The following is a 144179-nucleotide window of genomic DNA, read 5'->3' on the forward strand; positions in this document are numbered from 1 at the left end:
CTTGTATAATTTAATAGAACCATGCATCTCATGAGAGTATAATTTAGCCAATTATTGATGTAACTGTATAATATTCACTCCATCATCAGAAAGTTTATTGCTTGTTTCTTGCTGAATGTCCAGCACACAGTAGGTAGTCAATTTAATACATTCATTCATTGAACAAACATTTTAAGAGTTCCACTAAATTTTATAAGGTATAGGTTCCCCAGATACTGATGCATCTCTGATATCCTAACAATTAATCAGACATTAAATCCATTTTTATTTCTTTTTAGGGTCATACCTGTGGCATATGGAAGTTCCCAGGCTAGGGGTTGAATCAGAGATGCAGCTGCTGGCCTATACTACGGCACAGTAACACTGGATCAGAGGTGCATCTGCGACCTATGCCGCAGCTTGTGGCAACACCAGATACTTAACCTACTGAGTGAAGCCAGGGATCGAACCCACATCCTCTCAGAGACAACGTTGGGTCCTTAACCCACTGAGACACACAGGAGTTCCTAAATCCCTTTTTTAAAACAGAACTCCAGAATACCTCTTTGGAGTTTTCTGGAAAGAGGAATCCACATGACATTTCTGACCATCTACTGACAAGTGAGGCAAAGAACTAGGTCATCGCCCTTTATGGTAATTAGAAGGGACTCCTTGCCAAAAGTCACCAGATGTATGAGGGCAGGGTGCAGACCAGGAGCCCTAGCTGATGATGTGCTGACCCCAGTGGAAATGGGGCTGGTCTCATCAGCTGCTGTATGCTGACTTCCAGGGTCTCTTTCGAGATGTGGCTCAGAGTTGTGCTACCTGTCTCTTGGGCAGCTCTTGAGATGAAGAAGCAGAGACACCAGCGGTCAGAGGACAGGTTTACTTGGTGACTGAGCGCCTTTTACTAAAGTAAAGACTGGCCATCACACCCATATTCTCTCCACATGTCCAGAAAGAAGCCAAATACATGGCTAGAAGCCGGTCTCTACTACTGGCTGAATGAGCCTGCTTTGTAAGGAAGAGATTTGCTTGTGTTGTGGGATGGAAGACCACTGTGTATCTGGGTTCCAAAAAACTGCTACAGTGAGCATAACTGGCTGACATCCTCCAGCTGCTGCACTTGGGATCTGCTGAAGTGTTCATGCGTATGCCACACTCTCCACAGGCTTCCCTTAACTCATGCTTGATTCATTTTTAACCAGCACCCTCCACACAACCAGGCTTGATTTTTCCCTCAACAGTTTTTTCTCCCCTTAGCTTTGCACAGTATCATATCATCACCTTCAGGCTCAGGACGTGGTGGAATGTGAAGTCGGGGATAATATTTTGGGGTCACTAGTCTAGAAGGTGCGATTCTATTGGGCTCAAAGGGAGCACCGTCATGCTTGTTCCATATTTTAGGGGAAAGGGAAAGAGAGTAGAGGGTGCGTATTTGAATAAAGAGGCCCCTTAAGGGCTCCCCTTGGACTTTATTAATGGCTTGTACTAGTCCTGAGCTGAACTTTAGCTCACAAATCTACAGTCATGAAAATTTCCAAACCTTGTGCTTTCCCTAGTGCTTATGGGAATAGCACTCATTCTGTTCATCCTGCTGATTTCTAAATTTCACATTTAAAAAATGAGCTAATGTCAAAGTTTCCCATGAAATATCTGGCATTCCAAGTCGAAACTACTATGAGGTGCCACCTCACAAGGGTCAGAATGGTCATTGTCAATAAGCCTACAAACAACAAATGCTGGAGAGGGTGTGGAGAAAAGGAAACCCTCCTACACTGTTGGTGGGAATGTAAACTGGTACAGCCACTATGGAAAAACAGTATGGAGGTTCCTCAGAAAACTAAATATACAACTACTGTAGGATTCAGCAATCCCACTCTTGGGCATATATCTGGGAAAAAAAACTTTATTTCAAAAAGATACATGCACCCTTATGTTCATTGTAGCACTATTCACAATAGTCAAGATGTGGAAATAACCTAAATGCCCCAATGGACATTGAATGGGCAGGTGAATGGATTCAGAATATGTGGTACATATATACAGTGGAATAATAGCCATAAAAAGAACAAAATAATGCCACTTACAGCAACATGGATACAACTTAGTACTTCACTTCATACTAAATGAAGTAAGTCAGAAATAGAAAGACAAATGCCATATGATATCACATATATGTGGAATCTTAAATGTGGCACAAATGAATCTATCCACAAAACATAAACGGATTCCTAGATATGGAGAGAAGACCTGTGGTTGCCAAGGGGGGTGGAGGAGGGAGTGGGAAGGACTGAGAGTTTGGGGTTAATAGATGCAAACTATTACATTTAGAATGGATAGACAATAATGTCCTACTGTGTAGCACAGGGAACTATATCCAATCTCCTGGGATAGATCATTTTGGAAAATAATATTTTTAAAAAGAATATATATATATATGACTGAGTCACTTTACTGTACAGAGAAATTGGCACAACATTGTAAATCAACAATACTGTAATTAAAGAAAAAAATAGGTGGCATTCACAGGATTTGCTCAAAGCAGAAACCTCATCAAAATTATATCTCATCTGTTAAAATTACATCAGAATTATTCTGATTGCAATTTAAGGAATGAAACTCAAGCCAAGCCATAAAAGAGGGAGAATTTATTAATTTCAAAAATAAGGAAATCCAATGGATAGATCTGGCTTTGCACACTACTTCTTATTAATGAAGCATGAAGCCGCCAACAGCTTTGGTTTACTTGGTCCCCATAGGTAATGATCTAAGAAGGAGGAGCTTATTTTGAACTAGGTCCAGTAAAATATCAGGGAGACCTTGAACCCTAAGCCAGCTTGAGCCCTAAGCCCATTTCTGAAGTAGTCACTATGACTAGGAGTAGAGCTATTCTACATAGAAAAATGTTTACAAAATATATAATAGACAAGTGATATAAATTACTTCCACCCAGAGGATTTTTTTATACTCTTATGAATTAGTAAGAAAAATGACCTAAGAGGAAAATAGACAAAAGCCATAGAAAAGGAAAATGATGAACAAATATATGAAAAATTCTCATTACTAGTAGTACTCAGTGGAATCAATGTAAGCGAAACAATGAAATTCTCTTTTGACTCTATTTAAATGTAAAAATTCAAAGGTAAGTGTCTGTGAGGGTATGGGGAAATGGATTCTCTCATACATTGCTGGGGCATGTTTAAATATTTCATCATACTTCCACAATTTAGAAATCTATGTAGCCAATAGAAATAATGAGGTAGGACTGTATATATTAACATGGAAAAGTCTCCAAGACATATTGATCAGTGGGAAAAGGCAATTTGCACAGAATGTTTTAGAAGCTATAAAGGTGCACCTTCAGGAGAATCTTCTGCAATCAACAGCCAATGGCAGCTGATTCAGTGAACTTGTGAGGCCAGAAAATGAGGGAGACACCAGTACAAGGGGAAAAAAACTTAAAACCATGTGGTAAATGCAATGATAGAGGTGTGTACAATAAATCAGAGAAGCTCAGAGGAGGCAGACCTAAGGCAACTTTGGGACAATATGGGATTTTTGGTCTGGGATGGCTCCCAGGAGGAGATGATGATCAAGCTGAGAGAAGCACTACCTGGGTGGAGAGGAACAACAACAAAAAAAACATTCCAAGAGGGGGAACAATAGGACCAATTCATGGAGTCAGGAAAGCTGTACACAGTGAACCATCAGCAGATTGCTAAATATTAAAATAAAGGCATGTATACTACTGGTGGGAATGTAAATTGATTCAGCCCAATGGAGAATAGTATGGAGGTTCCTCAAAAAAACTAAAAATAGAGTTACCGTATAATCTAGCAATCCTGCTCCTAAGCATGTATCCAGAGAAAGCTATAACTTAAAAAAAAAATGCACCCCTATGTTCACTGTAGCACTATTTACAATAGCCAAGACATGGAAGCAACCTAAATATCCATCTACGGAGAACTGGATAAAGAAGATGTGGTACATATTTGCTATGGAATATTACTCAGCCATAAAGAACAATGAAATAATGCCATTTGCAGCAACATGGATGGACCTAGAGATTATCATGCTCAGTGAAGTAAGTCAGACAGGTAAATATGAACATCATATGATATCACATATGTGGAATCTAAAAAAATGATACAAATGAACTTATCTACAAATGGAAATAGAGAGATAGAAAAAAATTTGTGGTTACAAAAGTGGACAGATAGGGGGAGGAATGGATCGGCAGTTTGGGATTAGTAGATGCAAACTATAATATACAGAATGGATAAACAATAAGGTCCTGCTGAATAGTATAGGAAACTATATTCAATATTATCCTGTAATAAACCATATGGAAAAGAACATGAAAAAGAATGTACATATGTGTATAACTGAATCACTTTTCTCTAGAGCAGAAATCAACAGAACATTGTAAATCAACACTACTTCAATAAAATAAATTTTTAAGGAGTTCCTGTCATGGCTCAGTGGTTAATGAACCCAACTAGTATCCATGAGGTTGCAGGTTCAAACCCTGGCCTCCCTCAGCGGGTTAGCGATCCTGCATTGCCACGAGCTGTGGTGTAGGTTGCAGATGAGGCTCAGATCCAGCATTGCTGTGGCTGTGGTGTAGTTGCAGCTGCAGCTCTGATTTGACCCTTAGCCTGGGAACTTCCACATGCGGCAGGTGCAGGCCTAAAAAGCAAATAAATAAATAAATAAATATTTTTAAAAATAGAAGCATAGATTGTAACAGGTGGAGCTAAACAGGTATGCAGAGTCCAGCAGGGCTTCCTACATCATATTAGAGAGGTATGGACATTTTTCTTTGTGATGAAGAGCCCCAGATGACTTTTGAGCAGACAGATTCTCTGAAAAGAGATTAGAAAACAGTAAGACACAAGCAAAGAGAACAGACAGGAGGTGACCACTGCCATTCCAAGAAGATGAATGTCTCAAAGGAAGGCTGGGATAGGGTGACACTGGTTGAAATCAAAGGAGGGGGAGAAATCCAGGAACACAGGAGTTGGTACAATCTGTAGGGACTGGTAATAATTGGATGCAGGAAGGGGAGTAAAAGGTGGGGAGACGTCATGATTAGATACACCCAGCGTTCTGGGGTGAGTGGGGTAAAGGGAGTGAGCTGAATCAGAAGATCAGGAAGATTGCACCTCAGAGAATACAATGATGGTTGCAAAAGGCATCTGGTATTGTCTTCTATCACTGTCTTAAAAGGGATTCTAAAGGGATTTTCTTTCCCTTGTTCCTCCAGCCCTTCACTTGCATTACTGGCCTAAGTGGATACTCACCAGCTGGCCGTGTCCATCATTACAGCCAAGTCTGAGAATTCCTGATTATACTTAGAGCCTGTGGAGCTGCTGACACAAACAGTCATTAGCAGACGACCCTTTTGGAACAAACCATGCTTTAAAATGTAAACTGTGGGGGCATTTTCCTTGCATTGTCCAGAAAAGAACTTTCTGCTGCCTGAGCCTGGATTAATCATGAGAGAGCTCGTCAACATTCCACTGGTACATATTCTTACTTTGGTTGCCTTCAGCGGGACTGAGAAACTTCCAAAAGGTTGGTTGTGAGCGATCTTATCTTCTGTTGCCTTGTCACTGTTCTAAAGTTGCATGTATGTGCTGCGATCATGACTGATTCATATTATGGTGGACTTGGGTTTTACTCGGTGAAGTAGGTGTGCAGTGTTTGGAGAGGGTGAAAACTATATAAATAAGCAACTGATTGATGGTCTCCATTCTACCACCTCTCCCTCCCCTGCTTAAGCTCTGCAATAAAAAGTTTAGCCCTACAATGCACGCAGAGCCCTCACTTGCAGGGAACACATTAGCAGGTAGGCTGCAAGTTATCGAGGTCAGTCTGTTTACGTGTATGTCAAACTTCAGGGTGGTCTAAATGGAGGAGGAAAACCTTTTCACATCAGGTTTGCCAGGAATAGAATCAACCCCATTCCCAGAGAACTCGAGTGTTTGCTTCCGAGCAAAAATCATTTCCATCTTCAGTTTCAGCTTTGCAAAATTCTTAATCAAGGTTTTGGTTATCCCCCAGATCGGAATTAGAGAAAGTCGCACACACAAGTTGTCTATAAAATGAAAGCCAGAAGAACAATGGGTTCTCAATAACTGTGAGACTGGAGTCATGATTTGGCTTGGCAAGAGTCTGTGAAAGTTTTTTTTTTTCAGAGCCTTTGGAATGTACCGGAAATAACACCACCTCAGGGGAAAGGAAAGCAACTTAAGAAACTGACAAACACCTGTTGCAGTAGCAAGAATGTGCACAGTTTCTGGCCAGTGTATTATGAAGCTGAGATTAGCGTATTTCAAACTGGGAAGAAAGGAAAAAGGGTGAATTGCAAAGGGACTGAGGGCTTCACTGAAAGCTTTTTTTTTTTTTTACAAAGACATGAGAAAGCACATTGAATGATATCAATGACAGTGTTTTCAAATTAAAGGTGTTACAGTAGAGTAAAAAGAGTGCTGTGTTTTATGATACACTCATTTTCCCTCCACATTACTTTATGAAAGAACTGAAGAAGCTCGTATTGTATAGATAAGAGAAGGTAGTATATTGATGTAGGTGGGAAGCATAGCTCAGATTTTGTGGTTCACTAGAATTTCTGGACCTACAAGGTCAAAATTCACATGCTAACATGATACAGCTTTCACCAACAGTCTGATTTCATAGACTTGAGAGGGTTGTGTTGCTTTCTTTTTCCATTTGACATGAGCGGAACGGTATGTTCAAATGTATTTCAGTGTTTAAATACCAACTAACATTTTAAGGCATCTCCAGATAAAAGAGAATCTAGATCTTATCAATTGCTAATAATAGCTAGAAAGACTTAACATTGGCTTCAGATTATTTTAATACTTCCTGATCATACAACGGATGTCCGGTAAGACAGCACCTGGGTGTTTGGACTTAAGGATTGTTATAAATCTATTTGTGCTATTCTAAACCATGAAGTTACAAAAAAAATAACAAGGTTAAATGCTAAAATTTATAGAAATCCAGCCTTAGAAGGAGCAGAACAATTGATTTCTGGTTCAGATTAGAATCTCACATGCACGTGCGCGCACACACATACACATACACACACAAACACGTCCATATGAAAAAAATCCTAATTTATCTTCTAGGAAGAGATGACTTGAGTTTCCAAACTTTACAGGTAAAGAGAAACTATACTGAAAATTTCAAAATATGGTGGCATAAATGTACAAAGCCAAAAAATCCTGGCTTCTAAATAAAATACCCAGATTGTTGTTTTTTTGTTTATAATTTATTTACCATATAATTATATTGTAAAATTAAAAAAATAAAAAATATATTTTTGCCTACCCTATTCTATATATTGTCAGATCTAAATTAACATGGGTTTTACTGTAAAGCACAGGGAACTATATCCAATCAGTTGTAATAGAACAAGATGGAAGATAATATGATAAAAAGAGTGTGTATATATATGTATATATATATATATATATATATATATATATATGTAGACTGTGTCATTTTGCTGTACAACAGAAATTGGCACAACATTATAAATCAGCTATACTTTAATTTTTAAAATTAAAATAAAAAAATTAATATGGGTTTAACATCAACCTTAGCCAAAACACCAGGCCTGGAAGAGCAAACATCTATGAACAGTTCTGAGAATAAACATTATCATGAAAAAGCAATCCTTAAAATTTTAAATGTTGAAGTGTGTGGAATATATTGGTACAAAAAAATAAGATGCAATTATTTTAATACTACTGAAAGTAACGTAATTTTTCTATACCAAATATCTCCTACTACTTATTTTCTCTATTTTTGGCAGAAGATAACAAAAAAGAGATTTTTAGATGGTATACCTTTTTCTTAAGTCTTTTAAAATAAATGAATGAAGAGGTCTGCACAATAGTATATCAAAAAATAAACGGACACATTTAAAATAGTGCAAGAGGAGTTCCCATAGTGGCGCAGCAGAAATGAATCCGACTAGGAACCAGGAGGTTGTGGGTTTGATCCCTGGCCTCACTCAGCGGGTCCAGGATCCAGCACTGCCGTGAGCTGTGGTGTAGGTCACAGACGCAGCTTGGATCTGGTGTTGCGGTAGCTGTGGTGTGGACTGGTGGCTATAGCTCTGATTAGACCCCTAGCCTGGGAACCTCCATATGCTGCGGGTATGGCCCTAAAAAAGACAAAAAAAGACAAAAATAAAATGAAATAGTGTAAGGGTATTCCATGCATTCTTTTCTAACCATCAGCATAGCATTTCCTCAATTAAATTAATACCAACTTTGTAGAATTAATAGTTTATTGTTATAGTTTTAGTTTAATTTAGATTCCTACTGTTGAAAGATAAAGGGAAAAGTCACTACCTTCTGAATCACTTCAACGAGTGATACTTTCAAACATGAGCTCAGTATTAAACCACAGCATGGAGAAATTTATAAACCATCAAGTATGAAAATAGCCAATGTTTCATTGAACATTCACCTTCATTGCATACTTCAAAGATATTTAATGCTTTATCAGGGAGTATTAAGTGTGTATGGTGGGATTTTTCTGTACAAGTACAGGAGTTCATGTAAGCAGCACTAAATTTGTTTAATATGCACAAAGACCTCCTATCCAAACTCCACTTTTAAAACCATCTCATTACAACCATACCTCGAAGTTCTTGATTTTTAAGTGATTTAGCTTTAGATATATTTTAGTAACTTCTACTAAATCATCTATGCAGGGATAGGAGTCGCAGAGTCAACATATGACTAAGTCAGAACAGGCACAGCTGTCATTGAAATCCGGGACATCAAGTTCTCGATGGATGTTTTATACTGACGTACATTGAAAGAGCAACTCATTCCATATTTGGAGAAACAATCGCTTTTAAATATCACTGACCTTAAAGAACAGAAAGAAAGAGAGCAGAAATGGCAAGATTTCCACCATATTTCCAAAGGTGAAGTAAGCAGCTTCTCAGTGAAATCAGACATGAGGTCCTTAGGGGAAAGTGACAAGTGAGGGATGAGTAGAGGGCCCGAAGGAGGTGGACTCATTCAGGAAGATAAGAGAAGTGGACCAGGGAATGTAGAAGGACCATATGTCCCCACCGAGGCCCTTCTGGGGCTGGGGGCTACGCCCTCCATTTGTGGTCCTGATTTGCACTTTTGTTTCACTTTATCCAACAATACTTTATAACCATAGGAGCAGCAAGGACAGCTGGTTGGATTAGTTCAAGATTGGTACTTTCCAGGGTCAGTGCCACTAAAGCTAGAGAGTAAGGGAACTGAGATTATATGGCAAAATACCATGCAGTATAAGTCAAATAATGAAGAAAGCGAAACGAGAATATTTAAGGCCTGAAAGAGAAGGTTAAGATCAAGTTCCTTTTCCTGGACTCGTATCTTTCTATGTGTCGGTGGGAAAGCACGTAGTCTCTGTAAGCCTGTTTCTTCAAAAAAAGAAGGACCTATCAGTGTTCAACATATAATGCTATGTACCGGAGTTCCTATTGTGGAGCAGCAGAAATGAATTTGACTAGTATCTGTGAAGATGCAGGTTTAATCCCTGGCCCTGCTCAGTGGGTTAAGGATCCAGCATTGCCATGAGCTGTGGTGTAGACTGCAGATACAGCTTGGATCCCACGTTGCTGTGGCTGTAGCTTAGGCTGCTACAGCTCTGATTCAACCCCTAGCCCGGGAACTTCCATATGCCATGGGTAAAAAGCAAAAAACAAAGAAAAATGCTATGGACTATGCTAAGAATTACCAATGACTGTGAAATGATCACTCCTGGGGAACATGCACATTTTTAGATGAGTCCCCCAGATATCATGTCTTAATCCCAAAGGAAAGCTCAATTTCAGAAATTCTAAAACTGACCCAGAATTCCTCCCTGCCTGTGCCCATTTCATTTGTGAAAGCAAGGACCAAGAGTGGGCTCTGTGACAGAGAATTCATGATATAACATTACTAAGTGAGAGAATTATAATTATTGAGATTATCAATGAACCTTACAGGTTCTAAAGCCATCATAATAAAGAATAGCTTATATTTGATTACCTCACCAATAGAATAAATGCATCAGTTTCTAAGATATGCCAGGTGATAAGCAATATTGAATATCCTCTTTTCTTAGGGGATTTGAAAAATATCCAACATCAAACTGTTTCCTCATACTGAAAAAACAATCCTGGATACATGATGTTGGAAAGACATGAATATGTTCCAAGTCTCAGCCCTAGTTTTACTAGAACAGAAAGGAGCAAATACACCTGACTTCTTTGTGTATTCAATCATTTGGTCATGTCAATCAGCAACGGGTCGATCAGAAGTTGGTAGGTCAATGGCCACATGCTAGAGCCCATAAAAGGGTAATATCACATCCTTTCATCCAGAAGCTAGCATTCAAGTTAAGTTACTCTTTGGGTACAGAAAAGCATTGTGTTTCATGTATTTCTTGGTCATGCGGTCCTTGGATTGAGGGAAGAAATAGTGTCCTAGTTTAAATAGGCCCTGGCTGAGATGAAAGCTGGATAGCAGAACAAAAGCAAACAGGACACAGTCTGCTGAGTCAACAAACATCATTAAAAACAGCTATGTTACTGTGCCAGCAAAAATGTGAAGGCAGATTCATTTGGATAATTTTTGGAATATGGGCAAAGTGAAGTTAACCAAATTGATACTGATGTAAATCTTTTTTTTTTTTTTTTTTTGCTTTTTAGGGCTGCACTTGCAGCATATGGAGGTTCCCAGGCTAGGGGTTGAATCAGAGCTGTAGCCACTGGTCTACACTACAGCCACAGCAATGTGGGATCAGAGCTGTGTCTGTGACATATACCACAGCTCACGGCGACACTGGATCCTTAACCCACTGAGCAAGGCCAGGGATCAAACCTGCGTCTTCATGATTGCTAGTCAGATTCATTAACCACTGAGCCACGACGGGAACTCCCGATACTGATATAAATCTTATTTTATCACTGGTGTGTAATTAGCACTACACTGAAGACATGGTATAGCTTAGAGTTTAAAATAAAAAAAAAATAGGAGCTTTAAATCAAACTTACCCTTGAACTTAGAGAACAGACTTGCGGTTGCCAAGGGGAAGGGGGGAGGGAGTAGGATGGATTGGGAGTTTGGGGGTTAGCAGATACAAATTATTACATTTAGAATAGATAAGCAATGGGGTCTTACTGTACAGCCCAGGGAACTATATCCAATCTCTTGAGATAGATCATGATGGAAGAGTATTTAAAAAGGAGTGTGTGTGTTTGTGTGTGTGTGTGTGTGTGTGTGTGTGAATGACTGGGTCACTTTGCTGTATAGCAGAAATTGGCACAACATTTTAAATCAACTATAATTTAATTTAAAAAGACAAAAAAGGAAAAAAGGAAACTTACCCTTAAAGTTCAGTTGCATCACTTCCTGCTTTTGTTTTATTTGGGCAAGTTATTTGACCACCTGTAGCCTTCATTCCTCATCCGAAAATGGGAATAATAATAATAGCATCATCTGCCTTCATGTTTGCTGTGATAAATAAATGAGATCATGAATGGAAAATATAATGCATCGCTGACAGCAGACTCTTAATCAATGTTAGATGCTAAAATTATCAAAAACAGAATCATACCTCACATAAAATTGTCATGCCATGGAACATTAAGGGTAAGCTGTTAATAAAGTTCTTAGTAACAACTAATATATTTTTCCAAGTCTAAATTTATCAGGGCATTCTAAGATTTACTTCTTTGATCTTAACTGTTCTCAAGAGTTTGAATCACCCTATTGGAAAGATAATATTAATAGTAAGTCTGTTACCTCTGTCACTTCTGCATTTGCATATTGAAGAAGAAGAAACTAATGAATGAAGTTTGGGTTTTTGGTGAAAATAATATATGACTATTAAGAGTAATTTAAAAACTACAACATATACAAAAGTTGAAAGGAGAAAGTCCCTGTACTTCCAGCACTTGTTAACATGTTGGTACATTTTCTTCCATTCTCCTGCATATCCTAAAAAAAGTATCATAATAAAATTGTTTATATAATTCTGCCGCCTGCCATTTTTACTTAACACTAACACATGAGCATATTCTATATTATCAATATCTTCAAAATACCATTTGCAGGGACTGTGTAAAGAGTATCCTGTTTAGGTAACAGTTGCTACTATGTTTAACATTCGCCTCTCTGAGAAAAAAAAAAGCCCCTGATATGTTGCATTTGTTGACTTCTATAGTGTTGAATGCTCCAATTGTAGCCAAATTCAAAGTATCAAACAAACACTGAGTTGGGAAGAGATGTCCAATAGCATGCCTGTATATACAATTTCTACAGACATTAATATAAATAACCCCAAGAATACGGAGAGTAGTAGAATGTAGTAAGACAACCAGGAAGTGATAAATGTTGAACATTCTTTTTAACATTATTTAATTATAAAATTATACAACTTAGCTTTTAATAACAGCTTTATTCAATTGTCTCATAAAAGTTCTGAAAAATTAACACCTGATTCTTGCAACCCAATACAAGCCAGCAGCTCCTGCAGACCACAGTTAACCAACAAAGCTATATGCCTAACTCTTCTTCTGCTTTCATAAAATTAGCACATTTAGTATAATCAATCTGTTTTGTGCCATGAAATTCAACTGTATTCCTTTCCATTTTGAGAATATTTCCTTGGGATAGACCCCTAGAAGTAACTGTTGCTGGAGAAAAGCTGAACAATCCAGGTTTCTATCTCTCAATCATAGAATCAAATAACACAGAGTATTCCACGTGAGCCAAGGACAATGATAAATGCATTATGTATATTCATTTACTTAATCCTCATGACAAGTTTATGTGGCAGTTTTATTGTTAATTTCCATGTACAGCTGAAGATGCTAAGGCACTAGTTAAGTGACTCGGTGAAACTGGGAAGTAATGGAGTAGGGATTTGAATTCAAGCCTGTGCTAAGGCCTCTCACTGCTTAGTTGTTCAATGGTTTTTCTTTTTAAGCAATGAAAGCATTCAATGTTACCCACTAAGCTTTGAGCCCATCACTACCTGCATCCCATGACCCAATTATAATTTTTTTGTTTTTAATCTTTTAATATCTATGTGATTATGCAACTGGTTATTTCATTCATTAGTTATTTTGAAAAATATACTTGTTTCCTAAGAGATTGACTTTCTCAAAGTTTGTTTTCAATTACAGATTTGCTTCCATTGCATTGGAAAATTAGCATTTCTGTGGCTTTTTATTATGTGCTCTAATTTTTATTATGAAGATAATATATATTAATTTCATATATTTTTAATATTATATTTTTCTGTAATACTTTTCTAGAAGATACAGAAAAGCTGAAATACAGAATTACACATAATGCTCACAGTTAGGAGCAAATGATTATAATATTTTGGGACTCATCCATTTTTTCCCACTTTCTTGTGCATGTGTGTGTATATGTGTGTAATTTTCTTTAAAAATTTAAGAGCCTATTACTTCACTGTGATGCCTTTTGGTAATTTTAATTTTACTTTGGCTTTGTTTCTTTTGAGTCTATGTATATATATGTGTGTGTGTGTATGTACGTATATATATATATATTTGTCTTTTGAGGGCCACACCCATGGCGTAGGGCGGTTCCCAGGCTAGGGGTCTACGCCAGAGCCACAGCAACGCCAGATCTGAGCCGTATCTGTGACCTACACCACAGTTCACAGCAATGCCAGATCCTTAACCCACTGAGTGGGGCCAGGGATCAAACCCACAACCTCATGGTTCCTAGTCGGATTCGTTTTCCACTGTGCCACGATGGGAACTCCATGAGACTATATTTTTAAATAATTAAGCTTGATGATTGTTGTAGTTTCCAGATGGATTGTTCCCTTTATTAAGTGCTGTTTCTCTTTTCACTCTGTAAATGCTTATCAACTTATGCTTCATTTTTTCTTATATTGGTACACTTTACTGGTTTACCACTTTGATTGATGTGTACACACATTCCCTTCTCTTTATCTCCAAATTTCTGTTTTAATTTATTTAGGCATGCCTCTTGTGTTTTTTATCTTATATTATAGTGTCTTTCCATAGATAGTTTATACCTTTGAATTTACTGTGATTTCTGATATATTGGAGCATATGTCTTCAATATTAATTTATATCTTCTGCTAACCATACTTCTTGATTTATTTATCCTCATTTTCTGATTCTTTATCATTTTTTAAATTGATACAATTCAAGTCCTTTTTTTTTCTCCTACTGTTTTGGAAGCTTTGGTTTTTAACCCATTAGCTTAATGGTAACCATTAAATGAAATTTTAACATATGCCTCTAACCATATATTTTTCTCCTCATGTTTGTAGTTATTTAGTATGTCATCTTTCTGTTTAAAGAGCTTAGAATGTTTTAATAATCCACTGAACTTCTTCCCTAAACTTTCATCTTGTAATTTGTCTAGAATTTTAGTTCCACTCTTTTAAATACAAAATTAGGTGACTTTAAAAAATGTATATTTTACAGGTCTAAAATTGCAATTATATTTTAACACCATCTACACTTACCATAGATTCTCATCCCTGGCCCCTTTCTTTGGGGTACAAATTATTTCTTACTGAGTTTATATGCTTTTGGTAACTGTTTCAGAGAAGGTCTGAGCAGTAAACACTCTCAATATTTGTCTGTTTCTTTATTTTATCTTCATTTAACATTGATTATCTAAGCTGGCTATAGGATTCCAGGTTGGAGTTCCCATTAGAGCTCAGCAGAAATAAATCTGACTAGTATATATGAGGACACAGGTTTGATCCCTGGCCTTGCTCAGTGGGTCAGGGATCTGGTGTTGCTGTGAGCTGTGGTGTAGGTTGAAGACATGGCTCAGATCCCACATTGCTGTAGCTGTGGCATAGGCCAGCCAGCAGCTATAGCTCTGATTCGACCCCTAGCCTGAAAACCTCCATATGCCATGGATGTGGATTTAAAAAGACAAAAACAAAACAAAACAGAAAGAATTCCAGGCTAACAGTTACTTTTTTTCCACCTTATTAATACTGATCCATTGTCTTTTGGTATCAATTATTGGTGAATAACTTCAGGTGAGTTTATTTTTGTGTGTGGTGTTAGAGAATGATCTAATTTCATTCTTTCACATATAGCTGTCCAGTTTTCTCAGCACCACTTATTGAAGAGACTATCTTTCCTCAACTGTATGTTCTTGCCTACTTTGTCATAGATTAGATGACCAGATTAGTTTCTGGGCTTTCTATCCTGCTCCATTGATTTATATTTGTTTTTGCACCAGTACCACACTTTTTTGATGACTGTAGCTTTGTAGCATAGCCTGAAGTCAGGGAGCCTGATTCTTCCAGTTCCATTTTTCTTTTTCAATATTGCTTTGGCTATTCAGGGTCTTTAAAATTTCCATACAAATTTTAAAATATTTTGTTCTAGTTCTATGAAGAATGTCATTGGTAATTTGACAGGGATTGCATTGAATCTCTAAGTTGCTTTGGGTGGTACAGTCATTTTGATGATATTGACTCTTGCAATCCAAGAGCATGGTATACCTTTTCATTTGTTTGTATCATCTTTGATTTCTTTCATTGGCATCTTATAGTTTTCAGAGTACAGGTCTTTGGTCTCTTTAAGTAGGTTTATTCCTAGGAATTTTATTCTTTTTGATGCAATAGTAAATGGGATGATTTCCTAATTTCTCTTTCTGATCTTTCATTGTTAGTATATAGAAATGCAATACATTTCTCTTTATTAATTTTGTACCCTATAGCTCTAGCGAATTCATTGATGAGCCATAAGAGTTTTTTGGTAGTATCTTTAGGATTTTCTAGTTATATTATCATGTCATCATCAAACAGTAATAGTTTTACTTCTCCCTTTCCAATTCAGATTCCTTTTATTTCTTTTTCTTCTCTGATTGTTGTGCCTAGGACTTCCAAAACTAGGTTGAGTAACAGTGGTGAAAGTGCTACATCTTATCTTATTCCTGATCTTAGCATATATGCTTTCAGTTTTTCACCATTGAGAATGAATTAAAGACCTAAATGTAAGGTTGCATACTATAAAACTCCTAGAGGAAAACATAGGAAAAATGCTCTCTAACATAAATCGCAGCAATATCTTGTTTTATAGAATAATGACACCTCCTAGAATACTTATAATAAAAATAAAAATAAACCACTAGGACCTAATTAAACTCAGAAGTGTTTGTGCAGCAAAGGAAAGCATAAAAAAAAAGAAAAGACAACTCATGAAATGGAAGAAAACTTCTGCAAATGATGCAATAGGTAAATGCTTAATCTCCAAAATATACAAACTCATGAAACTCAACAACAAAAAAGCCATACAACTAAGCTAAAAAATGGGCAGAAGACCTAAATGGACATTTCTCTAAAGAAGACATATGGATGGCCAATAGGCACATGAAAAGATGCTAACATCACCATTTATTAGAGAAATGCAAATCAAAACTACAATGAGGTACCACTACACACCAGTCAGAATGCCCATCATTAACAAGTCTACGAATAACAAATGCTGGGGAAGGGAACCCTCCTAAACTTTTTGTGGGAATGTAAATTGGTACAACCACTATTCAAAAATAGCATGAAGGCTCCTCAGAAAACTAAATCTAGAACTACCATATGCTCCATCAAACCTACTCCTGAGCATATATCTGGACAAAACTGTAATTCAAAAAGCTACATTCACCCCTATGTTCATTGCAACACTATTTACAATAGCCAAGACATGGAAGCAACTTAAATATCCATTTACAGATGAGTGGTTTAGGCAGATGTGGTTATATATGCAATGAAATAGTACTCAACCATAAAAAAGAAGGAAATAACAGCATCCACAGGAACATAAATGCAACTAGAAATTATCATATTAAGTCAAGTAAGTCAGAAAGAGAGTGACAAATACCATATGATGTCACTTATATATGAAATCCAAAATATGGATTTTGGATGAACCAATCTCCAAAACAGAAATGGATTCATAGACATAGAGAATGGACCTGTGGTTGACAAAGGAGAGGGCAGTGGGAGTGAGATCGATATGGATTTGGGGTTGGTAGATGTAAACTATTACACTTAGAATGGATAAGCAATGAGGTGCTACTGTGTAGCACAAGGAACTATAGCCAATCTCTTGGGATAGAACATGGTAGAAGATAGTATGAGAAAAGGAATTATGTATATGATTGGGTCACTATGTTGCACAGCAGAAACTGGCACAACATTGTAACTCAACTATACTTTAATAAAAATTTTTTAAAAATAAATATGAAAAAATAATTTTTACAGGTGACCCTAATTGGAATTCTTAAGGTAATTGATCTTAATAGTAAGATGTAAGCTTGGCTTTTATCTTTAATTTTCTACAGTTTTAATCCACTATATCTAGGATGAATTTATTTTTTCTTTATTTGGTTTGATTCTTATGGAAACTTTCAACCTGATTATTCTTTTTTTCTCAATTTTGAAAAATGACCAGTGATTTATTCTTTTACATGTTATTCTTATGCTATTCCTTCTATTTTATTTTTCTGGAACTTCTATTAGAAGTATATTGGTGCCTATACAACTTTATGTCTCTTAACTATTCTTTAATGCTTTTCATTTCTCTTTTTCTTTGTATTGCATTCTGCATATTTTATATTTAGCGGTTATTTTAGCACAAAGCTTGGTAAAGGGGGCCCTTTATGCCTAGACATAAAATGTAAAAGATGTCGTTTTATCTAAAAATCCCCTCTTACTTCAGCTACTCTCTCTCAACCTTTTAAAAAAGTTATGTCCTTAATAGAGGCTTCATTTAAACAATGCATTAGTCAATGTGTTAGCCCTCTGGATAGAAAGAGGTCTAAGATGTGGTCCCTGACCCAAAGCTTAAGGTTTTTATAACAGAGTGTGGGACAAAGACATAAACATATCATTCTAATAGCATCTGTGTGGCATGTGCTTTAAGAGTGACATACTTAGGATGACCCAAGGTTAAAGAAAAGAGCATTTGGCTCTATCTAGCAAGTCAGGGAAATTGGGAGAAGATGATGCTTAAATTGGATCTTAAGAAAAGAATAACACTAACAAAAGAGATGTGGGCTAAGGGGAGCATTCCCAACCGCCATTTCCCTTACTCTCAGTTGATGAGTTTGTCTCTGAGTTTACTGAAAAAACTAAGCTCCATTTAGATAGTGGATGCATCTTTATGGCCAATGTGCCAGTTTGTTCTACTTGTTTCATGAGGCTGTCACTCCCTACCCTGCATCTAAAATTTTGCTCACTACTTACTTGGCTTTCATATGTACTTTGCATCCTAACCAAAATGATCATAAAATTTATTGTCCAAACTCAGGTATTTGGGGAATATTGTACCTTTTTTCTTCTTATTGTCAAATAATAGTCTATTGGATGGATATTCCACATTTTGTTTACCCATTACTCTGTTGGCAGATACCTGAGTTACTCCACATTTAGGCTACTGTAATGGTGCTATGAACATGTACCTGAATCTCTGCTTCCAATTCTTTTAGGTATGTACCCAGAAGTAGAAATGCTGGATCATGAGAACTCTACGGTCAATTGTTTGAGGAAGCACTAAATTTCGATTAGAAATTGAATTCTAATTGAAATTTTTTTCTGTTTTTTCATAGTGGCTACACGATTTTACATTCCCACCAAAGATGCACAAAGGTTCTAGTTTTTCCACATCCTTGCTAGTATTCATTGTTATATTTCTTTTTTGATTATAACCATTCAACTGTGTGTAGAGTAGTATCTTACTATGCTTTTGATTTGCATTTCATTAATGGATGATGATTTGAGCATCTTTTATATGCTTGTTATATAGTGTCCATCTGTATACATTCTTTGGAGACAGGTCAATTCAGATCCTGTGCTCATTTTTTTTGCTTGGGCTGTCTTTTGATTATTGAATCTTTTTCTAATATACTCATATGTTGATGTGAATTCTCTTTAAATGTGATGAAGCTTCAGCTTCAAAACCTCTCATTCATAGGAGCCCCCTTCTAAGACCTCCAGTGGTCTCTAGCAATGTGTTCATATATATTTTAGTGAAATCTGAGGGAAATTGTTTTTAAACAACAATTGTTAAGATTGCCTTCTATTTCCACTTCTATTTTCCTTCAGTGACATTTTCCTTCAAGTTTATTGGTGTTAGGGAGGCAAGAGAAATTTTCTAATTTATAATTTTATATTTTTCTCTTAAAATGGGCACTTAAGTTATACAATTTTGGGCTTCACAAAACCTGGATCTGCCCCTATTCACATATAATAAATTCTAAGTTAGACTTTCCCGAAAGCCTCTTTTGATTCTCAAATGCCTCATTTGGAAGTAGAAACAAAATACTTTGCATAAAATGTTTCTCTCATTTTGGCAAATGTCTGCTATGGGGAAATGTAATTCTCATTCAAATACGCTTACAGAAGGATTGGTAAGCAGTATTGTAGAATACGCTCATCTGATTTCTCCTCTCCCCTCAGCTCCTGTCATCACCACTCCTCTTGAAACAGTGGATGCCTTAGTTGAAGAAGTGGCTACTTTCATGTGTGCAGTGGAATCCTATCCCCAGCCGGAAATTTCCTGGACCAGAAATAAAATTCTCATTAAGTAAGTATTCTGCCTTTTTCCAGCAAGAAGGCCCAAGGCCGCCCTGTGATTTATTTTTGTCATAAAAGTATCACAGCTCTTGGCAGCACTAAATTTCGCCTTCTAGAATATGGAAAATGCAAATTGCCTCATTTTATAAATGTAAGATTTGAACTTCAGTGAAGTTAAGGGAATTGCCCAACACAAAGCAGTGACTGAATTGACATGGAGAAGTCATGGCTATTTCATGGGCCCCAAGTGAGGACCTCAAGGAAGTTTCACAGTAATTAGAAAACACTCTGATATCCTAATTCTGGGGGTACATTAATTCTGGGGAATTAATGGGGACCAGCCTCATCTCCTGTACTTCCAATGTCCCAACCAAGTGATGCATGTCATCTAGGAATCTGACCTCTAGGAGACCATGACTTTTTCTTTTGAAAGTCAGAAAGGACTCCTGGTATATAGTCAGGCAGCCTCCCAAACAGATAAAATTCCCACTTGGCATACAAAGGTTATCTTATATGCTAAGTGGGAATTTTATCAGTTTGGGATCTGTAACAAAGGGAACAGATAGCTTGCATTAGGGTTAGAGTGTATAACTGCTCCATAGACTGGGGTTCATGAACTTGGATGGGGAAAAATTATGTCTTTGTTTTCACTAAGCTCCAATTGAAATTTAGTGCTTCTGACTGTGGCCCATGCTGTAATGGGGGAAACTACCCCATGCTGAAGTGGCCCTGAAGTACTCTACCAGGCAAGCTATCCCAGAAGTCCCAGGATAGGAAGCCTCAATGGACCAAATTGAAAGGCTTAAAATACAGTTTCTTAAATCAATTTCAAACACATAGATAGAAACATGGGGAAAGAAATAGGCCAAGTTAATATACTTAGGAATCTTGGCTCACTCAGTGCTTTATATGTTCAGTCTTTCTCTCCTGTGCCTAAGATGTCCCTACTGTGGTGTTCTTACAAGAAACAGAGTCGAGGTTGAGCAAGGGTCCAAGGTGGAAGGTCCCTGAAGCCAACGACACATATTTATTCTGCTACTGAAGGGATGCAGAGATGAGTATACATGGCCGGAGCTGTAGCTTGCCAATTCCCTTGCTCAACAGTCATGGATTTTCACTGTGTTTCTTGGATAGAGGTCATAGGACCATAACGGGGCCATATTGCATATCACCGGAGGGTTGTGGTTTTAGAAGTGATGAAGTTGTCAGTCTAGAAGGGGCACAATTATGAACTTGTCTTTCCATTTACTGTAAGTAACACTCTTCTTTGTTCCATCTTATTGTTCATTTATTCCATATAACTCTGATAAGTTGCTATTTTACTACTTATATTCAACATATATTATCAATTTTGCCTATATTTCACAAGTCACTAGCTTACTCTTTATCTCTATTTAACACAAATCACATTATTAATATTTCATAAGCTATTAGCTTTATAATTTATATGCTTCATATTTTTGTTTTATCTATCTTACTTATATCTTTGTCTTCTATAAGAAAATTGAATATTCCTACATAATACAGGAAAACCTCATTAAATACAGATCATGAATAACAATGGTAATAAAAGTACCATTTTCATTTCTGATTTTATTGATTTGAGGCCTTTTTTCTTAATGAGTCTCAATCAAGACTGAGTTTATCAATCTTAACTAAAAGACTTAGCTTTTAGTTTTATTGATCTTTTCTATTGTTTTAATTTTTTTAAGTTTTATTGAAGTATACAATGAGTTACAATGTTGTGAAAATTTCTACTCTACAACAAAGTGATTCAGTTATACACATACACACATCCATTTATTTTTAGATTCTTTTCCCATATAGATTATCACAGAATATTGCATAGAGTTCCCTGTGCTATACAGCAGGTCTCCATTGGCCAGTCATTCCATATGCCAATCCCAAACCCCCAATCCATCCCTACTCCCTCCTGTCTCTTTGATAACTATAAGTTTGTTTTCAAAGTCTGTGAATCTGTTTCTGTTATACAAATAAGTCCATTTGTATCCTTTTTTTAGATTCCACATATAAGTAAAACCATAATGATGTTTGTCTTTAACTTCATTTAGTGTGATAATCTCTAGGTCCATCCATGTTACTTCAAATGTTATTTCATTCTTTTTTATAACTAATATTCCATTGTATACATGTACCATATCTTCTTTATTCATTCCTCTGTCAGTGGACATTTAGACTGCTTCCATGTCTTGACTATTGTAAATAGTGCTGTAATGAACTTCAGGGTGCATGTATCTTTTCAAATTCTGGTTTGTGCCCAGAAGTAGGATTGCTGGATCATATGGTAATTCTATTTTTAGTTTTTTGATATTTTTTGATTTCCTCTTTGATTTCATAAGTGACCTGTTGTTCATTTAGTAGCATATTGTTTAGCCAATATTTGTTAAACTCAAAATGGATCAAAGGTCTAAATGTAAGACTGGATACTATAAAACTCCTAGAGGAAAACAGGCAGAAGACTCTTTGACATAAATCACAGCAATATTTTTTTTTGGATCTGTCTCCTAGAGGAATGGAAATAAAAATAAAAATAAACAAATGGGACCTAATTAAATTTAAAAGCTTTTGTACAGCAAAGGAAACCATAAACAAAATGAAAAGACAACCTACAGACTGGAAGAAAATGTTTACAAAAGATGCTACCCACAAAGGATTAATTTCCAAAGATTCCAAAATATACAAATAGCTCATACAGCTTATTATCAAAAAAACAACCCAATCGATAAAAGGGGGAAGATGACTCAAATAGACATTTCTCCAAAGAAGACAGACAGATGGCCAACAAGCCTATGAAAAGAACTTCAATGCTGGGAATTCCCATTGTGGCTCACTAGTTAACAAACCTGACTAGTATCCATGAGGACGCAGGTTGGATCCCTGGCATTGCTCAGTGGGTTAAGGATCTGGCGTAGCTGTGAGCTGTGGTGTAGGTTGCAGATGAGGCTCGGATCTGGCGTTGCTGTGAGCTGCGGTGTAGGTTGCAGATGAGGCTCGGATCTGGCATTGCTGTGGCTGTGACGTAGGCCAGCAGCTATAGCTCTGATCCAACCCCTAGCCTGGGAACCTCCATATGCCACAGGTACAGCCCTAAAAAAAGAAAAAAAAAAGAACTTCAATATTGATAATTATTAGAGAAATTTAAATCAAAACTACAATGAGGTATCACCTCACACCAGTCAGACTAACTTAAAAAAGTCTACAAATAATAAATACTGGAGACAGTGTAGAGGAAAAGGAAAAAGGAACCCTCCTATAAGTGTTGGTGGGAATGTGGACTGGTGTTGCACCTATGGAGAGGTTCCTTAAAAAACTAAAAATAGAGATACAATATGACCCAGCAATCTTACTCCTGGGCACATATCAAGAGAAAACTCTAATTCAAAAAGATTCATGCACCCCAATGTCCATTGCAGCACTATTTACGATAGCCAAGACATGGAGGCAAACTAAATGTCCAGCAGCACAGGAATGGATAAAGAAAATGTGATACATTTATACCATGGAATATTAGTCATAAAAAAGAGTAAAATAACATCTTTTGCAGCAGCATGGATAGACCTAAGGATTATCATACTGAGTGAAATAAATCAGACAGATAAAGACAAATATCATATGATATCATTTATATGTAGAACTAAAAAAGCAACACACAAATGAACTTATTTACAAAACAAAAATATACTCATAGACATAGAAAACAATCTTATAACTACCAAAGGAGATAGAGGGATAAATTAGGAATTGAGATTAACAGATACAAACTACTACATATAAAATAGGTAAACAACAAGGACCTACTGTATAGCACAGGGAACTATACTCAATATTGTGTAATAACCTATAATGGGAAAGAATCTGAAAAAGAATATATACATGCACACACAGGTGTTTAATGTAACAATTATTTTACTATACACTTGAAACTAACACAACACTGTAAATTTATTATACTTCAATTTTTTAAAAGTACCTGTAACATTATTACAGTAGATGTTATAAATAGTTTAATACTCATTATGATATAATGCAGTATATTATTTTTGCTTATATATTAAGATATTATAATCTTCCCTACTTTGAAGTTATAATAGTTGTTAGAGAGTAAGCATTCAGTATTCAAAATCAATATTCAAAGACTAATCTCTCCAGCATTGTCTTTTAACTTGCATGGGAAGGAAGTTTGATGCTTACATTGTCAAATAACTTTGAAATATATTTCCCTGTCGTCCTCTCATATGTTTATCTTCCAATATTACAAGGACATGAAGAAATGAACAACCAAAGAGATTTTTCAAATCATGCGAAGAAAATCAACATTATAAGTCTACTTTAGGAAATCATAAATACAAACTTATTCTAATTTGACTTATAATACTATGAACAAAAATTAATATATTAATCATATATTTTATATAAAATATTTTAATATATTTAAATCTCTTTATTGTAAGACAAAAACGTTACAAAGAACTAAGAAATAAATGGAGTGATAGGTTCAAATAGTTTTTAGTCAAAGGATATGTGCAATAGGAAGAGATTGTGTTTTGAAAATACAACTGAGTACTTCCTGAGGAATAATGAATAACTTTACATGGGAGACACCTGACAAGCATTAGCTCAGCCAGGTGATAAAAGTCACTATCAACAGCGAGAAATCATATTGATAGTAGTACCCTTGTTATGATGTGATGAAATGGCACTCTGCCAAAAGTTACAAACCAAATTTAATTATTATAAAAATATAAAAGAAATTCTAATAGAGGAGCATCCTACAAAATACCAGTACTCTTCACAACTGCCAAGTCAACAAAAATAATAGAAGTCACAGAAAATGTCAGAGTTAAAAGAAGACTAAGGAATATGACAAATAAATATAATGTAGTATCCTGGATGAGATATGGAACAGAAAAAGACATTAGCTAAAAACTAAAAAAACCTGAATAAACTGTGACTTTAGTTAATAATGTCTCAATATTGGTTCATTAATTGTAGCAAATGTCCTACACTTATCTAAGGTGTTAACAATGGGAACCTGTATGGGGTGTATGGAAATTTTCTATACTAGCTTTGCAATTTTCCTATTAATCTAAAACAGTTCTAAAAAATTCTCTTTGACATAAATCATAGCAATATTTTTTGGATCTCTCTCCTAAGACAAAAGAAATAAAAGCAGAAATAAACAAATGGGATCAAATTAAACTTAAAAGCTTTTGCACACAGCAAAGAAAAAAAAAACTCAATATCAAGAAAAACCAAAAAACCCAATCAAAAAACGTGCAGAAGATCTGAATAGACATTCTTCCAAAGAAGACATACAGATGGCCAACAAGCTCATGCAAAGATGCCCAACATCACTGATTATTAGAGAAATGCAAATAAAAACAACAGTGAGATATCTCACACAGTCAGAATGGCTATGATCAAAGTCTACAAATAAATGTTGGAGAGGATATGGAGAAAAGGGAAAGCTTGTACACTGTTGGTGGGAATGTAAGTTGGTGCAGCCACTACAAAAAAAAAACAGCATATAGGTTCCTCAAGAAACTAAAAATAGAACCATCATATGATGCACCCATCCCTTTCCTGGGTATACCTCAGAAAAAACAAAAATACTGTTTGAAAAAATACATGCAGTCCAAATTCACGGCAGTACTATTTACAATAGCTAAGGTATGGAAGCAACAGAAGTGTCCACTGACAGATGGATAAAGAAGATGTGGTATATATATTACTCAGTCATAAAATAAAATGAAACAGTGCCATTGGCAGAGTATGCATAGACCTAGAGAGTATTATGCTTAATGAAATGTCAGAGAAAGATATACTGTATGATATCACTTATATATGGAATCTAAAAAATAATACAAATGAGTGTATATGCAAAACAGAAACACATTCACGGATATAGAAAACAAACTAGCAGTTACCAAGAGGGAAGAGGGGTGACAAGTTAGGGGTATGGGATTAAGAGATGTAAATTACTTTGTATAAAACAGATAAGCCACAAGAATGTATTATATATCAAAGGGAATTATAGCTATTATCTTGCAATAACTTTTAATGGAGTATAAACTGTATAATTACTGAATCACTATGCTATGTACACCTGAAACAAATATAATATTGTGACTTAACTATACATCAATTAAAAGGGGGAAGAAATATCTATTTTAAAAAATTATAAACACTTAAGTGTCCCTCACAGTTCAAAAGCAATATATGTACTTTAATTAGGCAACAATGATACAACAGATTATAAATTTTAAAACTTTACAATTCACAGGGGTGGCTGGACTCTTGGTCCACCAGCACATCTGTAAAATATTCTAATATTCATATTTTTCCGTGGAAACATATACAGCAAAAACAAAACAAAGCAAAAATTACATAAATGAGTATCATGGCTACCCTCAGTTATTTAATTGATTTAATCAACTATCCAGTGAATATATTATCCTCAGTCACATTAGACCAAAAATTGCTGCATCTCTTTTTTCCTAAATATGTGATGGGAGCCACCTGTCAAGATTAGAAAAACAAGAATCCATTTCCTTTACATTTTTTTCCATGTTATGTTAGTTTCTTATTTCTTCTGTAACAAATTACTACAAACTTAGTGACTTGAAACGACACAAATTTATTTTCTTACAGTTTTGGAGTTCAGAAGTTTGAAATAGGTCTAGTTGGGCTACAATTAGGGTGTTAACAGAATTACATTCTTTCTGGAGTCACTAGAGAAAAATCTGATTTCTCGCCTTTTCTAGCTTCTAGGAGCTGCTTGCATTCCTTGGCCTCTTCCTTCATTTTCAAAGCCAGCAATTCCATCACCCCACCCATGGCCTCCATTGCCACATATCCCATTCTCTGATCCTACTGCTTCTCTCTTCCATCTTTTAAGGACCATCGTGATTACACTGGGCCATCTAGATAATTCACAACACTCTGTTTTAAGATCTTTGACATCTGCAAAATCCCTTTTGCCATGTAACATAACATTCACAGGTTCTGGGGATTAAGACACGGATCTTTTGGGGGGGCTTTTCTCTGCCTAATATACACATTTTTGCATAGAGAATCCTAATTTGGTCATAAAACCCTCTTGTATGTTGATGCTTCCCTTTAAATTTCCTTCTGCTGTCCTAACTCCCGTCTCAAGAAACAGGGTTTTTTTGGGGATTTTTTTTTTTTGCATATCATTTAATACAATAAAATATGTAAAACACGTATTTTTACAGTTTGAACATGTTTTGCTTCCTATGTATCCCAAGGAGCTAGAACTGTGCCTGGCACTTGTTAGGCACTAAACAAATATTTGATTAATGAACGAACAAATAGTTAACTGATAGCTACTTCTGTAAATATTTAGCCCTTCCTTTTTTTTTCTTTTTTTTTTTTAATCAAGTATAGTTTACAATGTTGTGTTAATTTCAGGTATACAGCAAAGTGATTCAGGTTTTATTTATTTATATATATATATATATATATATATATATATATATATATATATATAAAATCTTTTCTAGATCTTTTCCATTATAGATTATTACAAGATATTGAATATAGTTACCTGTGCTATATAGCAGGTCCTTGTTATTTATCTATATTCTATATTGCAGTGTGTATCTTCTAATTCCTTTCTGCCAGTCACATTTATGTGTGTGTGTGTCGATTGTCTAGCTGCTACTTCCCAGTAAATATGGGAGAAGACCCATACATCCTGGGTAATGATATACTTTCCTATAAAAAGAAAATTTGTGTTTGGTCTTATCAATGGACATCACCTTTTGAAATTATTTTTGAAGGACTCAATGGTGCATTGATTACTGGAGCCAAGAAAAGATTCGAAGATGATGTTAACTTTCAATTACCAAGTCAGATTATTCTCTTATTGAGAGCTCATTCAAGCTTCCTCTTGTCTTTAATCTGCTTCCTCCATTGACAAGTCATCTGTCTGACCATTCGATCGTAGCCCAAAAAATCACAGATGAGGCTCTAACCTGCCATATTCCTCTGTGACCCACAGGCTCTTTGATACCCGGTACAGCATTCGGGAGAACGGTCAGCTCCTCACCATCCTGAGTGTGGAAGACAGCGATGACGGGATTTACTGCTGCATAGCCAACAATGGTGTGGGAGGAGCTGCTGAGAGTTGTGGAGCTCTGCAAGTGAAGATGAGTGAGTTGGAGAAAGAATCATCCATTGATTTCAAAGCTGACTTGGCACACTTTGAAGTAGACAGTAAAGGGAGCCTCCCAAATACCTGGAGGTTCAAGCAGTGAGACAAGTTCAAATTCAAATCACAACCTTGAGATTGTCAGGTCCATACCTCTTATTCCTGCCAACAATCACCACCTGCAGTCAAGCCTCATAGTTCCTTATTCTCTCCCATTTTCTTACCTTTATATGTCTCTTTATCTGCTCTACCCTGACTTCTTTCACTCAGGAACTTCCCTTTAAAATCTTTACCCTGTGCCTGTAAAACAGTTTCATTACAACCAAACACGCTTTTCACCTCTAACTTCTTTGCAGACACTTCTTCAACCCTTTTGCCTTACTCGATTTTCTTGAGTGACTCTTTAAACTTGAGTGACTTTTCTGCATAAAAGGAGGCTTTAGCCCTTCCCCATTTAATGTCAGCAAGGCTAGCATGTGCTAATGGTTAATGGCTGTTTTAAGCTATTATATTTTATATTCCTGTACAAAACTTTTCCTCTCATGAGGGCCTATGCCATCTTGACCACTCTCTAACTCTACTCATCAAGTCATCTACTCACCTCTAGGTCCTATCCCATATTTATGGAAGACTTTGATTCCAGATTTATTATCTCTCTATCCACTCCTACTCTTGCTATTATCCTAAGGGATTTTAGCAGTCATGGAACAGAGTCACTATCTACTGCCTCCTATGGCTCCTTGGCCTTCACAAGTCCAGTGATATTTGCCTTAACTCCTTATCAGTTTACCACATCTATGACCTAGTCACCCCAGGAAATGGACAGTATTTCAAATATTAAACTCCAGGAGGTCAGATCCTGAACATGGACTTTTCTATTTCCAGCTCCATATGATGAGGGAAGCAGTTTCCCATACTCATGATCTGTCTCCTTTCTCAGCTAAGAATGGAGTCTAGCTCTCTCACGCCCTCCTCCCACTCCATACAGTCACCATCACAGTCACGTTCTCCTGCCCTTGACTCCTCTCTGGTCTCTGTTCCATCACTGATCCCCAGTGAGGACTTCATTCAGTTCTCTCTTCATTCTCTCTTCTACATGGCGTGGCATCATCAATCATGCCCTCACCTGCATCCTCAAAATCTCATGACTCCTTGTGCTGTAGCACCTGCTGTTTGCAAACTGTAAACCTTGTAATTATATAACTTTATTTTCTCCTCTCTGACACCACCCTATTGAAGGGAAAAATCACATAAACATGCATGTTGGTACTACACCCAGTACAATGGAATCCAGTTCCAGCAGGAACTTTATTGAGAGTTTCTGCTGTTGATGTTCATCACTATCTCTTGTATTTTATCTTTCCATTTTGTTGTTATTGTTTGCTGGAGGAAGTGGGATGTGGTGGGGAAGCTGATATGGGGGTTCTTTGAATAAGTAGGTAGGGCTGTACCCACAAGCATGTGGGGTAGTAAGAACACCAAGTAAGGAGGTTGGGTTGTTCTCTTTCGCTGAAGAATGAAGGCTTGATTCTGAAAACAGAGCATATTTAAGTACTCCACTACTTTGTGGTGCTACTTTTCCTTGGAATGTTTCCCATATTCTTTCTGGCACTAATGTTATTGATTTTGATTCTATCGAAAATCCTCTTCTCTTCCCTCTTTTCTCTACTCTCTCCCTCGGAAAGCTCACCCAACACACCTGGGTATACACTGGCATGGCCATCCCAACTGTTTAAATTTTGGAATGCTTCCCCACTGCTTTGTAAAGAGCTGCTTCCTGAGACCTTCAAGGTCCCCACTCCCATGGCCATTCCTACTACCCCAGGACCTCCTTCAGGAGCTCCCTCTCCCAGCATCCTGCTTCAACACAATGACCAATTCTGATTAGTCAGTGCTCATGGCTCCACCTGAATCATGCTCCCTGAGAATGGGAATCCATGACTCCACATCAATACTAAACTTATTCCTAGTTTACTTTACATTAAGTTACCCATGAAGGTTCTCCTGACCTCTCACCAACAGATTACATCTATATCACTGAGAGACTAGGAGTTATCTGCTTTACACAAAGGTTTTCTCCCCAAGACATTATCTGTGACTTAGATTTGCCATAGGAATCAGTATAGGGAGCCCCATATAAACTTCTAAGCTAAGCTTTTGCCAGTACCTGTATGACAACCCAACTCACAATTAAGATGCCTACTCAACCTACATGTAGGTATTCACTGTCATTGATTAGGAGTAGTGTGTGCTTTAGATAGCAGGCAAAGTGACAAAGTTGCTATTTTCTTACAACATGTTTAAAGTCTGTCTTGTATTTTTGCCACAATATGGGATCATGCAAACTCTAAATGGCAACAAATGCCTAGATTGAAAATCAATAGACTGTGCAGTCTTTGCAAATATTACTTACAACCACCAGAGAACAACATCCCTGCCCATGCACACACAGGCACTTCAAGCAGAAGGAAAAAAATTCTTATTTCATGCTCTTTTTTATCAAAGCAACAAACTGATTATGGCACATAAACTGAAAGGAATAAAATGCATGCATTTCTCAGTACTTTCTCCTGCAAAGATAGTCCTCTGTCTTCCATCTGTAACATAGGATTCCTAAATAATAAATGTAGTTTTCATTATTTTATGATGTTTCAAACAGTTAAATAACTGGCATCCTGAACTTGTCAATTCTTCTATACATCAGATTTAATAATATCTTTTTCTGAAACCTCAATAGTGCAGAATAAAAAATTAGCTGACATAAACTCTTTCTTCTGAAAAAAAATAATTTAATAGTGTTTCACAGAACAGTATACACAAGTTTACTTTGCAGAGTAGAGTTACTCTGAATTTTATGACAGAATTTCTCTGATAACAGATATAATAACATTTGATTTACTTTCTAGAGGATAAATTTATCTACTTTTAATCACCAAACTTAAAAGTAAAATTAAGATGGAAACTTAAAGTAGTCATAACTCAGAATTATATAAAAATATACTCTTACAGCAAAATTTTATTTTCATATCTGTTATGAATTAAATAATGTTGAATTGTTATGGTAATAGTTTATCTTAGTCGATCTTTATTAACTCTCTTTTAAAGTGATGACTACTATGATAATTTCAAACTCCTAATATGTGTTATGAACTTATTTTTCAAATAAGATAAATCTAAATTTTAAACAATATTTCTGCTTGATAGCCACTAAAAATGTGTCTTAGCATCTGGTGAATTCTTTTGTGTGTGCGTGTATGTCTTTTTGTCGTTTCTTGGGCCGCTCCTGCGGCATATGGAGGTTCCCAGGCTAGGAGTCAAATCAGAGCTCTAGCTGCTGGCCTACGCTAGAGCCACAGCAACACGGGATCCGAGCTGCGTCTGCGACCTACACCACAGCTCACGGCAACGCTGGATCTTTAACCCACTGAGCAAGGCCAGGGATTGAACCCGCAACCTCATGGTTTCTAGTCGGATTCGTTAAGCACTGAGCCACGACAGGAACTCCAGCATCTGGTGAATTCTGTAAAGTAATACTCCTAAAATTATCTTTTAATGGCTATTTAGAATTAAACATATAATTAGAAATTCTAATAAAGCCATGTTGCCTTTTTAATTTTTAACTGTCATTTTCCTTTAGAACCTAAAATAACTCGTCCTCCCATAAATGTGAAAATAATAGAAGGATTAAAGGCAGTTCTACCATGCACTACAATGGGTAACCCCAAACCATCAGTGTCGTGGATCAAGGGGGATCGTGCTCTCAGGGTAAGTGATTATTTTGTTAAAACAAGTATATGCAATGTATTTTCAAATACAATACTCATTTGCAAATTCAGTTATACACTCATAAGCTTTTAGTATAAAATTTTCTCTATGTACAACATTTTAACTAAACTTAAATATTTCTTTTCCCATGAATGCAACTTGTAAGGCATTCCAGTTGCAGCTGAGTAGGGGAAAAAAAAAAAAAGAGAGAGAGAGAGAGAGAGCAATGGGAGCCAGTAGTATGAGGAATGAAAAAGGAGACAGAGCAGAGCAAAGTCACAATCTTTTTTGTTGGTTGGTCGGTTAGTATTTGAATCATTTAATTTTTTTAACATTGAGACTTTGAAACTCAAGAGATTTAAAAGATGGAACTACAATCCAAGCTTTAGACCTGAAAATGGTTTCTGGGAGGAGAGAGAAAAATGAGGTTTGAAGGAAAAGGTATGAAAACATTCTGGAGTGAAGTTAGAGCATCAAGACTTAAGACTGGTGAACAAACACCTTGACAATGACTTCAATCACATATAATAGTCAAACTAGAAAAGTGTTACTCACATGTTTATTTTGCACCACTTTTGTATCTCATACCTACTTTATTGATAAACTACAATACTGCATCATCAATGTCTCTTTCCATACTCGCGAAACCTACTACTAACTTTGAACTCAAAGACGTCATAGACATTATGTTTCTCATATTACTAGTCTCAGAATATTCCATTGGGAATACAAAGGTGTTGACAAATGTCAATTAACTGAAATGAAGTATAAATCAATTGTTTGTTTTATTTAAAATAAAACAAATAGGAGTTCCCACCGTGGCTCTGAAATGAATCTGACTAGTATCCATGAGGACGCAAGTTTGATCCCTGGCCTCACTCAGAGGGTTATGGATCTGGTGTTGTGATGAGCTGTGGTGTCTGTCACAGATGCAGCTCGGATCCCACATTGTGTGGCTGTGGCTGATTCAACCCCTAGCCTAGGAACCTCCATATGCTGTGGTACAGCCCGAAGAAGACAAAAAATAAAATAATTTTTTTGATGGCTACCCCCATGGCATGTGGAAGTTCCTGGCTGGGAATCAAATCTGTACTTCTGCAGTGACCTGAGCCACTGTAGTAGAATTCTTAACCCACTGCACCATGGTAGGAAACTCCAAAACAAATCATTTTAATTTTTAATGGTAACCTGTATAATTCTCTGACTTGCCCTTTGTTATAAATATTTCCTACAATAAAAGCAAGAGGTAGCTCTATATATACTACTGAATTTAGAGTCCCTAAAGGGAAGATATTTTAATTATAAAGGCCAGTTTCTGTATTTGTAGAAATTTCCAATTTTTCAAAGGATGTAAGTTCCCCTAAGGATACCATATAGGCAGTAAGTATGGTTGTTAAAAGTAATGCTTTTAATCAAACAGACTTGGATATGACTTTTGTAGAAATCAATTAAATTCCTGAAATAAGGCTTGTTGATTTAGGACATGAAATAAGCCTGGGGGGATCCTCATATAATGAAAGAAAATAAAAATGTCTTGTGGGATTATTATTAAAATTTGGGTAATTTTATACTATCTCATTTATTATCATATATTATGCATAGTAAATGCCAAATAAATGTTAGAAGGATATTTGTGATAAGAGTGGTAATGATGACAATGAAATACAGCAAACGTGTCTTTGACAGACCCATGGACATTTTAAATTCCTGTCCTTACCTCTGGCAGGAAAATTCCCGGACTGCAGTTCTTGAATCTGGGAGTTTAAGGATTCATAATGTGCAAAAGGAAGATGCAGGACATTATCGCTGTGTGGCAAAAAACAGCCTGGGGACAGCATATTCCAAATTGGTGAAGCTGGAAGTTGAGGGTAAGGTGCTGCATTCCTTCCCATTACAGAGTTACCAGAGGGCTTCACGCTCTACTGTGGAGGCTGTACTTCTGCTTGCAAAACAGAGATGCAGTAGGTAGTTCTGTTTCCTCAACTTCTCCAGATATTAGACCATCAGATTGAGACTTGAAAAATCAAAGAGAAAAATATGTTCCCTGGTATAACAGGTCATATTCCATCTATTGCCCATCTAGTGACCAAAACAGACTAAATTCACTGTAAAACTATGGATATAGATATAGATAGATAATATGTAACTATAATCTATAGTTATATATGTATAAATATAAAATAATAAGATACCATTTTAGGACACCTGATTGTCTTGAACAATTCTCCCTTTTTTATAAATTTGAAGTTATTTTATCTTTTTCAGCACATAAGACAGATCTTAAAAATGCATCAAAAGGGGGGAAAAAGTAACTACTTTCCAGATTGTATTCTGTCACAAAGGGTTGAGAAAAATAAAATACTGATTCAAATATATAACTCCAAATGGCCCTACTTCTGTGAGTTTCAGTCTCAAAATAGTCTTCATTAAAAAAAATTTTTTCCTCTAATGTCAATTAATTCAACAACTGGTTGTGAAAGCTCTTCACTGAGAAATCAGAATCCAGATTGAGCTAGGCATTCTATTCTATGCATTTGGTCATCAGATCCCTCTTGACCTAAAATTACATCATATTTTGCTTTAAAATAGAAACTACCAGCAAGCTTGTACTAGGTGAGTTAACTGACCAACTCTTCCCAGTTCTTCCCATTACAAGCCTTAGCATTAACCTCTCTAGCTCTCAACTTTGTTATCTGTAAAATGGGGTTTGTTGTGAGTACTCAATGAGATAAGCTATTGATAGAATTTAGCAGTGTCTGACCCTTTGAAAAAACACTCAATAAATGTTGATTATAAGAATCATCACTTTCTTTTGCTTTTCTATTATCTGATTGATAAAGTGATTGGACTATCACACCCTGGTATAAATTACAGTTCAATCAGGGAAGACTTCAAAGTAACCACTATAGCTTACTTTGTTTTCATCTCTGTCTTTGGCCAAAATATACCCTTTCCTACATCACTTCCTTCTCAATCATACAGTTGTCTATTTGCTCCTTTAAGATTATCTTTATTTCCTAGCTAGAACTTCTTCTCATTTAATTATCTCATTTCAATTAACTGTTCATGGAAAGGAATGCGGCTGATGGGAATGGTGGTTGTCATATGTAAAAAGGATATATTTTTAGCACACCTGCTAGAATTTCTTTTAAGTTATCAATGCTATTTAAAGCTCAGTCTGCAACACCCAGCTGATGTAACTTATTCAGTGAAAAATGAACAAACATACAAATATACTCTGTCACACTTTCAGACACAATGAATGTCTACCTGGACACAGTGTTTCCCTGAACCATATCTGGAAGGATACAGAACTAATGTTATCCATTTGTATTCAATACCGTAAAGATTTTCCTCTTCAAGATATAAGTCCTGTATATTATAACATCTAACATTGATTGTTTATCTTACTGTCTTCAAAGATATCAAAACAATTTGCATTAGCTTTGGCCTGGGGAAATATCTCAATTAGCTGGAGTCGAATTACACAGTCTGGTCTTGCCTTGCCATTTAATTTTGTATTGTGCCTATCAGTAAAGCTGAATCCTGTCTCCTTTCTTCCTAACGTTGAAAATTTTATGTTCACTGTTTTTATTAATAGATTTTATTATTTAATGAATATATGCTAGAGATTTTATTAAACTTGCTAGTACTGAGGGCACATAATATCATTTAAAGTTACTCTAACATTAGGAAGATGCCCATTTTAGCACACATGTCTATTTCTACTCCATTCTAGGCCCTATTAAAACTGTCAACATACATGAAAATATGTGATGCTTAGGCACAGTTGCTGGTACATGATAAACATTTAGTAAATGGTATCAACTCTAATGGTTACTACTGGAAAACAAATATTGCAGGAAATCTGCTTGGCCTCTTGACGCTCTAAATGGTTGGCTTCTGCATAAAGAAATAGTTGAGGCATGTCCACAGGATCGAGTATAGATAAAACCTATTGAAAGGAAGGGTCAACTCAACCAATAACTCAGAGCAGGTGAAAAAGCAACTAAGAAGTCACTGGAGGAATCTCAATGCCTGCAAATGCCTGCTGTCTTGACAATGGTGAGGGCTGAAATGAAGCTGGCCAAGGTCAGTTGGGACAGTGCATCTGTTACAAAGTGTACCATTAACTCTGCAAATGAATTTGAGTAAATCAGAATGAGAGCCCTGTAAGTGCTATTTGATGCTGGGCTCCACTTATGGCAAATAGGTCTGCTAGGGAAAGATAGAGCTTGTCTGCCATTATGAGCTTCTAATGAGGTTGAGCATGCCAGGTTATGGATTTGGTATAGTGTGTTCACTATATCTTAGCAGCCATAACAAGCATGAAAGAAACACCCTTTGACACAGAAGTAAAGCTCCCTTTCTAGATTGCCATCATCAAGCTGCTAGGTCTCTGGAATGGCAATGTAAAGATATTCTAGCTCTCTGCCTTGTCTTAAAAGTTTCACACAGCAATGTGCAAAATTACTGATGGAACCATCTAACTCAAGCATGGCCAGACATAAATCTCTTGCTAAAATGATGAGCCAATGGGATGGCTAATACTCTAAAATGCTAGATTATTTTATTTAATTTTCACAGTCAGTGAGGGAGGTCCTATCATTGTGCCATTACAGGAAACAAGAGGATCACTCACTCAAGGCTACACAGATAGAGGTGCCCCAAAGAAACTGAGTAATGCTGAGTACTGTCTGTTCTATTAAAGAACAAAGAGAATCATGTGTGACATTGTCAAGGGTAGGGCCAGAGTGGGGATGTGGGAAGAAGCCAGAATTCTGTACATGATGGAGAATAGGAGCTGTGAAAAAGTAAGATAGCAGATGTAGACAATTATTTTATATAAATTTGGTGGAGAAAAGGGATGAGTCAAAAAAAAAAAAAAGAGCAGTAGCTGAGGAAAATATGGCACATAGGTAATGTTTTGCAAGATTTCTCTTTTAAAAAGATTGAAATCCTAAAAATTAGCAATGTTAAAATATTAATGAGAAGGAAATCAGAGAGAAGGAAACTTTGAATATACAGGAGAAAAGGGGAATATTTAAGGGACTATGGTGCTCGAGAAGGCAAAAGAGATATATTCAGCAATAAACTTTATACAGGGGGTGCCAACATGTCTCAGTTTGCTCAGGAGAGTTCTGGTTTACACCTGTTGCCCTGGAATAATTATTAATAGAGCCCTTCTTTTACTTTCAAAAATACCTCCGCTTCAATAGTAAATTATATGATCATTGTACATAAACAGGAAGAAGAAACTTCCTTCCTTGTAATATGAAGAAAGGGGGAAAGGGGTATATTCCAGTATAAATGAGTTCCTAAGTTTGTGGATGGAATCTGAGAAAGCTCTATTCTGATGGGCTCTATTTCCGCTAGGAAGTAGGAAGTAAGGTTATCTTCTGAAAATACTTCTATAAAGGGGGGCAGAGGGATGAGGAGAGTGGCAAGGTTTTAAAATAGCTGTGGGGATTGGGGAGATGACTCACAGGGAAACTAGGCTTACTGGGCAACATTCAGGTTTTAGTAAAGGACATGACCGTGAGTATGCAGTAGCATCAATTTGCTTTGTTGCAGGTATCCCCCCCAGGGTTTCTCAGCAGTACAGCTGTAAGTTGAAAAAAGTAGGAAGCCAAATCCAAAGGCAAGAAATAAGCATTGGAGTTTTGTTAGGAGTAATACAGGGAAAAGGATTTTGAGAATATTTTAAAAGCATGGTTGAAATAATGACTCATGGAATCTTTATGTACTAAATACACAAACCTGGGATTAACCACTTAGAGCTCCAGTCATATGACCAACAAGAGCACATGAAAATCTTCCTACTACAAACACCCAGAAATGCCAGGTAGTTGTATAACTCATAAGGATAAAATGTAAATATTCAGAAGTGGAATGAATAGAATTTGGAAAACCAGAGCAATAAGATCATGAGCATTGTTCTTCAGGTAATGAGACAAGAGCCCATTTCTATAACATGCAAGATTGATTTTAAGACTCTTAAAGGGATAGAAGTCAAGGTCTTAAGCTCCTGTGAAGTGAAAGTTAGCATTGACATTCTTGTATTAAGCTGAGAACCACCAAAGTGAAAAGATGGACCAGAAAAACTCTACCCATTTGTGTAAAAAGACAGTACAGAGGCTTGTCTGTCTCTTCATAAGGAGAAAAAACAAGTCTTCTTATGAATGAATAGCCAGCTCTCAAACTATATCTCCTTTAGATTTGATTTTGAATTCATATTGCCATCACTGCCAATCCAGGAATCCCCAACTGGAAAAATTGACATAAAAATTACTTTCAGTTCTTCCAAAGAAGACATAGAGGTGGCCAAAAAGCACACAAAAAGATGCTCAGTATTGCTAAGTTATAGATAAATGCAAATCAAAACCACAATGAGGTATCACCTGAAATTGGTTAGAATGTCTATCATCAAAAAGTCAAAAAAATAAAATAAAAATAAATGTTTGGAATTCCCATTGTGGCTCAGCAGAAACGAATCTGACTCACATTCATGAGGATGTAGGTTTGATCCCTGGCCTTGCTCAGTGGGTTAAGGATCTGGCATTGCCACGAGATATGGTTTAGTCCAGTAACTGCAGCTCAGATTCGACCCTTAGCTTGGGAATCTACACATGCTGTAGGTGTGGCTCTAAAAAGACCAAAAATTAAAAAAAAAAAAAGTCTACAAATAATTGGAGTTCCCATAATGGCACAACGGAAACAAATCCAACGAGGAACCATGAGGTTGTGGGTTCGATCCCTGGCCTTGCTCAGTGGGTTAAGGATCTGGCGTTGCCATGAGCTGTGGTGTAGGTCACAGACGTGGCTCAGATCCTGCATTGTTGTGCTGTGGCGTAGCCAGCAGCTGTAGCTCTGACTGGACCCCTAGCCTGGGAATCTCCATATGCCGTGGGTGTGGCCCTAAAAAAGCAAAAGAAAAAAAAAAGAATCTACAAATAATAAATGTTAGAGAGGGTGTGGAGAAAAGGGAACCCTCATACCCTGTTAGTGGAAATATAAATTGGCGCAGCCACTATGGAGAACAGTATGGAAGTTCCTTTAAAAGCTAAAAATAGATCTACCATATATCTAGCAATCCAGCACATATCTGGACAAAACTATAATTCGAAAAGATACATGTACCCCAATTGCAGCACTATTTACAACAGCCAAGACACACAAACAACTGAATTCCTCATCAACAGATGATTGGCTTAAGAAAATATGTATACAATGGAATATTACCAGGCTATAAAAAGGAATGAAACATTATCATTTGTAGCAACTTGCATGGACATAGAGAATATTATGCTTAGTAAAGTAAATCAAATACAAATACTATGTCACTTATACATGGAATCTGAAAAATAATAGAAATGAATCTACATACAAAACAGAAACAGACTCACAGACACAGATAACAAACTTGTGGTTACCAAAGGGGAATGGGAGGGAGGGACAAATTAAGATTATGAGATGAACAGATACACCTTACTGTATCTAAAATAGACAAGCAACAAGGATTTACTATATAGCACAGGGAATTATATTCAAGATCATGTAATAACCTATAATGAAATGTAATCTGAAAAAAAAAACTAAATCACCTCACACCTGAACCAACACAATACTGTCAATCAACAATATTTCAATTTTTTAAAAAAGAAGAAAAATTAGTCCCAGATCAAAAACAGGGATTAAAAAATAACACCTAACTCTTATGTTGTTGCAATGATTACATGAATTAATACTGGCACACTAAACACTATATAATTATTTGCTGGGGTTTTTTTTGTTTTATTTATTCAATTCTCATATAGTGCTTACCATGTGCAAGGTATTATCCTATCTATTTAGAAATTTTAACTCATTAGCAATATTAATGTTATCATAAGTGAAAAAGTAAGTTAAAGAGCGGTATGTTATATATTATATATTAGAATATGTATACCAAATTGTTAATAGTCATCATCTCCACAAGTAGAATTACATGGGGGGTTACTTTCTATCACATACTTTATATAGTTCAATACTTTTTGAACTTTTATGAAGAGACTTTCATAATTAGGAAGGATTAATACTTGTATTTATGCTTTGGAAAAAAATGATTTCTTCCAAATATTGTTGTATTTTATTTATTTTTAATTACTCAGTGAATTTATTACATTTATAGTTGTACAATGATCATCACAATCCAATTTTATATTGTCAATATTTTAATAAAGTGACATCAACCTTTCTGATCATTGGTTCGCTATATTATTTTTATAGCTTTGTTGCTCTATTCTGCTTTAGAACAAACTCAGGGATGGGAAAAGTTTTGTCAAAGACAATCGATCCTATGTTGATTAGCTAGTCACAACACTTGGCTATTGGCTGAAGAATGTTTGGGTTGGGGTCATGATAAACAGAGCCTGGAACCTGCCATTTCCCTAGCAAAGGAATTAATCCATAATGACAGTAAACTGAGGAAGGTAGGGAGCCACTTCAATGGAGTGGGAAGTGAAGGGGTTTGGAGAGCAGCAGTTGCTGGCGCGTTCTGGTCCCATCTGACTCTTCTTTCTTACAGGTGGAAACCAGGAATTTATGTTTCTATAGTGGCTTGGGGGATCCAAACTGAAATTCCCATGTGGGTTCTGATTTCTCAATGAACACTTTCTACACTTGGTTGGTTAATACTGACTCATAAATTAAACTACAGGTAAATTCCTGTAGAAACGTAACGCACTTCTGGATCAGGATAATATAGGAATACTGATTAGCCATTGGCAGGGAACTCTCTGGTTTCCCAAGTCCCATGGTCACTTGGAATGCAAAAAAGAGCTGTCAATCTCACAACTGTGGAGGTTCTTCCTTTGGAAAGGTTAACCCCTGTCTCAGGTATCTGTGTGAAAATAGGCTTTAGGATAGCTTTCATGGCAGGATGTGATGAGGGCCAGAGAAATCAATATGTCATATTTCATAGATTCTAAATGCTCATTTTAAAATATTTTACCATACTTGGAGTGAATCTCACAGTCACTTGTATCATATGAGAAGCACTGGCTGATTTTTTTTTGTCTCCTTATTGTGTATTTTAATGTATCTAAAACTGAGATTTGTCTTACGCAGATTAAGGGCCATCATACTTCATTGGTGGCATCTGCCCTCCAGCTGAGATGGTTCCTTAGCTGTCACCAAATATGAGAATGAATACTCAATTATAAAACAAAGCTAAATCCATTTTATTGGCTCATAAAGATCTCCTTATATTTACCTAGAAATAGTCCTTCTGTTTGAGAGCATTTCCTCCAATTAGTTAGATAAAAACATTTTTAGTAGCATAACTCCACATAGTCTTCACCCCCGTCCCCTGCCCCACAACATTTGTTGCATTACTTTTGTTGGGTGGAAAAGAGAGACAAAGTGATTTTTCCGTGCCCTTATAGAAGAAATTCTCTTCCAAGTTAAGAGACAGTCTTGTCCATTTCTCCAATAGGCTTCATGTTCTAAATGAGGTACAGTGAGCATCCAAAGAATGATCTATATTGTTTCTCTTATGTATCATTAACTGAAACAGTTTTATCTGAGTACTTTAAAGGTCAGGAAGACAGATACTCAGCGGCAGGGTGATACCATCACAGAGTAGGGTGATTTGAGCAGTAAAGTTGGAGTTTTCAAGGAGAGGCTGCCTGCAGGGAGGCTTTGAATGACCTCTGAAGTACCAGATTCTGAAGAAGAGGGATATTCTTCCTTTAAAAAAAAAATGTACTTCATAATCACTACACCATAGACATTACATGCTTTTAATATAATAATGCAATTGTTCTTGCTTTTATAGCTGGAAAAGTGATTATTAAGAGTTCTAAATGATGGGAAATGGTCCTCTAAAAAACTACAAATACGTACTTTTTTAATATTTCCCTTATATTCTAACAGACTTCCCTTACACTTTCCTTAGAGTCCTTGATTTCATTATTACGATTTATTTATTTGAAGCTGAGGGCAGATCTTACACATCCTGTGAATACCACATTGAGAGGCATCCTGCTTTGTGTATAGAAACTGGTTGAGTATAGAATACCTGAGACCAGATTAAAATAGATAGATGTTAGAAGGCACTGGGCTCCCTGCTTATTGCACTTTCTATTATTACCTTGTTTCCCCTTGGAGGCTTAAGCCATTAAGGAAAAGACTGGGCAGAAGACATGCTAGAACCAAAGGTTCTCAGACAGCCATCTCCAATGGGAAGAGATGGTTTGGTACCAGTAAGAAGCTGTAAATGAAAGCCTTAGAAGCAGACCAAGAAAAGAATGGAACCCTTCTACATAGAGGGCTATTGTAGGCTTCCCTAATGTTTAAATAACTTCCTGTTTGTGATGGGGCCTTAAAAATAGATCCATGTCTCCACTCTTGGGAGAGGCATTTGGGGAGGTTAGGAGGGAAGATCCAACATTTGGCAAATTTAAGTGGCTTCAATTCAAGTTTCTCCAACACCAAACAGGGCACTTTAATGTTGCCAATACTTTTCTCTGCCATCTGAAAGGCTTCACCACATGTCCTTAGGGCTGACTTCATCTACTGGGGGCTTTTGTTGTTGCAAACATACAAAATGTAAGAGAAGAATTATATATTTTTCTAAAATATACAATTAAAATTATATTTTTTCTAAAATATACAATTAAAATTATGTATTTTTATTTTTTGCAAACATATACAATATATAAGTAGAATCCTAAAAGGCCAAAATGAATACATGCACAAATATAAAAACAAATACATGCACACATGTACCATTCCAAAGGCAAATACCGAGAGATCTAAGGGATCACGACTGTGTTCAAAAATGTTAGACTTTTGGCTGTCTCCTTTCCTAGAAATGAGATGTCATTATGCATCTAGAAAAGTAGAAATGATCATGCAATGTTTACACACACATTTGATTTGCTTTTTCCTTTGTTTATGCTGCAGCTCTTAATATGACAAATGCCACAGAGAGAGGTATTTAAACCCCCAATGTGTGCTGTGCTCCAAGTGATTGCAGTTTTAATAAAATTTGCAGTGGCCCAGTTCCCGGCATCAATTTTACCTGTTTGATGCCACTAACAGGTTTGATTTGCTGTCATGAATATACTGTGTATTTAAAAACCAAAGAAAAGTAAAAGGCATAATAAACCTTTGATAGCCCTGGGGGCTATTATGGGGAAAATTAAACCTGCATGATTGATAGAGTGCATGCTCTAAAAGATAGTTTGATCCATTGGTTTTGATTTTAGGGGATATTAAGCTGCATTCTCGTCTAAACATTCGGTAGTGCGTTCAGAAAGCAATGGCAAAATGGTCTGTTAGTTGAAGAGTTGTCAGTAAAGTTCTCTATAAGGACAAAAAAAAGGTTAAATAATGATTATTCACTAAACACATAATACTTCAAGGGAAAGAACAGTTAGGCCTTGTTTAATTGCTTTGAAGAAAAGAAATGTGCTTCAAATATTTATCTTAAATTGTTTAAGATAATAGAATTGATATAATGTTGACATTACATTGTTTGACATGAAAAGTTATTATGACCTAAAAGTTGGCATACTCTAATTAGAGTAAGCTTTTGTTTTCCCTGTTTAGGTATTACAACGAGATGTACAAGTTCAAACATACATTCTCCAAAAAGGAAAAATTATTTCCTTCTCTTTAATATATTAATTCATCCAACCAAGATTCACTGAGCAATATTCCAGGCACTGTGAGATACAGAGAAGGTCATGTTATTACTAGGTTTAATTTCAAAATGCAGCTGTTTTGAATCAGGCAACGGTATCATGGAAAGCTATTAGGACTCCATGGCAATATGGAATTCAAATAATACATTCACTTGTTTCCTTCAGAAATCAAATATATGACTTTTGAATTTTAATTACTATATTCATTTCCACCAATGATAAATTATACAAGGCATGATTTTGGAAGGAAACTTATACTGGCTAAAATGTACCAGCTAAATGTACTGGCTAAAAACATCTCTAGATTCTTGAGAAAACCACCCTTGGCTCCAGAGCCTTGAGTCAACTGCTTGAGTTCAAATCCTGGCTTCACCACTTACCACTTGTATAACTTCAATAGCTTACTTAGTCTCTTTGTGCCTTGGTTTCCCTACTTATAAAATAAGGTGAATAACAATGTCTATCTCATAAGTTATAAAAGGATGCGCTTAAATACCATAGTTAAAGCCCTTACAAGAGTGCCTGGCACAGAGTAATCACTAGATAATAGTGATCAATGTTAGTTCTAGGTCTAATGTAACTTCTGTACAGCAGAAGCAATGACTTAAGCATTTGTCAAGACATTTACAGGTCTTTATTCCATGTGTCATCTTTGTCTTTGAAGCACAAGCGATAAAGTTCAATGGCAAAAACCAAAATTTTATTTAAAATACAGCTGATGTTTCGTTAACTTTGGTTCTATCCAGAAGAGTAATCATAAACTTATTAAATAAGAAGTGGGCCCTGGAAGTTATAGCTCAATCCTTTAATTTGTAGATAAAGAACAGAGAAATGATTACATTGCCCAAGTTAGCCAAGAGCTTATATGTCTTAGTTCATAGACCAGGACATCTTTCATTACCCTATTCTTGAGTCTTCTCTTTCTCTATATTTATATTATGTAGATCAGTACTGTGCAGCATTTAGCATCAGATAGATTCGGGGGGTGTTAATACTAACTGTGCCATTTACTAGTTATGTGAGGTTGGATAATTTACTTAACCTCTGTAAATCTATTTCCTCTTTGTGAAATGGGGGTGATATTACTTGGAGCATCGAGTTCTTAAAATGGACTGAGATAGCATACACACTGTGTCTACAGGGTAGCTCTTTGATGAACATTGGCTGTTGTTGGCCTTGTTGTCTGTTGTTTACATTTTTATAAAGCTAGATGACTTCTCTCCAGCAAATATTGCTGGTTAGGCTTCTCAAATTTCATAAATAGAATGTCAACATCACCAACTGTTCCTCTTGCTTCCAAAGAACATAAATCTGCCCTCAATCAGCAATGCTTTGTCCCTGCATTCTTGGTACTTGTTAGAGATTATAACTTTGGTTTGGCCTCACTGTGACAAGTGAAGTAAGGATGCTTATGTAAGGAACTATATGAAGACGTGTCTTTACTGGAAAATTGGGAAGGAGCTGTTAGGAATCAATTTGTCCAAAACAAAAACAAACAAAAAACAGTACAACAACATGCAATGCAAGGCAACCTTAGTGCATATCCCAAGCTCACATCTTATTTTACTTGCTGTAGAAATAACTGTTTGCCAAAAATATCATTGAAAATATCAATCATTCCATCACTCACTGCTCTGAAAACCATCTTAAGTGAGAAACTGCTTTAAAAATTTAGTGCCTTAAAATTTTTTTTAACTAAAGGTCTCTCCTGAGAAAACCAGCATTTCGTTTTCCTTCCTGTAGTGAGAACTGTGTACTTTACTTTCTTTGACTTTATTTTTTGCCCTAGCTTGCATGTATCTCAGAATCCAATGAGAAGCTTAGTGATAGCATCTGTTACACTAAACCAACAAGGTCTCTTTTCCTTGATATTAATGTATTGTTATTTCATTTAATGTATTGTCACATCACTGTTTATACACACTTCAAAAATCTCTATGGAAAGACAGGGAAATAACAAAGTTGATGGACTAATGGAACTCCTCCTCCAAGGTCATGGTTCTCAAGCATAGCGCAGGTCAGAAGCATCCATAGATCTTATTAAAAGGCATGGCTCTAGGATGCATTCCCAGAGATTCAGATCTGATCATCTGTGTTAAGGCCTTTCAGCAATCTCCCAAAAGATCCTTACACAGTCTATGAACTATACTTTGAGAAACACTGACTTAAGGATTTCTACCTGGAATGTATTTATTCCAGATGAACCTTAACAATTTAAGGAGGAAGTTAGCTTATTTATAATTAGTAGAATAAATGTTAAGATAGCTTCCAATTTATTCATTTGTTAATGCTTACTATATTCCATGAGGTAAATCCAAGGATACAGAGATATACAAGGCATGGTTCAATTCTTGAGAAGTTTTCAAGTTTAGTGAGGAGGATGGACATCCAAGCAAATAATTACAGTAATTAAAGTTCAATGTATTTGCAGTGATATGAGTTTGGGCAGGATGCACAGGCAGGACAGGGGAGATAGTGAGAGGTCAGGGAAAGCCTCAAAGAGGTGAGGTCCCATAGGGCTTAGATTGATGAATACCAGCTCATAGTACAGATAATATCTCAGTGAGTGAAGGAAAAAGGAAGATTTATCATCAAGCACAGGCTGACACTGACTCCTAAGTGGAAAATAAAAGATGCACTAGACAGTTTGGGACAGTATCTATTAGAGGTGTTATGAAAATGGAATGAGCTACAATCTGACTCATAAGTTAACATTGAGTTTATACTCTATGCTGTCTTTTCTTGGACATCATTTTTAAAAGGATATATATCTACCATCCTATCAGCATGGGAACCTAAGTTGGGAGATTTATCTGCAGTCCTATATGGGCATTTAGAATCCTATCTCAAAGGCTACAGAAATGTTCCTAAACTGAGCCACTTTAGATAGCCATGGTATCACATAAGACTAAGGTCCTTTTTTTCTTTTCCCAGCTAAAATTTCTGGTTAGCTAATAGGAAGAAGGAAGGATTGAAGGAAGGAAGGGAGGGAGCGAAGAAGGAAGGAAACTCTGGTTCTTATTAAACTTCAGTTTCTTTGACTGCTGTCAGAGCTCAGTTATCATTCTTTTCATGAGATTAGGTCAAAAATGTTATTTAAAAGTAAGTTAAGATTTTGATAAATACACTATAGTTATATAAGATGTCAACATTAGAGGAAATTGAATCAAGAGTACCTGGAAACTTTCTTATCATTCTTTTACAGCTCTTATGTAAATCCAAAACGATTTGCAAATAAAAACCTTTTGAAAGGGTAAACTAAAAAAAAAAAGGTTTCTGTCCTAATCATTAAGCAGTTTCACATTTTCTCTCATTAAAACCAGAGAATAAACTTTTTAAGAATGAAAAAAAAAAAGTGAATCAGAACCAAAATCCAACTTATTCCTTGGCTTATGTTTAAATTTGTAATATATTTTCAGAAACATTTTAACAAAAATATTCCTAATAGTTGCTCTAGCTACATCTACGACTGAAATCAAACAAATTCACTTTGTGTGGCTCTTGTCTGATTTCCTTGGTAAACACGTCTTACTCACAGTCATTATTCACCATCCATATTTACAAGCTAGGAAAATGTTATTATCTCAAAGGCCACAGAAATGTTCCCAAACCAAGCCACTTTAGAGAATCAGAATGTCACAGAGGCAAGCCAGCCTGACTTTGAGGACTCAGAGAAGACAGTCACTGTTTGTGAGGGTGCCATGTATGTTTTCTAAAGGAACTCATGCTCTGAGTCCTTCGGAGGTGGAGGCAGAGTGGATAAACCTCTTTATGCAGTTGCTCCGCTTCAAAGAGGACAGAAATGTAGTCAGTGGCAACACACCAGGATCGGGTATCTTTGCTTTAGCCACCAAGAAGACAGGAAAGGAAAACCAGGTATTTACTTGGGTGTATTGTTACTATTGTCAGGTTTTCTTTAAATGATTGGAAAACAGAAGAAGAATCTGTTCAGAAACGAAGCACCATAGAGCCTCAATATGATTATTTTCAACCACCTCCGGGCCATTTCTTTCAAGTAAAAAATTCAAAATTCAAAAGGCTCTTTTTCTTTTTTGTGATGGTTATCTACTAGCAAGCATCTCAGACTCAATAATTCTTAAAATATGATGCTAGAATAGATAAACGTAGCCTCTTTAAAAATGGATTCCAATAATCTAATGTTGACTAGCATCTATGTTTTAATAACTGGACCTGAGGAATGGATTTCTCCTTCTCGAGTGATTCTTCTCAATTGAGGAAAGTACTTAAGCACATGATTTAACACCTACCTAAAGGTTATACAAGCCAATCAATATCTGAGATGCAGACGGCTAAGGCAGATTGAAATTTTTAAATAAGATAGAATAAAACAATCTTCTCTCTTTGAAGGTGGTTGGAAAAACAGCTTTCATCAGTCAGGAGGATACCATAGAGATAGAAATACCTGAGGAAGGGAGTGGGGGAAGGGAGGGAAGGAGGAAGGAAAGGAAGGAAGGAAGGAAGAGCTAGGAGACATGGCTTCAAAATTAGCCTCCAGTGCTTTCTAACTGTGTGTCAGTTGCTATATTAACTGCTTTGTACAAATCATTTCATTTAGTCTTCTGCATAATTCCATGAGTTGGGTGTTGCTACCTACATTTTCTGCATGAAGAAACTGAAGTTCAGAGAAGTTAAGCAATAGCACAGATCAAATAGATAGTAAGCAGCAGATCCACTTGCCTCGTTCGTTGTAACGGTATTGTGTATAACTGTCAGGAAATGATTCTAGCAATACAATTCTGATTTCCCAATTTCTGAGTATGTCCTTAGGAAAATGCCCCAGAATGGTATCCTTAGAGTGGCAGACAGAGGTCTTCTTAAGATATTGCCTATGAATAAAATTATAAATAATACCATCCTACAAAGATTAGAGAATGTGCAATTTCAGCCTCCATGGAGACCTCAACTCTAGGCAGCCAAATGCCTATTATCTTCCTGGCTTTCCTCACTTTTGCATTAGAAAGAATGAAAACCTTCCCATAGGTCTGCCTATATTCTCTTCTGGTTTCATTTTTCTCTTTCCACAAGGTCTACATGACCTGTATTATTTTACTAAATATATTCCTTTTATTTTTATCAGAGAATTTTGATGGCTTTCCTCCTCCTATATAATAATACATTTCCTCCTCCAAATTTCACTTCCCAATAACTAATACAGAGAACTGAGCAGGAAAAACTTAATTTACCTTAGGATCAAATCATATTTACCCTCCCCCACACATACACACATTCACACTCAAAACTGAGGAGGCAGACCTTAAAAAGAGCAAATATAAAAATGAATACTGGATAGTCATGACTTTCAATGGAATTAATGACCTAACTGTATGATTATATGAATGCAAATGAAAACTTATGCAATTTTGGAGTTCCTGTCATAGCTCAGCAAAAACAAATCCAACTAGTCTCCACATGAGGATGCAGGTTCGATCCCTGGCCTCACTCAGTGGGTTAAGGATCCAGTGTTGCCTTGAGCTGTGGTGTAGGATCTGGCATTTCTATGGCTGTGGTGTAGGCTGGAAGCTACAGCTCTGATTCAGCACCTAGCCTGAGAACTTCCACATGTCCAGGTGTGGCCCAAAAAAGACAAAAAAAAGAAAGAAAGAAACTTATGCAAATCTTTATTCATATAGGTAAAGTATTTAGAAAGAGTCTTGCTATCCTTCAAATTTGTGAGACTCCATGTATGTGTGTTAGTTTTTGTTCCAGGTACCACAAGATTAGAGGATAAATTAAGATAAGAAGGAAAGATAAGAGGTTCAAAATGAGCAGTCAGAATGTGAACTGGGATTAGCAAGCTTGGAAAAATGAAAATATTTGGTGGACTTTTTTTTTTCATTTTTGTCCAATGGATAGAAGTAGAAACTAGGTCTTTGAGTGGTAACTATAAGGAGATTGACTTCGCTTTGATTTAGAATAAATATATACATATATTTAAATATATAAGTAAATAAATATATATGTTTATATATTCAAACACAATCATTTAAAATGAGTTGCTATGATAGTGTTGAGTTCCCTATATATCAAAGAAGTCAAGAATTGATGGGTATACTATTTAACTTGGATGTTGATTATATCTGATCATATATCCCAATATGAGACATCTCAGATTCTCTAAATGTCCTACTGGACAATCCCAAGAAAGCAGAATAGGAAAATGAATCACTATCCAACTCCTTTTTAAAGTATTCCCTAGTTTTACAAGAGACTGTGCTGGACTTCAGGGGAAAGAAGACACAACAAAAGTGTGCTATGCTGCTCCTCCCCCCAACCCCCACCATGCCCTGCAGCAAGAGGATTGCACATTGGAAGATAAGACTGATGCATTACACACAAAGCAGTTAAAAGAGAATTTAGCGATTAAATGGGAATAAATACCAAGAAGCAGAAGGTTGAAAATTGATAAGTGCTAAAACAGTAACTTCAGAAGTTTAGAGAGATCGTAGTAGGCTAGGTAAGCAGGATACACAGAAAAACTAGGACTACAGTTTGACCTTGAAATAATAAACCATCTCATACATGGAATGAGTGTACTCAAACTTAAACAGGATTTGTAGGTATTCTTGCATATTTCTCTCTAAATGAAAGTAACTTCAATTGTGTGTGCATGTGTGTGAATGTGTGTACATATATGTGTATATTAATACATGAGCATATATAAATATGTGAGTATAAAGATGTATGTTTGTATTTGTGCATAGAAAGAAAGCCTATACATGAAAGTGTAGTATTTAGTAGAACTTCCAAGCCTCTTCCCAGGAAAATGGCAATTCTTGGACATTCTTTCATCTCTTGAGTTGGTCCTACATATCTGCCGAGGAGGAAATGGGTGCATTCTTTCTCAACTGCTTCCAAGTCCAAACAAATCAAGCAAAATGAGCAATAACAACAACGATGAGGTGAAATATAGCAAAGGAAAATCAGCATTGCCCTCAGAGTCCACTTTAAAGTAATGTCTGTAAAAATCAAAGTATTGGAAAGAGACTGAAGGTTTACCTGCAGTTGCTCCAGAACCATAAAAAGAGTAGTGTAAGTCATGAGTAATTAAGTTTCTCAAAACTTCCCGAGACCCTTCAACTTTAGTGGAACAATATAGCAGTCAGATAATAAAGACACTTAATATTCCCACAGCAGTCCCATGCCCATCTCAGGCACTCATAAATAGCTATTTGGCTGGTGAAAGAAAGAAAAAAAAGGGTTTTTTGTTGTTGTTGTTGTTTTTCCCCCCAAGCTTAGAAATAAGCATAATCATGCTGAGGAACTAGAAAGTCATGCCCAGACCAAAGGCATATTCAAATATAATTTTTCAAGCCAAATTTGATCCAACAATGGACCTTCATTCGTTTTTTCTGATTATGGTCTGTGTTACAAACAGGGAATTTCTGCAGTTTTCAAGTGTCCAGATGACCGGTTTTAAGTATGGGAAAAAAAACCTCATTTTTATCCAGTATGACCTTGATGCTTAAAAAAATAAGAATGTGCCACAGACTTGATTGTTGGGGTAAAGGAATTTCAGACAGAATAAAATCTAACTGGAAAATTATAAGTTCATTTAAATTTAGGAGGATTGGGTGTTCAATATAAAAATGAAGACATCTCTCTGGGATGCTAGGTGAGAACAGAAGACTTGGTGTCTGAAACTTGGAGTGGGATTTCTAGCTCTGCATCTGCAGCAAATCTGAGTCTCAGATTCCTTGTCTGGAAAAAATGGGCTGAATAATATCAATTATGTACAATCACAGGGATAGGGTAAGGGCTAAATAAGATAATGTACCATGTGCATGAGAGTACCCATAATCTACAAAGAGCTACACCAATGTATTATCATGAGTTAACAATAGCACTGTTATTTTATATAGTAAGCAAATACCACACTTGACTTATCACTAATTCAAAGAAAGGTCTAAATTGACATGAAAAAAGAAAGGGGGGAAAAAAATAGAGCTCCGTGTGGGAGTTACATCTGATAAGGTTATAGTAAACATTTTAGAATAATTAATTTGGTAGTTGTCTCTTTTCTGGGATTTTTTAAATTTTTATAAATTCTCAACTCCATATACCCAATATAGACATTTTAAAACACATTCTTCTTGGTGGCTTGCTTCACTGGTAGGTTCCTGAAAGATAATGATTGGCTCCTGTCTGTTCTCTGAGCAGCCTCTGGGAATTGATTCAGAGGAGAGAATCTCTGTTGGTTGTAGGCTCTGTTCTGCAGAAACCCCCTAATCCTCTGTTTACCACAACATGAGTCTATTGCCATAGAAATGATAGCTGAGATCCCAGATTCATCATCACTGACTTCACAGCAGGGCCTCGTAAGAGGAGAAGCCACGCTAACAAGGAGGAACACAATTTATCAGAATAGCAGGCAGTCTGTTGCCTTGAAAGAAAGGGTTATTGTCAACATTAAAATAAAAATGCATGAGTGAGCCATGTTGTTGGGTATGCTGTAGTTCATTTTCTGTGTAATACTGCCTGGCTAAAAGTAATCATCTGAAATTTTATGTCATTTAATAGTTTGCTTTTAAAAGGTCAGTGGTTTCCCTCGATTGATTGCATTTGTTTCTTATTGAAATAAGAAACAAGCAGATCCTAACTACTCTTGGACAACGACGTTTCTGTGCTCAAAGATTTCCCTTTTCATGATGTGTTGTTTTTGTTTGTGTGTTTGTGTTTGTTTTGTCTTTTTATTAATAGAAGAGAGTGAACCTGAGCAAGAAACTAAAGGTATTTTTTTTTCTTTCTGCACTGCTTCTATTTAAATGTATGGTTCTATTCAATTGTCTATTTCTCTGACTTTATAAACAACTCTAACTGCCATGATTTTGTAAGGAAATAACAGATGATGTATGAGAGATATTAACTCAGCACCTAACAGCATTATTAGATGGGCTATTTTACTGTATAATAGAGTTACTGAGCACTTACTTTTATTAAGAAAAGACTGAATCAATAGAAATGTTTAAACACTGCATCCCAAACTCTGAAAATACAAAACAAATGAGAATATAAATCTTGCACAGACTGGAAGAGAAAGTTCCTTTGACCAAAAGTTCTGGGGAGGGGATGGGAGGTGTTATAATCTTTGGAGACATGAAAAATGTCTAAGTGCCAGCTTAGGTTTTTATTGTTATTACTCCAAGTGGACAAGTTTTATGCAACTGCTCCAAACCAAACCAAATCAATCACACTGTTCTAACCTAACTTTCGTGTACTTTGGATGAAATTCACACATTCTCATATAATACAGTTTGGCTCTAGGAACAAACCCTAAGGTGCTGTTTTTTGAAACAGCACCTCCTTATCTTAGTATTTCAAATAAGGTATCTGAGAGGTTTTCCTATTTCTAGACATCGGACTGCTTATAAGTTAATTTAGATAAAGTCACTTCACCTCCTCCTGTGTGATTTTTTTATTAGTTTTTGGTTTTGTTTGTTTTCAATTTACTTCTCTCAGTCAGTGCTCCTTTGAATCAAGCAGCCTAAAAAGCCCCTTTAAGGGAGGCTAGAAAAGAAGAAAGAAAAGAACGAGAGAAAAAAAAAAATCTAAACAAGCTCATTGTGTCCTTTGAAATAATTGCTCAGAAACAGAATTTATAAGGGACTTAAGTATTCCTCTGGTCCTATTCCCTTAACAAGAAAAGAGAAGCCATTCATCTCAAGCCAAACTGCTTATTAATTTCAGGATTTAATATGGGTCCCCTGACTGTTAGGCTTTCCATTACACCACCAGTGCAATTTCAGAATGAAAAATGACTCTACCTTCTTATTATAAATTCAGATTACTCCTCAAAATGACAGTTAATAATAAAAGTTATTATATATCTGAAAGTACTTTGAAAAGTAGAACAAGAGAGATGGGACAGGGTTGGGCAAGGGAAGAAGGGAGGGAGGGGAAGGAAGGGAGAGGGAAGGGAGGGGAGGAAGCAAGGGAGGGGAGGAGAGGGGAGAGGTGGGAGGAAGGGAGGTGGGAGGCAGGGAGGGAGGAAGGAAGACGGGAGGAAGGGAAGGGGGGAAAGGGAAAGAAGAAGGAAATGAGAATACAATATAGTTACATTATAAAGGACTCTGGAATCACTGACTGCTTAAGCCCGATTCTGAATATAGGATTCTCAACCTGCAGTTGGCACCATAAACTTACCTAAGAGAAATCAAAGCCCAAACTCAAGAATAGATAGCATGAGAGGAAAAACCAGGAATAAATAGATTGCCCACATCTATTTCCCGTGTTTCAGATGAACAATAACGTACTTGCCCACCAGAAAGCTATTAGGGAAGTCTTCACAGTGAATTTAGGAAGATGATGGATAAAACTATCTGTAGAAAGAAGAGTTAGATTCTTTAAAAATTCATATCAAAACAATTGTAAGCATTTTCCAAATTACTAAGTAATGCCATGCCCTGTCTATTAAACAGCTTGCTTGTGTAACAAAAAACACTTTGATATTGTCTTTCATGCAAATAAAAGGCAAAATTGGGACATTCAAGGGACATTTTATTGGAAACATTTGATAGGAAACTGATCGCATTACTTTTAAAAATGATGACTTGGAATGAATTTTCAGTTTATGGCTACCACTAAAACAATGGGAATTTATTCTTGAACTACGTCTGTTTATTATTACAGGTATATTTGTAATCCATGGAGTAGTCTGGTATTTATATTTAATGGCAACTGGCTTTATTGTTTTTAATGTTTGATAAATGTGGTTCACCTATGCTTGGAATTGGGAACAAACACTGATGGGTATAAAAATACCCATTTTCTTGCTGATAAAGCTGAATGAATAATAAGGCTTTCTTTTCCTTCACCCAAGAATTAGATTCACATCCCTTCTGATCCTTTGCCACTCCTGTACTTTTCACCTAAAATTGTAGGATGGAGAAACCCTGACCTGGGGCACTTACCTATTGCACATTAACCCCATACCTTTCTTGTTTGCTGGGTAGCTGGGAGAATGATGGCCCAGACAGGGTTGAGATACGCATCACTTATGCAAGTCTCTTTCCCCATTCTCACCAATCAGAAGAGTTACTCTTTCATTCATTCAACAAATTATCTATTGAGTGCCCACTATGTACCATGCAGGGTTCTGGGTTGACTGATAAACTGATCAATCATTTGTCTCTCAATCAGCCTGTGTTAATGAACAAAGGAATTTCCACCTTTGTGATGCTTACATTCAAAGGAAAGAGACAGCCAAAAAACAAACGAATCAATAGTTATGGCATGGTGATAAGTGCTACGAAGAAGACACATAAACAAGGCTAAGGAGATTGGGTCAAGAAAACTTCATGATAAGAAGACATTTGAGTCAAAACCCAAAAGACACTGGCGACCTTCTTTGAGGGATGGAAACTGGAAGGAAGCTCTCTTTCAACACAGAAAAAAGAGACACGTTTCTTTTCTATCTTTTGACAAGAAGGTGGGAGTGCAGGAAAGGTCAGCTTCCCTTTACTTCTTGGCTGTCTTTTTTTCCCCTCTTAACTCACCAGGCTTAACAATGAAGCCATAGTCAGCCAAGGCTTGGTCATGAAAACCATGGTCAGCCAAGAGTCAGCTCCCTTGGAGGAGGAGACCAACAGTTGTCAGCACAACCCCACATTCATGAAGCCACCTGCAATGCAACAGTGCTCTTTTCTGTACCCACCTGTGCCCCACTGGACCTCCCAGAAGGTTCTGATATGGGACAGAGCAGCACACTCATTAAATTAACTTCAAAGCTCTAGTGACCTCTAGAATGATGATGGACTCTGTTTTACTTACCATCTCACATAATGCTGAGCTGTGTTGTGCAATATGGATCACCAGATGTTTTGCAACAAGCCCAAATGATATTCCAAATAATGTAATGCCAAGAAAAAAAAAGAAAAAGCCATAAATTACACACACACACACACACACACACACACACAAACTTTCCTTTATGACTAAATTTCCAGGAAGAATTAAAGTCTCTAAATGAAAATTCTTGCCTTCGTAAATTAAAGCAGAAAAAAAATCTAGATTTCATACTTTTACAGTTTCTTATGTTTCTCATCTTTAGCCAGAAGGCTCTCATTCAGGTTCAAGGGCATACTAACCAGTGTTATCATCAGTAGCTTCTGTCTACACTTTCACAGCATTCATGGGATTGAAAGAATCCTACTCTCAATCTTTCAAGGATCTTTCTCTTTTTTCCCAGATTCCCAGAAGCAATGGCACCCATGAAATAACAACTGCAGGGGTCTCACACTCAGAAATTTCTAGACATACAAGTATATCCCCAACCTCTACAAGAGTCACTTCAGCCAAATGATGAACGGGGACGCAATTATATTGTGCAATCTAGGTGTCCATTTTTGTTCCCAGAAAACATCAGAAAGGAAGAGAATAACTGGGCGTGCCCTGGCTCGGATGCCAGTCAGTTTGTGTTAGTTATCAAGAGCCCACAACCTGTGAATTGAGACTAAGTTGGGAGAAATCTCCTATCACATAGTCAGGTGGGGGTACCATGTTTCTCACTGCAGAGGAAATGTACAGTGCCTCCTAACTGGTTTGTCTTCTTGAGAAATTTAGACTTTCCCATGGGGACAACCTCTGTCATCTGGTCTTGATTAACACTTCCTTCCAATCCATCCAGCATATTAGCAACTTTGTATTTTCTATTTCACCTTGGACCCTTGTTTTTCTGGAACTCCATTGCAAGTGCAGCCTTCACCCCCTATTTTAAGCAGGCATTTTTAACCCTGACCACTAGGCTCTCAGGACTGGCTCCCTAATTTATGCGCCAAATGCAAATGACAGTGTAGGGCCCCTAGCTCAAAAATCACTTATAAGTTCAAGACATGGGCAGCAGAAAAATAAGCATGGGGCCCTCTGAGCATGGTTCCCTGTGGGACTACACAGGTCACTCACTCTTGGAGCCGACTCTGCTGACTACCATAATGATGGCTATTTCTCTTGCAATGGAAATTTTCAGGTTGTAAATACTGTCTGCTAGTAAAAGTTTGCCCGGAATAACACATTTTGTTTCAACTTGGAATCATCCCCCACAGAGCTCTGATCTAAAACTGTTTCTAAATCTAGAACAATTTCCCATTGTGATCCAGCAGACATGAACACAACTAGCATCCATGAAGATGTGGAGCAGATCCCTAGCCTTGCTCAGTGGGTCAAGGATCCAGCATTGCCATGAGCTGTGGTATAGGTCACAGACATGGCTAGGATCCTGCATTGCTGTGGCTATGGTGTAGGCTGGCAGCTACAGCTCCAATTTGACCCCAAGTCTGGGAACTTCCATATGCCACAGGTTCAGCCCTAAAAAGGCCAAAACAAAACAAAAAACAAACCAAACCAACAAAAATGTTGTGGTTACTTCTGAACTCTTAGAACTGATAAATCTATCAAATGATCCTCCTCAGAACCTTACCTATCTCAGGTTTTGGATTTGCTAGTAACTTATGCTACTTCAGTGGCAGAAGTTATGTGTCCTATTGCATGTTTTTCTGGAGCAGAAGGGCAGGTTCCATTGCAATTGTTAAAAATTTTAATGTTAAAGTTTTTCAATCTTACAAAAAAGTAGATACACTAATATGATAAATTCCCAAGTTCTCATTATGTAACAGCAACAATGATCAAGTCTACCATTTTTGTTTTATCTAACCCAGAACCATTTTATTGCTGCTGGTTTATTGTAAAGCAAACCCTAGATATTTTTATTATAGTTGATTTACAATGTTCTGTCAATTTCTGCTGTCCAGTAAAGTGACCCAGATATATATAGATATAGATATATATACATGCATACATATATATACACACACATACACATTCAGTAAAGTGACCCAACTATATATATATATATATATATATATATATATGTATATATATATACACACACACACACACACATTCTTTTTCTCACATTATCCTCCATCATGTTCTATCATAGGTGATTAGATATAGTTCCCTATGCTATACATCAGATCTCATTGCTTATCCACTCCAAGTGCTATGGTTTACATCTACTAATCCCAAACTCCCAGTCCATCTCACTGCCTCCCCCTCCCTGTTGGCAACTACAAGTCAGTTCTACATGTCCATAAATTTGTTTCTGTTCTGTAGATAGGTTCATTTGTGCCATATATTAGGTTATAAATATAAGTGACATCATATGGTATTTGTCTTTCTCTTTCCAGCTTACTTCATTTGGTATGAGTGTCTTGAGTTCCATCCATGTTGCTACAAATAGCATTATTTTGTTCTTTTTTATGGCTGAGTAGTGCAAACCCTAGATACTAATTCAATCAACCCATATGTACTTTAACGTAAGGATTTTTTTAACACAATCACATTACCTTTTTCATTACTTAGCCCATCCCCAATTAGCACTAATTTCTTAATATCACTTACTACCAAGACTTTGCAGTTTTTATCTGATTGTCTCAAAAATGTCTTTTTCCATCTAATTTGTTGAATAAGAATCTAAACAAAAATTCACACATAACTTTTGGGACTATGCCTCTTAAGTCTTGTCCAGTCTATAATAATTTCCTCTTTTTCTTCTTTTTATCCAGTGTTATTTATTTATTGAGGAAACAAAATAACTTGCCCTGCACAATTGTCTATATACTTGATTTGGTTGGATTGTATTCTCATAGTACTGTGATTTTTTTGTTTGTTTTTTGCTTTTTGTCTTGGGCCACACCCATGGCATATGGAAGTTCCCAGGCTAGGGGTTGAAATGGAGTTGCCAGCCTACACCACAGCCACAGCAAAGCAGGATCTGAGCCACATCTGCAACCTACACCACAGCTCACAGCAATACCAGATCCTTAACTCACTCTGCAAGGCCAGGAATCAAACCTTCGTCCTCATGGATGCCAGTTGGGTTCACACGGGAATTCCCCTCATAGTACTCTTTAATATAGTTTTCAAGCCTCTAAGTTTTTTGTAGATTGGTAATTAGACCCTGGTACTTACTTAAAATCAAGCTCAGTTTTGTTTTGAGTTTGGAACATGGGGATATTCAGCCAATTTTAAACATATAACCCACTTTTTTTTTTTTTAACACCTGTGCCTTGAGGTTGGCACCTTCCTTGTTTTTCTTCTCTTGGGTTTTGGCTCAGTATTTGTATTTCTAGCATGCTCTTCTGTATTCTTTCTCTTAGAGTCCTCCATATCAAAAGATGGGATGGTAAATTAATCCAGGCCTGCAAATCTGAAAATTAGAACCTGCAAAAAGCACCCAATTGTCCAAACTAATCACACCATCCTTTATCTCCTTGAATTATGTAATCCTTTTAAAGAGGTATTCAAAAAATAGAGCAAATTCTGCTGTCTCTGATTTATCCTTTTCCTGTACATCTCCTGTCTAGTACATACTATCTCCCCTGTACTTCAGAATTCAAACTCCACAAATGTCACAATTTTAGAAGAACTAAACATCAGAGCAGCATGTTGGTTGTGATGTCATAGTCTAATATTATGTTCTTTACTTAAGACCTGGAAAACAAAAGGCAAAAGCAAAAAAGTCTTATATTTGCAGGAAATGGGCAATTAAAAGGATCCCATAATGGTCTACAGAACACTGGATGTGAAGTCAGAGGACTTGAGTTCAGATTTCTCACTCATTCGTTTTTTTGTGACTTTGGAGAAGCAACTTAACTGGCATTTGCTTTCTACATCTACTTGATAACAGCAAAAATCTAGTTGACCTCTGAAGTCTCTTCCAAGGTTAGCGATTCTGATTAATCACTTAATCAGAGGATTAAAAATCCTCTGATTTATTGTACATCCTGAACCTCATTTCCACGCTTTAATTAAAGGTAAAATTTCTTCTCATACCAAAAGAACTTCCTTTTATCTAGTTAATGGGGATTCAGCTCAATAAAGAATATAAATTACTCATGCTCCTTCCCACTTCTGCCTAAAATATTCCTTTCCTTGGGGGCCCTTTATCATTCATCTCACTCTCTGAAAAGTTCACCAGATTTTGTCTGTCCTCCCACTATGAGATGGTTGAAGGTATAAAGCATTAATTATTCCATTAATTCAATTAAATAGTATGACTTTGGTAGGTACTCTTCTACATACTGAACAAGGTTCTGGGTTGCTGAGGACTACAGGGAGTTCTACTGCAGGGGGACAGACAATAGACAAAAAAAAAAAAATTCAGATAGTGGTCAGGCCTATAAAGAGAACAAAACAGAATGATGAAAGAATGAATGAAGAGTAGGTTAGACTTCATGTTAGGTGGTCAAGGAGGTCCTTTCTGAGAAAGTGGCACTTAAACAGAGACTTGGATGGTACAAGGAAACCACCACGTGAAGATCTGCATGATGAGTGCCCCAGGCCAGTGGATGGCATGTGCATTTCCTAAGTTGGGAACCAGAGCGTCATATCCGGGAGTGGTGGCCAGTGAGGGTCATAGCATTCATGACTTAGAAGCCAGAATAGCATTTGGTATTATCCTTAAGACAGAGAGAATATGGAAGATCCCTCACAGGAGAACATGATCTGATTTTCGTTTCTTTTTTTATTAATTTTTTTATTAGGGTATAGTTGATTTAGTGTTGAGTCGATTTCTGCTGTATAGCATAGTGACCCAGTCATATGTACATACAGATTCTTTTTCTCATATTATCTTCCGTTACGGTCTTTCTCAAGAGAGTGGATGTGGTTCCCTATGCTATACGGTAGGACCTCATTGCTTTGCCATTCTAAAAGTATGATTTGCATTTCTTAAAGACCACCCTTTAAGAGAGTCACTCACCACTTCTGTCTTCCTAACAGTTTTTGCCAGAATCCTGCGGGCTCCTGAATCCCACAATGTCACCTTTGGCTCCTTTGTGACCCTGCGCTGCACAGCAACAGGCATCCCAGTCCCCACCATCACCTGGATTGAAAACGGAAATGCTGTGAGTGCCCTGGATGGGGACTTGGCTGGGGAAGATCCACTGGTGGTGAACGTCAGGAGAGACCACATGTTTGTAGATTTACTTTGAGCTCTGTCATTGGTCCCACCTGTACCTCCATTTTTCAAAACCTTCCAATATTTTTATCCTAGAAGTCACGGCCTTAGATATTGAATTCCATAGGTTTCCTTCTTTCCATGTATCATGGGGAATAGTAGAAAATCAAATTCATTTTTTATGCTTTTGGGTCAAAGGGAAGTGGTAACAATTTCTCCTCACACACAACTCATCAGTTTAAGAATTAGTTCACTGCTGGAACCTACTTTGATGAAAACTAACCCAGAATTAGAATCCATGTCTGTTAGTGCAATATTTTCATTTCTAATATTGGTAATCATAACTAACATTTAGTGAGTGAGCTATGATCAGGCCCTGTTCTAAACACTTTACATAAAAGCATTCATTTATTCATTCTACCAATATTATTGAGCATCTCCAGGGCATCAGGCATTATTCTAGACATTGTGGATACAGGCACAAACAAAACAGGAATACTTTCCTACCCTCAAATTGCTTACATTATGATGGTGGAAAACAAAGTATAAAGTAAACAAATAGTAGAATCTCTAGTCTATGTAGATAGTGTCAAATGCATAGAGGAAAAATAAACCAAGAAAAGGAGGAAGTAAAACCTTAGGAAAAAGATTCCATTTTCAACAGAGTGGCCAGAGACACCTTACTAAGATGAAGATAGTTGAGCAAAGATCCAAAGAAGCAGAAGGAGGAGGCTATGCAGATACTGGGGGAAAGACAACCAGGAAAAGTCTGTGAGATAAGAGTGAACCTGGTATGTCCAAGGAACAGCCAGTAGGTCAGTGTGCCTAGAGGTGAGTGAGCAAAGAGGAAAGAGGTGAGGGGTTGTGTCTAGCAGTTGTGGATCCTACGGTCTTGAAACAATGTGGCTTTATTTAAGTGAGGTGGGATGTGCCATTGTAGGTCTCATTCTGATGTCTGTTTTCCTGTTGACTCTACTTCATCCAGTTGGTTGTTTTTTTTTTTTTCTCCCTGTTGGATACATAGTTATCTTTGACTACCTGCTGTTCATTGTCTTTTGGAGAAAAATGTCAGGGATTAATTCTATGTCTGGATAAAGGTAATTTTCTCCAGAGAAAATGTTTTTGCGGGGGATCAGGGGCTACGACTAATCTTGGACTGCTTTAAACTAAACTCAAGGTTTGAAGCTCTGTAGACATCCCAGATTATCATAACAGAGTCTTCAATTCTTTATGTGAGATTCTTCACTCGTGGTTCACACAGATTATATCTCCCTGATATACATTGATGTACATTTAGTGTATCTCTTATTAGATTCTTCAGTTTTATGGAAAGTGAGTTTTGATTTCTGCTTCCTCACTCCTCAAAACCATCCAAAGTTAAAATATATGTGGTTAGAAAACTGTCTTAGGGGAAAGAGATGTTTCTAAGTTTGTTACATCTATTAAAAATATTTTCCAGAATTTTTTTTCTTGGTCGAGAGTTGATTTGAAAAACCTAGCTCACCAATATCTGAAAGAGGAATCCATCATGGATTATTACCATAATTATATGTTATAGACTTGTCTATATTTGGTTTGCACTCATTTTTTAGTTTCTGATTCTCTTTGAGAGGTTAAGAATATTTATTTTTAATCTTAACTTAATGTGTCTCTAATATAAATATATTTTAAAGCCAAATTTCTTGTTATCAATTATTTCAACTTTTTGATAAACAATGTAGTTTTCTACTTTATTATTTTTTGTTTTTTTAGGGTAACACCTGTGGCATATGGAAGTTCCCAGGCTAGGGGTCGAATCAGGTCTGCAGCTGCCAGCCTATGCCAGAGCCACAGCTATGGGGGATCTGAGCCACATCTATGACCTATACCACAGCTCACAGCAATGCTGGATCCTTAACCCACTGAGAAAGGCCAGAGGTTGAACCCATATTCTCATGGATACTATCCAGGTTTGTAACTTGAGCCACAACAGGAACTCCCTAGTTTTCCACTATAAATTGAGAAGCTTCCCTTAGGAATCATTATTTCATTTTTTGAATACTTTATTTTTTTGGTTTAATTGTGTTATTCTAATTTACTCTAATTTTTAAAAGAATATTGCACCTATTTTTAAAAATGGGAATGGTCTGTTTTTTATGAGCTATCATCATTAGGTTTTGTTAACAATATTATATCAGCCCATAGGATCAATTGGCAAGTTTACATATTTTCCTTTGGTACAGAACTGGAGGTGAGGAACTTGAGGTGCAAATCTCTCTTAAACTCAGGACTGGGTCACTATGCTGTACCACAGAGCACAACACTGTAAATCAACTATACTCTATTTAAAAAAAAAAAAAAAAAACAACAACTGCCCTTAGAACAATGAGAAAAAAAATCAGGGACATTTTCCTTTATTGTTATCTTTAATTATTGCTTCTCTCTTTTCTATTTCTGTTTTTTTTTATTTTGTAATTCTGCATATTTTTTAATTATTCAATGAATTTTATTACATTTACAGTTGTACAATGATCATCACAACCCAATTTTATACCATTTCCATCCCAAACCCCCAGCCCATCCTCCAATCCCCCAACCTGTCTCCTTTGGAAACCATAAGTTTTTCAAAGTCTGTGAGTCACTATCTGTCCTGCAAAGAAGTTCATTGTGTCCTTTTTTTAGATTCCGCATGTAAGTGATAGCATGTGATTTTGGTGTCTCCCTGTCTGAATAACTTCACTTAGTATGATAATCTCCAGGTCCATCCATGTTGCTGCAAATGCAGTTATTTATTTCCTTTTAATAGCTCAGTAATATTCCATTGTGTATATGTACTACATCTTCTTTATCCACTCCTCTGTCAATGGACATTTAGGTTGTTTCCATGTCTTGGCTATTGTATATAGTGCTGCAATGAACATTGGAGTACATGTACCTTTTCGAGTCATGGTCTTCTCTGGATAGATGCCCAAGCATGGGATTGCTGGATCAAATGGTAATTCTATTTTTAGTTTTCTGAGGAATCTCCATACTGTTTTCCACAGTGGTTGCACCAATTTACATTCCCACCAACAGTGTAATAGGGTTCCCTTTTCTCCACATTCTCTCCAGCATTTATTATTTGTAGATTTTTTGATGATGGCTATTCTGGCCGGTGTAAGGTGGTACCGCATAGTGATTTTGATTTGCATTTCTCTAATAATGAGTGATATTGAACATCTTTTCATGTATTTTTTGGCCATATGTATGTCTTCTTTGGAGAATTGTCTGTTTAGATCTTCTGCCCATTTTTCTGATGGGATTGTTTGGTTTTTTTGTTATTGAGAGATGCAGGAGGCATTTATTCTCTCTTTTCTATATATCTCTCTACTTAGACTTCTATTACATCTAATACAATCCTTTCAATCTTTCTGTTCTGCAATTTTGTAAATGGACAGATGGAGTCCTAGTTAGTCTGTCAAATTTTTCTCAGGCTCTAATGCCCATCATAAATGTCCGCCATATGAATTCTCTAAAAGAAATCTCATTCACAAGCTTTAGCAATATGGACCCTCAGCCTATGTAACAATCCAAATTTCTTCAGCTACTTTATTGACACTCTCAAAGTCTGTTCCTACTTATAGCCCTGCTCTCTGACCTTAGGGATAATCTATGACTCTCTAGGGAACATTTATTCAGTAAACTTTTAAGTTTCAGTTACTTCATTGATAGTAATTTTTTTTATCAGCCCAGTCATATCATTTTGAATCCTCCAGAAATTGATGAAAATTTCCAATCCTTTGATTATGATACCCTTCCACCTTCTATGGATTTATTTTTTCCCAATTTTTAGATATTATTTATCTTTTGGGATTTCAGGTAGAAAAAGGAGAATTAAGCATATGGGCTAAAATTATTATTGTAACTCAGGTGTTGAACAAGCATGACCTGCTTATAGTACCTGCTTATTTAATACCTTCTCTGTCCTTTTAAGTTTTTTCAACAGGAAAGGTTCTTTTTCTACCACTGAAGTCTACCCCAAGCTGGGGTAGACTGTGATGTGCATACTTCAAGCAGACTCTGTGATTTTTCTGGTCACTTTTAAATGATTTTAAGTCACAAACACCATCTCAATTTAGTGATTTTAAATGTCTAGTCCTAAGTAATAACCAAAGCCTCCAACTGGATTCACAGATGAGACCTTTCCCTTTCACCCTTCCCAAGACTATTGCATGCATGCTACCTCATCTCACACTCAACAATCTTCCCTCATTTTCTAACTGCCATTTATGACTCCTACAGCTTTGGGGTAGGATGAAGGGAAGAGTGGTAATTGGAGTGGAAAAGTTCTAACAGCTGACACTCTTCTAAGTTATACCCCTGTGGCTAAAAGTATTTAAAACTCTTTCCATTATGGATACATTCCTGATTCTTCAGAAATCAAGAGATATTCAAGATGACACTAGTGATGCATTTTCCTCAGGATAGCCCTAAGTTTATTAGTTCATGGAAAGTTTCTTTATTAGGAGCCCATCAATCCTCCTCAAGTCCTTTTGGAAGGATTGAAAATATCTCCCAATCAGATCTTCTATAAAACCTTTGTATCTACAAACTCTTGGTTCCAGATCATTGAAGAGAGTTACTCTCTCTGCTTCCTTCCAAGAGAGCTGCTAAGCAGCCAGGCCCTTCTTTTTAGATGTTTATAGCTGGGATTTAGGTATTTTCTGCTGTGTCAAATACCAGGTGTGCCAGGGTCCTCAAGACCCTGAAGTCTGGCAATTCACTAGGACTCATAGAACTCAGAATAGCAGTTACACTCATGGTTACAATTTATTACAATGTAAGAATACAGACTAAAATCAATAAAGGGCAATAAGTTGTCATTTTTCAATAGAGTTGCATGGAGAGCACTTAATTCTCCCAGAAATGATGTATGACAACATGTACAAAGTATTGAACCAAGGAAGTGCACCTAACCCTAGTGTAAGTTTTACTTTGGTCATTTACATAAGCATGGAGGGCTCACATCACTGACCATGCTAGTCTCCAGCCCTTCCAAAGATCAAACAGCATAGCCTAGGGTTTCTGGTGAACAAAAATAAGTATTTAACTATAATTTACAATGTTAACATAAACTGTCTGGTATGGCCCAAGATCTCAGGTATACAAAGACTCTCTTATCAGGCAGGATATTCCAAGGGATACAAGGTTATCTCTTAAGAGCAAGGCCAGTCCTTTCTTTGGAATGTGCAATGTTTGAGCTCAAGTCAAGCTCAAGTCCACTGCATTAACCCTATACTACCAAGCAGGGAACATATATCAACTCTCCAGGGGTTCTTATGGAGGATCATTTTCCATGTCTTAAGATGATGAAGTGTACATTTAAACCAGTTCTTTGGGTGTGGTGAGGATAGCTCTTCATATAGCTAAATAACTCAAACCGTGATTAGTCATCTAGGGGTTTCTCAACTATTTTCATTTTATCATGTCCTCCAGAAAGTCTCTCTCCAACTTCTTGGCATCTTGGCTTCAGTGTCCATCTCATATCATAATACAACTTATCCACAGTAGCATTTTAAAGTTACAGGAGTGTTCAAAATGAAGAGAAAAAAGAAATAGAGGAAAGGGAGGAGAGGGAAGAAAAAAGAGGAAGACTAGACCTTGGAAAAGGAAGGTGGGGAGGGGAGAGAAGTTTATGGCAAACAGAGTGTGTCTGTGTATGAAATGTTGATGGACGTAGTAAACCATGGAAAAGATGACAAATTCTAAGGCTCCCCTAACTAATGAAAAATGTCATCTTGCAGTGGAACCCTTGAAGGCTTACAATTCATTTATTATTTGGGTTTTGACTGCTGAATTTGCTGAAAGGGATTTTTTTTTCTTTTCTGATACTTGAACAAAAACACTTTTCTCACAATTTGTTATTAAAATTGATTCACCTTATTGTTTATCATCCATTTCTTCAAAATACAGTGAATAAACAAATGAACACCACATTAGGAGCTTGTAACGTGAGGTATGGTAGAACGAGAACTAGGTGGAGAGTTTGAAGACCTAAATCATAAATGCTCCTCTTCAGCTAACATAAATTTGGGAAGGGCAGGGGGTCCATTTACCACTCAAGACTTTAATTTTTTCTGTGTCTACAATGATAGAGATTCCAGGTGGCTGGAGAAAATGTTTTCCAATATGACATATAGGCTAAAATTCCCTAATTTTAAGTTACAGTAAAGTAACTCACAGTCTTGTTCTTTAGCTCTCCAATTAAATTTCAAATGTCATTAAAATTCAAATCTTGTTTGGCATTATGTTTTGTGACTCTTTCATGAAGCTGTCACAGTTGTCTTGAGCTTCTCAAGGTAGTATAAAGATATGCCCTAAGAAAACTGAGGGAATAATGATGTGACTTTCCTAATTTGTCTTACTCTGTAAAAACAGTAATATAAAAAAAATAGAAAGACATATGTTTTTAAAAGACTCAGCATTTTTCCAGCTGAAAACTGGAAGATATATGATTATTCTCTGTTGGAGCTGAGTAATAAAAAAGCCTGCTGGTTTGAGTTAGTTTTGGTCTTATTGAGACTCCAACTTAGTCTTTCAAAATGTGATTCACAAAAAAGCAGAACACGCAATAGACTTTTTGCCTTGGATTCTAAAACAGGAATAAAATAAACCAAGAGTGACTTTCTTCCAAGAAGAAAGCAAAAGGACATTTGCAGTTTTCATGGCAGGAGAGAGTAACACTCTTAGAGCCAAGTTTTGTTCTTGGTGCTACTATCCAAGTTCAAATAGCAGCTGAGATGACTTTGCTCCGTGCTGATGCAAATCACAGGAAATGGAGGCAATTTCAGGCAGTTCATGTTGCACAAGTAGCCAACCAGAAAAGGCTATTGAGGAGAACAGGGAAGAGCCTACAACCCTGGTGTCATTCAGGGTGGGTGGGATGAAAACAAATGCAGAGCTGGGAGCTACCTGGCACAGAATAAAACAGGGTTTGAACTGTGGCTTTTCACTAACTACAAGCCAGTGAACTCACTTCACTAACACACAACCAAGTATAACGAGTACTTTAAGAGATGGGAACACTCCTTTTCTCTTCTTCCATGAACATGCCAGTAAATGAAAATCCTGAACAATTAGAGCCAAAGAACAAAAGAAAGGCAAGCCTTTCTAAAACAGGAATAAAATAAACCAAGAGTGACTTTTATTTTATTTTATTTTATTCTTGTTTTAGAAAGGCAAGCAATGTGCCTCCAAAGTGATCAAGAATTCTTTTGCTTTCTTCTATGGAAATGTCATTCACTTTTCATGAAAATGTGCAGTCTCAGATAAACTCAGAGTGAGCCATAAGATTCCTTTTGTTTGACAACACTGGAACTAGTAGTTTGGTGTGGATAGAGCACAGATTACTTTTCTAAAAGAAAATGTACTTGTATTTGATAACCAAATTTATTGGAAGTTGTACTCATTTCTCTATTGTGTTGGCATTCAAATTAAAAATGCAGAAAATCCACACATCTCTCTGGCTTTGTCCAAGCAATACAGTTCCTAAAACATGTTAAAAGTAGAATCAGGGGAGTTTTCATCGTGGCGCAGCGGAAACGAATCCAACTGGGAACCATGAGGTTACGGGTTCGATCCCTGGCCTCACTTAGGAGGTTAGGGATCTGGCATTGCCGTGAGCTGTGGTGTAGGTTGCAGACACAGCTCGGATCTGGCATTGCTGTGGCTCTGGCATAGGCCAGCAGCAACAGCGTGATTGGACCCCTAGCCTAGGAACCTCCATATGCCACAGGTGCAGGCCTAGAAGAGGACAAAAGAAAAAAAAAAGAATCATTTTAATTTATTAGGAGAATTTTATAAAATAAATAGCCAAAACACCTGTGTTGAAGATTATGATTTTTGAATCTTCTTAAAGGGAGGCTTACCTATGTTTTATACATATTTCAAGAGGCAGTATTTTTGCCTTTTTTTTTTTTTTTTTTGCTTTTTAGGGCCACACCTGTGGCATATGGAGATTCCCAGGCTAGGGGTCGGATCAGAGCTACAGCTGCCAGCCTACACCAGAGCCACAGCAACAGGGGATCCGAGCCCTGTCTGTGACCTATACCATAGCTCATGGCAACACCGGATCCTTAACCCACTAAGCAAGGCCAGGGAACAAACCTGCAACCTCATGGTTCCTAGTCGGATTTGTTTCTGCTGCACCACGATGGGAACTCCCAAGAGGCAGTATTTTTGGCTTAAGGTACACAGGTTTTGAAATCATCTTACTAACTGTGTAAACCAAAATAATCACATACATCGAGAGGAATATTTCAGCAGCCAGGTTGAAGGAGGTCAGTGTTCATGGCTATGGTGATTAGAAACAGCAGGAGAAATTCTCTGTCTGTTGTCCCTTTTTCTATGATGCATAGATAGACATTATGATGATTCTCCAAACACAGATCTTTTGGGCCATATCCTAAAGTTCCATGAGATATTGATAGCCAGTTAGGACTATTTGCAAGATAAGGTCACTGAAGCCAGAATACCTTTCAGAAGTCCCCTCATGCTGAGGCCAAATCATGATGAAATTACAGGATTATCTGTAAGTGGGGGTCAAGTATCTCAAGACAGCATTATTAATGTGTTAAGGATATGTAAAAAATATTCCAGTGTTCCCACAGCTGCACAGTGGGTTAAGAATCCAACTGCAACAGTTCGGGTTGCTACAGAGGCACAGGTCCCATCCCCAGCCTGGCACCGTCAGTTAAGGATCTGGCATTGCCACAGTTACAGCATAGGTCACAGCTGTGGCTTGGATTCAATCCCTGGCCCCAACAACTTCCATATGCCACAGTGTGGCCATAAAATTAAAAAAAAAAAAAGTCCACCTCCTACGCAGCCTCCTTCAGAAGGCTTTTACATATATTAGATCAGGTGTGAATTAATATGCTTATTTAATAGAGCTCCCTGTTCCATGGCCTCACTTGAGGCCAATGTCTCAAAAAAGGAACACACACAAAGCAAAGAGCTGTTTATCCAGCTCTTCCAGGTCAGTATGCTTGGGTGACTTGGCGAAATAATGTATTTACTGTAACACCAGAGAGAGTCACCTCCATTAAGTCCTTGGCTTTGCCTTGCCATACCTTGGCCAAAGCTCGCCAGAATAATCTGAACTCACCCCTGTGAGCTTTTAAACCTGAGGGGCAAAATGATCAAAATGGAGGGCAAAGGGTTGTTTTTAATTTTAAGTCATCAAAAAATACTAAACTGTTGGTCAGAATGCTCCATGAAGAAAGAAAAACAAATTCAGATGATGACTAACAAGGCCTGCTGCGTGTGAGTCACAGACCAAATCAAGCCTCTGGAAACAGGAGGAAAAGCTCTTAGGAACCACATCGTAATCAAGCAATGAGCCTTGGAACTTGCTGGTCTGTTCGCTGAACTATGTCAGCACCTGGATGCCGTCCAGGAGAAGGGAGGTCAGGCGGTTTAAAACTCACTTCTCTTTCCTCCCAAGAAAGTTTCCAGTGACCTTGAGAAGTGACTTTCTTAGGTGTGAACATGAAAACAGTATGAGTTTCGCCAGCATTGGGGGGATTACCTAGTTCTGAATTGTCTCCTAGGCATTGACTACATAGACCTCCTTCTTGAAGCAGAGAACAAACTTTCCAAAGGAGGAGGGTAACTGTTCTACAGATTTCACATGTATACACTGCAAAGGGATGCTATTTATAAACAAAATATCCTGAGAGTGTAACACATATTGACTAATGGAGGTTTGAGGTCCTCAGCTTTTTCTCATTGTTGCTGTGCATTAAAATTCAGGGAGAGTCCAAAACTGAATTCCAAATTTTTCAGTCCTTTGGACCTAATTTGGACCCTCAAATCCATTAGAACTTGCACTTCTGATGACAACGACAGTGATGAATTAGGTTTGAATTCCCAAATGAGTGTATGTCCCTTAAAGATAGTTTTCTCTCTGCCTTGTCAATTTCTCATAGCGTCTAGGCTGCTTATCTGGGGAAAATGCCACAATACTTGATCTGACCTGGGAAGTATTCCCAGTTAAGGTAAATTGATGCTCACATAAACCAGTGTTTCTCATAAGGATGGAGAGTGGTAGCACAGGTAAAGAATAAAAAGGCAAAGAAGCTAATTGGACAAACTTTCCCTGCTGAACTGCTACAGAGAGGGCTTGGTTCCAGGGCCAGCCAGCCACCTGGCAGCAGAAGAAAGGGAAGCTGGTCTCACTTCAGGGCTTCCCTCCCCCTAACTGGTCTAACTGTAAAATCCTCCTTTACATGACATAGTGAAATAACAAACTCCAAGATTCTCACTCCCAGCTTCATTCTCTACTACTAGGTAGAAAGGTCTCTTTCAAGGCTGCCATTATTCCCACCCCCAACTCCTCCAAGATAAGGTTAAGGTAAACCATAGATGATTCTTTAGTTGTCATTCCATTCCCACTCCCCTGAGACTAGCATTTTCCCTGCATGTAAGCAGTTATAATTAAAGAATAATTACTGAGGAATTCCCATTGGGGCTCAAGCAGAAATGAATCCGACTAGTATCCATGAGGACGTGGGTTCAATCCCTGACCTCGCTCAGTGGGCACTGCAGTGTGCTGTGGTGTAGGTTGCAGGCAGCTTGGATCCCATGTTGCTGTGGTGTAGGCTGGCAGCTATAGCTCCAATTTGACCCCTAGCTTGGCAATTTCCATATGCTATGGGTGCAGCCCTGAAGAAGAACAACAACAAAAAAATGCCACCACCTTAACAATGGCATTTACATCAGACATTTATTTTGTTCACAGTTGATCTGAGGTTATTAGTGTTACTGTGTTCTTGTTTTCTAATGACTATTTATTCCCTTTTCTAGGACTAGGGAAGGCACTAAAACATAGCGATTCAAAGTGATTCATTCATAACAATCCTTTGGGGTCAGAGAAACTATGGTATTAATTGTAATTCTACAACCCAATAGAATGTGCTGGGGCAGCTGTCTTTATCGCAGGGTTGGAATGATGATGACTAATAAGCACTAACATAAACTAACCTCTCAATTATGTGCTAATATTGCATTGATAACCTGACTCTTCAAGACCACCTGATTACAGCATATGGACATTCCCAGGCTAGGGGTTGAATCAGAGCTGCAGCTGTTGGCCTACACCACAGCAATGCCGGATCTGAGCCTCATGTGACCTACACTGAAGCTCTCGGCAACACCGGATCCCCAATCCACTAAGCGAGCCCAGGGATCAAACCTGTATCCTCATGGATAGTAGTTGGGTTTATTACTGCTAAGCCACAATAGGAACTTCAAAGATGCTTAATTTTCTGATTTAAGCAGTAAGGCATGATGCATGCCATGCCTCAGAAACAGAATTGGCTTAACAAGCATTTTTCTTGATAATCATCCATCTATCTGATGGGCATTTATGGGGAACTAAACAGGAGTTAAGAAAATAAGTCCAAAAGTCTGCAACCTCTCATAACTGACTGCCTCTATCTTCAAGCTATAGAGACATATCTTGAAGAATTCACACAGTATATTTTTCCTACCTTGCATTATTTACCTATTTCTATATCACAAACATCCCAAACCATAATGGCTTAAAGCAAGAACCATTTATTAATGCTCACAAGTCTATGGGTCAACTGGGTAGTTTTGCTGATTTGGGTCAGGATTGCCTGATCTTGGCTAATCCAGATCCAATGACGGCAGGTTGACTGGGTGCTAGTTGGTCTAGAATGGCCTTACTCATGTATCGGGTGGTTATTGTTGGCTCTAAGCTGGATCAGTGGGGATAACCGGGCCATATGTGCCTCATCTTCCATCGGGCCAGCTCTCACTTGTTTCCAAGAGGCCACTGGTTCCAAATGCAACAACAAAGCAAGTCATGATGTGTAAGAACTTTGCAAGTATCTGTGTCTTTCTGAAATATGTCCCAAACATGCCAATCTAAATTCAAAGCATGGAGAAAGATCCTGCCTCTTGAGGGAAGAACTACAAAGTCACATTGCAAGGTCATGGGTAAATGGAGAGAAAAGTTTTTGGCAATTTTTGCAATCTGCCACTTGCTTTTGATTCTAATCCTGATCTTTTTTTTTTTCTTTCCAGTCTACTGATGTAGCTTATTAGGAGATCCTTGGAGTAATTCTGTTTTCTTTTTTTCCAACTCCACCAGGTTTCTTCTGGGTCCATTCAAGAAAGTGTGAAAGACCGAGTGATTGACTCAAAACTTCAGCTATTTGTCACCAAGCCTGGACTCTACACATGCATAGCTACTAATAAGCACGGAGAGAAATTCAGTACTGCAAAAGCTGCAGCCACCATTAGTATAGCAGGTATGATGGATTTTCACAAATGCATTGCTCCAGGAGAGAAGAGAGTTGGCACTATTCCATGGCATCTCGCATTAGGAAAAAAAAATTTTTTTTTAAATCTCTTACTCCAGTCCTATTTGGGATATGTCTTCCTCCATAGAGATACTCTAGAGGTTGACCTTGATAATTGATTTTGGCTGATATGTTGCTTCAAAAACTCAATCCTCAAATACCCACCCAACTGATGGGTAGATAACAGCTTCTAGGAGTTCATTTCTTTCTATCTCTTTCCCTTTAATTCTTTTCTTCCCTTTCTTCTTTTATCACTCCCACTCCCTCACTCCTTCCCTTTATTTCTTTTTTTAATGATTTTTATTTCATCCATTATAGTTGGTGTATAGTGCTCTGTCAATTGTACAGCAAAGTGACCCAGTCACACATTCATATATACATTCTTTTTCTCATATTATCCTCTATCATGCTCCATCATAAGTGACTAGATATAGTTCCCAGTGCTATACAGCAGGATTTCCTTGCTTATCCATCCCAAAGGCAATGGTCTGCATCTGTTAACCCCAGATTTCTAGTCCATACCTTTCCCTCCTCTCTTTCTTTCTTCCTCCTCTCTCTCAAGGTTAATCAAACTTTCTAAGACCCTCAGAGAGTAAGTTGGCAGACATTTACCATGGTTGTGCCAATTACTGCATGGCTGTCTCTCGAGGACATTTTTACTCATGAGTATGTGATCTAACTCATGGTCTTTCCCCCTTCCTGTTTCACGTAAGTGACAGCAGAACCTACAGGTATTTTCAAAGAAAAGGGCCGATACATGGATTTCTAGGATATTTGTGCTGAATTATAAATGTTTCTTTTTGAAATTTAAATGTCCCAAAGGCTTCTGAGAACATTTGTGGAATTCCTAGAGCTGGAAACAATCCCTATATCAGGAAATGCCAGGCGTGATATATTCATAGCATGCCTATGACCCAAGGGTCAACAGAGAGAGGCTTGGCCTCATATGTAAGGCAAGCACTGGTAGAACCTGTGCCCAGGGCCAACTCCCGAGTCTGCTATTCCTTATTACAGTGCCACTTCTTCGATCTTCCCTGATGGAGATATTTCCAGTAATATTTGTGATTTTTAGCATGAGGTAAATAAAGACACAGAGAAATACATTGGAAACATTGGACAAGGCTGTCGCTCTGAGGCATGTCCCTAAAAAAGAGGGACTTGAAAACTTTCTGCTTTCTCCTCTAGGGATATATCTGTCTTCAGTACCTTGATACATCATATCAGCTATTCTAGATGGGAAGTCATTTTCCCACAGAAGGGTGAAACTCTTAAAAGCAAATTCAATTCAGTTCAACAAATAATATATTAAATGACTACTATTTACATAGCACTTTGTTGTTTATGAAGCACTGTTATGAGCACGGGTTCAGTGCATTGTGTTAGGGAAAAGACAAAAACTTAACAAACAAAGGGGATCGTTAAATCATGGAGTACCTGTCTTTCAGAGACACTCAGTCAGAAAAGGAGGTCCTTTGGCCACATACATATGGCAGAGACTCTGATCTATGCAGAAGCACAGACAAAGTACAACAACAGGAAAAAAAAAAAAAGAGAGATTTTAAGGGAATTCCTGGGAAAGGCGTACCATTTGAGTTAGAGATGAAAAGGTTCAAATGAGTTTAGAAAATAGCAGTCATGATGGAGCCTGGGGGGTGAGGTAGAAGACAGGATGAAAGGTTTGAAATGTGACCTCCACCTGGGTTAGGAAGATCCTGGGTAGGTTAACTGTATTCCTCAATCAGAGGGAAGTCATTTCATTTTTTTAGAGGAGACAAGTAGCCTTTATCACATCAATAGACATCTAGTATCAAAACATAAGGAGGCCTGGCATGCAGTTAAAATGCTATTTCAGGAGTCTGGAAAAGTCATGAAAGTCTGGATAACAGCAGCAACAATTGCTAAAGAGAGAAGACGGCAGATGGCATGAAACCTACCAGGAGGAAAGGATGAGATTTGAAAGGGCTTGAATGTGGTAGAAGGAGTTAAGATGTGTCCTAGATATTGCGGAAATATTTGAGAAAAGTATCTAGGACAAACAATAATAGATAAAACAAAACACAAGAACATGAGAAATGTTCAAGCAATAACAAAATAAAATTTTTGATGGCTTTGAATTACTTGGAATTATTCTAGTCTCACTATCTCAGGTTTTATTTGATATTTGATGAAGACCCAGTATTAAATACATAAATACATATCTATGTAACCTATACCTATATATTTATAACATATGTGTGCATTTAGAGAGGAGAAATATTTATATTTTTCTATTTATATATATGAATATCCAATCCAAGAAAATAAACTGATCTAATCTAGTTTAACCTATACTTCAATGGGTTAGAAGAGAAAAATTAAGGTTGCTAATCTGAAGAGTCTCATTTCAGTTAAAGATCAAGTCCCTGCCATGTCTCTTCCTCCCCTTTCTACTTCTATCTCTTCCCCAGATGGAAGGAGAGACAGAGACAGGAATTTATGAAGTGGTGTCCTCTGGGCCCATCCTGGTCTTTGGTAAAGGCTACAGCTGGAGAAATAGTGAGTTCATCTCTTGGCCTGGTTGTGACCCAGAGGACCTCCCTGTCTGGCTCAGCCCCACCAAGGCTCTCCCTGCAGCAGCACAAACCTCTACATCTCAGTCAAATCCTTCATCGAGCCCCTCTCTTGAGCCTACTCTGCAACCTCTGCACCTGGGTCACCCTGGCTCTTGCTGCAAGGCCAGGCATACTGCAATCCAAGTCAGCTCCTTCCTTATTCCTCATGGGGCCTGAAGCAACTTCTGGGTCACTGTCATGTTACACAAAATCCAAAAAGTGATTCAGATCTACTAACTCAGTTCTGCTGTCTACCCAACCATGTCAGGTTACCATTTTTACACTACTGAGGTTTTCACATGTCAGGGTAGGAGCCCTTATAAGGTGTCCTGCTTCCCAAATAAGAAGTAGGAAAAACTCCCTCTGCTTTGGCTTTTTCCTTAGTTTATAATTTACCTCTCTCCTAGGATTTTGGTCCAGAGAAAGAATCTATAAAATGTGTATCTGAATTCTAAGTTTCCACCTTTCTGCAACATACCAAGCTGGAGGGAATGGACAGATACTCCCCTTTTAGCATGGTAACCTTTGGAGGCTACCTATCATAGGTATAAAGATGGGTGTGAAGGCAGTTCTATGACTCATAAGAAGAAGAACCTGATAAAATGGGCATATCTTCTCCACAACAAAGGCAGATCCATGATATGATGTGATCTCCAAGATGCCAAAAGGACTACAGAGCATAATTGTCAGCATCCTACATACTGCAACATCACCCTTTTTATCTTTGTCCTAGTTCAAATGAGAACCTCATCCAACCCCACTAATAAATGGAATTTACCAACAGAGGAAGCTATAAGCCTAAAGAAAATAATGATATCTTTTGGTAGTAAAAAGAGCCTTAAAGTGTGGACAGGCAGTACAGGAAGGCAATGTCCCAGAATTCAGAGAGAAATGGTCAATGCTGAGACTAGATCAGAGTGAAGATGAAGGCAATCATAAATAGCAGCCTGGGGAAAATAGTAGGAGAATTTGCATGGGGGAAAAGAATGGTGGGACTGGTGCTTGGATTGGCACCAGCAGTAGAGAGGGCTAGAAACCTGTTGCACCGACAGAGGTAAATGCAGGTCAGGAACAGTGACCTCAGTAGAGTCATGCAGACTGAAACCAGCAATGACTTATCTAACGGGTCTGGTAATGCATGTTTAGCAAGTGTTAGGTACTGTATTTGAACCAATAAATGTGAACCCATCTGCACAAAAAAAAAAAGTTACTAAAATGAGTAAAGAGGGATTCCCCCATGGAGCTAATTCATAAAAAGCTAGAAGACCCTTTTGTTCATCCCCAATCTAGTTTTCCTGTTAGATCCCACTTGTAATGAGACTTGAAGCTTCTCTGCTTCTCCTAAACTTTCCTCAGGCAGGTCTACTGAGCATGTCTCATGGGTGCAAAGGAATAAGACCTCTGAACTCCATGAGACTCCTGCCATTTTTCTTTTTCACCTTGATCTGTTCCTTTCAGTCTAAGCTGCTAGATGGCTCACAAAAGTCCCCCTGCCATCACTGAGGAAAGTACCTCCCAACTCTGGAGGGCTCCCTGAACCAATATTCCAGGGAAGTGAAGCCACTCTGGTGAGAAAGGGATCCATGGAACCACTCTAGTTCAAAATGTTTCAAAGCATGGCCTTATGCTTTTCAGATCTCCCAAAGCTTGGTTGTTACTTTGCTTTCTCCATTTTTGCTTTTGGCCTCTCTCTCCATTGGCCTCTGATGGGCTGGCCAGAGGTCCAGAGCCTGGTGCCCTCCTTTGACATCCTAGCAATGCTTCCTTACCCCAAATTCTCCTTTCTCCCATTTCAGTCATCCTCATCCTCCCCTAGTGTTCTGTAGTCAACAGCCCCCTTTGTCACATTCTCCATGTTTCACTTTGAAGATTTCACTCCACTTGTTTATTTACTCATCCCAGCAGGAAAACTGGGAAATGGAAAAATCTGGTCTAGCACTTAGGATTATGTCTAATGATATTCCTAGTGTTTGAGAGACAACAACAACAACAAAAAAAAACAAAGATCAGCCTTCATTTTCCCAAAATTCTTCCATGTGTATGCCCAAATTCATATGCATTATTTGAGAAATTTGATATACTTCTTTCTGACTCATTTACATTTGCTGTTAGTTATCAAAAGGAACCAGAAAAACTTTTGGAAGCTCTCCCCATGAACCAGGAAGTTCCATTTCCCCTCCAGTCACAACCTTGAAAGGCTCAAGTTGCAATTTAAACTCACCAGGATGCTGGGTTATTGGCAAGACGCCTTCTCTTTTTCATCAGAACACTCAGCCCTGTGACAAAGACCAGCAAGATAGCTCATGATCCCTGTAATGAGCACAAACATGGAAGAGCCAAAGGCCATCCAAATAGACACAGCCTTAATTCTACCAAGCATTTAAAGAAGAATTAACATCAATCTTTATTACCTTAATACCAAAGCCAGGTAAGGACACTATTAAAAAACCACAGGCCAAAATCTTTGATGAATATAGATATAAAAATTCTCCACAAAACTCTAGCAAACCAAATTCAACAGTACATTAAAAGAATTACATACATCATGATCAAGCAGGATTTATCTCTGGGATGCAAGGATGGTTCAACATACATGAGTCAATTAATGTCATATACCACATTAATAGCATGAAGGATAAAAATCATATAATTCTTTTGATACATCCATAAAAAGCATTTGAAAAAATTCAACATATGTTCATGATAAAAAAAAAAAACCCTCAGCAAACTGGGTATAGAAGGAACATAACCTCAGCACAGTAAGAGCCATGACAAAACCATAGCCAACATCATACCCAATAGCGAAAGGTTAAACACTTTCCCTTTAAGATTAGTAACTGGGCAAGATGCCCATTCTTACTATTTCTATTCAAATGGAAGTCCTAGACCAAAAATTAGGCAATCAAAAGAAGTAAAAGGCATCCAAATTGGAAAGGAAGTGAAATTATCTTTGTTTGCAGATGATACAATCTTGTATGCAGAAAATCCTAAAGACTCCACCAAAAAACTGTTAGAACTAATCAATGAATTAAGTGGACTTTCAGATACAGAATCAACATACAGAAATCAGTTGTGTTTTAATACATTAACAACAAAACATCTGAAAAAGACACAACGCTATTCCATTTACAATAGCATCAAAAACAACAAAATATTTAGAATAACTTAGGAAGAGAAAGATCTTTACATTAAAAATTATAAGACATTGATTAGAGAAATTGAGGACACAAATAAATGGAAGATATTCTGTGCTCCTGGAGTGGAAGAATTAATATTGTTAAAATGTATATAGCACCCAAAGCTATCTATGGATTTCACGTACCCTATTTAAATTCCTATAGCATTTTTCACAGAGCTAGAACAAGCAATCCAAAAACTTGTATGGAATCACAAAAGATCTCCAATAGGCAAAGCAATCCTGAGAAAGAAGAACAAAGCTAGATGCATCGACTTCTTGATTTAAAACTATATTACAAAGCTACAGTAATCAAAACACTATGGAACTGACATAAAAACAGAAATCTAGACAAATGGAACAGAACCAAGAACCCAGAAATAAACCCACACATAAACAGTCAATTAATTTTTGCAAGGGAGCTAAGAACATACAATGGAGAAAAGACAGTCTTTTCCATAAATGGTATTGGGAAAACTGGATAACCATATGCAAAAGAATGAAACCGGACCCCTACATTACACCACTCACAAAAATTAACCTGAAATAAATTAAAAATTTAAACATAAGACCTAAAACCATAAAATTCCTAGGAGAAAACATAGGCAGTAAATTCCTTGACATCAGTCTTGGCAATGATTTTTGGATATGACACCAAAAGCACAAACAACAAAAGCAAAAATAAACAAGTGAGACTATATTAAGCTAAAAACCTTCTGCCCAGCAAAGGAAACCATCAATAAAACTAAAAAGCAGCCTATGGAAAGGGATAAGATATTTGCAAATATATATAAGGGTTAATACTCAAAATATATAAAGAACTCATACCATTCAATAGCAAAAAACAAATAATCTCATTTTAAAATGGGCAAAGGAGAAGAGACATTTTTCCAAAGAAACATACAGATGGAAAATGAGTACATGAAAAACTGTTCAGCATCACTATTCATTAGGGAAATGCAAATCAAAACCACAATGAAATATCACCTCATACCTACTAGGATGGCTAATTATCAACAAGATAAGGGTTAGCAAGTATTGGAGAGATACTACCATCAAAGGTAGTATCTACCACTGATGGTAGAATTGTAAATTGGTTCAGCCATTTTGGAAAGCTATAGAAGGCAGTATAGAGTTTCCACCAGACATTAAAACCCAAATTTGGATTAATAGAAAAATGGGCAATAAGCTTGTTTATTCTTTATTTATTCCTATTGAAGTATAGTTGATTTACAATGTTGTGTTAATTTCTGCACTTTCACATTCACTGCAGCATTATTCACAATAGCCAAGATATGGAAACCACCTAAGTTTTTGTCAATTGAAAAATGGATAAAGAAGATGTGATATATACACATAATGAATTATTATTCAGCCACAATAAAGAGATCTGGCCATTTGTGACAACATGGATGAAAAGTGAGGGCATTATGCTAAGTGAAATAAGTCAGCCAGAGAAAGGCAAACACTGTGTATCACTTATATGTGGAATCTGAAAAAGTCTGACTCATAGAAATAGAGTACAGTGATAGTTACCAGGGGCAGTGGGGTGGGAGAAATGGGGAGATGTTGGCCAAATGGTACAAACTTCCAGTTACAGGACGAATAAGTTCCGGGAATCTAATGCACATTATGGTGATTATAGTTAATACTGCATTATATACTTGACAGTTGGTAGAGTAGAGAGTAGATCTTAAACATTCTTACCACAAACAAGAAATGGTAAATATGTGACATGATGGAGGTGTTAGCTAATGCTATGGTGGGAATCATTTTGCATTATATAAATGCAGCAAATCAACATGTTGTGTAATTTAAACTTATACAATTTTATATGTGAATTACATATCAATAAAGCTGGGAAATCTACAGGGATTCAGTAGAGGAAAACACTTAGTTCCCATTCTCAAAGACATTAATAGGTCCTTCATGAGATACTGAGGTCTAGAGTTCTGCTTATGCTTATCCAGGCTGAGGGTACAAGTATGAGTCTATCCCTCTTCTAATTTAAGCCATTCCTCATTCTACCCAACACCCCCACCATCTGCAATGCCCCTTCTTTGGACTGACCTCAGAGTCTGGGGCTTCTGGTCACTAAATTTAAAGCTCAAATGAAAATATGTAGCACAACCAAATCTGATGTGGTAGTATTGGTATTCCTCAGCCTCCCAAAATGGGCCCCATATTTTTATTTTTTGTGTGTGTGTTGAAATATAGTTGATTTACAATGTGTTTCAGCTGTATAGTAAAATGATTTAGTTATACATACATGTGTGATATGTGTGTACATACATATATATGTATATAATGTATATATATTTCAGATTCTTTTCCATTATAGGATATTACAAGATATTGCATATAGTTCCCTGTGTGATGCAATACATCTGTTGATTATTTTATGAATGTACTGTGTATATTTTAATCCCAAACTCCTAATTTATCTCTCTCCATTTTTTCTCTTTGGTAACCATAAGTTTGTTTTCTATGGCTGTGAGTCTATTTCTGTTTTGGAAATAAGTTCATTTGTATCATATTTTAGATTCCACATATATGTGATATCATACATTTGTCTTTTTCTGCCTGACTTACTTCATTTAGTTAGATAATCTCATTTTTTTAATAGGAAAATGGGCAATAGGCTTATTTATTCTTATTGAAGAATAGGTGATTTACAATGTTGTGTTACTGTCTGTTATACAAAGTGATTCGGTTATGCATATATACATTCTTTTCAAAAATATTATTTTCCATTATAGTTTACCATAGGATATTGAACATAGATCACTGTGCTATACAGTAGGATCTTGTTGCTATCCATTCTATATATAATAGTTTTCATCTACTAATCCCAACTGCCAATCCTTTCCTTCCTCACCCACCTCGCCCTTGGCAGGGGGAGGTGCAAGTATGTTCTCTATATCCATGAGTCTGTTTCTGTTTTGCAGATAGGTTCATTTGTGTCATATTTTAGATTCCACATATAAGTGATATCATGTGGTATTTGTCTTTGTCTTTGACTTACTTCGCTTTGTATGATAATCTCTAGGTCCGTCCATGTTGCTGCAAAGGGCGTTATTTCATTCTTTTTATGGCACAGTAGTAGTCCATTGTGTATGTGTACAACATCTTCTTTATCCATTCATCTCGTGTTTTTATTTTCTATATTTTGAATTGATTTCACATTACAGAAAAAAATAGAACTTTGGATTCTATTTCATAATCGATATTGCTGATTCAAATGTACTACCCTGTTTCCTGCCCTTTCTTGTGTCTCGCAGTCACACTTCCGTGTCCGCTGCAATGTTATCCCCAACTGTGAGACGTGGGGTGATCATGTAGCAGGATTTTGTGACTCCCTCTCTGACCAGTGCACAGCCACAATAGGTAGAAAGTGTTCTTATCAACACAGACCGCGTCCCCTGGCGTTTCATGGTGGTTTCATCTGGTTTCAAATGGATTAAAGGTGTTTGTTTTTAATACAAGGGAAAAGAATAAATGACTAACAGCCAGTAGCCACACTAAATTGCTACCAGCTGTTCTGCAGCTAAGCCAAGGAGGTAAGCATTCTTTTTACAAACAGGCAGCTTTCTTATATGAGATTGGCTGTATGTTTTAGAAAAAAGCCAATGTATTACTGGCTTTTCCAGATAATTGAAGAGCTATTACAAATATTGATGACTGTTGGAAATTCTTGGAATTTTTAAAAATCTAGTTTTGAGATAAAAGCACTTGTTTATAATTGCAAAGTTCTTGGACCCCTTCCCTGCTCCCCACCCTCCCCTCTAAAAGAAAATGTGACTGGAGAAATTTCTGGACAAAACACATGGAAGCCTAGTGAATCATCCTTTGATCTCTCAATATTCTTGAGAAGACCAGGCACCCTTAAATGACCTTGATTTTTCTTTCCTTACTTGTCCTTGAAACAGAAGCCTATCTAAGCTTGTTATCTCTTCCCAAGCTCTATGACTGGATTTTCTTTGGCACTGGTTCATCTCCCTGGTATTGAATCCTCTTTTACATTTTAAATTGAGGGCTCTTTCAGGTATAAAACCTTGGCCTTTTCATGTTTTAACAGGTTTCCCTGCTTAGCTACTATTAAATTCTGCCTTTACCCCTCCAAATGATATACTTTTTCCTCTTGAATTTCCTTCTATTTCTTCCATCTGTTCTATCTCTACAGGGGCAGAATTGCCATAAGGTTTGGATCATGTAGGCTTCTCATGTAGGTTGGTTTCGTTGAATAAAAAGTCCATAAAGATGAAAAAGAAGTTGCACACAAGGTTAAAAAAACTCAGTCACCTACTTCCACAAATGTAAAACAGAATGATTACAAATATAATTTACGGGAATTCCTGTCAGGGCTCAGCAGTAATGAACCCAACTAGGATCCATGAGGACAGGGGTTCAATCCCTGGCCCTGTTCAGTGGGTTAAGGATCCAGCGTTGCCATGAGCTGTGGTGTAGGGTGCAGATGTGGCTCAGATCTGGTATTGCTGTGACTGTGGCATAGGCCGTCTGCTGCAGCTCCGATGTGACCACTAGCCAGGGAACTTCCATGGCCACAAGTGCGGCCCTAAAAATGTGTGTGTGTGTATATATATTTTTTTAAGGATTCAAAAATGAATTCCCCTGATAAATCAATCTTCAAAAATGCCGAAAGAATAACACCCAAGTGGACTGAACATTTTCCAAAGGAGTCAGACCTCAACATTAGGAGAAATTCTAATAAAGCAAATTGGTTTTAGACACAGCCTATGTTTTACTTTTTACTTTAATAGCGGGGGTTAGGGAGGACAGGAGGTGGTAACTCACAAAGTGCTTGGGGAAGAGTGTGAGGTATGAGATTTCCTATACAGAAAGAGATGGAACCATTCAGAAATACTGGTCACGTTACAATCCCTTCCCCTACCAAGAGCCTTCATGCCTTGGGAAAGCCTAAACTGGGACTATTCACACCAAAAGCCCCATAAGTCACCCAAGGAGAGGGGCAGTCCCCTCGGGGCCCTGACCTTTCACCCCTGGGGGAAAAATTTGTGGGGCCCAGGGCAAAGTGAAGATGTGAGGCCCTTTGCTTAAAAATTAATAAGTATTTCAAGATGATGACAGCAGAACATTAAACTAAGAATGGGGCCTTTCTGAGTGTGGGACCCTGTGCAACCACTTGAAGCCAGTGGGTCTGTGAGAATAACAGCTTCCCCACCTGTCCCTTCTCTCCTCTTCCTTGCAACCTCCACATCTTGCTTTCTTGCTGCAAAGTCCCTGGGTAGCTAACAGAGAGAAATTCTGACCTATAATACTCCCTGCGCTAATGATGCCATGGTAGAACTCAGCTTGAAAAGAAGAATACAGTTCCTAGGAGTTGCCATTGTGGCTCAGCGGGTTAAGAACCCAATCTAATGTCTGTGAGGATGTGAGTTCAATCCCTGGCCTGCCTCAGCAGGTTAAGAATCCAGCATTGCCACAAGCTACAGCGGAGGTCACAGATGAGGCTCAGATATGGTGTCGCCATAGCTGTGGTGTAGGCCAGCAGCTGCAGCTCTGATTCAACCCCTAGCCCAGGAACTTCCATGTGCCACGGGTGTGGCTGCTTAAAAAAAAAAAATCAGTTCCTGGAGACATTTAATATTTTCTTAATCCCCTTGTCTAAATCTGCTTATTAAATGCAGTGTCTGTCCTCCTAGCAGAAACAGAGAACTTTTCAGAAACTTAGAGGTTATAGGTATCAAGATTATTTCTTAGAAGCCTTGAGATGAAAATGTACTAACTTTCATTTCTTTTCCCCTTTAATTGGATTTCCTGTGGGAACTTCCTTTCCGGTTAATAGAATGGAGGTAAGATATTGCTATTGTACCAATGTCTTGCTTTGTTTGACATGCCTTTTATTGAGAATCTACTATTTGTTGAGCACTGTAATCTTTCAGAAACTTTCTAATTTCTAATCCTTTTAATACTCTTACAAAATGATGAAGATGAAGATAGGTAACATCTGTTGACTACTTACTATGTCTCAGGCACTGTGCTAAGAGCTTTACATGCATTTTTAAAAAATGTATCTTCAGGGAGTTCCCGTTGTGGCTCAGCAGAAATGAAGCTGATTAGTATCCATGAGGACACAGGTTCGGTCCTCAGCCTCAACCAGGGGGTTAAGGATTTAGCGTTGCCGTGAGCTGTGGGGTAGGTTGCAGGTGCAGGGTGGATCTGACATTGCTGTGGCTGTGGTGTAGGCCAGTGGCTACAGCTCTGATTAGACCCCTGGCCTGGGAACCTCCATGTGCTGCAGGTGTGGCCCTAAAAAGACAAAAAATTAACTAAATAAAAATGTACCTTCAGGACATCCCTGTGAAGTGGGTCCTGTTATTATCCCTATTGTACAGAAAAGAAACTAGGAGGGTTTCTTTGAACTGGAGAGTTCTAGGGACTTACACCCTGAAGTTTGAATTTCATATGATTTTCACTTCTTTTGATTTTTTTTCCCCAACCATTCAAAAATGTAAACACCATTTTTAGCTCACAGGTGATACAAAAATAGGCAGTCAGCCACATTTGACCTGCTTGGTTCTCTTTGCTGATCCCTGTCTTAGGGAGTGAATCACATGCAAAGACACTAGGCGTAAAAGGTTAAAAATAATTCCAGTTCACTTTGGAGACTCAGAGTGGCAAAGAGCCCTGGCCATATGTGTGCTAGGGAAGTATAACGAAAGACCCCATAATTGCCTTATAAGGCAGATTTGTCAGTGCCAGAGGAGAGGGCCAGCTCTAAGAAGTGTGGAGAAAGAAGATATGGAGTGTCCAATAGGGTAATAGGCTTGCCTCAACCAACCATGCCATGGTAGGTAATCTAGATGTGCCCTTGGACAAAGTACTATGTGTTCAAAGGGAGTAGATGTCTCTCTCATAGAAACTGGAAGATCATATCTAAAAATAGTGGACCCCATGGAAGTTCCCATTGTGGTTCAGCAATAACGAGCCTGACTAGGATCCACGATGATGTGCGTTCCATCCCTGGCCTCACTCAGTTGGTTAAGGATCTGGCATTGCCATGAGCTGTGGTGTAGGCTGCAGATGTGGCTCAAATCTGGCTTTGCTGTAGCTGTGGTGTAGACCAGCAGTTCCAGCTCCAATTCAACCCCTAGACTGGGAAATTCCCTATGCTGCAAGTGCAGCCCTGAACAGCAAATTAATTAATTAATCAATTAATTAATGGACCCTTGAACAATTCAGAGGTTAGGGGCAGCAACCAGCATGCCCCATAACTTTATAGGTGAACTTCTATACATATGGTTCCTCCATATCCACATCCTGCATCCTTGGAGTCAACTGACCACAGCTGGGACTGTGCATTACCATAGCTTTCATTGGAAAGAACTGTGTATAAGTGGACCCATGCAATTTACACCCATGCTCAAGGGTCAACTATATTCTATTGAATGTGAGTCATACATGTTAAAGCAGAGAGAAAATAAAGGCAAAAGTTGTGAGAATCCTTTAAATATCCCATCTGACCAAGGAGAGTTGTTTGTTATAAAAGAAATTTAAAAGGGGGGACTCAGGGTCAAATATCAGCCACTGCTTCTACAAAGAGAAACTTTACAGAAAGAGAGGTCAGCCAGGTTTAGTCTGTCAAGAGGCAAGAGAGGGACTGGCTCCATGTGCAATATTAACTAGCATTTTTGGAGTGAGTCCGGCAGATCATTCCAAAATAACCAGCATTCTGTGAACAGATCCCTGTGACCTCAGCCCCACTGTTCAAATGAGCAACAGTCCCAGCTGCTTCTGGTGTTGCTCCATTTGCTGTCCCAAGAATTGCACGTGCAGAAACACGACTTCAGTTGGACCAAAAGGGGCCTCATCACTTACAAAAGACAGAAGCACCAATGAACATTTTTTTGCCTTCATCTTGTTCCTTAGATTTTGCTGTGGATCCTTAAACAGGTTTTTTTTTTTTTTTTAAGTGATACAGTTAGGAGGTTGAGGGAAAAAATAGCTCAAACGGTCTCCATATCTTGCCTCTGAAATGTGATCACTGTGTAAAATTTGAAATATGTAAATTGGCAAAAGATGGGGATTAAAAGGAAAAGAAAATTGTTCAAACTCTGAAATTGTGACTGGGCAGCCTCTTTAGGTATGTTACACACACACACACAATAAAAAGCAAATTAAAATGCAAGCCACCCACAAAAGAGAGGCCATCTTTCATTCACACACCGTTCAGCACATTTGTCCTCCCTGTGCATTTCAAACCACTCGCTCTATCCTCGTACATTTATTTGGTCCTGTATATCCCTTACATTGTGGGGCTAATTGAAGGAAAGATATACAACCAAAGCTATGTCTTAAATGCTCCCAGACCACCACAGAGACCCAGAAAATTAACAAGAACCATACACTTTGTATTTATATGGCTTTTCCCAGCATACAAAGGGTTTTTACAGGCTACTTATCCTCAAACCAGTAGGAAGAAAAACCAAAATTAAAACCAAGCTCTTCTCACTTCTGTTCAAAACCTATTCTGCTTTTTCTCTTTTTTTCCTCTTGTATTATATGGTTATTGCTCAAAAGTAAATGACTCACCACTATTAAGCCACAATGAGGTTGTTCTAAAGATTTTTCTAGGGCTTTTTTAAAGAGAAGCAGCAGAAACCCAGATAGAAGAATTGTTAATTGATTATTAGTAATTGTTATCTTTGAGGCTCTTCTGATTAATTTTTCTTTTGTGTAACTTTTCTTAGTTTCCAGTGTTTTTTAAATGGTTTTGCTTACATAATTAAATAAAAAATATAACTTTTTATATTTAAAAAATATTCATGGAAAAATAAAGTCGTTCAATAGTTAACACATGACAGTGGAACCTGGATGAATAATTTTCAGTTCAGAGAGATTTGGAGAAATATCAACCCTCTACCTGACACAGTGTTTTCTAAATGAAAAGAGTTATGCCTGCTCCTATCTATCCTTGCTTTTTACAGAAGGATTAATATGTGTCACCATTTTGTAAACCAGTTTGATGTATTTCAATTATCAGTTATTCAGTTTCTTTTTCTTTCTTTTTTTTATGTCTTTTTAGGGCCACATCTGCAGGATGTGGAGCTTCCCAGGCTAGAGATGGAATCGGACCTGCACCTGCCAGCCTACACCACAACAACACCAGATCCTAGTGGAATCTGCAACCTACACTGTCACTTGCAGAAATGCTGATCCTTAACCCATTGAGCAAGGCCAGGAATCAAACTCACATTCTCACAGAGACAACGTCAGGTCCTTAACTCACTGAGCCACAACAGGAATTCCATTATTCAGTTTCTCAGAGTACAGCACCCTTGCTTCTCTAGAACTTTCTTTGTGTCGTCATACCCTGGGTTCCCTAAGAGGTTGAGCCATGAGCTATTTCTCTGGGTGTTTCCTCAACCTCGTATGGTCCAAATTTTCATGGGAATTTTTTGTTTTCTTATTCAAGGCTTTCATTTTTAAAATCCCAAATGAATTACAAGTAATGCAATAAAATTCATATTGACTAGTTAGTAGAAGACTAGTATAAATAAGAGAATGATTCCACATTACAAAACATTGCTTTAAAATATAGTATTGCATGGAGCCTCATCATTTTACTTGAATGAGTTGTATCTCATTTAATAGATTTGCTTTAAAAACCAGTTGATAATGATTTCTAACCAATGTTTCCATTTCAAAAGGTGTCTGTTAATCTAAACATTTCCACAAATTCCAATTTAATTTTCTTACTCTAAAATCATTCATATAAAGATAATAAAGTGCTAAATTCCAAGAGATGGCAGTTCCCATTGTAGCTCAGTAGAAACAAATCTGACTAGCTTCTGTTAGGACGCAGGTTCAATCCCTGGCCTTGCTCAATGGGTTAAGGAGCTGGTGTTGCTGTGAGCTGTGGTGTAGGTTGCAGATACAGCTAGGACCTGATGTTGCTGTGGTTGTGGCATAGGCCAGCAGCTACAGCTCCCATTCGACTCCTCGCCTGAGAATCTCCCTATGCTGCAGGTGTGGCCCTAAAAAGATGAAAAATAAAAAAAAAAAAACAATAAATTCCAAGTGCAACTTGAATTTGCTGTCATTGTTAACTACCTATCTGATGGAAGGCATAGGGGTATACTGAGACCATCACAGAGCCTACACATAATAAGTTCTCAATAAATACTTGCCAGATGAACAAAGGAGTTATTATTATAATTGCCAGCATTGCATTAAGGGAGCAGTAGATATGCAGAGAAAGCACCAACAGCATTTTCCATTTTCCTTACTGTCGTCTTCAGTTGTTATAGGCAGATGAGCTTTTAATCTCATTTTTGTGCTGCCACTACAGAATTTACAGTTCTTTTCCCCTTATAATACCCATGCACACACAATTAACCCAGGTTCAGGATAATTACTTAATCACTTTACAGATTAGAACACTGGGATCCTGCATGACCAGATGACTTTCCTCAAGCCACATAGTGAGAAAACAGCAAAACTGAAGATGCTCCTTTGGTCCTTTGCAAGCCATAGCCAATACTTTCTCCTCCCTGCACGGCTTTCTTCTTATTCTTTAATGGAATGCTGAGAAGATGTGTGACGGAGAGGATTGGACTCTGGAAAGTGTGTGCTCCCAATTCAAATACTTCATTATTGTGAAATTTAAGTAAACTCTGTTCACAAAGCTGCAAGCTGTTTGGATCAGAGCAATTATTCAGTCACTGATTAATCATCATGATGAGGATGCTTTTAGATTATTTGCTAGGTCAGCTTATTTGTAAGAAATGTGTTGTCGTCATGGCTTAGCAGTAATAACCTGACTAGTATCCATGAGGACATGGGTTTGATCCCTGGCCCTGCTCAGTGCGTTAAGGATCTGGCATTGCCATGAGCTGTGGTGTGGGTCAAGACGCAGCTTCAATCTAGCATTGGCATGAGCTGTGGCATAGGAAGGCAGCTACAGCTCTGATGTGAGCCGTAGCCTAGGAGCTTCCATATACTGCAGGTACGGCCCTAAAAAGACAAAGAAAGAAAGGAAGAAAGAAAGAAGGAAGGAAGGAAGGAAAAGGAAAGGGAAGGAAGAAATAAAGAAGGAGGGAGGAAGAAAGAAGGAGGGATGGAGGAAGAAAGGAAAGGAAATGTGAAGTCCAATTTTATTTACGACGTAAATAATAAAAAATATTCCCATCCATCCTGGCCTTGATCATTTCCAAAGCTTTCCACAAATGTGATCACACTTGATCCTCATCCTAGCCCACTGGAATAGTAGAGGGATATAATTGCTGCTGGATATAAAGACAATATTCAGATGGAAACTTTCAACCAATTTGCGAGTACAGTCTTCTATTTCCATGGTACAGATGTGGAAATGAGGGGGGGGGGGGGAGCAAGTTGGATGCTAAGAAATAGCCTGCCATAGGGAATGCTGTTCTCTGCTTCTTGCAGTCAACCACAGAAAGAAAACAAAGGCTACTGCGCCCAGTACAGACGGGAGGTGTGTAAAGCTGTCCTGGCAAGAGATGCTCTTGTTTTCTTCAACAACTCCTACGCAGACCCTGAGGAGGCCCAAGAACTACTGGTCCACACGGCCTGGAATGAACTGAAGGCAGTGAGCCCGTTCTGCCGGCCAGCTGCAGAAGCCTTGCTGTGTAACCACATCTTCCAAGAATGCCACCCTGGGGTAGTACCTACACCTATACCCATTTGCAGGTAAAATTTTAAAAGTAAATACCTGGGGAATTTCCATTTGTCTGTCTGCAAATAGGAAATGTTTTCAAAAGGAGAAGTTGTCATGTGCCATAGTAAAGCTGGCTCTGGTCCAGAATATAAGGTAATTAATTTGGACAAAATTCCTAACATCAAAATCATTTCTGATACCCTATAATACTAGGGCTCTGAGCTAGAAAATGTCATCAAAGTTATAATATTCTATTAATTTTTTTTTCTTTTTAGGTCCGCACCCACGACATATGGAAGTTCCTGGGCTAGGGCTTGCATCAGAGCTGCAGCTGCCGCCCTAGGCCACAGCCACAGCAATGCTGGATCTGAGCCGCATCTGTGACCTATTCTGCAGCTTGCAAAAACACTGGGTCCTTAACCCACTGAGCGAGGCCAGGGATTGAACCCACATCCTCATGGATACTAGTCAGATTCTTAACCCGCTAAGGCACAACAGGAACTCCCTATTACATTTCTTATTGCTCACATCATTATCATATTCATAAATATCCCTGCTTTCCAGGAAATAAAAAAAAATAAAATCTTAAACTAAAACACACCTCATTAGTAAGCCAAGATAGAGAAAATATAGACTACAGTTCATGTGTTTTGGTATTATTTGCCAGTAAATATGAGATCTTGGTGAAAATTTCAGAATACTAAAATATATTCCTCCCAGGGAGCTCCCATTGTGGCTCAGCAGGTTAAGAAGCCGACTAGTATCCACAAGGATGCAGGTTCCATCCCTGGCCTGACTCAGTGAGTTAAGGATCCAGCGTTGCCTCAAGCTGCGGCGTAGGTTGCAGATGTAGCTCCGATCCAGCATTGCTGTGGCTGTGACGTGAGCCGGCAGCTGCAGCTCCAATTCAACCCCTAGCCTGGGAACTTCCATATGTCATGGGTGTGGCCATTAAGACATAAAAAAAAGAAAAGAAAATACATTCCACCCAATCTCTTAATTTTAAGTACTGACACTCTTGTTTCATGGTGAGTGGAGGGAGTGGAATAGTTATAAAACAGATATTTCTTTAAACCTCCTATATGCTTTCCACGTTGAAATTTATAAATCCATGTTCAATAGAATTATCTTTGCCTTTATTTACTTCTTGTATAGAAAGTACAGGAATCAATCTAGCTTTTGAGCTAAATAGAATAAAGTTGAAATATTGTTGTACTGCTTTCTAGAGCTACGGGATCTTAGCTAAACTTCAGTTTCTTATCTGTAAAACGGAGTTGGAGGATTAAAGGATAAACTGTACCCATGGTATATATTAGAAACTGGATGGACACTGTTTTCTTTTCATGAAAACTACCAACAGAGCACATTTCCAGCTGTTTTGATAAAACCAGGAGCTATTTAAACATTGAAATAATTTTAGGGCGCTCTGCTTAGCATAAAAGGACTACAGTGAAGTCATTTTTTTAAAAAAGAGTGCTCCATTCTTCAACTTACTGCAGATTTTGAGAATTTGGGAACATTATGAGAGCAATATAATTTGTTGATTCTTCACTTCATATCATATTTTCCTCAGACTTGACATCTAGGTATCTCTTGAGGAACAACATGTAACTTTGCAACATGTATACCCTAGATCAGTTTTTGAGCATAGGCCGCATTATATGGAAAATGGTTGTTGTTGATTTTTAACTCTAAGATGTATGTTTTAATTATAACACAGCCTCCAAACAGGTCTCTGGCCATCTGTTTTTGTATGTCCCATATTGACTGTGCACAGTTTAATTGCAATGTCTGAATGCAGAAAGATGTGCTTAAGTGACATGAGGATGGGACCAGGCAGAATAAGAAGCAAGCCAAGAAATGTCTCTCCAGCTCCTCAGCCTCTCAGAAGCCTGAAAACCCCATTATTCCCCCTTCCCTTGCAGACATGCTAAGAATCTGTATTCCATTGCTGTGCTCATCACCCCCATGGTATCATCCCATCACATTTTTATGCATAGCCCTTCATTCAATATAAGCTCAGTTGGTCCATATTGGCAGGTGGTTGCCTGGGAAAGTGGCAGTGCAGGCATGCATATTAAAAAACATGTAAGTGCATATACACACATATATACCCACTGACACATGATTTCCTCCTCTCTGGAAACTTCAGATAATGAATGAATGACATTGCTGTTATTATCCTTAACTTTTTAAATTACTTTTGATTTCCTCTTAGTATGAATGCCAAATATCTTTTTAAAATTTTTTTTATTGGAGTTCCCGTCATGACTCAGTGCTTAACGAATCTGACTAGGAACCATGAGGTTGCAGGTTCGATCCCTGGCCTTGCTCAGTGGGTTAAGGATCTGGCGTTGCCATGAGCTGTGGTGTAGGTTGCAGACACGGCTCGGATCCCGTGTTGCTGTGGCTCTGGCGTAGGCTGGAGGCTACAGCTCCGATTGGACCCCTAGCCTGGGAACCTCCACATGCTACGGGAGCGGCCCTAGGAAAGCCAAAAAAGAAAAAGAAAAAAAAAAACAAAAAAAAACAAAAAAACTTTTATTAAAGTATAGTTGATTTACAGTGCTGTGTCAATTTCTGCTGTACAGCAAAGTGACCTAGTCACACATATGCATACAGTCCTCTTTCTGATGTTATCTTTCATCATGGTCTATCCCAAGAGACTGGATATATATAGTTCCCTGTGGGATACAGTAGGATAAATTCCAAGTATCTTAATTTGGAACTAACCTAGTTTCTCCTGTGTTGTCTATATTTTTTCCTATATGGTAAGTTTGACCAAATATTAATCCAAAAAATTCTAATGAATCCAACTAGTCACCTAGTCTTCAGCCTCTTCACTCATACTATAATACAGAGACATTACAGCTTCATATTCAAATAGACAGGACTCTAGCTTTCTCAGATGGAAGTGCACATAGCAATGGTACAGGACTCAGCTTCTCCAAGGCTAGGTTTGGGTAGGGACCCCCATGCCCTCCTATAACTTTCCAGGAAGCTGATGCTTTTCTGTTTCAGAGAACAAGCATGCAGAGCCACCAACTGTGTTCCTCAGCCTCTGCGCATTAGCCCTGATTATAGGAAAACCTCTCAGGCTGGAAACTGCTTGACAATGATCCATGACTTTAGTATGTATGCTTTTAAAGCTCTGTGTAACTTGTTTCTGTACCTCTGTAGATACTTTAAGATGAGTTTGAGGAAAAAAAAAAAAAAACGTATCTGGGATTCCTAATCTATTACCTTTTGAACTTGAAAGTTTCTTTTCTCCAGTAGCATTAATTACGTTTTCAAAATAAACAAGACGGCATTTCATCTCATAGGATAATATACTATATTGCATAATGTCTCACATTATTTACAATAAAAATATCTTTACAAAAACACTTTTGCAAGAACAGACAATGCACTATGATGATGTTTTGAAAATACAGGATTTAGGCTCTACCATCAATTTGGCTTCAACATGGCTATGAGTCATCCAGTTCTGTTCTCCCTAAATTTATCTTAGAGAATACTGCCTGGCGGTCAAGGAGCTCTTCTGTGCAAAAGAATGGCTGGCGCTGGAAGAAAAGACCCACAGGGGACTCTACAGATCTGAGATGCATCTGCTCTCTGTGCCAGAATGCAACAAACTCCCCAGCATGCACTGGGACCCCATGGCCTGTACCAGACTGCCATATTTAGGTAATGGAGCTCTCGTGAGACTTTGGATGTTCAGAGAAATTTACCATTTTGAGAAAACTAAGGTGTGAATTTAAATCTTCTAATATTTCTAGGCATTTCTAATTTTTTTTTGAGTTCTGCTTTCCTTCCATACCTAATAACAGACTCCTACTGGTCTCCTGATTGCATCAGTTAGCATAAGGATTTTATTCCATCGGTTCTAAAAGAAATTAAAGAGTCCTTTTAACTGCTGCTTGAGATCTTACCTTACTTCTTAAGGGAATCTGATGAGAGCTTATAACATTTTCTGGAATGTGCAGAGAATGGCTAAGAAACATCTCACATTTTGCCAAAGGAGTGGAATAAAGGGATAAAGTCCTCTTTCTTAGCCCGTGAAGCTGATTTTTTCAGCATGCAAAAATAAGCCACATGTTTGAAAACGCTGACCTCATAAAACAAAGCTGAACCCTTGCATGTTGCTTTAATGAACTTCATTTGTAAAGAACTGTGTGGTTAGCCCTAACAGCTGACTTAATTTCAAAGGCGAGATCCTTTCGCATTCAAATGCGAAGAATGTCTTGCCCGTTGTATATCAAAAATCTGAAAGAGAACTTGCATTTCTTAGCATTCTCTCACAGAACATATGAGATGTCTGGATGTTCATTTAAATCAAATTTTTATCCTTTCCCCTTCAGATTATAAAAAAGAAAACCTAACAAGTAAGTAATTTTGTTTGTGCCCTTGGAACCTTATGTGTATGTAACTGGATTCATGCATGCGTATTTACACCCATACTTCATGATGTCCAGAACAGAGTCCATACTTCATGAGTCCAGAACACTCCTTCTCAAAGGCTTTTCGCAATACTCACCCAGGGTAGAACACGACCCTAATTAGGCCCTGGACAGCACCAGATTTAGTGAATGACACAAATCCTATCTCCTGCCTCAAGGTTTTGAAGTGACTTTATCCCTTCTATGGCTATAAAATAAGCCAATTTAAAATAGCACCTTGTGATTTTGCATTCATGAGTTTTCAATCACCTAAAGCTTGATAGATGAAAACAAACGTTTATTTTTTCCTTGAGCCAATTCATGCTCTTCCTTTGTGACAGCAGATCCTTCTTTTGGAAGACAGGTATTTTTTAAGACAGCTAATTTGCAGAATAAAGTTTACAGGATCAAATCAAATAGTTTCTAAAAGGGTCACCTCAAGAGTTCCCGTTGTGGCTCAGCAGTTAACGAATCTGACTAGCATCCATGAGGGTGCAGGTTCGATCCCTGGCCTCGCTCAGTGGGTTAAGGATCCAGCGTTGCCGTGAACTGTGTGTGGTTGTAGGTTGCAGATGCGGCTTGGATCTGGCATTGCTGTTGCTGTGGTGTAGGCCTGCAGCTGCAGCTCCGATTTGACCCCTAGCCTGGGAACCTCCATATGCCTCAGGTGCGGCCCTAAAAATACCAAAAAAAAAAAAAAAAAAAGGGACATTTCAAAATCCGTAGGAAATCATTTGAGAGGGCTGCTCATAAAGGGGTGTCCTAGAAACTAACTTGTATCAGATGGTACTTTAAACCTACCACAAGGCAGAAATCTTCAGAATGAAATTTGCAAAAGAAATTCATGTCAGTTAACATCCTCTAAGCTTTGTGTTTTAAGACTCAAATTATATTCGTTTCCTTGGATAGATGTTCCAGGCCTAATTGCTTTTGCACTTGGCTAAATGCCAGGACTTGATTTTACCAGCTTACTTAAAGGAATAAGACTAAAAAGTCTTTAAAAAAAGAATGCTACTGGTCACAACAGAATCACTCAGAGCTGGTAAACAAGAACAGCTATGGAAAACCCTAAAAAAATCTATCATTCTGGAGGCCTATCAAATTGTTCCCAACTTTAAAGAATGAAAAAAGAAATGTTTTCATTCTTTGTCCTATAAGCAGCTGAAGTTTACTGTGATTGGACTTTTAATTGATGACTGTGATTTTTGTTATCCTTTGATTGTTTACTCATTCATCCATTCAAGCATTCATTGAGGGTTTACTGTAGGAAAAGTGCTGACCTTTAATCCTAGATTAGATAGGAATAACACACACAAAAGCATCCATTTTTCTGCCCTGCACACGGATTAGAAGGAATGGTGAGCAGCATAGATTAGCTAAATAGTTTTATGAAACGTTTGGTATATGTTAAAAAAAAAAAAAAAAAAACTCCCAATGTCATAAACTGATCATTTCCTCTGATCATATGGTGAGGATTGTCTAAAAATGGGCTTCCTGAGTTAAATGCAATTATTATTAAAGAAACTGGTTTCAGGTAGTTTGAAGTGGAACAGAGAAGGCACCTTTAGATATAGTGTCCCATATTCTGAGGGAGTGTATAAAGCTCTGAAATCTGAAATATTTCTTAAAGAGTTTCTCAAATTCTGAGTGAACTCAAGAATATCACTGGTTCACTTCAAAGGGTGATGGAAGTTTTTGTTTTTTTTTTTAAATTACCCTCTTATTTGAACAGTTTTAATAGTTTTCATCTTCATAACTTTCTTTACTGAAATGAAATATCTTTTTTGAGCATGTAATGCCTTTGTAGTATATACATCCCCTGTCTGCTCAGCAGGCATTTCACTATTCCTGAATTCCAGGATTCTGTAGGACTGCACAGGCTGAACTATTTCCTCAGACTGGGTCTTGGGTAACAGCATCTCTGAATCCTCGAATATCTTGAGAATAGCTTTCTTTTACCTGGATAGTTGAAAGCTAGAGGAGCTAGGGATGGAATTCTTGAATGATATTTCTTTTCTCTCTGTAGTCTAGAGATGTGCTTTTATTCCTTTTTTGCTTCTAGTTTTGGAAATGGGTAGCATGATATGAGTCTGGCTATTTTTTCTTGTAAGTAATTTGCTCCATCTATCTAGATAGAAACTTTTAGAGTTTCTCCTTCTTCTTGTTATCTGTGTGGTAGATATTCTGTATAAAAGTTATTACTGATCATCTCTTTTCAACACCACATTTGAGACTTCACTGGTAGCTTGAAATCAGCCACCATGCAAGTCAGGATGCAGCCAAGTGATCTTTCTAAAGCAAAAGCTGACCATTCTCCTTCACTGTTTAAAACTCTCCAATGGTTCTTTCCATTTACTGCTAGGCAACATCCAAATTACTAGAGTTTGCATGCAAGGTATTTTATGACCTAGACCTGACAGCTGCAGCCTTACCTACAACTTTCCCCAACTCAACAATGAAACTTATAGGTACCTTTTTAGAAAATCAACTGCTTGATTCAGATTCTGACACACGTTATTCTGTCTCTGTGGAATTCTATTTCCCTTCTCTTATTCCCCCCAACTCCCTTTCCCCACAGCCACATGCATGCATACACTTTCCACTGGTTATCGCCTACTCACCCTTTATATTTAAAGTTACTCTAGAAAACATACCCAAGATGCCTATACCTGGGTTTGGGCTACCCCTGGATTCTCACAAGCATCCTTGTTCTCACCACTTTTGTGACACTCCTTATATTTTATTGTAATCATCTGCTTGCTAATTATTTACCACTCGAACAATTTAATATAGAGACTCTTTCATATCTACCACAGTCTCCTTGACACCTAACAAGCAATATTCATTTAATAAATACATTAATGTATGGATGGATGAGTGAATAAGACTCCCTTGGTGTTCAGAGGAAAAGGATAAAGAGATGAAGTTGATGACAGAAGAATAAGTAAAAAGGAAAGAAATAGGAGATCCAAATTGATCTTTTGAATCCAAAGAGATCACTGATGTTGCTCTAGGGAAGATGAGAATAGATCAGAAACAATAAACAAGGAATGACAAAATAAAATTATCCCCAAAGGAAGAAACGACTAAAGCCATGAAGCAAAATTCTTGCTGAATCTATACTAATTTTTGCATCTTGAGAATAAATCTTGCTAAATCAGCATGAATTTTTTTTTTTACTATGCCATTAAATTCCAATTTCAGATTTTTTTTTTTTTTGCTTTTTAGGGCCACACCTGCAGCATATAGAGGTTCCCAGGCTAGGGGTCAAACTGGAGCTGTAGCTGCTGGCCTATGCCAGAGCCACAGCAATGCAGGACCTGAGCTGGGTCTTCCACCTACACCACAGTTCATGGCAATGCTAGATCCTTAACCCAATGCGTGGGGCCAGGGATTGATCGAACCTGCATCCTCATGGATGCTAGTCAGATTCGTTAACCGATGTGCCACAAAGGGGAACTCCCACCTTCTGATATTATTGATAAAAAAATACCCTTGTATTTACTAATGAGATTACACTGCCAACGTCACAAACTTCATTACCATCCCTTACATGTTAAATATGGTATGACTTGCTCTGGTGAAATCCAGATGCAAAAATAGTCACCTCTCCCTATCTCTTAATGATTGCCATGTTAATGATTTATTATCAGCGGGGAGTTTAGCTCTCCAATTTAAGGCCTCCTCCCTACTCATCTTGGGCTAATTTTTTAAAATCTTTGAATGACTCAGTCCAAAGAAAGTCAAAGCAGCTTTCAAACAATCACAGAGGAACATGCAAAGTCTGCTAAGTCCACCGTTTCTATGATGCTTGATTAGAAATGCAATCCCTGGTCCTGCACAGATATTTGACTGCTGTGCTGATGTTCTCCTTTCAGGTGACAGCTTGAGTCACAGCAGGGATCAAATTGGTTCTCCAAAGGGTTCAAAACCACTTTCTTAGCCACTGGTGCTCAGCCACTGGTGCTCTAATCACTGTGTCCATGTCTAGACCAAGTCATACAAGGGCACCCCTTAAAATCTCTACTTTTACAAGGGTCCTGTTTCAAATGGCTTTAGGCATCTACTGCTCTAAGTTTTCTGGTGACTGTGAAGTGTTATATAAATAGATTTCCTTCTATTAAATCATTATTCTTTTACTATACTGTAGTCAATTGCTAATATTTTGTTTAGGATCTTTTAAATCTATGTTCTATAATCTATGTATGCACTTTTCTTTCGTGCTAACATTGTCAAGTTGTAATACTAGTATTACAATAACTTCCTAAATCTGAAAGATTTTTTTCTTACTGGAACATTATAAAACTATGGAAATCTTATTTCTTCCAGGACTTAGAGAATATAACCATAATTCTGTGATGACTTAAGTTTCCTGGTTATGGCTATATTCAGATTTTCAAATTCTTCAGATTTGGTAATTAATATGTTCCCATCATTTTCCTTAGTTTTTTTTTTAAATATTAGTCGATAATTATATACTATTTCATTTTTATTAACCCTTGAATCTATTGTTAAAACTACTTTATCATTCCTAATTTTGTATGTTTGTGCCTTTCTTTTCCTTTTAAAATTAAAATGTCATTGATTTCACTACTTTTAAATATTCTAAGACCAACTATTGACCTATTTTTTAATTCTCTCATTTGTGCTATGTGTATTCTAACTTACTAATTTTTGCTTGTACATGGCTGTTACTTTATCACCTGTTTTCTTTTGTTTTCTGTAGTTTTTGTTTCTTTTCCAAAGTTTTGATTTAAATGCTTAGTTCATTTACTTTCATTCTTTTTATCTAATGGAAGGAGATAATGCTATCACTGAGCACCTCCTTGGCCAAATCTCATATGCACTGTTAGGAAGTTATTTTGTAATCTGTAATGATGGCTATTTTCTACTTTTCTATTGAAAAGTTATTAAATTTTTTTCAATGTCCCATTGGATTTTATTTAATATACTATTAACTGCATTTTGATCAAAGAATAGACCTGCATAATTTCTTCTTTTGAAATTTACTGAGAGTCTCCCTTTGTGGCCTGACATAAAAGGTTGTGTCTGTCACCATCCCACAAATAATTGAAAATAAATTTTATTCTCTTTTCAGGGTATAAAGTTCATTCTTCACTATTAAGATAGTCTCGTTGATTGTATTATTAAAATATCCTCTATCCATGTTTTTAGTCTTTACTCAATCAAAAGGATTTAAAATATAATTAAGGGGAGTTCCCATCGTGGCACAGTGGTTAACAAATCCGACTAGGAACCACGAGGTTGCAGGTTCGGTCCCTGCCCTTGCTCAGTGGGTTAACGATCCAGCGTTGCCATGAGCTGTGGTGTAGGTTGCAGACGCGGCTCGGATCCCGCGTTGCTATGGCTCTGGTGTAGGCTGGTGGCTACAGCTCCGATTCGACCCCTAGCCTGGGAACCTCCATATGCCGCGGGAGCGGCCCAAGAAATAGCAAAAGGACAAAAAAAATAAAATAAAATAAAATATAATTAAGAATATTGTTTTAATAGATATACAATGGACTTTGCACCATATGAACAGAATGATATGAATGTGGTATCATTTGGTTTCCAACAGTAACATAAAATTTACTTTATTTATGTATTGCATTGACCTTTTAAATAGGAGTTTGACAGAATTTCAACTGTTAGATGAGTAAAAACTCTCATTTGTGTCCTAATATTTCCATTTTAATCTTCCATTTTGTTTTTCTTGTTTTTTGGGTTTTTTTTTTCTTTTTTTGTCTTTTCGCCTTTTCTAGGGCCGCTCCCATGGCATATGGAGGTTGCCAGGCTAGGGGTCTAATCAGAGCTGTAGCTGTCGGCCTACATCACAGCCACAGCAACGCTGGATCCGAGCCGCGTCTGTGACCTACACCATAGCTCACGGCAATGCAGGGTCCTTAACCCACTGAGCAAGGCCAGGGATTGAACCCGCAACCTCATGGTTCCTGGTCGGATTCGTTAACCACTGTGCCACGATGGGAACTCCCATTTTGTTTTTAAGCCAACAAATATGTATACAAGCTCAGCTTTAAACAATCCTGACTTCAAGCAGAACTTCATAAAAATATTTAACAACTTAACAATTTCCATGCTTGTTGTCAGGTCATAAATAATATGAAGAGTATAAAGGACACTAGCCCAGCATCTTCATTTGTCTTGGAAAAAAATATATATTTCCTTTCTCTGAGTCTCATCTTTAAAATTCTGTGATTCTGGAGTTCCCGTCGTGGCTCAGTGGTTAACGAATCGGACTAGGAACCATGAGGTTTTGGGTTTGATCCCTGGCCTTGCTCAGTTGGTTAAGGACCCAGCGTTGCCGTGAGCTGTGGTGTAGGTCACAGACGCAGCTCGGATCCCGTGTTGCTGTGGCTCTGGCGTAGGTCGGTGGCTACAGCTCCAATTCAACCCCTAGCCTGGGAACCTCCATATGCCGCAGGAGCGGCCCAAGAAATGGCAAAAAGACCAAAAAAAAAAAAAAATTTCTGTGATTCTGCAAGCTGGGTTTCCTTACAACTAGACCTTATTGGACTGGACTTTATAGATATATAAAATAGGGAGAACCTAACACATTAAAAACTTAGTCTTTAAATTTAGTTTAGTGATTGCTTAAATACAAAAATTGCTTCTAAAAAGTTTAAGAACGAATAAAAAAAAAAAAGTGTTGTTTACTTACAGCATTCCCGCCAATGACATCCTCAAAGCCGAGTGTGGACATTCCAAATGTGCCTTCCTCCTCTTCTTCCTCCTTCTCTGTCTCACCTACATACTCCATGACTGTAATCATCTCCATCATGTCCAGCTTTGCAATATTTGTGCTTCTTACCATAATCACCCTCTACTGCTGCCGACGACGAAAACAATGGAAAAATACGAAAAGGTGAGATAATAGTTTAAGTTAATCACAGGTAGTAACCTTTTAAAAACCTTTATATATTTAGCACTGACATTGGAGACGGGAGGAGGACTATATAGAACACAGCCCGTCTCTTTCTGACATCCATTGCCTTGCTTTAAAATTAAGCACCCTGACCATGACCTTTAAAAATGTCAATGAGGAATTCCTGTCATGGCTCAGTGGAAATGAATCTGACTAGTATCCATGAGGACACAGGTTGGGTCCCTGACCTTTCACGGTAGGTTAAGGATCCAGCGTTGCCCTGAATTGGGGTGTAGGTTGCAGACATGGCTTGGGTCTAGCATTGCTGTGGTTGTGGCGTAGGCCAGCAGCTACAGCTCTGATTCGACCCCTAGCCGGGGGACCACCATATGCCAGGTGTGTGGCCCTAAAATGACCAAAAAAAATTTTTTTTAATAAAAATGTCAATGATTTTGGTATAGGATCACATGTCCTAAGGCTAGTTTTTCATGGCTGATAGCCTCTAAACCACAATTTGGAAGATTATAGCTGTTCTTGCTCCCTATAAGCCCTCTCCAGCCCCACTGCCATATTGGATAGTGACAAAATTCCTGGGGAAAAGAAAAGTGTCTTTCGGACTCCAACCAAACAAAATGCATCATTGCTCTAAAATGGAAGGATCTTCGGTCAAGTTAGTAGAGTGTGCCTTGTTTCCTCCTAAACACCATGTCTCTTCAGAACCTAAGTCTGAGTTCAAAGATCTCACCTGATCCTCAGCTCATCATTGATCTTATTTGTCTTCACTGCAGAGAGTCAGCGGCAGTAACCCTCACTACTCTTCCTTCTGAGCTTTTGCTGGATAGACTTCATCCCAATCCCATGTACCAGAGGATGCCACTCCTTCTGAATCCCAAATTACTCAGCCTGGAGTATCCCAGGAATAACATTGAATATGTGAGAGATATTGGAGAGGGAGCATTTGGAAGGGTCTTTCAAGCCAGGTAAAGTTGCCCACACAAAAAAACCTATCCACTGAAATACGTTGTGTCTGAAAAGTTACCAGGCTGTAACCTTGATGTCTGATATGAATAATAGTTATTATCAAATTAGTTAATTATTCACATCATTAACTTTATTTGTATTGAGTACTGTACTTTGAATCTCAATAATTTACCCTCTCTGCTGGAAAATAAAGTACATGGAGAGAATCCTTACCCGGTGTTCAAATGATAAGCAATTAGCAAACTTTAATTAGATTTCCTTTTCAGTGGAGAATTTTTTCACACATTTTGAAGTCATCATTTCTTGCATTACTTTTAGTAAATATTTCTCAAATCTCTTCCATGTTCAGTTGCTATAGTTTCCACTTCATTTAAAATTTTCTTTGAACTAGTGTTTCAGTTTAAGAACTCAGGACCTGACATGTGTGGATATTAAATAGATGTCCATGAAACGGCAAGACAGAAAAGGGAAAAAATAAATGCAAAGATTTGAGAAAACAATGAGCTCAAGAAAAGAGTATGTATTAGGGCCCGTGCTAGACCAACTAATGGCTTTGTGTAAATTGCAGTAAAGTACCCTCTCTGCATGGACGTAGTTCCATAGACACAGAGATGAGCCACAGAATGTGAACTTGTCACACATGTGGCAACTGTCACTTTGGCCTGGTGTTCTTGAGTGGAACCCAACCTTACCTCTACTCATACTGGCCCTAGTATGGAGGTGATGTGATTAAAGAAAATCTCACACAAATACTTACTGGGGACCGAAAATATGCAAGGCACCATTTTAGGCCCTTTAGGGATATAAAGATGAATACATGGCCTGGAGACGAAGGGGTTAGGATGGTAATGCTAATCCCATTGGATCTGCATACTTTGGATTTCCTATAATTTATAAACAGTGCATTTTTCAAACTTTTTGTGGAAAATAGCCCCAGCGATTTTTTTTTTCTTTTCATTAGTTAGAGTCAAGGAGTTTTATGTGTGAGCTACCATTGGCCTCTTTCTTTGGTTCTATGGCTAGGCTATGGGAAAAGCCAGGAAGAGGGAGATGTGTATAAATGTGGGTAGTTATAACATGACTACGTGTGATTCTCCCAATTTTTGATTTCTGGCTAAATAAATGTATCTTTCAGGGCCCCAGGCTTACTTCCCTATGAACCTTTCACAATGGTGGCAGTGAAGATGCTCAAAGAAGAAGCCTCAGCTGACATGCAAGCAGACTTTCAGAGGGAGGCAGCCCTCATGGCAGAATTTGATAATCCTAACATTGTGAAACTCTTAGGTATGAAAACATAAATGAGGAAATGTATTGCATCTGAAAAGAGAGATTGCCAAGTTTTTTTTTTCCTTCATAATGCATTTATATTTTTTCCTTTCATTCCTTGATCAGAGAGATGTCTCTGTTCCTCTCCACAAAATATTTTCTGTATCAGGAAGTAGAACATTTCACTGCATCACCGAAGTCCAAAAAAAACTGAAGTTTTTAAAAATTTCTCAGAGAACTATTTTGTCATTTATTTTTTATTCTTATTTTCATGTTTGTTTGTTTGTCTTCAGGGCTGCACCCATGGCACATGAAGTTCCCAGTCTAGGGGTCGAATCAGAGCTACAGCCACCAGCCCACACCACAGCCACAGCAACACAGGATCCAAGCCTCATCTGCAACCTACATCACAGCTCACGGCAATGCCAGATCTCTGGCCCACTGAGCGCAGCCAGGAATCGAACCCGTATCCTCATGTATACTAGTTGAGTTCATTAACCGCTGAGCCACAATGGGAACTCCCTTTATTTTTTTAATTTACATACTACATATAAATATACTGATTGCCAAAGTCCCTGGAATTAAAAACTAACCGCCAAATAAACAAGCCAAGATAACAGTATTCTCATTTCTCTTCCTTTTTGAACAGAGTTCTAATTTTTGCCTGAAAAAAATACTTACTATTTTTATGCTGATGTGAAATAGGGACCCTCTGATATTTCAAATTGTCCAGTTTCCCTCTCAAATACAGCCAGACTTTAAAATTAACGGTGTCTTCCTGGTACTAAATCTAAGACTCTATTTATATTCATATTTTTTTTCTTTCTGGAATGAACATGATAAATTCACCTATTTGTTTTACTGCAGTAACCTGAATACTTCATCTAAGATCTTGGATTGTTTTTGTTCTCCTTTCCAAATTTCATACAACAGTGTCCTTATTATCGTTCTTCAGAAAGGAAGAAGAAACACAGAGCAATCGAATTACATACTCAAAGCAAACATCCATTCATAAATTCATTACCCAGTATTTACAGAGTACTTGCTCCCCAGACCCGGGGTAGGTGTGTGGAACTGAAAGAAGACTTAAAGACATGATCATACTTTTAAAGTGCTAAAATGTTGGACAGAAGCCTCAAATAATGGATGATTGTTAACAGGCTGGTATATAAAATTAAGGATTAAGCATTAAAGGATGATGGAAGGGAAAATCTAATCCTGGAAGGGTCAGAAGCTGAGGCACCCTAGGAGGAGTGGTAAATCACGCTGAATCTTAAAAGATAAATAGGAGATGTTTACACAAAGCAAGGGAGGGTCACAGGGTTTGACTAGGATGCTGTCAACAGAAATTCAGGGCCCCACGTTTTCCGATCTGGTCATTTGCTTTTGCAGGTTTTTTTTTTTTTTTCCTCCAACATGTCACTTTAGAAACCTGACCTCTAACAAGGGACCTGATTTTGGTTCCAGGTGTGTGTGCCGTGGGGAAGCCGATGTGCCTGCTCTTTGAATACATGGCCTTCGGTGACCTCAACGAGTTCCTCCGCAGCATGTCCCCGCACACGGGGCGCAGTCTCAGCCCCGGTGACCTGCCTTCCCAGGCCCAGGCCTCCAGCCCCGGCCCCCCACCCCTCTCCTGCGCCGAGCAGCTGTGCATCGCCAGGCAGGTGGCAGCGGGCATGGCCTACCTCTCGGAGCGCAAGTTCGTCCACCGGGACTTAGCCACCAGAAACTGCCTGGTGGGAGAGAACATGGTGGTGAAGATCGCCGACTTCGGCCTCTCTAGAAACATCTACTCAGCCGACTACTACAAAGCTAACGAAAACGATGCCATCCCCATCCGCTGGATGCCCCCGGAGTCCATCTTCTACAACCGCTACACCACCGAGTCCGACGTGTGGGCCTACGGTGTGGTCCTGTGGGAGATCTTCTCCTACGGCCTGCAGCCCTACTACGGGATGGCCCACGAGGAGGTCATCTACTACGTGCGGGATGGCAACACCCTCTCCTGCCCGGACAACTGCCCCCTGGAACTCTACAATCTGATGCGCCTGTGTTGGAGCCAGCTGCCAGCCGACAGACCCAGTTTCACCAGCATCCACCGAATCCTGGCACGCATGTGTGAGCGGGCCGAGGGAGGCCTGAGCGTCTGAGGTTCCAGCCATGCGAAGAGGACCCTCCAGCCTCCTCTCAGACTCCGGGAGCCAGAGGCGCCCAACGCCAGAGGCCCCCAAGGGGGCCCAGATAGGAAAGAATAGTAGAGGCACAGGTACCTCCTGTTTCTCAGAAAAGACAAAGACTGCGCAGAACTCATGGGTGGATTGAAAGCGGGTGACCGGAAAGGCGGCGAGGAAAAGTGTCAGGTAACCGGAAGGAAGTAACTCCTCTTCCTCTTGGGGAAACGTTTGTATTACATATTGTACGGGAAAGAACGTCATCCTGTTCGGTTCCAGAATTTGCTGGCAGCAGAGTCAGACTCTGCTGTATTCATTTTTAGAATGAAATGCAGTTGAGAGCTTCATTTTTGAATAGACTTAATTCCTGTCCGTGAGGAAAGGAGTGTATCTTCCTGTAAGAAATTTAGCTCAAGCACAGAAAACTGAAAAGAAGGAAAACCCATTTATTGTCTCCCCACCCAAAGACGGGTGTGGATTTTAATTGAATTTCTTTCTTGCGTTTAATGCACAATTTGTTTGTATTCCACAGAGTTGTGGTTTACTTTACTGATAGGAGCTTTCCAAGGAATAAAATGATAAACCAGCACAGCAATATTCTTATTGTGATTTTTAGTTCCCTTTTTTGGTCTTTGTTCTTTTTAAGAAGTTTTTCCTTTGTGTGCACTTGTCATGAATTTAATCTGCTTATTCTATTCCTACAGTTTTTTTTTTCCTTAAAAAAAATCTTTTGTGGCTAATTAATTGCCTTTATTGTTTAATTTTTTTATTTTATTTTTTTGTTTTTCCAAGGCTGCACCCATGGCATATGGAAGCTCCCAGGCCAGGGGTCTTATCAGAGCTGCAGCTGCCAGCCGTCACCGCAGCCACAGCAATACCAGATCTGAGTTGCATCTGTGATCTCCACAGCAGCTCATGGCAATGCCGAATCCTTAACACACTGAGTGGGGCCAGGGAATCAAACCCAAATCCTCATGGATACTAGTCAGGTTCATTACCAGAGAGCCACCATGGGAACTCCTTAAATTACCTTTTTCATTGAAAATTTTGTTGATACCTTTTTCTTTGCCCTAATCTTTATTTCTTCCTCTTTCCAGGACTTTATGTTCTTTTTTAGTTATTTAGCTATTTTTTCCCTTTTATTCCATCCATACAACAAATACTCTGGCAGAAATGATAACTTTCTAAATTAACATTATGGACTGATATGCATATATCTTTTGCAAAGTATTACCATTTTCTTTAGTACTTGCTTTTGAAGCCACACATTTCAAAGTTGTCATTAATTTTATTACCACAGTCTAAGGCAATAAATTTCTTAAACCATAGATTATAGTATGAGATTTCACCAGATGCTCTTGAGGCTCTGAGTTATATCAAACCTGATGTTTTTGTGCATTCTGACAGTTTTTCATCTTCTAGAAACCAATTCCATAGGCAGCAGAATTAATATAGGGTTGTTTACCAATTTTCTGCGTGACTATTAGCCTACCCTGTCACAGCTTATGATTCTTAAAAAGAAAAACAACCCTCTGGAACTCAGATTCTTGGTCCACAAGATTTCTCAGTGAAGACCACGTGATATATCTTTATCTGAAGCCAACATGGATAATATGAGTTTGTTCCTGATATAGATAGTATGAGCCCAAATTCTCCTGAGAAGCAAATAAACAGGGAAGAGACCATAGCAGTCTGCTCTATACCAGCTTACTTTCATTCAAACAAATGGGCAGTGAGGGCAGTAGAGCAATGGTCTGAATTCTTGATCCTCAACTGTCTGCTGGAAGGCTCTACCTGAGATCTCCAGATGCACCTGCATGCAACGACTTCGTCATCTTTGCTGGAAAACTTGCCACTTCTTGTTCATAGTCACTCCAAGCAACCAAGCAGAAACAGTTTTTCTCCTTCTCCTTCATCCATGAAAACTCTATCAGTTTTACTTTCAAAAACCCTCCTGTGCCCACCATCTCCCCTTCTATCTGTCTGCCCATTACTCAAACTCTGTCACTGCCTATTATATCATCTTTCTCCCAGTCAGGACAGTGCAGATTCCATGGGCTATGACAATGCTTGCTTCCTCACAATTCTGATTTACAAATAAGGAAACCAGAGTTAGGACTGGGATCTCGAGAGTGGCATTAGGTTCAAATCATGATGTAAGTCCAAAATCAAGATGTTCACCAAAGGAGTAGATAAGGAATAAGGTTGCAGTGTGAGTCAAAGACAGAAGGCCAAGAGGCCAGCAACACAGAACATTTGGAGAGGACCACCAGCCAGTCTGAAACTTTCCTGTAGATGTTCATGGCATGACTTCTGTGTTGTATCTGCTCTGCAGACTTCACAGACATCTTCAGGTTTCCTCAGCTAACAGTTTCATTATAAAAGAAAGACATGGAAGTCAGGCCCATCAAAAAGGCTACTCCATAGAAAAGCAGGGCCAGGGCAGTTAGAGTCACTTGACCTGCCATGGGGCTATTGTGGCAGAGATCATGCCACCCCACAGAACCAGGTTTCCATAGCCCCATTCTACTGTCTTCCACTTGGAGCTCTGCTCTCCTTCTGCTCTTACTTTCCTCTGCCTTCCTCCTGACTTCTCCAGCCTCATGGATTCTCTGTCTGCAGGTCCTTTAGGCTCTGGTATTCACGATCGCAAAGCAACACAATCATGGAGATATAGGTAAAGACGGTGAATGAATAAGTGAGCAAGCAAGTAACTATTATAGAAATCATCCAGCTTATTAAATATGTAAAGGCACTGAAACCTAAAATCTCACCTAGAAATCCCATGACAGTAAGTAATATCATTAGCTAGCATTTAATGAATGCTTGCCATGTTTATTCTAAGACCTCTAAATACAGATTTTTTAATTGCAGTGAATGTATTAACTTAAAACACACCACATCCCTGTGACATCAGCACTATCATCATGCCCATCTTTTAGGTGAGGAAACGGCACAGAGAGATTGTACAACTGGTCCAAGCACACAGAGCAGCAGAGCCTAGGCTATGACCAAAGGAGGCTAAACCCTCAGTCACCATACTGAGGGGCTTCAGATGATTATAGAACAAACAACTGAATTGTAATAACTCTATGGAGGTGATTTCTAATTTGCATGTAGTTTCAAAACATACACCATATCCCTTATACTACTACTCATAACATTAACTAATAGCAAAAAAAGTATTTTTTGGCATTGTCAACTTGATCAAAAAATCCAATAGGTGTCATGTTAATTTGTTGTTGTTAACTCTAAATGCATTTTCAAGTTATGTCAAGATCACCATGTTATTTCTTTAGTGCTCATCCCAAGGTTCTGTATCTCAGGGACGTGGGCCCATTGTCTACCAGTATTGTTCTCCTTTTTTAAATATAGATTTTCCTTTCCCATTGTAAAATCATTACATAAGTTCAAAACAGAAGATCAGGAGAGAGACAGGGCCTTTGTTACCAAGTGTTAAACAGGCATCAGTGAGGCACCAACACGTGATCATGACAAGGGTTCCAGGGGTTGCACATGGCACTAAAAACACACATTGCCTGGTAACATGATGGAGCAGAAAAAGAGCACTCTTTCCACTTTGCAGCATGTTACAAAAGCCCTATAGCCTGTAACAAATGGGCTATTTATGTAACAGAAAAGCCTAATTTAATTTCTGAACAATAGTCTGTTTTATGGACATACCATAATTCAGTTAATTTCTTCTTTTTGAAACATTTGAGTTTTTAAACTGAAAACATTTGAGAGTTTTTTTTTAATTTCACGATTACAAACAATACTGTATTGGTCATCCTATTTGCATATGGCCATAATTATCTCTTTATGGAAATTCTGAGAAAGGGAATATCCAGGCCAAATGGCATGGACAAAACTAAATGGCATGTGTTGTCTTTTTATCTAGAAATTTGTTCCCTTCTCTGCCTTGTACAAAGAATCTCATAGCCCTAAACATTTGCTGTCCTACATAGAGAATTAATTCTCTATTTTTGAGAAGACTTTTGTTTACTTGGTTATAGGAAAAATGGTGATCTCGTTTTGATTTTATTTTTAAATTACTAGTGAGGTTGAATTATTCTTGTTCCTAGGTCATGGATAGTTTTTATTTTGAGAATCATCTGTAACTCATTTTTCTATTGCGTAGTTCACTTTCTAACTAGAAATTTGTAAGTCACTTAATAAATAGTAAACCTTTGTCATACTTTGCACAAAAGAAAATTTATACATATTTTTATTTGAAAATAGCATTTGCTTTATTATTGCAAAGGCAATACTTGTTTATTTTTTTAAAGAAAAAATAATAAGCAATAATACACATATAAAAAGAAAATGAAAAAACACCAACTAGTGGTAACTAACATTAACTTTTATAAATATTGTTCCAGCCCTTTTCAGGTAGGTAGGTAAGTAAAAAGATAGATGAGAGATAGAGATAGATAATCATTTTAAATGAAAACAAGATCATACTTTTAGATTGTTAAAAGCTTTGTTTTTAATCACTAAATGTATCATAAACATCTTCAACATCAAGAAGTATTCATGTGCAACATAACTTTTGATGATTGAGTAATATCTCATTACATGAACTTATAATTTACCTAACAATTATTCTATTGTTGGACATTTGGTTTATTTCTACTTTTCACTATAAAATACAGTATTTTGATAATACTGTTTCTAATTTGTGAGCAGCTATCTTGAGTGATTTCTTTATATATAACCCCTAGAATTGGAATTTCTAGATCAAAGGGTATATATGCTTTTTAAAGCATTGACAAATTACCCTCCTAAATTATTTTATCAATGTATAAATCTCCCAACTAGATCAGAAGCCCTTTTCTTTCAACCTCACCAATGCTGAGCATTAGCATTTTAATAATTGCCAATATAATAGTTCACATTTTTATTTTGTAGCTTTTGCTCACATTTCTTTAAGATAAGGTTGAACATTTTTTTTCGGTGTTTGGAGGACAATTGATTTACTCTGTGATTTACCTCCTTTTGTTATTTTTCTTTGGGGTCTATCTTTTTCTTTTTACTTTATAAAAACTTTATATATTGAGTTAAATTTTGCCATACATGTTTTGACCACTTTATCATGTTAAAAATGTATGCTTCTATTTGTCTTTTACTATCAGATTTTACTAATCAGGAAAGAATGTTGAATTTTCAGTCTATTGAAATGACTGAGCTTTTTCCTATCTGTTAATATGTAGAAATGTATGAATTGATTTCCTAATGTTGAAATATCTTTATGTTCTGGAAATAAACTCTCTTTGGGTATCACATCAGTATTTTAATTTACTATCAAATCTGTTTCATTAACATGTATTTGCATCAGTATTTATAAACCCATGAAATTAAAGTTTTATCTTTTCTCTGTTAGATTTTGGTATCGGCATTATCTGTTTTCAAAATCTTAGGGAGTTTCTTTCTCAGTGACCTTGGTTAGCTTTTTTTTAAAAAATTTTACGTATTAATAAAAGCAATACATGCACATGATCTTTTAAACACTCCTAAGAAGGGTAAAAATAAAAAATAAAGGTCCCCTCTTTCAAATCATCTCTAATTCCAGCCTAAGTACAAACCACTTTACCCATTTCTGGTTTCAGTTCTGCTGGAAATTACCACTGCAATTCTAATAAATAACTTACATGTCTTTCTGAACTGGTCAGTTAAAAAAGGGGTGTAATATCTCCCTCCATAAAAGATGAACAGGTTAGAGCACTTTTACTTAAATCCCTCTCAATTTCCTGAGTTATGTTAATTATTATCAATTATATTGCTTATCATTATAACTTTTAAAAATACTCTTAAAGGCTACCTATCAGTTCTGGATACAGTTAAAACTCTCACACTTCCTTCTACCACTTTCTCCCTCCTATGTTCTATCACCTGTTTCTATGCTCTACAGCTGCTTCTATGCTGTCAGGATCTATAATATTTGTATTTTGTTCTGCAGCAAATTAAGATTTGAGTGTTGACTCTAGGTTGATTCTAAGCATGAAAAAAAATCAATGTCTACAGTAAGTAGGTGGTTATGTAAATATTTATGAATTTCCATGCAAATAGTTGTATCAGTTATTTTAATATGATAATATATTTTAATATCCATTAATTCTTTTTACATCCTCTATTTTACAGCTGAAATGTCATTTAAAATATCACAGAATTTTACATTCTGTTCTTTATTTTTTTCTTCCTCTTTCTTCTGTCTCCTTCTCATGCTTTTTTTTCCGCAAATGTCTGGCAATTGTTGATTTAACATCTATAATTACGAATGAAGAGTGTTTTGATTCCTCTTGGTGTTGGGAGTGTCATATCTTTGCAATTTTGTTAGAATGTTTATGCAGCATGGCCTCTCTTCAGCAGGATGGCTACCTGGGGACTCTGCCTATATGGTTTGTAGGGAGGGCATAGGCAGGCTGAGTTAGAACTCCCCCAACTGCCAAAAGTGCTGAAAATACTCTACTCTGAGGAAATAATACTTTGGTACATTTCACTCCTGGAAAAAGCTGTTACTCCTTCACTCATGCCATCCCCTGTGAGAGTCCAAGATTCTCCCTCTCTTCTATCTGCTTCCCTACCTAGATTCAAAGTGCACAGCAAGGGCCCTTCTCAGGCAAACCCCATCCCCTATGCACCCCCCCTCCTCGCCCCCATCTATTCAGAGAGCATTTCGTGGGGCTTCAGCTGGTGCGGAAGACTCTCAGTCCACCTGTTCTGTATACAAGCCTCGAGTTGACCACCCTGACTGACAGCCCACAGGCTGTGGTGTGCTCTCTTGCATCTGCCAACTCAGAGCCTGGTGTTTTTATCCACATGAAATCATTTCCCACCTCCCCTGACAGCTGGCTCCTGTGTACAGCAGGCTGTAGTTTACATTTCCTATGCCTTGCATGATTCATAAATAAGACCGTTAGATACCTTCTGCTTTCCAAATAATTGTCAGCACAATGGCACTTAGATTGGTTTCGGCATGTACATAGACTTAGTCTTATTCATATGTATTGAATGCCACATCAATGAAATCTTGGGAGGAAAGGAAAGGGTTCAGTCAGTCTACCATTTTGATCAAGAAGCCTCTCTGGAATAGTTGAAGTAGCTTAGGAATTTCTTAATTTTTGTTATTAAAGTATAGTTGATATATAATGTTGTGCCAATTTCTGCCATACAGCAAAGTGACCCAGTCATACATATATACACATCCCCTTCCTTATATTATCTTTCATCACAGTGTATCCCAAGAGACTGGATATAGTTCCCTGTGCAATACGGTAGGGCCTCATTGCTTATCCATTTGAAATGTAATCATTTGCATATGTTAACCCCAAACTCTTAGTCCATCTCACTCCCTCCTCTCTCTGCCTTGGCAACCATAAGTCTGTTCTCCATATCTTTGAGTCTCTTTCTGAACTTAGGAATTTCTTGCTCACTCCTCAGTCTTCTTTGTTGATTCTTTCCTCCCTCTCCTTCTCTTAGCCTCTTAAGTTTGGAACATACCACAGATCAATCCTTGGGCAGTATCTCTTTTCTTAAAGTTTATTTTATTGAAGTATAGTTAATTAACAATGTTGTGTTCATTTCTGCTGTAAAGTGATCCAATTATACATACATGTACATTCTTTTTTGTATTATTTTCCATATGGCTTATCACAGGATATTGAATATAATTCCCTGTGCTATACAAAGACCTTGTTGTTTATCCATTCTGTATGTAACAATTTACATCTCCTAACCTCAAACTCAGTCTATCTTTCCTTCTCACCTTCCCTTTGGCAACCACAAATCTATTCTTTACATCTGTGTGTCTGTTTCTATTTCATAGATTTGTTCATTTGTGTCATATTTTAGATTCCACATGTAAGTGATAACATATGGTGTTTGTCTTTCCCTTTCTGACTTCACTTAGTAAGATAATCTCTAGTTCCATCCATGTTGCTGAAAATGGCATGAATTCATTCTTTTTTATGGCTGAGTAGTATTCCATTGTACATATGTACCATATCTTTATCCATTCCTCTATTGAGGCAGCATCTCTCTTTTATGTATAGTTTCCTTCAGTGATTGCATCTAGCCATCTCATTCATGGCTTTAAATATCACCTATCTGCTAAAATTTTCATCTTTAGCTCTCTCCCCAGTTTCATACTCATACTTCTAACAACCTATTACGCATGAGAGTTTCAAACACTTAAAATAGGCTCTCTGCTCTATTATGAGCTTGATCTACAATCAAAGCTGAAAATTGCTGCAGAATTTGGTATTTCTTCTCATAATGGAGAGGAGCCTCAGAGCCTCTTTAAAATGAGAGTCTCTAGTTACATCCATGTTGCTGCAAATGGCATTATTTTGTTCTTTTTATGGCTGAGTAGTATTCCATTGTGTAAATATACCACATCTTCCTAATCCAATCATCACTCTGAGTGAAGTAAGTCAGAAAGAGAAAGACAAATACCATATGACATCACTTATATCTGGAATCTAATATAAGGCACAAATGAACCTTTCTACAGAAAAGAAAATCATGGATTTGGAGAATAGACTTGTGGTTGCCAAGTGGGAGGGAGTGGGATGGATTGGGAGCTTGGGGTTAATAGATGCAGACTATTGCCTATGGAAAGGATTAGCCATGAGATCCTGCTGTGTAGCACTGAGAACTATGTCTAGTCACTTATGATGGAGCATGATAATGTGAGAAAAAAGAATGTATACGTGTATGTGTAACTGGGTCACCATGCTGTACAGTAGAAAAAATAAAACATATTGGGGAAATAAAAATAAAAATTAAAAAATAATAAAAAATAAAATGAGAGCACACTTTGCGTCTGGGTGTTGCTGCAGACTTGGTACCTATTCTCAAGAGGGCTGGTTATGACCTTTTCAATAGTGTCCAATACTCTCTCCCATTTTTATCACAACTTCAGGAACTCAACAGCTTTCTGCATAGAGCCATTACCCATTTCTGATTTACATGCACTAAACATGGTCTATGGGTCACTCTAGGAGAATTGGGGAGGGGAAAGTTTGATGCTGTGTTCATTTTACCACTTTGACCAAAATCTTCCTTATTGTGGGGAGAATTTGCCCTGTTCTCGTAGATTCAAATTTTCATAGCAAATGTATTTCAGGTCCCTATTCCTTTACTTGTTTTAGGTCAATTTAAGTAGCACACTCATCAACATACAGGCACACATAAACCTTTACTTTGGTCCTGATCACCATAGAAACAACCATACCACTCACTCAGTGGCCCTCAGTCCTGTGAGTCATCACATCACCATGATGTAGTCGGAAACTACTTCAGCAGGGAAAGACCTAAGGGGCTGTGTTTTTTTTTTTTGTCTTTTTTTTTAGTCATTTCCTGTACATTTCTTATGAACAAAAACATACATGTGTCTAGATACTTGCTTTGCCTTCTAAAAGATGATGTCATCTGAGTGTCAAGCAAAATAAAAGTGGAGAGAAATAATTACAACTTCTCAACCTTTACATGTCTTCCTTACTGGATTCCTCTTAATTAAAAAACTTCAAAGAGATCTAAAAGGGATACTTTTTCTCATGAGCTTCGTCATCATACCTGTAATTACGCAAGTAGCTGTCATTACTCTCCTTCAAACCACAGCCTCTGGAAAGTATATACCACATTTAGAATTGTGCCCCTAAGAAGAGAAGCCACCTGCACTATCTGAAGTGAGGTCAGAAGGATGCTACCCACAAAAAAAAAACCCAGACTAAGATACACACTATCATTTTCTGGGTGTGCGCTTAACTATTTAGAGCTGTGATTAAAATTAGAAATGTTGGGCATGACACTGCTTTCTTTCTTTTTTAGTCCTGTTAGCACCATAGTGGTTTGTTTCATGTTCCTTCTTATTTCAATTGATGCTTTACTCAAGGATGGACAAAACATATGATTTACTGTCAACTCCACTTTTGCTATCTTGGTTTTTAAAATGATTGGGATGTATTATATTTCAGGATCTGAAGAAAGTTCACCCAGCGTCATCTAGTCATTCATTTTATCTTCATAGATCACCCTCTCAGGAGAGAAGAATCATCTGAGCATCATTCTATCCACATCACTCTGCTCAGGTCACTTTGCTTACGGCAACTGGGGAAAAAAGGGCCACTCTGATAGCAGTCTCTCCTCCAATGTACTCTCAGAAGTGACAGGCAATGAGGGATAAAATAAGTGGAAAAGAGAGAAAAGCCTACAGAGAGGTGATAATGAGAGGGCAAGAGACCACAAGTAAATTTGACTTTTTTTCTTTTCTTTCTTTTTTATTTTTCTTTTTAGGGCCACGCCCACGGCATATGGAAGTTTCCAGGCTAGGGATCAGATCGGAGCTGTAGCCACTGGCCTGTACCACAACCATAGATAGATAGGGATCTGAGCTGCATCTGTGACCTATACCATGGCTCACAGCAACGCCAGATCCCCAGTCCACTGAGCAAGGCCAGGGATTGAACCTGCATCCTCATGGATACTAGTTGTGTACATAATTCTATGAGCCAAAACAGGAGCTCCCAAATTCAATTTCTAAGAAGGCAAAAAGACCAGGAAGTGCCTGAGGAGTCACGATTTTTAAGATGTTTTAATAGAAAGCCTCCATTTTTTTTTTTAATTTAATGGCTGCATCCACAGCATATAGAAGTCCCCAGGCCAGAGACTGAATCTGAGCTGCAGCTATGACCTACACAGCAGCTGTGGCAATGCCAGATCCTTTTAATTCACTGCACCAGAGCCAGGAATCCAACCTGTGCCTCTTCAGCAACCCTAGCCACTGCTGTCAGCTTCTTAATACATTGTGTTGCAGCAGGAACCCCAATAAACCTCTAATTTTTTAGGGAAAACGTCTTTATCTTGTTTTCTATGGCTGGCAAAGCCAGTTTTCAATGATGAGATCAGTTTCGCAAAGCTTTATGAATCACACTTTTTAATTTTCACACACAAGACAATTTTGGAAGGAAACATGCCTCACTCATCCAATTTTTTTTTAAATGTGGAGAAAATTCAGTTTTTCTTCTGAAAGATCTCTTTTCTTTTTGCAGTAGATGTGAGTGTATCTAGCATTTGCCCAGAACTTATTAGGACTAGGTAAACCATTGTGTCTACAGCAAAATCAACAAGATACCTCCAAGACACCACAGCTCTAAAGGAAACACCATTAATCCTTTGACATGAATCTTTTACACTTAGATTCTCCACTTAAAAGGTCTGTACTTGAGGGAGTTCCCTTCATGGCTCAGCGGTTAATGAACCCAACTAGGATCCATGAGGATGCGGGTTTGATCCCTGGCCTTGCTCAGTGGGTTAAGGATCTGGCATTGCTATGAGCTATGATGTAGGTCATAGACGAGGCTCAGATTCCACGTTGCTGTGGCTATGGTGTAGGCTGGCAGCTGCAGCTTTCATTTGACACCTAGCCTGAGAACTTCCACATGCTGCGGGTGCAGCCCTAAAAAAAGACCCCCCCCAAAAAATATGCACTTAAGTTTTTTTCCCCCTGAATATTGCTTTGTATTATTTAGTAGCCTGATGGTTTTTCACTAACAATAAATTTGGAACATTTTTATATTTTAAATATAAACTTTATTTTAATGGATGTATAATAAATCATTATCTACATTTTGCAGATAGGGTCATGAAAGCCATGGACTCAGGTACTGACTCAAATCCTAGCCATTGACAAATCTCTCTATGCCTGAATTTTCCTCATTTATAAAATGAGAATGACAATAAGACTTAATACATAGGTTGCCAGAATGATTAAAAGGGTTAATATGTGGAAAATGCCAGTAAAGTGCCTGATACTACCAAGAACCTTGCTAATATAATCATGTCTCATTTTTGCTATTAAATAGGAAGCTGCCATGAATCATAGCTAAGTAAACAGCTACCAATAATTATATATAGCTAGGAGTTCCCAACGTGGCTCAACGGTTAATGAATCTGACTAGGAACCATGAGGTTGCCGGTTCAATCCCTGGCCTTGCTCAGTGGGTTGAGGATCCGGCGTTGCCGTGAGCTGTGGTGTAGGTTGCATAGGCCAGTGGCTACAACTCTGATTCGACCCCTAGCCTGGGAACCTCCATATGCCACAGTAGCAGCCCAAAGAAATAGCAAAAAGACCAAAAAAAAAATCCCACATATAGCTAAATCATTGCACATATCTTAATAATTAATACAATAATAGAACTGAAATAATTGAGTGAGACTCAATATATATTTTTAGGCATTTCAACATAGGTTGCAAAGTTACCCTCCAGAAATCTTGCAACAACTTTCACAACCCACAGCAATGTATGAAAGTAACCATTTCTTATACCAGCTACCTTAGAATGTCATCCAATTGTAATATGTGTCCACCTTAAAGGATAAAAGAGATATTTCATCTCCTTTCATTAATGTGATTTTTTTTTATTATTCCTGGAGACATTTTAAATTTTGTTCACATATTTTTATCAACTCTTTTTGGTCCTTTTGTGAGTTGTTGAGTACATGTTACTGTTTCTTTCCTGCTGATTGTCCTTTACCTGTTCAGTTTTAGCTTTTTGGAATTCCTATCAGAATACTGGACCTAGAACTGCCCTTTCTATTCGTTATCTTACTCTTGTTGTATTAATTTCCTATCATTTTCCTCCAGAATAAATGGTTCAACCTGATTTTCTAATTCATGACAGCTCTTACCTAAGGATTCAATCAGCCTTTAAGCATTTCCCTTGCATTATTTAATTTTTATTTAATTATTCTTACTTATAATATATTCATGTGCGTCAACCTCCAGAAGTTATAAAAAACCACAGAGCATACTTCTGCTTCTAGAAAAACATAGTAGATGTGCTTTTCCCTATTCTGCTCACCAACTATAACTAAAAACCCTGAATATCATATATGACACAAGCATAAAGCTATGAAAGTAGAAAAAAGTAGATGGGCCAGGAAGAAGGAATGACACAGTGGTAAGTTTCCTAGAATTTCCTTTGGCCTCAAATATCTCAGATTTGGAGCTGAAGAACCAGGAAACCCAGAAACACCAATGGACATATACCCATAATGCCCTAAATGAAGTCTTCTCTCTCTAGCCAGGAGAAAGGACAGCCTAGCAAGAAAGAAAACTTTTGAACAATCATGGCTCTCCTCCAGCCAAACACCACAGAAAAAAACAGCATTCATTCCCACCCAGGCCAGCACAGGCTGGACGACCTAGGCCTTCATCCTCCCCCAGCCATGACAAGGTACGGCGGGAATGACATCAGATAAGTCTGAGTGGTCAGGAGCTAAGACTTTCATCCTTACTATGTTCTAAATGAATGTGGAGAAAGCATTTAAGGCCAGTGTATTATAAATGGGGGAGGCAAGAAGGATGTAAAGGGAGGCGAAGCTTCTATTTTTCATGTGAACTAGTAGAATGTCAACACCAATCGACTATGATAGGTTATATATGTACCTATAGTGGAATATCTGGAGCAAACACTTACCGAACTATCAATAGAGATATACTTAAACGTCCTACTGAGGAGTTCCCATCATGGCTCAGTGGTAGCAAACCCAGCTAGTATCCATGAGGACGTGGGTTCAATCCCTGGCGCCGCTCAGTGGGTTAAGGATTCAGCATTGCCAGGAGCTGTGGTATAGTAGGTTATAGACACAGCTCAGATCTGGCATTGCTGTGGCTGTGGCACAGGCCAGCCGCTATAGCTCTGATTGGACCCTTAGCCTAGGAACTTTCATATACCACAAGCACAGCCCTGAAAAGACAAAAAAACAAAAACAAAAACTACTACTGGTACATCAGAACAGAATTCTGAAAAATGTTCAAGTAATCCACAGGAAGTGAGGAGTAAGAAAACAGAATGAAAAAAGGGAAAACGAACAGAAAGCAGCAAACTAAATGGCAGACTTAAGCCCTAACATATTAATAATTACATTAAGTGTATTGATTGTGGTATTTTTTCCATGTTTGGATGGGCTTCCTGTTCAAGACAGGAGAAAGAACACACATGTTTGTCTCACCACCTGGGGTCTCAGTGGACTCTGGATTTTGATACATTTCTGGGAGACAGAAAGCAGATGGAGCCTTGCTGACAGAAAACAGAACACAGGAAACAAAAGAAGGATGCAGTAGACTGGAAACCATTCTTCTTGGCTAAACTCTTGAAACTGTTTCCCTGGATCTACTAACTAAAGCCTTGTCATCTGGCGTTCAGGTCCAATGGATGGTGGTCTTTCTGTTGTCAGCGTCTGGGCCCTATCAGTAAGTATTTTGACCACTCCACCTAGTAATAAATCTTTTCAGTCATTGCTTCCTCCAACCCATCCATTAATTTTTTATTCATTCATTCATTTTTTATTCATTCATTTTATTCATTCATAGTCAAATTGGTCAGATTCCAGTCCCTCTTGTAGGTGCTGGGGAAACATGAGTGAACACAATGGACAAGGTCTTGGGTGTGGTAGTTTCTGTTCTAGTAGAAAACAAACAATACACATGAAAACAAAGATACAAACAAGATCATTTTAAATAGCAATGAGCACTAGGAAGGCAGAGACATTGCTCAACCTAGTCTATTTCTTCTACCTGCTCACCACAAAGAAGTATCAATAATTACATGGCTACAGCATTCCAGCATCACTCAGGGTAGATGGTACACAGCCTCTACCCTGAGTGATGGGGTCTTCATCACCAATAGCAAGTGATGCAACTCTAGACTCCCTTCCTTAGGGCGTGCTTCCTCAGACCACTCCAAGATCACTGTTTTAGGGCAGTTTTCCTAAGAGCCTCGCCTAAGATAAGGACTCCTACGCCAGGGACTTACAGAGGAAGTGCCCTCAGGGGAAAAGTCTTTAAGAAGGGAGGTAAACAGAAATGGCAGCAAAGGAGCTGGGCAAAGGAGTGGTTTCAGCTGAAGTGTAACTCAGCTTGATGTCACTGGGCGCCCCAGGGCATGAGTTATACCACAGAGGTTGTCCTTCTCAGAGGCAAAGGCAACTAAACCATTATGCCTGTGCTTTGGTCAGCCTTGGGCTAGAAGCTTTCACGGGGCAGGCAGGGGAATGATGGCAAGTAACCCCTCAGGTATCACCACTTGACACCCATGCTCCCATCCCCGGAGGGCAGTCCTCTAGAGAGAAATGTTACTGTAGCAGCTGGAGGATGGCAAAGAGGATCTGAATGGAACTTTAAAGCCTCTGCTGCACCACTATGGTCTTCAATTCTGCCACGCTGGGAATGCGGCTGAAGTTCTTTTCCATGTGCTTCCCAGACAGTCTTCTCTCATGAATCATTAATCCAGATTCACCTATTTGTACCCTGCAAAACAATCGTCAAAGTTTCTGACTTGTAGGTAGCACCTTTCCTAGTTACCATTGTTAATATAGTGCATAAATCCTCTCATTGGACTTTTTTTTTTTATTGACTCCACTTAAGTTTGGAAGAGGAGAAGGTGTTGAAAAAAATGACACAAAGGAACATATATGCAAAACAAATAGACCCACAGACATAGAAAACAAATCTATGGTTACCAAAGGGGGAAAGGGTTGGAGGAGGGATCAAATAGGAGTTTAGGATTAGCAGATACAAACTACTACATATAAAATAGATAACCAACAAAGACCTACTATATAGCAAAGGAAACTCTGCTCAATATTTTTTTAATAACCTAGAAAGGAAAAGCATCTGAAAAAGAATGGATATATACATATGCATAACTGAATCACTTTGCTGAACACCTGAAACTAACACAACATTTTAAATCAGCTACACTTCAATTTAGAAAAAGATTAAACAGTATGCTAAGATCACTATCGTGAATTCAAAGTCTGAGTTTCTTGACTTCTGGGACTTTTGACTTGGAAATAGTCTTCTCGCTGGGTTTATTTTTATGGATCTTGCTAAAGAATCATGACACATTCGCCTTTTGTGTGAAACTCATCTCTTAACACTGCTGGTAGATATGACATGAATCCTGGTAACACAATCAATCTTTCAGGTTGGTCCAGGATCTAAGCCTTCCTTTCTTGTTGAAGCAGCAGCTGAACTTCAAAGGAAAGAAAGACCACTACAAATTCAACCTTGGCTGGCTACAAAACAAACAAGGTGGTACCTGCGGACCTCGCCTTTTCTCTATACAACACTAACAGCACAAATGTAGTCCACTCGGAGATCTCCTTTCCTACAAGAAAGCTTCCACTGATACCTAGTCATGGGAGACGTGCATTTTCTCAGGATTTGGAGCCTTCAAGGTGTCACAAATGCAGAGAAGAAACAGGGGAAAAGGAAGAAGGAGCAGGGAGAAAATCATCTATCCTCTTTGCTATTTATAAACCATAGTATGTCCCTGATTTCATCATAGAGATAATCTGGGTTTGAGGCATTTAAGGAAAGACTGAGGATTTTTTCTGTAGCTCTGACAAAAAAGAAAAAGGAAAGAAAAAGAAAAAAAAATTCTGGAGGTCTAGGCCTCTACGTGCTCGAAATGCAAAAAGGGAAGTGTCTCAGTTCAAGTTTAGTAAACCATCACTCTTCCTGTTGTCAAGGATTTCACGGTTTTGCTCACAGTTGGGAAAGCTCTCAGAGCAGACTTGACAGTAGTTCACAAGTACCACAAAAGAACTTGCTCAGCAAAGAAAATTACAAGCTTGGCACTCAAAAATGCAATATATCAAACGGCACCAGTGAGGCTCAGTCGATAGGAATAATCTGCAGCACAGACCAGTACCAACCTTAGACCTGGGCAAGAGGGGACCGCGCCTTGGGTCCCAGCATTAAGAGTGGTTTTTCTCCCTCTGGTCCTTCTCTGGCCATGACCCTCCTCATAGGGTAAGGGATCCAAGTTGTCAAGGAGACATGTCTCCCTAGAGCCTGTTTCCCTTCTTTTAAACCATGTTCCAGAAATCAGGGAACCTAGAATTTCAGCACTGGCACAACCCTTTTTCTCAGTCCCTCTTCCCCAGACTGGACAGTTACAGTGTGCACACCAAGAGGCAGCTCTTCTGAGAATATTGAACAAAAATTTGTACCCAAAGTCCTTCATGTGCTGGGAAAATCCCAGGGTGGGAAAAGAAAGGCGGAGGATGGTCCAGGGTCCAGCTCTTCCCACACTATCACAGACCAGCAGGAAGCTCCAAAGAGTCTTAGAATTCTTCCCCCCTTTCTCTCCCTCTGTCTATCTCTCTGTATGTATGTGTGATAGCATTAACATATAATGTTTAAATTAGTATTATTAGTATATTACATATATTCCAATCATCATAGAGTTAGTCCAGGAACTCTCCGCCAAGAGCCCAATGTTCTTAGTTGCTCCAAGCAACCACTCACTCTGGGGTCCTGCTGTCTCACCCGGATACCTGGAGAGTGGGTCTCCACCACCACCAGAAATCAGAGACCCTGGTCCCCTTCTCAGCCTTGGATAATCTCCTCCATTCTCTGGTTGCTTTCTTATACCCAATCTCTCTAATTGTTTTAGGCTTTCCCAAGTGCCAAGAAGAATTGTGTTTAAGCAATTCAAGCTTTAGCCACCACAAAAACATCGGTGGCAAAGGAAAATAAAGGCCTTAAGACTGGAAACAGATTCCAGAGGGAAAAGCCATCACAAATATCTCTAAGTTTTCCAGCAGCAAAAAGAAAATACAAAGCAATGCCTCAACGAACAATCATGTCAGGTATTTGAATTGTTGCATATCTTCCATCACTTTAAATAGTATAAAAATTATTGTATATGTGCCTATATTAGGGGGACAGATTTTAAATAGCAGAAGCACGAGATGAGGAGCCCTACTTAAACAAATAGAAAATGAGTTAATGAATTTCATGGCTGAAGGGCAAAGGAGAGGCATTTGTCATCTGATTGAGTTTGCTTTTCCAAGAGGATACCTTAACACACCCTGTAGGAAAGATAGACTAATGTTCTGGAAGCCAGTCGTTTCCAGGAGGAAACTCAACCCTTTATGCCTGACACTGAAAGTTAAGAGACATTGTCAGGATAGATTGTGATGGTCTAACCGAGTTCTGCTGACAAGAAAGACAGCAAAGCTCCCCCACCCTCCACCCATCCCCCCGCAACCCCAAGGCACTCATCAGGAAGGAAGGAAAGTTTAGGATGACTACGGAGTTCAACACAGGAGTATGAAATTTTGTAGGGGAGGCTGATTCTGTATAGCATAAGGCTGAAGAGGGACCAACAAAGATTTGCTGGTCCAAACTCTTACCCAAGTACAGGGACAGGTTTGGACTAGTAGAGACATCATGGTACCAGTGGGCAAAAAGGACAGATCTCCTGCAGCAACTGCAGCAGAAATGATGGCTGCCATGTGCTTCCACCTCCCTGCCTCCTCTGGGATGTTAGGCTAAGCTGGTCTTGTAATAGGAAAGAACAAATAGGAAAGATCTATGCTGGGTCTTTTACTTTAACTTTAGTACTCTGCTGCTTGTGCCTAATCATGCTGGCTCTGCACCTTTTGCAAAAGAATGTTGCCTATAGCCTGAAATAGACAGGATAGCCCATTCTCAAGGCTCTCATCTTTAAAGGTACAACACTCTTCCATTTAGATAGATAGAAAAAGCTGCAGAACAGAGAATAATGTTTGTTTTGACGGAGGTTTACAGGAACACTGTGACCTGATCTACGTGGACAGGCGCAAGAACAGAGGATCTCAACACCAAGAAGTTTGTCACATCCAACCACACTCCCTCCCATTTTAGTATAAAAGACGTCTGAGTTCCAACTCAGTTCAGATGGTTCTTTGGGATACTTATCCGCCATCTTCTCAGTCTGTTGCCTTTCTGAATAAAGTCATTATTCTTTGCCCCAACAATTCAGCTCCCAAAGTACTGTCCTATTGTGCAGTGAGCAGAACAAGTTTGGACTCAGCAACCATCCCTTTTGCCTGGGGTCTTTGGACATTTGAGGGTCTAAAAGGAGGGAACTCCAGAGGAAGAATTTGTGTTTGGATTTATAATTGTTAATAGCCAAGTCATGGAAACAACCTAAATGTGTATCAAAAGATGAATGGATAAAGAAGATGTGATATGTATACATGGTGGAATACTACTCAGCCATAAAAAAAACATAATAATGCCATTCGTAGCAACATGAATGCAACTAGAGATTATCACACTAAGTGAAGTAAGCTAAAAAGAGAAAGACAAATACCATATATCACTTAGATGTGGAATCTAAAACATGGCACAAATGAACCCATCTACCAAACAGAAACAGGCTCACAGACATAGAGAAAAAACTTGTGGTTGCCAAGGGGGAGGGATGGGGGTGGGGTAGACTGGGAGTTTGGGGTTAGTAGACACAAACTATTATATTTAGAATGGATAAGTAGGAGTTCCCATTGTGGCTCAGCAGTAACGAACCCAACTAGTATCCATGAGGACTCAGGTTTGATCCCTGGCCTTACTCAGTGGGTTAAGGATCAGGCATTGCCATGAGCTGTGGTGTTAGGTCATAGATGCAGCTTGGATCCTGTGTTGCTATGGCTATGGTTGGGCCAGCAGCTACAGCTCCAATTTGACCCCAGCCTGGGAACTTCCATATGCCGCAGGTGCAGCCCTTAAAAAAAAAAAGACAAAAAGAAAAGTGTAGAATGGAAAAGCAATGAAGTCCTACTGTATAGTGCAGAGAACTATATTCAATCTCTTGGAACAGACCATGATGGAAGATAATGTTAAAAAAGAAATGTATATATATATGGAAGACTGGGCCACTTTGCTATATGGTAGAAATTGGCACAAGATTGTAACTCAACATACATATATATGTAAATGAACTAATAATTGTTAAAGAAGTGGGAATACATTTGAATCCCAAGCTGGAGAAATAGGTCATTAAATATACACACTATCAGAACCACAAATTTATTCACACCGTGGTACAGAGAAAATACAGAAAAGGTAGCTTCTTTGCTACTTCCTCCAGTATTCCCACCTGCTGCATAGAGGGGAGACCTGCAGTTTAGTTTACCACAGTAAATGTGTATCAATAATTTTTTTTCCTTTGGTCTTTTTAGGGCTGCTCCCGCAGCATATGGAGGTTCCCAGGCTAGGGGTCCAATTGGAGCTGTTGCCCATGGCCTATACCACAGCCACAGCCACAGCCATGCAGGATCTGAGTCGCATCTGCAACCTACACCACAGCTCACAGCAATGCCAAATCCTTAATCTACTGAACGGGGCCAGGGATAGAACCTGTGTCCTCATGGATGCTAGTCAGATTCATTCCCACTGAGCCACGATGGGAACTCCTCAATAATATTATTTAAATAGTCCTTTAAAAACATAGGCACCTCATACAAAATTTTTTAGCTCTCAGATGAGTTTCCCCATCCTCCATCCCTCTTCCCGATGGTATCTGAGCAAGTGGCAATGAGATTACCTGACCACACGAAAGCAAAAAAGGGGGTCCAGGATTGCATGCAGTGTGGATCTTGGCTGGTACCCAGGAAACAAAGTTTGTCTGTGTGTCTCCTGGACTGGTGATTGCTGCTGTACACATGACTGGTTACATACTTGCATATACTACAGAGACCATGGGCCAAACCATTTGACCCCATCACAAAATCTTCTACCTCACACTTGTAGACCAAAAAAAAATTTTAATTGAAATAAAAGTTTACTTGGAAATAGTATACAAACAGTGTTGGAAGAAATTTACAGTACAGGAGTGTCCACAGAGTATTACAGTTACAATGTGCCTTCATCTGGACAGGCTCATCGAAGTTAACAGATTCCAAAACAAGCCCAAATAGGTTCTGTTGAAGTTCTAGGAATTATCATTACATGCTTTTCATGACTCAATGGCCAAACAAAATTCCAGCCAGCGATACGTTTTCTACTGTTGTGGAAAAAGAGCATGCCATTTTGCTTGTGCTTAGAACCATTGACAACAACATGTGTATATAGTCAAGAGTTTCTTTTCATTTTTTCAAGCCAGGGAAAAGTGAGAAGCCTCCCACCAAAACTTCAAGGCAAAGGGATGAAAGAATTGCTCACCCTCCCGAAATCTTAGACCTCAAAGATGGGGAGGACTAAACCAGATCTTTGTGTTGCTGGACAGCCCCTGGCTACAGACCAGCCCTGCAGGGTGGGCAATTTGCCTGAAGCACTTGTGAGCTTGGAATCTCTTGGGCAGAACCCTTGGCTTGAGAACAGTTTATCTCCAGGAAATATCTTTGCTGGGGGCAGGTGGAGGAGGGGGGTTGCAGAGGACAGAAGGGTCTAGTTTACTTGAGATTTTTTTTTTCAGCAGAGAGATTTCAAAACAGTCCTCATTCATGTCTAAATGTGTTTCCCAGATAGATTAAAGAAGCTTCTAAGGGCTATAGAGCAGTTTTAAGGGAAAGGCAGTTCAGTTAAAGTTAAATTAAACCTGCAGTTGCTAATTGCAATTTGCTCCTGCAATAGCTAGCACCAAAATGCAACCAAGAGTGGATTGCATGAGTGTGCCTCTTAAAAAATTTTTTTTTAAATTAATATCCTTTGTTGTGATGGTCGTTGCAAAGGAGATATTGAACAATAAAGTGTTATAAGTGATAGAAAATGGACAATGTTAAGACAATCAGCTCTCTGTATCCGTGGGTTTTGCCTTCATGGATATGTAGGGCTGACTGGACTAGCCTTTTTACATAGGTGACTCAGGCATCCACAGATTTTGATATCCACATGGGTCATGGAGCAAATCCCAGCGATACCAAGAGATGACTATGTAAGTCAACTTACTTTTATTCCTTAACCTGAAGATTTAATGTTTGGGCATCTTAATTTGGAAGTGGGGGAGGTTGTGGAATTTTCAACATTTCCATGAGTTTCCAGTTCAAAACGGAAGGGGAAACACATGGGTTTGTCTCACTATCCCATGCCAGGTAGACCACATATTTGCTCAGTTTCTGTAAGCTGGAAAGCCGATGGGTTCATGCTGACCAATAGCAGAGCACAGGAAACAAGAGAAAAACACGTAAAACCAGGAAACCATTCTTCTCCACTAAACCTTTAAGAGGCATCTGGCGAGGCAGAGACAGGTGTAGAGAGTAGAAGAGGCAAGGAAAACTAGAAATCTCTCTGTGCCAATGGACCAGCTGTTCCTTTCAGCATTCACGCCTTTCCCAGGCTGTTGACTGTGCTGAGTGATGGGTGGCACCAGCATTTCATCCCCAACAACAACTAGAGGTTATTCTCTAAAATATCTGTATTTAAATATGAAGATAATCAAGGTTGCTCCTGTGGATACTGGCACCTCAGAGGAAAATGACCCTCATTTTGGTGTTTGCCCACTTGCTCATCACTTTCACCCTCTAAATTAAAGTCTGGCAAGTATACCGAGCCTGCCGTCAGCCCTCCCATTCAGCGGAGAGGCCTATTGGAGGAAAAACCAATAGAAAAAGCTCACATCTTGCCTGATGTTAAGCAAGCCAGTCCTTCACAAAAGGGAACCAAAATCCAGGCATCAGCAAACATCTGAGACAAACCGCAGGATAAAGGAGAGGGACCAAGATTACAAATAATAATAATAATGATGATGACCCTTGAGGAAAAAGCAATTTTTCACAGAACTAAGGAAATCTAAGGGGAAAAAAAAGAGTCTAATTAGTTTTCTCCAAGAAGTTTGAGAAGATCCTGGGATAGTGCTTCCATAGCTACAAAAACAGAGAGAAAACTATGGGTCTTTTTTTAAACTTTAATATTTTAGCTAAAAGGGAAAAGTTAACAACAGAATATATGGTTGATTGATTGCGTTAATGGTTCCATTTCTTCACCCCTCACTTTGATCCGCATCCTTTGCTATTTAAATTTAACGTCATGGTAACTTCCCTATTTGTCTCTGAGTTTCTCCAGGTGAATTCTTTTAACCCAAGATGCTAGCAAGGGACACAGGAAGAATCCGGTAATGTGTGTTCCCTTTCTTCCACTTATGCCATTGCCATAGAGACACCTAAGCTAAGATTCTGGATGTACATGAAAGATGCATGGGGTAGGGTTTCAGCTGGCTGCCTGCCAACTCCTGGTCCCACCATAGAGCCCAACATACATCAGAAGAACTGCCCATTCAAGTCTCAGCTAACACTGCCCCTCAGAAGGGCTTTTCCTGACCTGTCCACCTAACAAATCTCTCCTTGGCAACTGTCTCATTACTATGATATTGCCCACACAGTACCATCATAATAAATGACTTTGTTTATATCTTTGTATTCATGTTAATTGTTTGTTCTCTCTACTTAAATGAAAATGCCACCAGTAGAGGGAACAGATAAATCAGGGGTTTGGGATTAACACATACACATCGCTATATATAAAATAGATTTTTTAAAAAGGACCTACTGTATAGCACAGGGAACTATACTCAGTATCTTATAATAGCCTATAATGGAAAAGAATCTGAAAAAAGAATGCATATGTTTTTAAAAACATGTATAAATGAATCACCTTGCTGTACACTTGAGACAAACACAACACTGTAAATTAACTACACTTTGATTAAACAAAACAAAACACCACAAGATCAAGGACCTTGCCCAACTGACTAGTGTTTCTCTAGCATCTACAACAATGCCTTGCACTTATCAGGTCATCAGTATTTCTTAAATGAATTTTAAAATGAATGAATGGGTTGGCAGAAGGTATAACAGGAAAGAAGACTGGTAATTAGCAGTGATAGTCAAAATATTTACCAGTTGACATGGACCGTATTAGACAAGTTAGAGAGGTCACCATCCATAGAAGGGCTGGCAGCTGGTCTCCTGCCAGATAGATAATATGTTATTTAGCTGATCCAAGGAAGATTCAGAGGATCCCTGAAGTGCAGTGGTCCCCCCAGTAGCCACAGTTTCACTTTCCTTGGTTTCAGTTACCCACAGTCAACTACGTTCTGAAAATATTAAATGGGAAATTCCAGAAATAAATAATTCATTAGTTTTAAACTTTGAGCTGTTCTGTGTGATGACATTTCACACGGTTCTGCTGTTCTGCCTGGGATATGGTTCATCCTTTAGTCCATCAGTGTATCTCACCTATTAGCTGTCTTCATTATCAGATCCACCGTCTCAGCAAAGCTTGTGCTCAAGTAATACTTATTTTACCTAATAATGACCTCCACGGGCAAAAGTAATGGGCCAGCAATTCAAATATGCCCAAGAGGGAGTTCCCGTCGTGGCTCAGTGGTTAATGAATCCGACTAGGAACCATGAGGTTGCGGGTTCGATCTCTGGCCTCGCTCAGTGGGTTAAGGATCCGGCGTTGCCATGAGCTGTGGTGTAGGTCACAGATATGGCTCGGATCTGGCATTGCTGTGGCTGTGGTGTAGGCTGGTAGCTACAGTTCCAATTAGACCCCTAGCCTGGGAACCTCCACATGCCACGGAAGCAGCCCCAGAAAAGGCAAAAAAAAGACAAAAAAAAACAAAAACAAAAACAAAAAAACAAATATGCCCAAGAGAAGCTGTAACATGCTCCCAGGGAATGAAAAGATAAACGTTTTCAACCTGATAAGAAAAGGAAAAAAAAGTCATATGCTGCAGTTATGAAGAGCTATGGTAAGAACAAATCTTGCATCTGTGAAATTGTGATAAAGGAAAAAGTTTGTGCTACTTTTGCTGTCTCACCTTAAACTGCAAAACTTGGGTGTTCCCATCTTGGCTCAGCGGAAACAAATCTGACTAGGAACCATGAGGTTACAGGTTCAATCCCTGGCCTCGATCAGTAGGTTAAGGATCGGACATTGCCATGAGCTGTGATGTAGGTCACAGACTCAGCTCAGATCTGATGTTGCTGTGGCTGTGGTGTAGGCTGGCAGCTGTAGCTCCAATTGGACCCCTGGCCTGGGAACCTCCATATGCTGTGGGTGTGGCCCTAAAAAGCAAAAACAAAAACAAAAAAACCTGCAAAACTTATGGCTGAAGTGTATGATAAGTGTGAAAACAGAAAGGCATTAAATTTGTACAGTAAGCTATCTTGAGAGAGACCACATTCATATAAGTTTTATTACAATATATTGTTATATCTGTTCTATTTTATTATTGCTAATCTTTTACTGTGGCTAGTTTATAAACTAAACTGTATCATAGGTGTGTGGATAGAAAAAAAAAAACATAGCATGTATAGGGTTTGGTACTATCCACAGTTTCAGGCACCCACTGGGGGTCTTGGGACATATCCTCTTGTAGATAAGGAGGGATTAGTCTATTTCAAAATTTTAACAACTGGGTAAGCCCCCAGAGCAAACCATTTGAGGAAGACTCTGATTAGGATAGCTATGGGATGTTTGATAGTGTTAAAATCCCATTAACTGGACAAACAGATCTTGTCTTGCATTTTTGAGTGGTCAGTAGAATCTTAGTGCCCCCAGATCATAACAACGCTGTTGTCAGAGCTCATATCCATGGTTATGTAAGAAGAGCTTGGCTGAGCTTGAACGTCAAGTTCTCAGGCATTGCTTTGATTTATGGGATCAAAGTCATTTAAGGAAAAGATGAGATCACTTACATTTCTTAAAAACTTGCAGGACTCTCTGAGCTCCAACTCACATTTCTCTGAAGTCAATGAGCCACTACTTCTGCTTGGCAACAAAGAGCTGTCCTCTCTCATTTCCCAACGTCCCCCTCCTTTGCCAAGATAATCTTTCCCAGACAGGGGCATTCAGGAGAAATAGAAGTCTCCAGAAATGGGGGGCGGGGGGGGGGGAAATCCCACAGAAAAGGCCCTGGCAGTGCTTAGTTGAATGAATTCCACCTTTGGCTAGGAACCAGCAGCTGACACGCATATGAGCAGATTAGGAGAGAATGTTCACTGAAGAGTCCACCAAAACCAAAAAAAAAAAAAAAAAATTAGTTTTCAGGTTATGGAGAAGAAGGCTCATTGAAAGAATATGCCAGTTTATTTTCCATACAGAAATATCTGGCTAACTGCAAATGGCAAATTAACTGCTAACCAGAATAATCAACATTATAAAACTTCACTTGTTTGGTTGAAAAAAAAGAAAGCCTGTTGGAGCCAATTTTTAAAGAGAGGGATGGTTTATTTCTTCACATGCCCTTTTACTGAACAGACAAGGCTAACTACTCACAGTCCCTTGGAAAAATCTATCAAGAATGAATGAGAAACATTTTTAATGACTTCAAATTTTTATATCCAGTGGCTTCAAGCATGCATAAAAATAGATTATTATCACTGTATTAAGTATCCTGTCTTACTTCTTAGAAATATCTTTCCCCATGCATGTGAATATTTAAGACATCAGCCCAGGCAATAATACAATGATTAAAACCATAAATAGGTTGGACATTAGTTAATGAACTTTTCCATTTTTAGAAAACCAGCAGCATTATCCAAAAGGGATAAAAAAGCTGCAAGTACAGAGCTTTTAACCCTGCCTCCTGCTGCCAATGGACTGTTGAACATTTGTAAACAGAAAGCAACCATAGAAGAAGAAATGTTTTCTGATTAATGGGGGCAAGTCTTTCAGGAAACATCCAACTTGAAAGATTCTCGTTTCCCCGCCTAAAGCCAGACAAGTCATTGAACCTTCTCCCACCACGGCTTCAGGAAATTTTTACATGGCTTTTTTTTTTCTCCCAGAACCATCAACATTATGGAACAGACAGAATTACAGCACCCCTACATTTCGTAGATAGCAAAAAGAATTCAAAAAAGCCAAAGTAATGGGAAAATTGATAAAATCACATGGTCAGAAATTTCCTTAAAGACTGAATTTTGGTCTGTTGGTCTGTCCCAAACCTTGGTCTGTGAAAACATTCTGTTGTGTCTAAAATCAAGAGGTAACTAACATGATAAGTCCCATGTGACAGTGTGTCGAGGGAAGACCAGCCTAGCAGTGACGACACCAGGCTCAGGGTTTCACCAATAACCTAATGACAAGAATTGGTAACTAACAATAGAGATACATCATAGATAGGCATACAGAGATAAAGGGGAGTGAGGAGTGGGCTTTGATGACTACAGTTATTAAACAAAAGTGCTATACTTTATTTCATAGTTTGGGATGACTCATTGTTTCATAAAATCCCAGGCTGAGTCACTTCATTGTTATAAGCCAAGAAAGATGAAATGAGAGACTCAGCTGGCTCACATCCTTACTATCCTAGGGCAGAGCCTGGCAGTCCCAAACCAGAATGTTGCCCCAACAGGCTCCATTTCCCATTCAGGTAGACCCTACATCAAAACTGGTACTAAATCTCTGTTATAACACTTTCCTAACTCAAGAAGGAGCCATTAATTTATTTTGAGGATCATTGTGTAATAGAAAAAAAAAAGAGTTCTAAAAGTCACTTATCTCTATGTTGAAGTAGTACTTTTAGGCACTTTAGTCATAAAATGTCAAATATAGCTTACTGCTAAGCAAGTTGGAATGAAGCTTACAACAAAGGTCAGACACCTGGGAGATCAACAGAATGGCAACACATAAATATTGAGCAAAAGCTGAGGACATGCTGAAGGCAAAAATGAAGAGTTCAGGGAGTTCCCATCATGGCACAGCAGAAACAAATCCAACTAGGAACCATTAGGTAGCAGATTCAATCCCCGGCCTCACTCAGTGGGTTAAGGATCTGGCGTTGCCATGAGCTGTGGTGTAGGTCACAAATACAGCTCCGACCCTGCGTTGCTGTGGCTGTGGCAGAGGCCAGCAGCTGTAGCTCCTATTCCACCCCTAGCCTAGGAACCTCCATATGCCTCGAGTGTGGCCCTAAAAAGGAAAAAAATAAAATAAAAATAAAAATAAAATGAAGAGTTCGGGACACCAAGTGGCCATACGCAGAAGCTAAAACACCACAGTCAAAGAGGCAAATTTCAAGACAAAGGCCATAGAATTTGGAGGAGTGTATGCTGAGTGTCAGAAGCCACACACAGCACATGTGAGAATCAAACCCTATAGCAAGAACAAACATCAATAACAGACAAGTACAGATAAAAGAAACAGATGCACAGCGTGAGGAGACATGAGACTCAAAGGCTGAGTTCTTAACACCTCTTTAATCCTGGTTCTCAAATTGTTTTTAAGGCCCAGCTTCAATTCTGCCCTTGAATTGCCTGTGATACTTCTGTATTCTTATAATAAACTCCCTGACCCGTTTTAAGTCAACTCCAGTTGCTTCCTGATACTTGCAACCAAAGAATTTTAATTGACATAGCACATGCATGTTATAAAGATCTTGAAGCATATTGCCAAGTCGCTCTCCAGAAAGTTCATAGGGATTCATTTACCCAACAACAGGATCTGTTTTTCTCCACACTTACTAACTCTGGATATTTCCATTCTCTCAAATCTTTACAAATTCTCTCTTATATATTCTAATGGCTGGCATTCACAGAGAGAGTTTTTGCACACCATGGCTTTGCCACAGAAATACAGAAGGAAGGGATATCAGGAAGAGGTTTTGGACTCAAGGAACAAGGGCTCCTATTGACATAAATGAGTGTTATCTTCCAATGGGAAAATGATGAGCTCATCTGTGGCTAAATATGGGATAGTAAGATCATGCTAAGCAAAGGAATTTTGGAGTAAATGGACAGAGGGGTAGTTGAGTGTCATAGTCTTAAGAGGAATATGATACAGTAGGCACCTCTTGGGTCCCAAGGAAATCACCCATCCCTGTCATGACTCTACTGATGTCAAAAGCTGATACATCAAAAGGATACTTGGGAGTTCTCCTCGAGGCTCAGTGGTAATGAACCCAACTAGTATCCATGAGGATTCGGGTTCTATCCCTGGCCTCGCTCAGTGGGTTAAAGGATTCGACGTTGCCGTGAGCTGTAGTGTAGGTCACAGACGTGGCTTTGATCTGGCATTGCTGTGGCTGTGGTGTAGGCCAGCAGCTGTAGCTCCAGTTCAACTCCTAGCCTGGGAACTTCCAAATGCCATGAGTGTGGCCCAAAAAAGACAAAAACAAAAAGATACTTAATCTACAATACTGTATTAATTATAACTTTACACAATAAGACAAGATGAAGTATAAGAATTAGAAAGGAAGAAACACTCATTTTACTAACTATTAGATTGGCTCTTCCAATAGCCCGGGAGTAACTAAAAATTATGAGACCAAGGAGTTCCTGTGGTGGCGCAGAGGTAACGTACCTGACTAGTATTCATGAGGACACAGGTTCGATCCCTGGCCTCCCTCAGTGGGTTAAGGATTCAGCATTGCCATGAGCTGTGGTGCAGGTCACAGAGGCAGGTTGGATCTGGCATTGCTGTGGATGTGGTGTAGTACCTACAGTTCTGACTCAACCCCTAGCCTGCGAATTTCCATATGCTGAGGGTACAGCCCTGAAAAAAAATTTTAAAAAAAAGGAAAAGAAAATTGAGAACTTATGGACAAGTTCAGAGAGTAAAGGATTTAAAAATAAACATAAACAAAAACAAAAACAAAGATAAAAAGGAGTTCCCACCGTGACGCAGCCAAAACAAATCCAACTAGGAACCATGAGGTTTTGGGTTCAATCCCTGGCCTTTCTCAGTGGGTTAAGGATCCAGCATTGCCAAGAGCTATGGTATAGGTCACAGACATGGCTAAGATCCTGTGCTGCTGTGGCTGTGGTGTAGGCCAGCAGCTGTAGCTCCAATTCAGCCCCTAGCCTGGGAACCTCCATATGCCTCGGCTGCAGCCCTAAGAAGGCAAAAAAAAAAAAAAATATATATATATATATATATATATACACACACACACACACACACACACCTATATCAATATATGTATATGTATTGAATATATATCAATACATTCTAAGTAAAACTGGTTAAAATAAACTACCATTATGTCATTCTCAACCATACAAAAATTTAAATATCTAAACTGGCATGAATATAAATCTGTAAGATCTATGCAGCAACAAGCACACAATAAAATTCTATTTATTTAAAAAAGGACTGCTTAAACAGAGAGACATATGTTTTGAGATGGGACTGTTTAGTATTAAAGATGTAAGTTATCTCTTGAATTCAATTAAAATTCAACTAAAATATATTTAGAACTTGACAAAATTTCTAAAATTTTTGTCCAGGTTTATAAAATGTTGGATTAATAGGAGGCCCTTATCCAAACACATATTAAAGATTATCATAAAGATGCAATAGTCAAAAAAGTGTGGTACTAGCAATAAATCAAACAAAAAAGTCAATTAAAAAAAGAACAGAGTCAAATATACATATATATCTATACATATGTAGATAGATAAGAGGTATTTATGCATATATTGGCATATAATAAAGGTTACATTATAAACCAGTGGGAAGACAATGGATTATTAATAAATAATAATCAGTTGCAATAACCCAGTATCTTCTCTAGCTAGCTAAAGCAGAGAGGAATTTATTGCATAGCACTAAATGACTTACAGAATCATTAAGAGGACTGAAAAAAAAAAAAAAAAAAAAAGACCACAGGCTATATTTCCAGGAATGACTCCTAAAGCCACATGGCAGGTCTAGCCTAACAGAGTTGGTGCCAAATTGCTAAGCTGCTTCTACCATTACCAGATCTGAAACCAGACTAAGTATGCTAGTGTCTGTATCAGTAAAAATGGATGTCATATACTCCACCTTTCTCCCCACTCAATTCACTTGCAAAGTCAAGTCTGACACAAGTACATCTCATTCACAAACACCTTAATCACATCAGAAACACTCGTTACACAGGTGTGTGAGACTTTTAAGTTTTCTAGCATATGCAGTGCAGGAGGTGTATTAGAAAAGGAAGAGTTGGCGAGCAGACCAATTCACACAGACCAAAACAACCCACAGATAATTTAAACACAGAGAACCAAGTTACAGAGGAGAACAAAATACAGCTATAGTTAAACACATTATATGTTATCATACGATGTATAATAACAGAAATTGGGACTATCCTAGAGTTATCAGTAGGAAATAGCTTAATCATGGTCCATGTATGGACGGTCACACATTAAAAGAATTAGAAGATAACTAATGATATGAAAAGATGTTCACAATGGATCATTGAATTTTTAAAATCAGATAAAACAGTATGAGGTGGAGTTCCCATGGCTCAGTGGTTAATGAATCCACCTAGGAACCATGAGGTTGCGGGTTTGATCCCTGGCCCTGCTCAGTGAGTTAAGGATGTGGCGTTCCTGTGAGCTGTAAGTCGCAGACGCGGCTCAGGTCCCATGTTGCTGTGGCTCTGGCATAGGCTGGTGGCTACAGCTCCGATTAGACCCCTAGCCTGGGAACCTCCATATGCTGTGGAGTGGCCCTAGAAAAGGCAAAAAGACAAAAAAAAAAAAAAACCCATATATGAGGAGTATGATCCTATTTTGTAAATATTCCTATTAATTGCATTATACTCATTGATAGCTAAATGTAATTTACATATATATATAACATAAAACATATACACATGTATTTCTCTGGAGAAACAGAATGAGATTGAAAGGGAAAAGGTTTTACATTGAAAGGATAACAATAACTATCTCAGAACAATGGAATTGTGGGTTCATTTTCTTTCTTGGAATGAATTTTTAAATGGATATATAATAGTGTAGTATCACCTTTATGACAAAAGATTATTTTAATAAAGAAAAGGAAAATAAATTATAATTTGGAGTAAAGACTTTTTCAATCCTAAGTACAATATTAGCTAATAAATATTTTAATAAAAGTCAACATGTATTGGGAACTGATTTGACAGACACTATCCTCAGCACTTTAAATGTTTTAAAATATATATTCTTTATAACAACTGAAGAAGTAGATACCATTATTTTCACTTTACCCTGAGGGAACCTAACAAACAGAAAAGGTTAAACAACCCGCCTGAGGTCACACAACTTGTTGAGCTGGGCGAGGCGATCCAGTTAGAGAACCAAGCTCTCTATCCCAGCACTAAACAGTGTTATCAACGTTCCATTGTTTGATAACATGAACTGGTCATCAGTACACAATGAATTCAGTCATTTAAGGTGTACGATTCAATGGCTTTCAGTATATTCACAGACATGTGTGTCCTTCACCACAATTAATTTGGAACATTTTCATTACCCCCAAACGAAAATCCACACCCTTCAGCTGTCACCACTCACCCCTACCCATAACCCTAGGCAAGTCCAGTATTTGTATGTTGCCTAATTTATTCTATCCTTGCAATAGCTCTATATGATTGGGACTAATATCCCCCCACAAGATAAGGAAATTGAGGCACAGAGATGTCAAGAAACTTGCTCAAGTTTACACAACAAGCCAGCAGTGGAACTGGAACTTAAATTTAGACAGTCTGCCTTCAGAACACTTCTCTTAACTAGGACATTATGCCACTATTACCATATTACTTTACAAAAATTAAAATTTTTGACATGTAAGAATTATTCCAGGAATATATGAATGGTGTGATTTGAATAAACCTAGTAATAAGATATATCAACTGTAATTTTTTAAAAATCACATACCAAAGAGCATCTGATAACATTCAATATATATCTCTAAGAAAAAAAAAACAAAGACCGGAAAAAAAAAACTAAACAAGAATAAAAGAATGCCTGGGTGTCCATCAACAGAGGCATGCATAAAGAAGATGTGGTACAAATGTAGTATGGAATATTACTCAGCCATAAAAAAGAATGAAATGGTGCTGTTTGTGGCAACATGGATGGATCTGCAAATTGTCATGCTGGGTGAAGTTAGACAGTGAAAGACAAACATAATGTGATGTCACTTGTATGTGGAATCTAAGAAAGGAATGCAAATGAACTTGTTTGCAGAATGGTAACAGACCCACAGACTTTGAAAAACTTATGGTTACCAAGGGAGAATGGTGGGGAGGGTGGACAAGAGATTTTGGATTGGCATGTGCACGCTGAGGTATGTGGAGTGATTGGCTAATAGAGACCTGCTGTGTAGCCCAGGAAACTCTGCCCAGTGTTCTGTGTGGGAAAAGAATCCAAAAGAGAATGGATGTGTGTATGTGTGTGACTGAATCACTTTGTTGTACAGCAGAAATTGTCACAAATTTATAAATCAACTATACATGAATAGAAATTTTAAAAAGAATAGAATAATGCTTACACACCATCTCACGTAGATGTAATCCCTCACAGTGACACAAAGAAGGTGTACATAAGTAATAAAGAAAAAAATACCCATTGTTATCACCATAACAAATTTATTCTAGAAGTTGCATCCAATACAATACATCAAAAGGAAAAATAAAAAAGTTGTTCTTGAAAAAGGCAAAAAGTTATTTCTAGATAATAGCTGATGTAAATAGAAAAATACTAGAAAATCAACCTCTAAATCATTTCCAGTAATATATTCCAGTAATCTAAGAAACTGAATAGAAGACTGGGAAAAATAAAACAAGATAAATGTGCATGGGAGTGGCTGTGGGAGTCAGAGAGCAAATCTGTCTTTCAGGCTGTACAGTCCCCATAAACTTGAAATCATTAAATCCTGTTTCACCTCGCAAGAATGCATCCCAGTTAAGATTCTTTACATTCCTTTCCCTTGCCTATTTTTGCCTGGAAAAATACTTGAAACCACAATGTTAGATGGATAGTTTATTTTTGTGTGTCAGTATTTTAACTGGAAGGAAGAGGAGAGGATTTTTCATGGATCTTTAGGTTACAGTGATTTGACATTTTATTAGTTATAGGATTTATCACCCACATGGAAAAGGGAATAATTTTCACAAAGGAAGAGAAGAAAATCCAAGGGCTGACATTTATCTATTCCCTTCTTTCCTGACCTACTGGTCAAAACCTCCAGATGTGTAGAGTAAAAAGGATCCCCAAGAGTCCTTTACTGTCCATGTGGCTGTGGGGACATGACAGAGTGACAATGTCTTGAAGCATCTTACAGATTGTTGGCATCAGCAGGAATACAGACTAAAGGGAATCCATGGCTTTGCCTATCCAGGAGTCCAAACATAACTGTTCAATGAGAACCTGTCAGAACTTCCAAGAGTTTTGACCTAACAACTTACTAGATTTTTTTAAAGATTTTTTTTCACTTTAAAAATTAAAGTATAGTTAATTTACAATGTTGTACCAATTTCCACTGTACAGCAAATTAGATTTTTTACAAACTGTCATTTATGCATGTTTAATCTCCCTCAACTCTCCCACAAAGTCTTCTGTGATGAAGATGTCAATAGATTAATTTATCTTTAGAAAAAGGGAGTTCCCTTGTGGCTCAGTGGATTAAGGATCTAGCATTATCACTGCAAGTGGCTCTGCTTACTATAGTGGCTCAGATCTGTTCCCTGGCCTGAGAATTTCTGTGTGCCATAGGCATAGCCAGAAGAAGAAGAAGAAAGAAGAAAGAAGGAGGAGGAGGAGGAAAAGGAGGAGGAGAAAGAAATAGATCAATAGCTGAAGTGTGCCAGATGAAAAGTGACTTGGAGTTAGAACCCTCATCTGAGTCTCAGATTATCCATTTAAATATCAGGTGTAATCTTGGCTGAGCCACTTAACCCAACATTCACCTAAAATGATCCTCCTCAATGTCGCCAATAACCTGTTGGTTTCCAATTTTAATAGGTCCTTTTATTAAACATCTCAACCTCTCTACAGCCTTATAGATCACCTCTCTTCCTGGGCTTTCATAATACCACCTTTCTGGTTCTCCTCCTGTCAGATGATTCTTCTTATTCTTTAGTCCACTCCTTGCATGGAGGATTGGACGTGAGCACTCAGTTATTTGGATTGAAAATAATTTCTCTGGCTAGTCTAATCCAAATCCACAGACTCAAGTCCACGACCTTTATCCAGAGACCCAGCACTGTGGACTGGACATCTCCACCAGGAGCAACCATGGAGACCTAAACACAGCAAGCCCCAGACTGAGCTAAACATTTTTCCCTATGCCTCCCGCACCATCCAAATCAGAACATGTGGTGAAGAGGATGACTCTTTGGGCAACAAGGTTGAGAAGCCAGGCTTCCTTTTTGTAACACCCAATGAGATCATCCAGTCTGGTGATGTCCATCCTGATATCATTTTCCTCCTCCTCCTCCTCACCACTGTCTGGATTAAAGATCTTGACCTCGTCTTCTCTCCACTGATCTCTCTAACACTCTTCTGGATCAGGCCAATTTTTCCTACACACATCTCCCAGAATGACTTTTACCAAAGGCAAGTCTGAGACTCTTCAGTGACCTTTCATGGCTCTAAAAATTACTTAAGCTCCCTTATTTGGTGCACAAGGCCCATGGCCTCATCCTGTCTCCAGAACGTCATCTCCAGTCACCTTTCCATATTGCCTGCACTTCAATTAATTACTTCCATTTCCCCAAACACATCATGCCATTCCACAAACACTTGTCTACCAGCTGCTCCTTCCTTCTGTTAGAGGGTCATTCCAAACCACTAAACTTATTCTTCTCTCATCCTGGGATCAGTTCATCCATCCCTTTCCCAATAAATCTCCCTTTATCCTCAGGTTGCATTCATGCTTACAATTCTTCACCTTTTTCTGCATTTACACCTTTGCATGGCCCCATCCCAGGCAAAGCCGACCTTCCCACACTTTGACTTTGAGGTCAGCTTTGTGTCTTCTTTGGCCAATAGCACAGAAGCAGAGATGATAACGTTCCAGTTCCACCATCCCTATAAAGGAGCTTCTGACATCACTGTGAGAAAGAACACATCTGAGCCTGTCCCAGCAGGAGCAAGAGAAACACATGAGCAGAACTTCTCCAGTACACTGACCAGAGTCTGTGGATCAGCTAACCCTCAGAGGACACACAGAAAAGCAAGATAAATGCTTACTACTATGTGGCACTGAAATTTTGTGGTCACAGATTAGGCAGTGCATTATAGCACTAGATTAACCAATAAGCCAGTGTGATTTGCCTCTTCTTTGTCCTCCTCCAGCATCTGCCTGCTTCTGTCCAGTTTTTCTCCAAGACAAATGAGAAAGAAAAATGACCCTGCTGTCAGTATTCCCACTAAGCCAGAAGGGAAAAATCTCCTCTAGGTATTCTGTTTATGTTTTTGTTTTTTGTTTTTTGTTTTTTTAAGGCAAGAATATCCTGCTTGGCAATACCCTCCAAATACATAAATTTAGCTTTGGAAGTTCCTGCTGTGCCTCAGTGGTAACCAATCCCACTAATATCCATGAGGATGTGGGTGCAATCCCTGGCCTTGTTCAGTGGGTTAAGGATCTGGCATTGCCGTGAGCTGTGGTGTATGTAGTTTGCAGACGTGGCTCAGATCTGGCATGGCTGTGGCTGTGGTGTAGGCAGGTAGCTACAGCTCCGATTGGATCCCTAGCCTAGGAACATCTATATGCTGCAGGTTCAGCCCTAAAAAGACAAAAAGGAAAAAAAATACGTAAAGCCTAAAGCTCTTTCCATTAAGTTATTAATTCCCTAATGAAAACACTTTTAACCTTGACTTTTACAAGACCAGTGCCACACATATATAGAAACCTTTTTATAGATGACAATCAAGTGAAGAAACATGTTTTTCTGCCATGAACAAGCCAATTTAACCTCAGTATTTGGGGAGCCCATCTCTCTTGGAGAGTGGAGTAACTTCACAAATAAAATTAATTTATTTTCCCAGTACTTCTGTCTGAGCTTTTGTTTGCCATCAGGGAAGGAGCTGGGCATTGGGCTTGCTGGAGCCCTCAGTATTCCAGAAACTTACACCATTGCAAGGGTGATTGTAGCTCAGAGATTGGTCAGTGAGAGCAGAAATCTCAAAGGCACCATGTTGTGGAGATGCTAAATCAAAAAGACCAGCCCACGATCCAGACTCATCACCAAACCCAGATGAAGGGACAGGCAGGGAACTCCAATGTGAGTTTAGAGACAAGAACCTTGGGTACCCGATTCTTACACTCCCGGAAAGGTATTGCTGCACTTGCTTCGGGAGCATTGCAGCCTCAGGCACGGGCAAGAGTCATGCTCATATGGACAACATCTCTTGTCCGACTTTCACGTGGTGGCACAAAGATTTTGTGTTTAATTCTTTTGTGCTCTGCACACACCACGCAAGCCCTGCAATACTTGTGCAGTGAGATTTTAAATGGTGATTAGGCATACGATTTAGCTGCACGAGGCACGCTTCTGACAAAATCTCAAAAGGAAAAAAAGGAAAACAATGGCTTGCACACCATTGTGATAGCCCATATTCCTAGAAAACAGCCTGGAAGAAAATAACACGCCAAAAATAGTTGTTAGGTAAGAGAAATTCGGTTTCGAAATGTTTCCATTTCTCGAAACAGTTAATGTGAAAACATAATTTTGTGATAAAGATAAGACATGTCTCACATAAACATAGCATCTGCAAATAAAAATTGAAATTTTAAAAAGGAAGGTTTCTCAGTGAGCACGGAACCAGAACAAAGCAGCGTGAAAAACTCCCTGGAGTCTCCTCCCTAAAGATCCTGCTATCAAAAGGGCTCCACTCCTCATTCCAGTCGGCATGGCCCCTCCTCCAAACCAACTTGGACATAAATGACTCACTCTTTGGCTCTCAATTTCTAGACTCCACACAGACTACCATCCATCCAACACATTACAATTGAGAAGATTACTGTTTACTTCAATTATATGCCAGGGAGAAATTCATGACCGGCTTTCTGGATTAAACATGGGACATACCTGGGTATTTTGCCGAAGGTCTGGAAATATCTCATCAGCAAAGCACTCTGCTCTTTTATGCTTATATCCAGAGACTAGACGATTCATTTCCATTTCATTTTCAGAGGGCAAATTTTCAGACCGCCTCTCCAGAGCCCAGGCTTCCTCTGTTTGGTGGCCCCACGCAGTCTCTGAAGCCTGTTCTGGTTTTTATTAAGTGTGAGTGAAAGCACCTGGTCCCAGTCCCGTTCCTGGTAACCCTTCACCTGCTTAGTGATGAAATTGCCAGCTTTTGGTTCAAATTAACTCACCTGCTCTGTTTGGCTTTACCTTTGAGGTTTTGTTTTCTAGGATGGGGTGGATTTTTTTCCGAACACCTGTGATTACCTCCCCCCTGCTATTGAAGATACCTTAAAGCCATACTCAGAGGTGGTACAGATAAGACTTCCCATCATGGCTCAGCAGTAATGAACCTGACTAGTATCCATGAGGATGTGGTTTTGATCCCTGGCCTCGCTTGGTGGGTTAAAAGATCCAGTGTTGCCATGAGCTGTGGTGTAGATCACAGACATGGCTCAGATCTGGTGTGGCTGTGGCTGGCAGTTACAGCTCCATTTTGACCCCTAGCTTGGGAACTTCCATATGCCGTGGGAGTGGCCCTAAAAAATATATATATATATATATGTGTGTGTGTGTGTGTGTGTGTGTGTGTATATATATATATATATATATATATATATGCAGATAGCCTCAGCATTGCCTGTCCTATAAAGCAGGATGTAGGGTGCAATGGAGAGAGGAAGCAAGAAAAGATATCTTCTTTTCTAGGATATCACAAATATGCATGTTGTTATGCAACAAATA

General features: G+C 38.2%; 1 protein-coding gene across 2 annotated transcripts; it reads left to right on the forward strand.

Moving 5' to 3' along the window:
* The first annotated feature begins 5282 nt into the window (after positions 1-5282).
* On the forward strand, positions 5283-106343 carry MUSK (muscle associated receptor tyrosine kinase). Of its 2 annotated transcripts, XM_047768132.1 has the most exons (15): positions 5283-5559; positions 19507-19633; positions 27668-27819; positions 31455-31582; positions 33309-33450; positions 51991-52020; positions 60070-60194; positions 72384-72543; positions 84188-84194; positions 89791-90054; positions 93534-93709; positions 101143-101344; positions 102133-102324; positions 103461-103609; positions 105059-106343. In XM_047768132.1, exons 1-15 carry the CDS (start codon positions 5481-5483, stop codon positions 105739-105741), a joined length of 2616 nt encoding a protein of 871 aa, XP_047624088.1. In that variant the 5' UTR covers positions 5283-5480; the 3' UTR covers positions 105742-106343. The 2 variants fall into 2 exon arrangements, with proteins under 2 accessions (XP_047624088.1, XP_047624087.1); XM_047768131.1 differs by lacking the exon at positions 51991-52020.
* Positions 106344-144179: the final 37836 nt, after the last annotated feature.

The sequence above is a fragment of the Phacochoerus africanus genome, chromosome 2 (genome assembly GCF_016906955.1).
Source record: "Phacochoerus africanus isolate WHEZ1 chromosome 2, ROS_Pafr_v1, whole genome shotgun sequence".
In the NCBI taxonomy this organism is placed as follows: domain Eukaryota; kingdom Metazoa; phylum Chordata; class Mammalia; order Artiodactyla; family Suidae; genus Phacochoerus; species Phacochoerus africanus.

Excerpts from the sequence above, each read along its gene's own strand:
- MUSK (XM_047768132.1), top strand. The coding sequence starts at position 5,481 with ATGAGAGAGCTCGTCAACATTCCACTGGTACATATTCTTACTTTGGTT. Across the intron at positions 52,021-60,069 it reads ACCTGAGCAAGAAACTAAAG|TTTTTGCCAGAATCCTGCGG; the intron begins GTATTTTTTTTT and ends TCTTCCTAACAG. Across the intron at positions 101,345-102,132 it reads CAATGGAAAAATACGAAAAG|AGAGTCAGCGGCAGTAACCC; the intron begins GTGAGATAATAG and ends TCTTCACTGCAG.